The 144,179-nt window shown below is 34.4% G+C and overlaps 8 protein-coding genes across 20 annotated transcripts; 4 read left to right on the top strand and 4 right to left on the bottom strand.

Annotated features, from left to right (window-relative positions):
- Window positions 1-17,862: 17,862 nt before the first annotated feature.
- Window positions 17,863-18,738, bottom strand: LOC132276928 (uncharacterized). Its single transcript, XM_059778579.1, has 2 exons — window positions 18,342-18,738; window positions 17,863-18,220 (listed from the first exon to the last, which is right to left on the bottom strand). Exons 1-2 carry the CDS (start codon window positions 18,529-18,531, stop codon window positions 18,099-18,101), a joined length of 312 nt encoding a protein of 103 aa, XP_059634562.1. The 5' UTR covers window positions 18,532-18,738; the 3' UTR covers window positions 17,863-18,098.
- A 2,731-nt stretch (window positions 18,739-21,469) lies between these two features.
- Window positions 21,470-29,449, bottom strand: LOC132276926 (nucleotide-sugar uncharacterized transporter 1). Of its 3 annotated transcripts, XM_059778577.1 has the most exons (8): window positions 29,019-29,444; window positions 27,117-27,284; window positions 26,835-26,986; window positions 26,531-26,739; window positions 26,352-26,445; window positions 23,178-23,344; window positions 22,891-23,061; window positions 21,470-22,096 (listed from the first exon to the last, which is right to left on the bottom strand). In XM_059778577.1, the coding sequence occupies exons 3-8, from the start codon at window positions 26,844-26,846 to the stop codon at window positions 21,811-21,813; spliced, it is 939 nt and encodes a 312-aa protein (XP_059634560.1). In that variant the 5' UTR covers window positions 26,847-26,986; window positions 27,117-27,284; window positions 29,019-29,444; the 3' UTR covers window positions 21,470-21,810. The 3 variants fall into 3 exon arrangements, with proteins under 3 accessions (XP_059634560.1, XP_059634559.1, XP_059634561.1); XM_059778576.1 differs by lacking the exon at window positions 27,117-27,284 and having other exon boundaries at window positions 29,019-29,445; XM_059778578.1 differs by lacking the exons at window positions 21,470-22,096; window positions 27,117-27,284 and adding an exon at window positions 22,368-22,786 and having other exon boundaries at window positions 29,019-29,449.
- Window positions 29,450-48,541: 19,092 nt separating this feature from the next.
- On the top strand, window positions 48,542-59,072 carry LOC132276925 (light-mediated development protein DET1). Of its 5 annotated transcripts, none has more exons than XM_059778574.1 (11): window positions 48,542-48,967; window positions 52,680-53,107; window positions 53,226-53,454; window positions 53,911-54,048; window positions 54,286-54,354; window positions 54,521-54,577; window positions 56,281-56,361; window positions 56,457-56,621; window positions 56,822-56,917; window positions 58,355-58,454; window positions 58,716-59,072. In XM_059778574.1, the coding sequence occupies exons 1-11, from the start codon at window positions 48,896-48,898 to the stop codon at window positions 58,853-58,855; spliced, it is 1,575 nt and encodes a 524-aa protein (XP_059634557.1). In that variant the 5' UTR covers window positions 48,542-48,895; the 3' UTR covers window positions 58,856-59,072. The 5 variants fall into 5 exon arrangements, with proteins under 5 accessions (XP_059634557.1, XP_059634556.1, XP_059634558.1 ...); XM_059778573.1 differs by having other exon boundaries at window positions 53,875-54,048; XM_059778575.1 differs by lacking the exon at window positions 48,542-48,967 and adding an exon at window positions 51,210-51,339 and having other exon boundaries at window positions 53,875-54,048; window positions 58,666-58,803.
- Window positions 59,073-63,022: 3,950 nt separating this feature from the next.
- Window positions 63,023-76,765, top strand: LOC132276923 (sphingoid long-chain bases kinase 1). 3 transcript variants are annotated; one of them, XM_059778570.1, is made up of 10 exons: window positions 63,023-63,502; window positions 64,171-64,372; window positions 67,631-68,175; window positions 68,271-68,639; window positions 69,089-69,182; window positions 69,295-69,332; window positions 71,210-71,356; window positions 73,381-73,480; window positions 74,327-75,279; window positions 75,683-76,765. In XM_059778570.1, exons 3-10 carry the CDS (start codon window positions 67,756-67,758, stop codon window positions 75,830-75,832), a joined length of 2,271 nt encoding a protein of 756 aa, XP_059634553.1. In that variant the 5' UTR covers window positions 63,023-63,502; window positions 64,171-64,372; window positions 67,631-67,755; the 3' UTR covers window positions 75,833-76,765. The 3 variants fall into 3 exon arrangements, with proteins under 3 accessions (XP_059634553.1, XP_059634552.1, XP_059634551.1); XM_059778569.1 differs by having other exon boundaries at window positions 64,167-64,372; XM_059778568.1 differs by lacking the exon at window positions 64,171-64,372.
- A 1,178-nt stretch (window positions 76,766-77,943) lies between these two features.
- LOC132276922 (probable protein phosphatase 2C 44) lies at window positions 77,944-85,186 on the top strand. Its single transcript, XM_059778567.1, has 5 exons — window positions 77,944-78,261; window positions 78,476-78,727; window positions 82,396-82,672; window positions 82,883-83,037; window positions 84,630-85,186. Exons 1-5 carry the CDS (start codon window positions 78,211-78,213, stop codon window positions 84,765-84,767), a joined length of 873 nt encoding a protein of 290 aa, XP_059634550.1. The 5' UTR covers window positions 77,944-78,210; the 3' UTR covers window positions 84,768-85,186.
- Window positions 85,187-87,703: 2,517 nt separating this feature from the next.
- Window positions 87,704-92,631, top strand: LOC132276921 (protein REPRESSOR OF SILENCING 3). 2 transcript variants are annotated; one of them, XM_059778565.1, is made up of 4 exons: window positions 87,704-88,042; window positions 89,630-89,854; window positions 90,185-90,616; window positions 90,845-92,631. In XM_059778565.1, exons 1-4 carry the CDS (start codon window positions 87,809-87,811, stop codon window positions 92,189-92,191), a joined length of 2,238 nt encoding a protein of 745 aa, XP_059634548.1. In that variant the 5' UTR covers window positions 87,704-87,808; the 3' UTR covers window positions 92,192-92,631. The 2 variants fall into 2 exon arrangements, with proteins under 2 accessions (XP_059634548.1, XP_059634549.1); XM_059778566.1 differs by lacking the exon at window positions 87,704-88,042 and adding an exon at window positions 88,104-89,052.
- Window positions 92,632-101,699: 9,068 nt separating this feature from the next.
- Window positions 101,700-107,492, bottom strand: LOC132276919 (myb family transcription factor PHL6-like). 3 transcript variants are annotated; one of them, XM_059778560.1, is made up of 8 exons: window positions 106,812-107,492; window positions 104,203-105,712; window positions 103,826-104,042; window positions 103,646-103,722; window positions 103,515-103,554; window positions 102,783-102,933; window positions 102,630-102,702; window positions 101,700-102,477 (listed from the first exon to the last, which is right to left on the bottom strand). In XM_059778560.1, exons 2-8 carry the CDS (start codon window positions 105,676-105,678, stop codon window positions 102,286-102,288), a joined length of 2,226 nt encoding a protein of 741 aa, XP_059634543.1. In that variant the 5' UTR covers window positions 105,679-105,712; window positions 106,812-107,492; the 3' UTR covers window positions 101,700-102,285. The 3 variants fall into 3 exon arrangements, with proteins under 3 accessions (XP_059634543.1, XP_059634545.1, XP_059634544.1); XM_059778562.1 differs by having other exon boundaries at window positions 102,630-102,699; XM_059778561.1 differs by lacking the exon at window positions 106,812-107,492 and having other exon boundaries at window positions 104,203-106,736.
- Window positions 107,493-109,431: 1,939 nt separating this feature from the next.
- Window positions 109,432-133,196, bottom strand: LOC132276918 (uncharacterized). 2 transcript variants are annotated; one of them, XM_059778558.1, is made up of 25 exons: window positions 132,924-133,196; window positions 131,681-131,804; window positions 131,492-131,554; window positions 130,121-130,222; window positions 129,847-130,015; window positions 129,616-129,714; window positions 127,966-128,115; window positions 125,355-125,394; window positions 125,079-125,136; window positions 124,881-124,963; window positions 121,209-121,307; window positions 120,950-121,065; window positions 120,740-120,858; window positions 120,152-120,222; window positions 118,097-118,202; window positions 117,613-117,752; window positions 116,432-116,590; window positions 116,251-116,354; window positions 114,646-114,821; window positions 113,621-113,810; window positions 112,773-112,872; window positions 111,400-111,568; window positions 110,817-110,899; window positions 110,585-110,661; window positions 109,432-109,896 (listed from the first exon to the last, which is right to left on the bottom strand). In XM_059778558.1, the coding sequence occupies exons 1-25, from the start codon at window positions 132,978-132,980 to the stop codon at window positions 109,725-109,727; spliced, it is 2,826 nt and encodes a 941-aa protein (XP_059634541.1). In that variant the 5' UTR covers window positions 132,981-133,196; the 3' UTR covers window positions 109,432-109,724. The 2 variants fall into 2 exon arrangements, with proteins under 2 accessions (XP_059634541.1, XP_059634542.1); XM_059778559.1 differs by lacking the exon at window positions 132,924-133,196 and having other exon boundaries at window positions 131,496-131,554; window positions 131,681-131,699.
- Between the last annotated feature and the right edge of the window lie 10,983 nt (window positions 133,197-144,179).

The following is a 144,179-nucleotide window of genomic DNA, read 5'->3' as shown; positions in this document are numbered from 1 at the left end:
TGGTTTTATACATTATTGGATTTGGTATAAGTTTGGTCTAACTTATTAATTTTTTGTATAAGTTTTGAACTTATTGATCTTGGAAAGCTTGTAAGGACATATTTCACGTGATGGCTAGGGTTTGACACTAGTACGGAGACAAGAGTCTTCTAAGTCATAAGTGCGCACTAGGTAGTACCTTGTGGGTCGTAATTGTCCGGAATAACTTATGCATATGCGCACTAGGTAGTACCTTGTGGGTCGTAATTACGCGGAAACACTTGCTTGGTCTAGTGACCACATGTCCTAGTCTTCTACTTTGATTTCGTGTAATACCCCATATTTTATTAAAGAGTTTAGTTTATTTAAATTCATTTATGTGGGGATTTCTTTACTTATTATTGTGCATGCTACATTGTTATATTAAGTTCATTTAATGGTGCATGTAAATTAATTGTATATGTTAAAATAGTAAATTTATTCATTTAATTGTGCATGTATTATTATTAATAATTTTATTTGTTGATTATGTTTAATTAAGCAATATTAGTTAATTAAAGTATTATATTTATGTTATAAAGTATTATGATGATATAATGTATTCTTATGTAATAATAATAATAATTATTATAATAGTTTATTAATAATAATAATAATATAATAATATTAATTATAATAGTTTATTAATAATAATAATAGTAGTTATAATAATAATAATAGTATTAAATCAATGTAATGATGAAGAAATTAAATCTTAGGATATGATTTCATTCTCATAGTTGAACCTTAGGACATTTTGCTTGACTTGGCTTGCTTGCCTTAAAGCCATATAGGTGGGAATGTTGAAAGTTAATGTAAATTTAGATATTTGTATTTTATATATAATATAAGTTAGTATATATATATTAGTTAGCCAACTTACCCTTAAGGCAACTCATGTAAGTTAGGAAGCTTAAAATTTCAGAGAGCTATTTTATAAGAGTGAAAGGAAAAGAGAGAGGGAAAGAAGCTTGGACCGGTGTAGGAGAAATTTACCCGACTACGCGCAACCGGCGGATTTATTGTAAATCCAAAAAGGCAAGTTATTATCTACTTTTCCCCTTTGAATCCATAAATTATTCATTTAATTTATTTCGGTTTTTTAGAGACTAGAAACCATGCTAGGAATGTCAATAAATTAATTTTTTAGTTTATTAAAGTAATGCGATTTTAATTATTAAAGGGGCTAGATAATTATTTATTAGCCTATGTACTTAAAATATAGCTAAAAATAATTATATAAGGCTTTAGGGATTTTTCTAGAATTTTCTAGAATTTTCTGGGACTTTTCTGTAATTTCCGGCGACCTTCCGGCGAGTTTTCCGGTCGCCGGCAACGGGGGAGATGACCGGAGTGATCCGGTGTGATGCGGCGTACTGCAGGTTGGTGTGCGCATACATCCTGGCCCTTGGGAGTGTTAGATTGATCCGATGCATCGCGGTCCATGTTAGCGCGAAACACCCGGATCAATAACTGTTGGATTAGGTGTAAGATGATAGATGATCCGGTGTGGCGCGCATGTAGGAAAGCTGATGCAGCCAACCAACCGGAGGATGCCACGTCAGCAAGCAACCATCAACGCGCGCGTGGGAGCGCGTGCGCGCGCGTGGAACTCTCCAGACGCGTGTGGGAGCGCGTGCGCGCGCGTGGTTGATGCCAGACGCGCGTTGAGGCGTGTGGGAGAGTGGGAAAGGTTGGGCTGCGCGTGGGGAAGCTTAGGGCGGCACGTGGGGGCACTTGAGGGGCCCTGTCAGCGGCTGGAAATTACCAGAATACCCCTAGGGCCTGTTTTTTAAATTCCAGAACCTTAAACTTGGATTTTTAGGTACTTTGTTGGGATTTACGGGTTTAACGGGCCACGAAATTATTATTTTAATACCCAGTAATTATTCTTATGACCGATTAATCTTTTCTAAGCATTTATTGGCTCGTTTACAGTACGGATATTAATGTGATTTATTTAATGACATTGTTAAATATAAATAGTGTTATTATCTTATTAAATGGTATCAAACATTACTGTTAAATTAAATAATGCCATGGTTTAAATTATCCATGATATCTTATGGGATGTTTATACTGTTAAATGATATATAAACCATGATTATTATGCTGTGTGCATTTCAGGAAATAAATGGACTGTTTAATTATGTCACATTTATATTATATGGATGTGTTGCCATATAGAACCATGTGAGCTGGCTAATAAGTTTAGACTCATTTATACCTTATGCATTCGTTGCTATAGACAGATGTGTGGCTGTCAGGGTATGTGGTTTAATATTATTGGCATGTGTTGCCTAATTGACATGCTCAGTATGTTTAGTAATATTATTGGCATGTGTTGCCTAATTTATATGCTCAGTATATTCATCAGTACTTTGAGAGGTGTTATCACTGTGTAGTTCGTTATAGTCTGTGTTGTCAGTACCGTGCACCATGTATAATAGCTGATTTCCCGGGTAGGAAAAGGCGACACTTAACCACCTAATGTGAGTCTAAGTGATCACCGTCTATTCTGGTTGAGGTCATGTTATACATTGGATAGTTCCCTTAGGATGTATACAGATATAGTACTCGTCCGATTCATAATGATTAATTTATTTGATTCTCTGATTTGGGTCATAGTAGAGAAAACTTGCTCGTTGGGTTGACCCACCATTGTTGTTATTTCAGGATACGGTCAGTACCCGTTCCAAGGTTGAGGTTAGCAGTGTGGGACCACCATCCGAACTCATCTACTCTTACGATCCAGTTCAGGGTAGAAGTTTTACGTATTACTTCAGTTTCAGTTTTTATTTACTTTTGACGTTGAACTCTCAGGTTTATATTTAGGGATCCTTGACATAGGATTTCTAAGTTGTAATGGAGTACTGTATTTAAATAAAGGATGGATGGATATTGTATTATTTAGTGTTCCTTTCCTGTCTAAATTATTTTATTATCATCATTTTGTATTCCATGCTTGTATATTGCCAATTGTTTTTGATATCCCTCGTTTTTTCGTGTATAAGCCTGATCAACTTATGCGTGAAAAATGTGGGGGTGTCACATTTCGCATTTAATTTCAAGTTGTTAATCATGGATTACTTGTAGCTTAAGAATTGGAGCTTGCTTATGTATTTTGATCTCATTTAGTATACTTGAAACTGTATACTTGAACTTGTATCATTGTTGATGTATCTAAACCCTATCTAGTGTATTTATGCTTGTCTTGTGTGTCCGGATTTCATTTTAGTATACTAGTGCCATGTATACTTGTCTTGTGTGTACGTGTTTAGCTTAGTATACTTGTGTTTGTATACTTGATTTATAAGTACTCTATACATATATCTTATACTTGTGTATGTATGTTAGATATTGTTTATCCCGTTTAACATGATTTAGTATACTTGTGAGCATGTGTACTTGAATGTCGTGTATCATGTTTTAATACGGTTTAATGTACTTGAACATGTATGCTTGTATGCCGTAGTTCATTGTAATTGCATGAGTGACTAAGAATGATCTCAGAGTCTCACTTGACATAGACGTTAAATGGCATGAGCCTCGTTAACATGTTTCACCTTAACGTGATATAATTGTAAAATGTTAGGTCGATACATGTTAATTTCCTATGCGTAGCTTTATGTTACTCACCCACGTAGTGGGGACATTTTTCAGGTATGGGGACTTTGATTTGGGATGCATACTATGCCATAGAAGTTCCATAGACTTGGAATATCCTTCATAACATTCTTATGAAGATGTTAGCATGAAGTGCCCTTTAGTAGCTTTGTATGAAAAAACTTGTATTTTTGTTTTAAATATGTAATGTATACATAAGTACACTTTTTATAAGGTAATTGATGTGTATGACATAAGACCATGGGCCAAACATGTTTGTAATTGCACTTGTACTCACTTGGTACCATGTTTTGTATAAAAATGTATTTTTATCAACTTTGGAGGTCTAGCATGTCAAATTTTGTAAATGAGATGTAATGAGGCCATGGGCCATTGTAACATGTTTCAATGTATAATGTACACCTGCAAGCATGCTTGTATAGCTTAAAATCTTGTTTTTGGTCCACATTCATGTTGGGGTTTGAGGCTTGGGTGGAGCCTCAACAAATTTTGTTCATAACAGGACTTTCAGCAGCCCTTTGAGGAGTTTCGGTCGACCGAAACTCTATTTCGTTCGACCGATGGCTCAAGTCGGTCTACTGAACTAGCCTTGCCTCAAATTTTAGATTTCAGAAATGTTTCTATGAGTTTTGGTCGACCGAAACTCTATTTTGGTCGACCGAAATAGCCCACTTTCAGCTGCTTTGTTGATTTTGTTTGGTTGTTGCTCCTTAAAGCTTATACCAATTGATTTACTCCCACTTGACCTTGTTAATCTTGCTTAAGTCATTTAATGGCGTACATGGTCTAGTTTGAACTAGATCTTGCTCCTTTGGTTGTTATTGGTGCCATAGGGTACCAAGTGACCTTTTCATTCTATCTTTCGCTTTCAGTTATTCCTTTGGGTTCCATGACCTCATGGAAAGTCATCTTAGGGTCTTAGATGTGTGTTATGCCTCAAGAGACCATTGTCTTGTTCCTTTTGTTTCCGCATCTGGATCCATTATCGGGTCAACTTTCGGGTCATCACTGACGCACCAGGGTTGAAAAACCCGAGTCGTCACATATATATTGATATATATGTATATATATAATTTAAATAATCAAAGATTATTATGTATGGTATTATATATATTTATATATTATATAATATATGTGTATGTATATATATATCATTTAAGATGATTAATATTAATTATTCTTATTTGGTGTATCTGGATAGGTTGGTTATTAAAGTAATATTATACTTATGAAATACATGAAATATGTATGTGTGATTTAGTTCATCGCTAAGTTTAAAGTTGGTACATGGTTGAATTGTAGGCATGAATGAGTTGTCAAATGTTTAAATATATGGCATAAATACTTATATGAATAAAACACATACATAGGAAGAATGGATGAGTTGCTAATTAAAAGTATAAATAAATATACTTATGGAGGCATGGTTGAATTGCCAATGTATAAATAAATATACTGGTGCAGGCATAGTTGAATTGCCAATATATAAATAAATATACTTAAGCAGACATGGTTGAGTTGCCAATATATAAATAAATATATTTATAATGGCATAGTTGATTTGCCATAGCGTAATTAAATGGTTATGTGTTAGATGATTAAGATTTCATGTAGGGTTATTGTATGTATCAGTTGGATTAGGGTTAGATATTCTTATATTAGAATAATATTGTGTTTAAAGGTTAGTATATTATTATATATATATTAATAAAATAATATTGGTGGAGACATGAATTATTTGTCAAAACTTGGATTTTGAATATGTGATTTAAATAATTACAATTATTATTAGGGATTGAATTAAATATAATATTCCTTTAATTATATTTTATTGTTTAAATGATTAAATAACTGACTAGGATGGGTTTAAGGTTAAACGAGTTTTTTTTTAAAAAGAAAATGTGGATTGGTCTAGGAATGATTATTAATTTAATCATTGTTTAATAGTTTTAAATTTAATGAACCTATTAATGGATGTGATTAGTGTATTATATATAATTATTTACATATATGTATATCATTGTTTATTAAAGATAAAAACTTTTATAGGATTGGTTTTGGTGAGAGATGATTTGTTTATTGGTTTTTAGAGGCATGGTAGAGAGAGCTTGCTCGTAGGGTTTAACCCGCGATTTGTTTTTCAGGTTATTAGAAATTCCAAGTCTCAAGGTTGAAGATCTGCAGCTGGAGGGCTTATCCATTCTTTCTATTTTATTTCAAAGTACTTCAGTATGTATTGATGAATTTTTTTGGATAGTGGATTTTAGTTAAGGGGTTCTTTAGTTACGGGATTCCCGAGCTGTAACTATTAGAGAATTATTAATGAATTTATTATTTAATAGAATTTCCTTCAGCGAGTTATTTATTCTTTTTATTTTCTTTTTGTACTATGTGCTTGTTTGAAAAACTTTAATTGTTTTGATATCCCTTAATTTTGCGCGCGGATTTGATCAACCCGTGTTCCGTAATCAGAAGGTATCACAGTTGGTATCAGAGCACTCTAGATTCAAGTGTCCCTATGGTGTCTTTCGTTGTGTGACTTCTGCGTTGTATACTCTTTTACTTAGAGCTTAAGTTATGATTCATTGTATTCTATGTTCGGTCCGTTAATGTGTCCTAACGTTAAATCGTTTAGTCTTATCTAAAATGGTAAGCCACCGATTTGGAAGGTATTTGAGGAGGAAGGAGCATAGGCGTTAGAATTATATGCTAAATCAATACGTAGAGAGACAATATTTATTGTGAAAACTTATTGAATGACATAAACTACAAAGATCGATAGTTTACGTTCATATAGTAAACACATGTGCGGGATAGAGTAGATAACTGAATTGTGGGAAGTTATTACTTCTACACTCAGTATTATTCAGGGAGGATGAATGTAGTTGCAGAATGGGTTTTTAAGTTCTGTTTTGAGGATTAGGGTGTTCCAAGGTTGTTTAAATCAAATTAGGTGATTTAAATAGTTGAAATAGATTGGTTAAAATCTCAGAATGCATAATATACATTAATATGCTAAGGACTTGAATCATATGGAATTTTAAATAACTTACATGTTGTGAATGAATGATTTATTTGCTTAATATTATTCCAGCAATTTCAATGTATATTTATGTGATTTTAATCATGTATTGGCATATGATATAATCATGTATTTATCAGATTTTTATTATAATTACTTCTAGATTATTTGATGTATAATTATATATATTGCATGAAGTATTGGTTTTATGGATTTATGCACCATTAAAATAATATGGAGATATTTTAGAGACAGATTAACGGAATAGTTAAGTCCTACCTATTTATTTATGGATTGTATGGTTTAATGCACCGGTATGGGACGGTAGCATTCCAGGGACGGATTAACCAAATAAGTTAAGTCCTACCTATATATTTATAAGGGAACGGATTAACCATAGAGTTAAGTCCTACTTATTCGTGTCAGGTCAACAGAATAGTTGGATGGCATGCCATTGAAATAATATGGTTGGATAGTTTACTTTTATGTTTGGATATAATGGACTGTGTGTGTGTGTGTGTCTGTGTGTGTGCGCGCCACGATATGAGTTTGAGTCTCAGGATCAGTGGTTAAGATAGAGGCGTATATTGCCGATTGAGATGGGTAGCTGGATTTAAGGATGTGTGGGCCTTGGTAGAAGGAGGACTCGTGACCCCCTTTGTGTGCGTTTTGCATGAGATACCCACTATCCAGTTGAGACTGTCTTAGTACAGTGAGAGTCTCTTCTGTGTACTTATATTTATCAATTATATAATTATGAAATTAGCTAATTAGAGATAAACAAATAGTGAGTTATGTAGACTACAGGGAAAGGCGTATCAAAATATAGAATGTCAAGATGGAAACAGGAATGATAGTGGCAATTGCCATCATTACTTCCAAAGTATCTGGTATGTTCGTTATTAGATGTGATCAATAGAGATCATTAGTGTTGTGCAGTCACTTTCCATATTAAAGTGGCCGATGGGAGATATTTTTGCGAATAATATTGTGGGAATACCCATGTTGTAAGGGAAGTTTATTTCCATTGGGGACGTCACTAGTTAAATGACAAGGTAGTTTATTCGTTATAGCAAGTACATGCAGCAAAAAGGAGTCCTAGATAATATGGACAATTGGGTTTTTACTCAAATTGTATCCCATATGGGAAGTAATGTTGATTAGAAAGGAAAGAAGGTTATCACATCACTATGTAACGATTTATGTTTTATTTATTAAGCAATAGCCTATTGTTGGTAAGGATATAAATATGTATTTTGCACCATGTGTGTAAAGGAGTTTTTAGGTGTGTTATTGCAAGAAAATACAGTAACGGAGATAATTCCCAACGCATGTAAATTAGTGAGGTTAGGTTGCAAATAAATGCAACAAGTATGGATTAGCTTAACATCGTCTTAATAAATTACGAGATATGTCCGCTAATTATGAGTAGGTGTGGATGGGTTAATTCCACACAGATAAAGGAATAATGAAAATTTGGATTAAATAACCAGAGTTTCATGTCATGAATTCGTGAACTCCGAGGACGGAATTCCTTTTGTTAGGGGGAAGAATGTAATACCCCGATATTTTAAAGGATTTATTAATTGGGATTAATTACTTTTATTTTATTTTTAAATAATTTATTTAATTTAATTGAAATTAATTACTTTTATTTTATTTTTAATGATTTATTTTATTTAATCGAGTGCTTAGATTAATTATCTTATTTTAATTATATTATATTTTGTGATTATATTTGTTGAATTGTATATGATGATTGTTTGTGTGTGTGCTTAATTATCGATTTAATTGTTGGCATGTTGATTTTATTGGTTTGGTATGATTTAGTTATAAATTTTTGTTTGTTTATGTGTTTTATGTAATTAATTATTTTAATTTAAGTATTTATTTAATTATTTTATTTATTTAAATTAATTGGATTGGGCTTAAGGAAAGTTGGATCAAATGATATAGTCTTGGGCTTGAATGAAACCTTATTGAGTAAATTAATAAAGCCCATGGTTTTATGATTATTTAAATAATCATTTTTGTATAATTATAAATATATATTTAATTATATATAAATATAATTAATTAATAAGTATTATGGAACAATATATATATAGATATATATATATATATATTTATGGATATATATAGGTATATATGATTTAATTAATTATGTAATGTAATATGCGTAAATATATTATATATAATATGTGTATCTGGATATATATATTAGTTAATGATTATTAGTTTCATTTTATTTAGTAGTCATTATTGGAATAGGATTAGGTATTAATGTGTATAAATATACACTTAAGGTTTTATCATTAAAAATTTGTCACGTTAGAAAAATAAAAGAAGCAGAGAAAGAAGAAGAGAAGAGGATGCCGGATTTGAGGAAGTGGATGCCGGAATTGGAAGAAATAATCAAGGCTTAAAGTGTCGGTTTTGTTTTGAAACCTTTAGGCGAGTTCTTCTCTAACTTTCCTCTTAGAATTAATAAGGATTTCATCTTGAATATCAAAAGCTTTAGGTTAAATTTATTTGATTAAATCATATTTAGATTGAATTATTTAAAAGTATGAATTATTATATATTTTTAGTTTTGGATTATTAGATTTTAATTGTATATATAGATGTTGTATATATATTTTAAAATTAATTTATAGGTTGATCTATGACCTAAGAAGGTTAATTAGGGTTTCATGAATTTGTGCTATTTTTCTGGAATTTCTGGTATTTTTATATATTATTCTGAAATTTATTAGATTTATTTTTCCTTTATTATATATATATATATATATAACAAACGTAGTATATTGTTTACATATGTACACTGTGCATCGGCGCATGATTTAGGGGCTTCTGATTTAGTGTTATGTGGTATATCATAACTTGGTGTACCTGTGAATCAGAGCCATTACTTTGAAATTAATAAAGGATGGATTCAGTGCATTGCGACACATGGCAGTAAGATGCACATGCGGATCTGGCTATTGATGCGGCTAGATCTATGGCGGTTGATCAGGTGAGGTGGAGTGCACAGAATCTTAGTGCACAACAGATCTGGAACATTCTTAGTCCAGTCAACTTAGAAGTGATCTGGTACGGCGCGCACCATCAGAGTTGATGTATTAGTGAATGAGAATGCGCCACGTTTCGGAATCTTAGTCTTTAAATCCAGTGCGGTTGCGCTCATAATAGCGATTGAGCTCAACCTATTATTTTACCTGTTTTATTACTCAAAATTTAAACAGTCATAACTTAGTCATCTTAAATCCAAATTAGGTCATTCTTGAGCTCAAATTTAAAAAAATTTCATCCTTTTTCCAATGGTACCAATTTCATTATCAGATTCCTATCATAATAGGAGATATTTACGTTTTAGTGAGACGGTGTCGGAAAATTATTTACCGAGATGGAGTATTTATGAGAAACTTTTTCTGACGATATTTAGTAGAAGTTAAATTGCGTAAATATAATTAAATTAATATATTGTTATGGAAGAAAGTATATATATATATAATCAAAGATTATTATGGATGGTATTATATATATTTATATATTATATAATATATATGTATGTATATATATATCATTTAAGATGATTGATATTAATTATTCTTATTTGGTATATCTGAATAGGCTGGTTATTAAAGTAATGTTATGTTTATGAAATGCACGAAATATTTATGTGTGATTTAGTTCATCGTTAAGTTTAAAGTTAGTACATGTTTGAATTGTAGGCATGGATGAGTTATTAAAGGCTTAAATATATGGCCTAAATATTTGTATGAATAAAACATATACACAGAAAGTATGGATGAGTTGCTAATTAAAAATATAAATAAATATACTTTTGGAGGCATGGTTGAATTGCCAATGTATAAATAAATATACTAATAGAGGTATGGTTAAATTGACAATATATAAATAAATATAATTTTATGCTTTGAGTTTAGTTTGAATTTTTTTTTCTGTGATATTTAAAAATTGATTTGAAATTTATTTGAATATTTAAGTTTACTTTTTACTTGTTAATATATAAAGTCATTACTCTTTGGGTAATAAAACAAAAAAATAGGGAGTTTGCGAAAAGAAATAAAAAAGTAAATAAGGTAAGAAGAAATAGTTTACAGTGAAAATTAGATGTGGTATTATAAAATGAGAGAGGATGCATTAATGAGGTTAAGGATTTTTTTGTTATTTTGTTAAAAGAAAAAAAAAAATGAAGTGCATTGCTAAGAACAATCACTAAGGCTCTCATTTAACAGTCGCTCTTCCATATAGAATTTATAATTAATGCGTTTATTAATGGTATATTTCTTATATAAAACACTAAAAATACATATTTTTGACAAAATTGTCCTTTTAATCCCTGTCCTCGTGGCTATTTTTATTGGTCATCAAAGTTGTAATTAATGCATTCATTAATTACATATTTTCTATTTTTAATAAGATATTAAATTATTATTTTTAACACAAAACTATATACCGTACTCTTATTTATATTATAAATAAAATCAATATAAAGGAGGTTTTATTCATATGGTGTGTTTATATATAAGCTAACAATAGATTATTTTCTTTTAATTGTGTTTAACCATGACAGTTGAGAGATAAGATTTTTATTTAGTGCGAATTGTAAAAAAAAACCCCTCTGAGTTTTTTGCAAAAAATTCCTCTTATGAATTGTTTCAACAAGAAACCTCCCTCAACTATCATGAGGGATTATTTTAATTTCTGTCCGTTTAAAGGGTTATCATTTGGACAAAAATACTCCTTAAACATTACACTGTCCCGATCTCATCCTCAACGGTCCAAAGGATCCACGGTTGAAGCTCTGTTCTATGTCTTCTTCCTCCACTGCATCATTGATGCCGACGACGGCCACCAAAACCCAAACCTAAAATCTTAATTCAAAACCCAAAATCAATCAAGAGAGGTCGTCATCCTCCAATGATCAAAGCAACAGAGGTCGTCAGAATCAAAACCATAGCTGGACAACTCTCTTTGCAAACCCATTTTTATCTTCACCTATCATTTTTCCTTTTTCTTATTTTAAACAAAAACAATTCACAAAGGGAGTTTTTTTGCTAACAGGTGAAACTCGAAGGAATTTTTTTTTTACAATTCACCCTTTTATTTATTTATTGAGAGATAAGAATTGAGTCCTCTATGTAAGAGATAAAGGGTTAGAAGTGTAATTTTGTCAAAAATATATATATTTTTAGTGTTTCATGAAAATAGGGAACATACCTTTAATATATGTATTAATTACAATTTGTATGACCAATGGAGTTCGTATGTGCCTCCCAATACTTTATTCTATTTAATAAGTTATTTCTATAAATGTTACTCCGTATTTAAGTTTTTATTTTCAATTTCCTTTTCATAAGCCGTATCTCACGCCAGACAAGACCCCCCACCAAAAACAACAAATGTTATGTTAAAATATAGCAGAAATACAAAAATAACTTTACCAAGCCAACGGTGAACCTAGTCTTTTTTTTTCTTTTTTTTTTTGGTTGAATAACGTTGAACCTACTCTTTTTTTTTTTGGGCCAACGGTGAACCTACTCTTTTTTTTTTCTTTTTTTTTTTGGTTGAATAACGTTGAACCTACTTTTTTTTTTTTTTTTTTTTGGTAATAACGTTGAACGTACTTGTGAACACAAGATGCACAGGTTTAAATGCTTTACTTAACGACCAACCCAACTAGTTTGAACACTTCTTGCCTTTTCTTTTTTTCTTTTTGCAGCTTTTAGCTCAAAAGTCATAACTAACGCAACTCCGTTTGAACATTTTTTCTTTTTCTTTCTTTTTTACAACAAACTAGTTTTGAGTACTATAAAGATCATTTGGGTTTCGTTTATTTTCGCCTTTCATATGTTTTACTTCAATTTTCTCTTATTCTTGAAAAAGAAAATTATAAATATTTAATAGATATGACCTAATTTCCTCTTAGTTCAAATTAGGGATAAAATCATAAAACCATCGTATTGGTTTCAAATTTGTCATACAACCCTCTAAACTAATGAAAATATCATAGATGTTTAAAAAATCTATTATATCACCCCTCCCGGTTAGTTTTTCATCTAAAAGTAACTGACCGTATCACCTGATCGCAGCAGTTGCATCATTTTGCTGACCAAAATGACCTTATAATTCATAATTACAAAATTACCCTTCACACACTTTAAAATCAACAATTTCAGTTTAATAAAATATTAATATACTATCAATGGGTATTATTGTTATTTCACAACAACTTAACCGGTTCTATCACAAAAATAGAGTAACGTGATAGCTTTTATTAATTTTGAAGGTTATTTGATAATTGAGAAAGTTATATGACGAATATGGAAATAATAAGGGGATTTTATGATTTTATAGAAGAAAGTTTATGGAACATGGTAAATTAACTTGGACTAGCTCGATTTTTGGCGGAATTTAAAAAAATGTTTTTGCCTTCATTTACATTTACAAGGTTTCCCCCTTCCGTAATCTTGCAACTAAAATGGAGGATGGTATTTGTCATCCACTTAATTCTTTTTTAAGAAAAAAAGATTATTACCCATCAAAAACACAATTACCTCCACGAAACTTAGAAAAAAAAAAAAATTACAATTACATTTCATTTTTGAGTAGTAATTTTGTGATTTCAATTATTAAAAAAATTCAGTGGAGTATAATTATTATTTTTAAAAAAAAAAAAATAGGAAATAGTTTCTACAAAAGGATCAATATGCCACTGCCGGGTGGTGAAATACAAAATGTCCTGAGACCCGACACCACCGTCCTTGACCCAACAAAAAATTCCATACATGAACCAAATGGTGAGTTCCTCCACAGCTTTTATTATATATTCTTGTTTTGGCCAATATGGGTAAAATATAAACTAAAAGATTGATAAACCCCGCTTGATATAGCTTTAATGGAAAATATTTTATATCATATGAAATTACTTGAATTTCACCCATAATTCCATAGTAATAATCGTTTATGATCTTTTGTCCAATGTTTTAGGTACTAAAGTTGAGAAATAAAGACAGCCTTTCAATAAATAAAAAGTAAATAAATAACAGGAAGCATAAACCTATTTTTTGCAAGGACAAATTACGTCTAACAACCACATGGTTTATATATTGTGCAGTTAAATAAAAGTATGAAAAATATAACAATAAGGTCCAAATTGACTATTTGACTTTTGAACATGCAAGTTAATTTACATATATAACGCTAAGGCATTCAACCATTATTCAAAAGAAAAATTTGGAAGGAAGTTGATGAGGGTAACTTACTTGGTTACGTGGGCAGTACTTGCTAACTTAAACATGTTCTTTTTTAGCCTCACTAGTTTGTGTATGGGCAGTAAAACATGTGTATAAGTTATGTGGGCGTGTTTTGTAAACCAGTATGTATGGAACATGAAGATGCTTGTAGGTTACTTGAGAACTTATATGATGTAATATTTATGACTTATTGGTTTGTATATGTTGGTGAATTAGTAAGGATAATATAATATATTGTTCCACACTTTCAAAAAATACCACACTCCATGACCAATGTCCCTGTCAGTAGGATACACAAGCATATAACATGATCATAGCTGAAACACAAAAAATAAAGATGCTTCCAAAGACCATTGTCTTGGCTTATTCCTAACATGGCCTAAGTTGTGCAGTTACATGCAAAACATGGGTTAGTGTAAGACATTGGTTTGATAGACCATTGATGTTCCATGCAAAACTTAATTCAAATAGTGGAGGAAAAAATTTTGCATGCCTGGATGTAGAGATAAAGAGAAAGGGCACTTTTGTCTTTTTTGAAAGATATAATTTCAATTCAACTAATGGACAATTTGGTCTTCTCACAATATCAAGGTTATTTATGTCCAAAAGTATAATTACCCTACATTCAATTTGATGCATCACTCGAGTGAAACCACAAGGGTGGTTGATGAATACATCAGGCATACTTCTATTTAGGTGTACAAAATGAAAACCTTGTAGGTGTTAATTGTAATTTGCCCTTTTTGTAATCTTATCCTGGTCAAACATACCTAAAATAAAATAAATAAATAAATAAAATAAAATAAAAAATGTAGTTGAAGAAAGCAATTGCTGAACTAAAGCCTAAGATACTGGTATAGTAGTAAAATGGCAATTGCTGAAGAAAGTAAAACCTGAACCTCTTGAGAATATATAACTTCCAGCCTTAAGAACCCATGTAGTAATAATCTTTAACAGTGAAATTCTCTCTTCTTTCTTCCCCTCCATCTCATACTTCCTAAGAAGGTCTATGTGTCAGGAATGACCACCCAATCTATTCTGTGTCCAACATCAACTTGGTCAAATGATCTACAGACCCATGTGATAATTTTAAAATGATCACCAAATTGGTTTCACATGCCATCAACATCAGCAGAAACTTACCAAGGTTTGTACAAGATAATTGATAGCACAAGAACAGAACACACAACTCAAAAGATAATGCATGTGTTAGAGGGCATAAACTTCTGACGATATCAGAGCTATATAGTAGCAATTAGAAACAACAATCTATGAACCGAAAACATCCTTCAGCATAGTTAAAGACCTTATTACGATGAATAACAAATGACTGCATGATCCCTAAAAATCAATAAAAATGCTTTTTGAAACTAATTCAGTTACATAGAAAAAATACTACATTTTCACACCAATGTAGAACATGGAAGCTAACAGTGTAAACAATTCTAATAAATAATCAAAGATTGACCTAACTAAGGTAGATCAGGCCCCCCAAATGGGATTCTGTGTCTACAGCCTTACTGAGGTCTGCTCTAGGTCAGAAAAAGGTTTCAGGCAAATAATTGTGTATTCTCTTCCAATCTCACCTTGAGCTCCCACGCCCGTGCTCTAAAACACAGCCTAATGGAGTTAAAAATAAATAAATAAATATATATATATATATATATATTTAGGAACAAATGAATCAGGAAAAGCTTTAGGAACACAGCTTGGTAGGCTATGAGAGGTTTTGTGAAATCAGGGTAACAACTTTGGTGCATTGGATTCTTATTAGACATGATGTCCTACTTCTTTGATTGGTAACATGTGTAAAGGGCAGATCAAGCATTTTTGAGTCCAACACACCTCATTACAGCCTTGATATCTTTCTGATAATCTGAAAATTAGTCTACACACAATTAACCCTAATAAATAAATGGTGTTTTAGCAAGAGGCACAACAAACTCCTTAAAACAGGTAAGATTGCTGGTGTAGAGGCGATGTTTTGCAGTGGCAATCAGCAAGTATGCGGGGGAATTATTCAGTGTTATTTTGTGGCATTACTAATATGAAGCATGATATTCACTTCGTAACACTGTGTTGAGAATATTGTGTATTAGAATCATGTATTACACTCGTGTCTCAGAAAAGGGCTCCACATGCACCAATAATGATTAGCTCTGTTGGCATCAACAACAGGAAATGTTGGAAGTTTATCTGAAACAGGGTCCTATTGCAGTTGAGCTGTAATTGATTATCCAGCAGATCAGCAGATATGGTTGCATGCATCACTCAAGCATAAGTTCAAGGATGGCACGATAATGCACAATGGCCTTCAATGCTGGGTTGGACGATCATAACTCGATTTCTATACGCATGCCGGTTACCTAACAAGTATTCTTCTTGGTTAAATATCTCAGTGGAGCAATACCTGTAGGACTTGATCAACATGGGGCAATAACAATCAGCTCAAAGTCACCAGTATGCAATGCACGCACGATGCTTGATGTGCAAGACCAATCATCAAGCTGTGGTCATCAGATGATTTTTGCAGCATTTGAATGGCCTATCATGTGTGTCAAATTGTAGTCAGTAGGCCTTAGCTAGGTGAATGCACGGCTCGACAAAAAATGATTAACTACGGCACAATGCAAACAGCCTACAATCCCTCCTATGCGTTGCATGTAAATATTTGTGAACTTGCCTAGCATTTCTAAGGCTGCTAGGCTGCTTAAGGTACGATCATGAATTACAAGAATCACTTCCCACAAAAGGCACAAGTAAGTTGGGCAAATTTGTATAAAGCATATAAACCCTTAACCAAGCTTTTTCCTAGTAAACTTAGTCTATCACGTGTAGAGGATATCAAAACAAAATCAGGCTACTTCAGATTGGAATCATTGGATAGCTAACTAAACTATATGTTAGTTGCAATAGCATACATTCACTGTTGAAAAAAATGCACACACTCCAAAGGGGACTTGGCTGAGGACCTTGCAGTTACTTGAGAGCAGAGCAAATTTTGACTATTTAATATATGTATACACTTGTTCCCCTGATACACTTAAATACATTTAGTCTCATAATCAAGAAAAGTGCAATTCCCCCTGTTAGAAAATGTCACCAGCATCAATAAACCCCACAAAGGGCTTTGCAAATTCTCATAAGAATTTTCCTCCCTTTCAAAGCAAGATTGGAGCAATGTGAAAAAGACACAATACTCAAAAAGGATTTAAAAGATGATAAAGCGTTGGATAGATTTAATGGAGGAGGATTCACGTACGCAACAAAAATAGCTTTGATTTAATGTCTGTTGAATTGAGATGTTTTGACTAGATGTTTTCCTTCCCTTTATTATTTCTTAGATGTATTTTCGGTTATGTCAACTCACAAAGTCTAAAAGCAACTAATTCATATCGCAAGTTTGCTCTTCCCCAAGTTAGAAAGGCATTTTTCCTAGCTAATCCTTACCCATTAATCAAAAACTAGTCCTTGCATAGCTATACTATTAGCTTTTATACTACTTTGTTTCTCTTCATTTATTCTTTCAGCTATCCACTCTATAATCAAGTCATATCCAAAGGGTTTATAAACTCACTTCCAACCCATAACCATACTCTTATTTTCAAGCAATAAGCACCTAAACTAAAATGTGATCCCAGTCCACTATATTTGTTCTATATTAGTGTGATTTCCATGTTTCTATAGACAAAAAGGCATTTTGCAGAAAGCCTGTTTTTCAATAATAATCGTTCCAATTTGGGTGCAATTTCAAGTCTCCAACACCAAATAGATGTATTTTCTAACCTGTGATTCTCCACCCTTCAACCTTATACAAATCGATGTTACTGATTTCTGCACAATTTACCAAAGCTAGTGCACTGCAAACACAATTGATCTCAACTCCATCCAAATAAATGTGTATTTTCACAATTCGTCTAAGGTGTTCAAAGGAACAAAATTTTCACTATATGGCATCAAAAAACCGAAAAATCATCCCGTTTTCCTGAAAGTACAGCATCTATATAACATTATTATAAGAAACAACCACAAAAAAGAAAAAAGAAAAAAAGAAAAAAACAGATAAAAGAAGTAAGCAAAGAGATCTGTACAGGACACTTATGAGTTCATTCAAGTAGCTCAGAGCTGAAGCAGCAAATTAGTCCACTCTACACAGGCGGTATGTTGGAGAATGAGAAACCCTTGTAACCCTTGTAGGCGTAGTACGCAATCCGTGTATAATAGAAACCCGGTATGAACAAGATCCCTCCCAATATTGCGAAGAAAAGCCCTAAAAAATTCAACCAGATTTCAATTAGACAGTTTAGAAGTAACAATTACGATTGAGAGACATACATACATGTATACATAGAGAGAAGCATATATATATATGTGTGTGTGTGTGTGTGTACCGTGACTTCTGTCGCCGCCGACCCTGTTGTAGGCCATGAGGATGCCGAGTACGATGCCTAGGGTTCCGAATACGAGAAGAGCAACGGCGAGAGCGATCTCCTTAATGGGAGGGCGGTTCTGGACGGTGTAAGAGGTCTCCATCATGATGTCCTCGTCTGATATAGAGAAGGCGTGGTCTACGTACGCCATTGATGATTTTGTTGATCGAATAGAAGGTCACTGGATTGTCGCCTAAACCCTAGATCTGCTGGAAGATTTATAGAAAATGGCTTGAAATGCAAGTCTAAATCCAAGACTTTTCAGAGCAGACAGTAGAAGTAGTAGATGACACGGCAATCGAGGTATAAGAAAGAGAAGGCAATCTTGTTCTTCCTCTTGATTGTGCGTAATGCGCACCACCGTAATAATAAACAACAATTAATTAAGTCTGATATTAGTTAGGCCTATTGCATTAGATAACCGATTGCGTGGCAACAACGTTATACAAGTCAAATATGTTTATGTGAGAAGAGTATGGTATTTCGAGATAGTGGAGCCCGCTAGATCATGGATGGGTGGTAAATCCTACCACATAAGCAGTTTGACAGTTTGGTCTCGTGGCCAATATCAAATTTATCCCACCGTAAAAAAAATTAATTATTTTATAATACCATAAAATAAAATTATATGACGCAATTAAAGGTGATAGTTTAATTTAGTCCAATAAAATCAAGATAAATTGTTTTATTAATTTGTATAATATATTATAAATAAATTTTGATGCGAACTTTCTTAGAATAAATTATAATGACTTTTCCGAAGTTTGAATTAATTGTAATTAAATCTAGGATTTGTCATTTTATTGCATCGACACCTCAATGTCAAATTTAATTATGATTTTACATATATACCCTTACTATTGTATTACTATTTACTACTAAAAATGGGCAAAATATCTAAATAAAAAATGACCCTTTTGCCCACTAATATTTGCCCAAAAAAATATTTTACATTTTTTCTATTTTTACTGTTCATCTCCTTCTTTCCTCTCTCCGTCTCTGCAATTCTCACCAAAGAACGTACGTCAATGACGAGGACGAAAACCAACACGCCCAATTGCAATCTACAAGCGTCTCATCCACTTCTACAACAACGTGACCTAGTATATGGAATAGGCAGCGACCATCGATGTCCGACATTAGCGAAGGAAAAAGGCGACCCTTGACGCCGAAAAAATGAAGAAACCAGGTCATGGAAGCCCGGACACGACACGGATTTCCCTTAGATTGCCGACATTGCCGTCACCGACAATAACGTGACAGCTCTTGAGGAACGCTATCGGAGCTAACCGCCACATCGCCATCGCTGTCTACCTCAGCGACGAGAGTGCCTTCGCTGTCAAGTGGATAATACAGAACTACCTCTGTCCAAGGACGGTATGATCCTCCTCCGCCTCTACGGTGCCGACTGGGGAGCCATCAACCTCTCCGTCCAGCGCCGACCAACTACTACTCTTTCTTTCTGTAACCCAGTTAATCCTTGCTCATCTGTTTCCTTCTCTGATCCGACCCCAATTTGGTAAACCTTAAGTAAAAACTGTTGTGTAAACCTACAAATCCCATTCTTGCTAGCCGCTGCAGACGCACTCACTTCTCCGTTCAGAAATGTTAGCCGGAACATCTATTGTCATTTTCAACTACCCCATCTTCATGTATCTTCTCCAATCCGAAACGTAAAAGACCATCAAAGCCATAGAAAAATCCCCAAAAGCACAATTACATTAATATTGTCACTCATTTACTCATAAGGGGTATTTTAGGCTACTAATGCATGATTATTTTGTTATTTCATGACACTTTAAGGGTAATATAGTCTTTTAGACTTAACTGACGGATATTTTGATCACTTCAACCATTTTTCTGACCAAAAAAACACTGTCCTGCATGTCTTTGCAAAAAAAAGCAAACCTCACAGAATGCCAAATTTCAGATTTAGTTGTAATTAGTTCAAACTAAAAAAAAGCTAATGTAATTCCAAGCGATTGGATACTTTTTTTAATATTTGTAATTTGTATATTATTGTAACAAAAAAATTCATGACAACCAACTTTATGGTTGGCATTACCATTTTTTATTTTTTTATTTTTTTTATTATTATTTTTTTTTTATCAACAATAATAGTGTCAGCCTCACCCTAAAGGAGAATATATTCGATGTGACACAAAAATATATTTGTTGTGTCTAGTGCATGAGTAATCAGAGCCTTCTGTTAACTCTGTGTCCTGTCCGATACACCCGAATACCATCCCCACTGGACACATGCAATGCTCCAATGGAACAATTATCAAGAAAATATCTAAATTTTTAGTTCGATTCCAAGTCCACTTTAGCCATTTTTTGTCTGTGAGGGGTCGGATTTTGAATCAGGTCTTCTCGGGAGTCACGGACCATTCCCGCTCACTTGAAATCATTTATTACGCTTGTAAATTTGAAATTCTAGAACATAATTTGTATGTATTCAACCTTACTTGTGCATAGAAAATGATTCTTATACATTTAATTTTGTTGCATCGGGCGTGAGAATTCTATTTTTATTCTTCCATAGAGTCTCATTAATCATGTATGAAGTGTGATCAAGGACCAAATGGTAATTTAGAACCATTTCATTTGCTCCTTTCTCTAATTCAGCTGATTGGACATGTTCTGGAGATAAGTGCGGGCCCTTATTAATTAACCCAATAAGGCTTCTTTCAAGCCCAAGACCACATCCTTTGGTCCAATTTTTCTTAAACTCAAACCCAATCTGGCCCACCTGGAGTTGTATATGACTGAAAAGGAATAATCCCGTGACTTAAAATCTATTCTGCCGTTAAAAGCTCGAGCTTTAAGAAGTCGCGCTCTTCAAATTCTGAATTTCTAGTTCTTAGTTTTTCAAAATGGAAGAATAGTGGAGATGGAGGGTTATAAGTTATCACACGGGCACTGTTGTGAGATTTTGGAATCCACTCCATCAACTCTGGTACAAATTTTATTTTTTCAGAAAAGTGTAAAAAAAAAAAAAAAAAAACAAAAAGACATTTTTATTGTTTGTTCTACCTGTCCCGTATTAAAAAAGGGCACGAATGAATAAGAAATTGAGAAGCTTCACATCTCCTGAAAGTAGTTCACTTCAAAACCCAGTGTTATGATATATAGGCAGTGTACACTGGAATGTAGTCGAAGGAAATAACAAAGGAGTACTCCTGTATAACATGCATATACAAGCCTTTCACAACAAATTATACTACTCCAGAAACGGTGTAATCAGAACATTAACTGATGGTTACTGATCAGACTTACAGACATAGGTAGGAGGGGCCTACTCAACACAGAACTAAATTTTGTAAACAAAAAGAATAAATAAAATAAAAATAATTCCAAGGTTAGTAGAAGTTTCTCATCAGTCTCGTCGTGTATACCGGTTCTCTTCCCGCAGTTGAAGTGTATATAACTAGACATGTTCTTCACCACAATTCCCGTCTTGGCTGTCCCCATTTTCTTTGCTCAGCTTAGATTTCTGTAGAGAGAAAGAAGATTGTCTGGAAGATGTTTTATTTGATTGCTGCTGCGACGGAAGCAAGTTGAGGTAAGTGTAGAATGACATGCCAACAAGAGCTGTAATTGCTCCACAGATGCTAGTGCTGCCTGGATTGGAACCGAAGAGCAGAAATCCTCCAAGAAGAATGACGCAAGTTTTGAACTGGCCGAGAACAACATGGGTGATCGCAGAGGTTGCCCTGCGTGGAGAGACAGATAGAGAGAGAACGCCAATTGATGGCACATTAAACAATCTTCTAAATGTTATCTCTGAAACGTGTGCATGAAAGAAGTCGAATTCCCTCAATATTGGAACTCAATGACAAGTAAAATGGAGTCAAGTGAAACATTATTTTGACTTCTAAATCATTTACAAGGGGAGATATGAATAACAATTGAATCGCCTTAAATCAAATTAAAAACAAATTATTTAAATAGAATAATAACTTATTTTGAAACAAAAATCAAAAGTAAAGATGGATAATATGCATGATCCTTCAATTAAAAATCCACGAAAAAATGAAGAACAGTATGAGGAAAAACTCTCAAATTTGGCTTCACCAAACTATCAAAGTAGTATTGCTACCAAACCTTCGTAAAATTAACTAGACATTTCAAGAGCAGAACCAAATTAAGCTCATTTCAAGAGCATAACCCTTCAAAGATCAATTAGCCAGAATCAAATTGAATGACCAGCATCAAGCTAGAATGCGATGAACCAAGTTGGCTGATTCCTTTACACTGGGAAGTAAGTTAATATCTTGGACGATACCAAGTCAGCAAGCTCGTTCATCTAGTATGACATCCAGACAACTGTGCCACAACTATTTAACTAATGCCCTCCACCCGGCCCAGCAGACATCTTTAAAGTGACATTTAAGGAAAGTGACCTGAGTTTTTAAGGACAACATTCTAAAGTTCTGAAACATTGTACTTTCACAGGTCTTGAGATGAAAATTGAGATATGAATAAAAATTTAACGAGTGACACTTACCCAAGTGCTAGAGCACCTGACCACTGAAGCAAAAAGCCGAGGATAGCAGAAATGCCAATGATTGATGAATTATAGAAGCTCCAGTCAAAGGAGAGGACACCTGGAGGATCAAGTGACGGCATCAAAATAACCAGAAAGAACAAAGTAATCGGTGTGGTCTTCCACATTAACCTGCACATTAGTTATGTATCTTAGATAAAAAGATGCCGACATGAACTCCTATAGTAGTAATAAAAATCAAGAACAGTAAAACCCAGCAAGTGGTATTCTTTGAGCTAGTCACATACGCTAGGGCAGTCCAGTTCTCCTGCTGTTGAAGATTGGACCATAGTATCTTATTGACTGCACTGGGTATTATCCACGCCACTGCTATACAAGCACCAAAGAAGTGGAATTGCAGATCGGTTACGGAGGCAACGGCAACACCAATGGATACTACCGCTAGTGCAAGCACCTGAAATATATCTTATTAAGATGGGCAAGGAAAAAGGCAACAATTTATTATTGTTAGATAGCGTATGATGTTCTTAAAAATTGGGTTTACTTAATTATCATACATAAAGAATTTTCATAGTTGTTATAATGCCAGTATAAAAATACAGAATCAGGATATTCGTACTTCACCCACCAAAAAGTGGGAAATACAAAACATTTACACTCAAGATCTCAAGAAAGGCACTTGAATGATCAGTTGCATTGAACAAATAAACATGATAAAATATTATAATGATTATATGGTTTCCTAATCAGAGGAAGATTTTCATGAAAGGTGCCAGAACTACACAGCAAAAATATATTTATGCGGGAGCCATACCCATATTGTATATGAATTGGATGTATCATGTAGCAATCAAATACTCAGAGAGTTATATTTGATAATGCTTAAATATACATAATTGGAAGGGCAACAAAAAGGTATATCTTCAATCTATTCCAGTACTTGCATAGGTCAGACTGTTACTAGATAATGGCCTTTTTAAGGACTTCATGACATAAGCTACACTGAACTGGTGTAGTCGTACTATCATATTGTAGTAATTAGGAAAAAAAATTTGGAATTCTTTAAGGAAAACAAAACATAAAAGCATAACAAAATTTTCAAATAATTAAAATGTATCTGAGAGAGGAAGAAGATATAGTAAGGTAATTCCTATCAAATTTGGCCCCAAGCTCCAAAGTCCACGTCCATGTAACAGAACCCTCACTCTTCTAATACAATTTTCAATGTTTGCAAGTTCGTAACATAGAAGAAATAATAGATTCATGAAAATTTTATGTGTTCCTATACATGACAATAAAATTGTTTTTTTTGTTTTTCACATGAACATGGAAGATTTAATAGATTCATGAAAATTATATAATTTCAAATACCACGACAATTATTTTTTTTATTTTTTTATTTTTTTTTTTCACATATACAAATTCTTATGTAAGACAAACAATTATATTGAATTTTTTATGAATACATACAAGCATATTTATGAGTATGTACTGTTGTGTCCCCATATCAGTGCCATGAATTTAAAAAAAAAAAAGAAAAAGAAAAGAAAAATTATTACATAAGTGCTTCATAGTATCCCTGTTCAGTATTTGTCTCCATGCTTCAAAAACAAGGGATATGATTTCAAATTGTTAGTTTCCAACTTATCGTTCTTGGAGGTTAAAAACTTATGGTTGTTGGGAAAGACCTCCAAGTAGGACCCATCTATGCTAAAAGTAAGTAAAATGATGCAAAATAAGAACCAATGAAAAGAGACAAAATTAGAACTAAAAGACCTCCAATCTACAACAGGTACATTATCTACGTGTCCAGTAGTGATGCCTATATGCCCACGGCCTCATGCTTCAATTCTTAGGCTCATATTACCATGTGGCAACATGCAATCCTCCATATAAAAAAAAATATGGAAAATTATGTATTATAAGAACCACTGGAAAGAGAAAAATTACAATGAAATGGCATTTTCTGAAAGGTAAAAAAAAAAAAAAAAACAATTCCCAAATTCTCCTATATACAACACAGGTACATTTTCTATGAGTCCAATAGTGATGCTTAATTGCTTACGTGCCCATGCTTCAGTTCTTAGGCTCATGACCACGTGGCAACATGCAATCATCCATATCCATGTTTTATTGCCCATATAGGCCAGATGTCATATCACGCACATCAGATGCTCATGATTTTTAAAATTTAAACTAGAATACTCATTTCATAAGCTAAAGAATAAATCGTTGTATTCAGAAATGTTGAAAATGGTAGGGAAGCCGCCCATGTTAGTATTTTAAGTACCACTTATATGCTAACCTCATATGAACAGAGATATCCAGAAAGTAGAATCAACATAGATTCCTTCCTCCATTGTAATGAGATCATCAGTCTGAAGATTAATCCATGTAGCAAGTAGTAAAGTGCAATCTATTTATCAAGCACACCCCTTAAAAGGAGCTGTTCCATGACGGACTCCATGCCAAATGCAACAATCCCTCAACATGCCCGGAAATGTGTTGAAAACTTGACGCGCCCCAACTTTCAGAATTTTATAATAAACTTTGACATTGCAAACATGGCCGTCACTGATCAAGTACTTAGCAGATTTTTTATACATGAAAATCATATAGTTCTGAAGAAATTACATATATACAGGAGAATAGTATCGTGCATGTGACAACTATTTTTTATACATGAAACCCATATAGTTCTGAAGAAATTATATATATACAGATCAGTTAAATTTCATTTTCCTTATGATTCAAAAATATTACTTATTATGCAAATGGTAAAACAGAAGCATCCATAAATTAACCAAAACCAGAAATTGAATATATAGATTATACTCCATGCTACTTCATCTTTACTAGGACTGACAATGGATTTTTTTATAAAATACTTTTACATATAAAAAGTAATAATAGTAATAAGTTAACCAAAACTGTAGTTACTATAATGAAAATTATATTTATCTATTGTGCTTATCAAAATATCCATGATGTGGTGTTGTGTCTGACCCTAAGTCCATGCTGCATAGAGTGCAACATTTATGAGGGTATCGAGAAATCAACATTTATGCCCCTTGGTAATATACTACTGCTTTGAAGATGTAACAAGTCAAATGTGGAAATGTTCAGAATATGAGGGTATCGAGAAATCGGATAGCTTAGAAAACAGAGACAATCCTCATAAAGAACTTTGGCTACAAAGTCTGTTAAGTGTAACTCATTCAAGTCTACTCCATGTATGTTGCATATAAGATACATATTTCGGATGTATACTATGGATGGATTAAGTAGTCAATATGCTGAGTTTCAGCTTTGAATGAATAGTAGCAAGGAAGATTTATGAATGGATATTTATAAATCTAGTACTGTTGCCCAATAAATAAACATTAAAGAAGAATTCATGTGGGACAACCCCGCACTAGTTTTCATGCTTGATTTAAATATGTTATCTAAAGAGAAGTTACCTTCTGGAAAGAAACTTTTTTCCGAAAGAGAATAAATTCAGCTAAAACAATTGTCGGGGTCACAGCAATCTTAGCCATCTGATAAAATCCAACACTGAAAATATAGAGTTCAATTAAGACATCAAACAAGTCAAAATGAGGATATTTAAGCATAGTAATTGGGGATTGTCATGTCTCACCTATTATACTTCAAGCTAACATTAGCAAGGCCGGTTGAGAGAGACATAACTATACCAAGAGCCAATAACGAAGAATATTTGGTTGCCTTTGATGGAGGAGATGCAGGAAGGATATAAAGAGCTTTTAGAAGCCCCATTAACAACCAGCTACATAGATAATGAATAAAAGTGAGGCAAATTGGGTAATTGAATCCAACTTTGCCAAGCACCTGAATTGAAAAAATAAAAAATTAAAAGAAAAGATAATGTCTAGAAAGCTGTTAAATATGATGGATGAAATGGGAGGATATTTAATTTTACTAACCAATTTGTTCATCAAGATAATACTAACAGCGACCAAAAAATTGAATGTAAGAGCAGCAGTAGGCCCCCATAAGAGTTTCTGTTGACGCTTTGCACTTCCAAAGAACCGGAATTCGCTGAACAAAGATGCCCGCAGTTCCTCCAGTGCTTTTCCTAAATTGACAGATGAGACATAACCTCAATTCATAGATAAAGGCAAACCAATGTGAAGATCATCTTAATAAAAACACGATAGCTGAAAAGTTCATTCCAGCCAATTATAAACTAACTAAAATAGCCTTACATCAATCAAGACTCGGCTGGACATATCCCAGAAGAAAATCGGTATACTGAATTTGCTATGATTTCCATTTTTCTTTTCGCAAGTAAAATTGATACGAATGTATTGAATTTGAGAAGCAAATCGGGTTAAAGAGTATGATATATAACTCTACTCCCGAAAGCGTCAAGCCTGTGGTGTGTCATGAAATAAAATTATGATTAAGCATATACTATCAACTGCACAAAAAATCTAGAAAGACCTAAAAAATATTAAAGAGACTCGGAGAATTCAGTGCATTCAAGACATATACCACAAACAAAAGAAATGTGTTCAAACACCCTACTTAGTACTCATGAAGATAACTAAGGGCCCGTTTGGCAACCACAGTCGCTTTGTGTTTTTGCATTGACAAGAAACAGAAGCAATGTTTCTGCTTTAGAGTGTGTTCAACACTATTTCGAAGCTTATTTGGTAACGTAAATTTTTTACTAAGATTTTTAGAAACAAAAATATGAAAGCGTGTTTGGTAAAAAGTGTCGCTAAGTTTGAAATTTTGAATGGCTAGTTAAAACGTTTTTTCGATTTTCTCTTTTTTTTTTTTTTTTTTTTTTTTGAACAGTAGTGCAGGAGCAAACAAAAGCATCATTTTGATGCTTTCGATTTTGGCCTCAATTTTGGAAGCGCTTCAGTACTATTCAAATGACAGCAAACAATACCAAACATGCTTTGTGCTTTTGCTTCGCTACCGTACACTAGCAAAAGCAAAAGCATTAGCCAAACATACCCTAAGTTTTTAAAACCTGTATTTCAGCAACTAAACTAAAATACAAAGTTCATACTCATTCAAATGAAAAAGGTAACCAGGGAGCCAGGAATGTTTAATTGGGGAGCCCAAAAAAAAAAAAATTCAACCTATTTTTAATGTATACTTTTAAATTATGTATAATCCGAGAAGAAGAAATGGAAAGAATTACAATTATTTCTTTAATTTTCCTACTATAATCACAATTAATACCATAAATATATACAATTAATACAGATTTCAAAAAAAATTAGGGGGGGGCAGCTTTAATTTTCCTACTATAATCACAATTAATAACCTAAATTATGTATTATTAACATAGGGAAAAAATTTGGGCTCCCTCCGCCCCTGAAGGTAACCAGAATTATCCGGGAAGACCATGCTTGGTTGCTTTTTAAAACACGATTCTCAAGAACTCAGAAAGCTTAAAATTATTTTAAGAGAACTATAGAAGACGGTTGTCTGAAAACAACTGTTTTTCAACGGAATTTTTTCAAAAAACAGTTTTTGAATCCTGACAACCAAACAGTTTTTTGATTTTCAGTTCTCAAAAAATAGAAAACTAGCAGGCCAATTTCTTAAACGGACCAAAGCCTTCAAGCACAGTGGCTAATCACTTCAGAAAATGCAGTTTTTTTCTACATTCTACTATAATAGAAATACAACATTAATTGATAAATCATGTTTGTTACTATCATTTCTTCATCTAATTTTTTGTCTTCCCAAAGTAAATAATGGGCTACCACAACACATCTATAACTAGCCAAAAACACTTCACATAATTTCAAATAAAAGGTAAAAATAAGAAATTGAAATCCAAAATCAGACCAACAACCAGAGAACATTAAAGTCTTCTTCATAATTCACTTTCCATTGCTCAATCAGATCATTCAAATCTAACAAACCCTTGACTACCCCAATATACGAAGTGCAAGAAACAAGCAGACAAATAAATCCACCAACAAAAGGAAGACAACTTTTGCAACTTTCCACACAACTGCATTGTAAAAACGAGACTAATGTGGGAAAACCCACAAATCCTAACCCCAGAAAGTGAGAGAAAATATGGAGTTAAAAAAAAATTGGAAAAAAAGTAGAGAACATGTGAGTATTGAAAATACCTCTTTCACCAGCATCACTGTCCTTGCGCTTGAGAATTTTCCTGACGTCTTTTCTGGTCAAGAAATTGAACATTTTACTCCTCACAGCATTCCCCTTTCACTCCAAAACCCTAGAGAAAAAATTATAGCAATGGCTACACCTACGCGAGTCGAGTTCTGCACAAATCGGACTGAAGAGAGAGAGAGAGAGAGACAATAGACCAACCTCGAACCCAATTAGTAAAGGTGAGTTACGTGAGTAGGTTGGGGAGCATCGATTTAGAGAGAGAAAATGTAGAGAGAGAGAGCTTGTGAGAGAAGAACACGTGGAGCTGTGAGAGAGCGGTGATGGCGGAACATAGAAGTTTGTCGGCAGATTGAAGAAAAAGGAAACGTTAAAGGCGGAGTTATCCGAGGAATGCTAGTTGAAAGAGAAACTCTGCAAATCATATTTTAAGAAAAAGTTTACTTTAATTATGAAACCTAAAAATAATACTACTACTGTTTTATATTATTCATTTTCTAAAAATGATATTCATACTTGTATTATACTTTATTTTCATGTCATTTGAATCATTTAATAAGTGAAATAATAACATTGCCTTCTAAAAGGTGGATTATATAAATAATTTTTAAGAAAAATATTTGTGGAGTGTGTGAACACAGTTTTAAAAAATAATGTGAAGTGAAAATATTTTTATTTTGATGAAAAACAGTTGTATTGTAGGTGGATGAAAAGTATGCTGCAAATGTTATCATAAATAATTCAATTTAAATTATTTTTAATTAATATTACATAATTCTCTAATCTGAGTTTAAAATTTGAAATATTAGACGATTGCTTGGTTATAGTGCTATACAACTCATTAATTGAATCTTTTCTATTTATTTAAAAATTAAAAATAGTAACTTTTTAAGTACAAATTTGCCCTTTCAAATTTGGTCATTCTTCCATATGTATGTATATTTAACTTTTGCGATAAATTACCAGACGTGTATATAGATATATAAATATAAATTTCAGCCGTAAATACTTTCCTTTTCTTTTTCTTTTTTTTTTCTTCCCAGTGGATTCTTTCCTTTTTATTTTTTTAATCGTTTTTAATGATCGTTTATCTATATACGTGTGTGTGTGTATATCACCTGCTTTATGTATTCTGTAGTACGATCACATCACCAACATACCTCTCCCTTTTTTTTTTTTTTTTTTTTACAAAGCTATCACCATCTCCCTCTCACAAAATAACTATGAGTCAGTACAATTTTACTGCAAGTAAAACTGACGAAGAAAAGGCCATGAAAGATTTAAATATTGAAAGGGTAATTTTGTCTTTAAAAAATTATCATATTTAATGTCCAAATAAATGAGTCATGCTATTTAACCTACTATTTTATAGGGTCTGTGACTAAAAATATAGTGGATTAATTTTAAAATATAAGGTAATTAATCATTTAAAAAGTTACAATCTCTTTTTTAGAGTTATCTGAATATAATATCTTTGTTAAGATTAAAGTTTCAATCAACCTGTATATTAAATTATACATATGTTATATATATATATATCAAATTGTATATATGTTACTATATATATATATATATATATATATATAGTTAAGATTGCATATCTTATGTATAATTAGATTGTGTATCGTTATATGTAATAAATAAATAAAAAAATGTGTATTTGATCATGAATATTCATTTATTACTTTGATAGGTATTTATTTGTTCATTATTATAATGATTTATGCGCAGAAACAAAAATAAAGAGAGGAATTTAAATAAAATTACAAAGCATTGAAAAATTATAAAACATTACACTTTTTGTTCTAGATTTTGTACAAATCAAATTATTATATTTGAGTACCATGAAAATTATTGTGAAAATTAAATCGAGTATTAAAGTCGTCAATAATATAATTTTTTTACCAAGGAAAGATACAATTAATGAGTTTTTATGGTTGATTTTACAACCAATTAGAGTAGTGGTTTTGAATGGGCAGTCACTATAGTCACTGTACTTAACATTTATCTTATAAAAAATAATTATGTAAAAATCAATACCTTTCCATTTAAGTTTTCAAATATAATTTTTTTATAATTTATAATCAAATAAGTTTATATTTAGTAATTTAATTTATAAAAAATTGTTATTGCAAAACAGAACGAAGCAGGCTTTGTTTTTTCAACATAATTAATTATTCTTATCTTTGTTAAAATAATAGAGATGATTTGTCTGAAATTTGTTGTAGATCTGATGATGGGATTTCTTCCGATTCACGTGATAACGAATGGCAGTGAGATAAAATAGGGTATATATTCGATAAAACTTTTGTTGTTAAATGCAATATAACTGTGATTAGAGCTGAAAGAATTCTTATACGTTACTCTATTAGTGGGGTCCTTGTCTGAAACTATGCCTAGGGACCACCTTAGCCATTTGAAAATAAAAAAAGAGTAAAATAAACAATTTTAATTTTTTTGCTAAATGTGTGGACAAGTGTCTAGCAATTAACAAATGCATGGGACGTTCACATGAGGAAAAGTTAGACATGCCAAATAGAAACTAAGAAAGAAAAAAAAAAATTTGCCCATTTCCTTAATTTGTTTTTGTGAGTAAATAAAATGATTATGTATAATTATTTATGACCAGATAAAAAATATACCAACATGGAAAATTAGAATTATAAAATAAACAATGAATAGAAAAGAATTTTTAAATTGAGGATATAATTTAATTTTATGACAAATTACTTCCCGGCAAGTGTGAATACTCTAGTGGCATCTATCTCTTATAAACAACTTTTACCTAGAAGTTTAATCTATGGAGACGTATGGTAAATATGACATGGCAATCTGCATGTAAAAAATTTAAACTTCTTTACACAACGTGAGCTTTCTAAATTTCTCTATACAATGTGAACCATTCACAACAGTAATATATGATGATAGGGAAAAATAAACCTAAACTATTTTGACCTAACGATGGAGGCAACTAAGTGTTGACCAGATGCCAAATCTCTTCTACTTTCGAAAGATAATATTTCGTTATCAAGGATAACGATTTCCATTGGATAAATTCCATGGGATAATGACAAATCTTATCAATGATAAGATTTCCATGGGATAAGGATTATGATATTCCCTTATCAAGAATAAGGGAAGTAACGATAAATAGGAAGACGACTCGGGAATAAGGTACGACGAAAAAATTATTATTAAATCTCTGCCTTTTTTTTAGACTTCCGGTGACTAATTTGATCGTCAGAGAGCTCTTGGCGGGCACCACACCGGTGCTGTCAAGGTTCATCGATCTTCTTTTCTCTTCCTTGCAAAAAAACGGCGTCGTATCGGATCGCGTGAATTTCACCCTCAACAGTTGGTACCGTCTGTGGGAACAACGATTCCCTTGAATCAGTTAATTACTCAGTTGGGTATATACGTTTGCGGTCCGGTATGGTTACCGAAGGAATACTGTCGTAGGGATCTGGTCAAAGGGTAGAGTCGGGTGAAAACCTAGACGTCCCAAACGACCAGACACGGCTTGCAGCGTTGGAACTGCAGGTCTAAACTCTAAGTTAGGGTATGGACCAGTCGATCCAGTAAAATGCAACGCTCTTGCAATATCTTGTTCTACCGGTTCAATAAAACTTGCCACGACAAAATCTCTCAAATCCAAACGGAGGTAATGGGAATCTTAAAGAGCTTGATAATCATCCTCCCCAAAATGAGACCGAAGTGGAACAAACCAAGGTGGGAAACCGACATAAAGAGGTCGTTCACCCATCTCTCCCATGGAGTTTCCAACCTCATGAAGGCATAGCTTTCTGTCTTAAGGAAAAGACAAAGAAAGTTACCTATTTTGACCTGCAGATCGAGGATCTCAAGGGGAAGATGTAATGCAGGCTATGAAAGGGAAAGGTCCTGCCACCATAGATGACCTGGTACAAAGGACCAACTTGCCATTCAGCCTCGCCGTTATGAAATGTCCATTGCCTAGCAAGTTCAGGATGCCCTCGTTCGAAAGCTTCAATAGGACCAAAGATCCCCTCGATCACCTGGAAACCTTTCAAGCTCTTATGCATTTACACGTCATGCCAGATGCAATCATGTGCCGAGCTTTTCCCACTACATTTAAGGGATCGGCAATAGTTTGGTTCAACAAGCTAAAGCTAGGAACCATTAACACCTTCAAAAAACTGAGCAAGCAATTTGTGAGCCACTTCATTGCAGGTCAGAGGCATAGGAGGCCGGCCACCTACTTGCTTACCGTGAAGCAACAGAAGGGTGAGTCGATCCGGGAATATATCACCCGATTCAACATAGAGATATTGTAGGCAGAAGATGTGGGTGATAAGGTGGCTCTGACCGCTTTCATAGGAGGACTCCAAACCTCCAGATTCTTATTCGCCTTATCCAAAGAACCTCCCACCAGCATGGCAAAGTTGTTGATCAGAGCGCAAAAACACATGAACACTGAAGACGCCATGAATGCACGGAAGGGAAAGGAAGGAGATGACAAAAAGAGGTCAGCCCCTCTCACCAAGGATGAAAATGATACCAGTTATAAGAGATCATTCTTCCGCCAAAACGATAGGACATATAGTGAGGAGGACTCAGATAAGTATACCGACTAACAGTTGTCTTACAGTTGGAATTAACCTTATCAAGTCATTCAAAATAAAGACTGGGGGCATCTCAGTTCATCATTTCACATGTTGTTTCATTTTCTAATAAAGTCACCATCACCAGTGAGATAGACGACTCTCAATTTCTACACAATAAAATATTATGTTTTCATTTACCTACCTATGTGGTAATATCAAGCTCAAAATAATTTATTTATTTCCTTAAAGGGACCAAGGGCCAACAATACATTCTTCCCTTATTAAAGGGACAAGAAGCCGACTACTTCTTCTACATAGAAGGGTGAGATAATTAAAACTTCCTTCATTTACTAGAGAGACGAGACGACTACCTCCCGTATTATAAGGGATGATAATGAAGGTCCTGTATTAAAAGGATTCGGGCTAAATGAATCCCGTAATCAATATTCTCGTACTATAAAAGATAGTAAATGAGTGTCCTATGTTACAAGGACTCGGGCTAAATGAATCCCGTAATCCATATCCCCGTACTATAAGGGATAGTAAATGAGTGTCTTGTATTATAAGGATCCAGGCTGAGTGACTCCGTAATCAATATCCCCGTACTATAAGGGTCCTGTATTATAAAGACTCGGGCTGAATGATCTCCATAATCATTATCGAAAATAAAAATCCTTTACTATAAGGGGTAGTAAATAAAAATCCCTTACTAAAGGGACGAGCTGAATAAAACTCGTAAAATTTAATTCCCTTATTAAAGGAGTGGCGACCTGAGTGAATATCGTACAATTTATTCCCTTACCAAAGGGAAGATTACCCAAGGGTACCAAAAATAGTACCCAAGGGAAGAGTATCCAAGAATACTAAAAATAGTACCCAAGGGAAGAGTACTCAAGGATACTAAAAATAGTACTCAAGGGAAGATTACCCAAGGGTACTAAAATTAGTACCCAAGGGAAAACTACCCTAGGGAAGATTACTGAGATACTCCTCGGATCCGAGACACGGGTTGATCAGGCCCAGGCCCAAACCCGAGGAAATATCAAACAATTAATATTTAATGAACACATAATACAAATTTAAATACTAAATAAATAAAAATGGTGGAAACAAATTCTAATTGAAAATCCTCAAAACATAACTATTAAAATCCAAAACTCCAAAACTTCCAACAACTCGGGAATCCCTCAAATAGACCTCTAAAATAAAACCCAAACTAAAAAGAAAAATAATTGAAATCCAAATCCAAAGCTAAATAAGATAGTAGTCCTACATAGTCAGAGGAATGGAAGTCCGTATCTGCTCTGCACGACCAAGCTCTAACTCTGAAATTGCCGAGCACCTGAAAAATAAGAGAGTGGGTCAGGCCCACATGCAAGTTCTGATATACTACGATCCAAATAGGAATCCGATACGCAGATACATCCTAGATAGACTCAACAATATTTAGAGTAGTCCATATATGTATAAGTACACACTATAGGACGCTCACTAGTCCAATAAGTCTGTCTCAGCCTGAGTAGAGATAACATGCAAATCGCACATAATGTGGTCATGTGTACTTAGACCTACCAGGAAACAGCAACTACTGTCCAGCTATCCATCATAGGCGATATACGCACCCTAACCATGGTCCTGAGACTCAAGCTCACACCATAGTACCGTAACATATATATATAAAGTCCGTTCCAAATGTGTCATTTAAAATGTTTATTGACCTGATACCTAGTTATAAGTAGGACTTAACTTTTGTAGTTAATCCATCTTATGTCAATATAGGTAGGACTTAGTGTTTGAACTAATCCATCCCCAATATAGGTAGGTTTCAGTGTTTTGAACTGAGCCGTCACTATTATGCTACCGTCCGATACCGGTGCATAGACATCCATATAAGTAGGACTTAACCTTTTATAGTTAATCCAACTCATTCCAAAATAGGTAGGATTTAGTGTTTTACTAATACATCCCTAGTATGCCACCGTCTCATACCGGTGCATACAGTCCTCCAATTAACATAGTTGATACAAATAACATTAATTAAATTATCAACAATTCTCCGAAATATGCATCAGTATAGTTTAATATGTATACAATGTCATTAGTATTCACTACAGAACCTAAAAATCATGCTCCAATTATTTAAACTGCTAAAATAAATCATAGCGTTCCAATCCTCCACAACAGCCGATAAATCGATACAATTATACCAATTTAAGTATCAATTAAATCCAACCTAAGTATAACACTATAAAAATATATGATTATATATAATTAGAATATATAAAAAAAACCTTGCCAAGTTTCGGTAAATAAAACTAACAAGGCAGTGTGCAAGCTACCAGTTTTCTCTTAGGTTTTCCTTGCACTATTCTTCAATCCAATTATGATTTTATATTTTTCCATCACAATACCAATTTTATACAGTCCCATACATCACTTAAAACAATTTAAACAAAGTGCATACACTCAGTATAGCCCAAACAGCCCCTAAAAACCAATTCTGCAACGTATAAGAAGAGAGCAGGCTTTTTAAAAATTTAGAACCTGCTCAAAACCACTTAGAGCCTGCTCTAAATCACTTAAAGCCGGCTCCAACTCTTTGGGAGCCGGCTCTAAGGGTTCTGGCAGCCTGCTCTCCCTCCTTTAGCAACTGTTGTCCATTTTTCCTTTGTCCTCTTCGACTCCGGTGAGTTTCCAGCCCTCTGTACTGTATTCTAAATCTTATTCTAGGTTAAATCTTAGTCCTAAATAAATTTTTAGACCACTGATACCCAATTAAAACATGTATAGAACACAAGTTTTAAAGCAACGCTTTTAGAAATTTAGTTAGTAGTTTAAAGCAACTCAAAACAAATTTATTCCATGAATTCTAAATACTGTTTTTAAAAACCTATTCTAGGATTTAATCTTAGACCTAGATCAATTACCAAGCATCCATTTGCATTACTAACCTCCGTTAAACAAAACGTAAATGTGAACAACAATAGAAACCCACAACAGATTGTCACAGATTCATGCAAACCAGTTAATTCCACGAGATCAAATAAAATTCATATATGCATAAAAGACTTGTTATCATGCTTGTTTAAATCCGTTGTAGTCTTTATTTAATCCATAGAGTCTAACTAAGCATGCACAGAACACGAATTAACAGGAAAGAGAAGAACATAGACTTGCCTTTGAGTTTCAGTTTGAAACTCTAAACTGTCGTCTCTGAATTTTCCGACGAGATTCCCGACTATTGTTCCACCTTCGTTACCCTTGGTTTCACCCACGAACAACCTCTCCTTCCTCCTTCTTGGTCCAACCTTGGTCTAGGGCAAAAACCTAGCCCTCCTCTCTTTATCTTCCTCGGCTTCTCTCAATACCTCTCTGTATCTCTGTTCTACAGACTAACTCACATTTCGTTTTTAAACCCTAATCCATTGTGACATACATATTTATAGGCTTAGTGATTAAACCCTAATCCGTGTATAACTCGGCCCATAGAACAACCTAGGTTATATTCCAACGTCGGCTGAACTGAAAACCTAATATAACTCTATGTGCCACCTTACATACAGTCACGTTGAAAACCTAATTAACTGTAATTAAAACAATTCACTTTAAACAACTAAATTAAAACCATTAAATTTAAGTAAATTAAGTCAATAAAACAACTAGGGTAAACCAACTAAACAATTAAATTCAATTACAACAATTAAATCAATTAATTTAAAACACGTAACAAATCCATTAAATCAATTAAATTAAAATAAGTAATAAATCCATTAAATCAATTAAATCAAACCAAAGAAATAATCAATATAATTTAAATAATAAATTAAATACCAGGACTATCCTTTTGAAATTAGGGGTATTACAATTACTCAAGGGAAGAGTGCCCAAGAGAACATTACCCAAGGGAAAAGTACCCGAGAGTAGGAAAAAAAAATAGTACCCAAGAAAAGAGTACCCAAATATATTAAAAATAGTATCCAATGTAAGAGTATTCAAGGGTACTAAAAATAGTATCCAAGGGAAGAGTACCTAAGGATACTAAAAATAGTATCCAAGGGAAAATTACCCAAGGATACTAAAAATAGTACCCAAGGGAAGATTACCCGAGGGGAGATTACCCAAGGGAAGAGTGCTCAAGGGAACATTACCCAAAGTGCTCAAGGGAACATTACCCAAGGGAAAAGTACCCGAGGGTATGGAAAAATAAAATAAAAAATTACTGTTCATGTGAATAGTACCGCTGGAATAGTACCTGCGGTACTGTTCCTAGGGCAAGGGAAAAAAAAAAAAATAGTTATTGTTCATGTTCATGAACAGTACCCACGGCTATATTCCCAGGGCAAAAAAAATAAATAAATAAATAAATAAAAATGTAGTTACTGTTCATGTGAATAGTACCTGCGGGTACTGTTCCCAGGGCAAGAGGAAAAATAAATAAATAAATAAATAAATATATATATATAGTAGTTACTGTTTAATGAACAGTACCTGCAGGAACAGTGCCGGGGGTAAAAAAAAAAAATTATTACATTCCCAAAGCTAGACAAGCAAGTTTGGGAATGGGGGACAACTAATAGGGAAAAATAAACCTAACCTACCTTGGCCTAACGATAGAGGCAACTAAGTGTTGACCGATGCCAAATCTCTTCTACCTTTGAAAGACAATATTTCGTTATCAAGGATAACGATTTCCATTGAATAAATTCCATGGGATAATGACAAATCTTATCAAGGATAAGATTTCCATGGGATAAGGATTATGATATTCCCTTATCAAGAATAAGAGAAGTGACGATAAATAGGAAGACGACTCGGGAATAAGGTACGACGAAAAAACTATTATTAAATCCCTGCCTTCTTTTTAGACCTTCGGTGACTAACTTGATCATTAGAGAGCTCTTGACAGGCACCACACCGTTGTTGTCAAGGTTTATCGATCTTCTCTTCTCTTCTCTTTCTTGTAGGAAAACGGTGTCGTATCGGATCGCGTGAATTTCACTCTCAACATATGAATTTATCTAAACCTATATATATTTTTCAAGATTTATATAGTATTGTAGATATTATTACTTGGAGCATTCTAAAATCTTGTTCTAGAATATTCCCGAAAGCTAGATTGTATGGCTTTTGGCCTACATAAGAGAGTGGAGTTCATAATAGCAAATTCATGTGCTTAATATTGTATAGGGTTGCAGGTGAGCTTCAAAAATGCAAAATGCATGAGATGATGGAGGTAGAGAAAGAAATAAACTTGAATTCAACCGTGCAAGTTGCAAATGAGACCAAAAGGGTAATTATGGGGTTGGCTCGGCAAAAATATGGTAGCAGTATGGTGTTGGCTGAGGAACGATGAGGTAATTGAGTAGGTCAAAATCATTAATGGTATACTTCAGTTATTTTAAGTGGCATAAAACAGAAGCGAAAATGTAAAAAAGTTTAAATTTGAAAATTTGTTGAAAGCAGTGATTATCAAATACTATTTATTTATTTATTAATTAATTTTTAAAAATATAAGACTTTTTAAAAATAACTAATGAGATAATCTTTTATAACTTTTTTATTAATTAAATTTATGAAATAGTCATTACATATTTAATTGAGCTATATATATATATATCATAAAAAAAGAAATGTTAACCATTGTTGACGCAATTGCAGTTACCTACTCTTCTTCAGATTTTGCCCAACACGTACCATACGATATACACTTACTAGTTACTCAAAAAACTCACGAATTTTTAAATTAAATTTACGGACTTAATATATATATATATATATATATATATATATATATATATATATAAATAAATAAAATAGTCTCTAATGTTCAAATCTCACCAATAAGGACTTCTGACCTAAAAAAGTTACATGTGTGGATCATATAACAAAAAAGACTTTTTAATACCAACACTATTCATTTTGACTTCCCAAACTGCCCCTCATTCATTCATCCCTCATTTCTATATATGATACCCCAAATTTTTTATTTCTCTCTATAAATACTCCATTTTTGTTCTATATATAATTTCTGATTGTATATATATTTTTCTTTTAATGCTCTATCTCTCTCTAACAGCTCTCTCCCCACCTATATAAATTCTATTTCTTTAATAGTAATAATAATAAATAAATAAAATTTATTTTTCTTCAACACAATATCTCAGTAGCTCTCTCCATTACCATGTGTGAGATATTGTGTCATGTGTATATATACAATAATATATATATATATATATATATATTTTTATAGAAATAATAATATTTTCTAAAACATAAAAGTGATTTACATATTATGTTAGTAATTTATTTTCCCATATTCACGTTATCAAATAATTAAATATTAATTTATCAATATATATATATATATATATATATATATATATATATATATATATCCATAAGACGAATATATATACACCTAAATGTCACTACTTATATTTATTGTTTCCGTGTCTCATTTTATGTGCCACATGAGTTTCGGGGATTATTTTGAGCATTTCTTCGAGTTTAGGACTCTTAGAAATGTATTTTTGTCATTTTTAAGTTTTCGTGTCCGGGAGGTCCCGTGTGGAACCAAGCCCGGATTTCTATGCTTAGGAATTTTCCCGATCTTCATTTCCATTTATTATTGCATAGTAGCCTCTTTTAGTCCCCTCTTCGCAAAGTGGTCCCCACTATGTGCTACAAACCATCAGTAAGTTTCTCTCTCCCTCTCTCTCTCTTTAGTTCATCATTTTCTTTTTTCTTTTACATAGAACCCACTTCATAAAACCCAATATTTGACCTAGTGTTAGAAGGATTTGAGTCGCGCCATAGTTGAAGGAAGTATTTTACACATTAAGACCTTCATTTTGACACCAAATTTGGAAACATTTGGAGAATTACGAATTTGGGGAGAAAATTAAGGCTTGTTTGGCTTCCATTGAAAGTAGGGGTGTTTAACCCATCTTTCTTTGCCTTTTATTGAGTTTTATGATGTTAATTATATGATTTAAGCATGCTAAGTTGACTATGTATTGTTTTACATATCATGGATTAAGGTTCTTAGTTGACAATGGCATGTGTATGTGATGAAACTTGTATATCTTGGTGTTAAAATGTGTAAATTTCTCAAGCATGTACATATATGTGATTAAATGAATTTGAATATGTTTATTTGACTTATATGCATGTTTTGTGAGCTTGAAATGCCCTTGAAGAGTTAATCATGACTTTAATATAAAATAGTGAAATGATAATTACCATGCTAGATTATTATTTATCAAAAAAACAAAAAGACGATTACCATGCTAGATTGTTGTTGATAAAGTATCTTATGGAATAGTAAAATGAGATAACATGATTTACTTGATTTCATGACGAAGAATCTTGTTTAATGATCACATTGATACACTAGTTACATGCACGACATTGGCATGGTCATGGGGTTAAGTTGAGTTGGTTTATCAAGCGGAATGAATTTTTAAGAAGTTTGAAAAAAGATTTTTAGAAAAGAATTGGATATCGCGAGTTCGAGGCTAATTCAACTTAGAGGGAGCGTGTATCGGATTTGGACATGAAAAATTGAATTAACCAAATGGTCGTCGGATTTAAGACCAGGGATAGTTAATTAATCTCGCCTCGGTAAAGTTAATTAGCAGTTTTCGATGTGGGTTGTGTTAGTTTGGGATTGAAGTCGGGAGAGCATGGCATCTTCATAACATTCATTTAATACTTGTGCATATTCCAACTATGTAGAGAATGTTGTGATACCCCTCGGATCCGAGACACGGGTTGATCAGGCCCAGGCCCCAAACCCGAGGGAATATCTAACAATTAATATATTATAATGAATACAGAATACAAAATGAATTAAGAGTGAAATTAAAGCTGAAAGGAACTAAAAATAGAATCCGCAAGTATTATAATTATTAAAATCCATCAAACCCCAAACTCCAAAACTCCATCAATTTACAACTCGGGAATCCATCTTTAGTGGACTCCTATTAAACATCCAAACGGAAGATAAAACAACTATAATAAACATCCAGAAATAAAACTATAGAGAGAGCCCTACATCGTCGGAAGAGTGAATAGAGACCTCTGCTCAGCACGAACACGTCTAAGCCTGGAACTGTCGTGTACCTGAAAAATAGAAGTGGGTCAGGCCCACGCGCAAGTTCTATACTACTACAATCAAAATAGAGGCCCGATACGCATGTACATCCTAAACAATTCAGCAATAGCTAATAGTCCGTAAATATATGTATAGTCACACTAAAGGACTCTCACTGGACTACAGGCCGGTCTCAACCTGAATAGAGGTAACATGTTAAAACGCACACGAAGTGGGCATATGTACCTATACCTAAACAGGGTACACCTCTAACCATCGTATCCAGCTATGCATCCCAATGCATATACGCTTCCTAACCGTCGATCCTGAGACTCATGCTCATATCGAGGTACCATAGTAGTAATATATTTAAAATCCATTCAAAATCCATAGTAGTGCCGCTCAACTAGTTGTTGCCATGACACTACAAATCCATATGATTTAACTTTTAGTTAATCCATTCATTAATCCAGAATAGGTAGGTTTTGGTATTTTGAAACCAAACCGTCCTTAGTATACCATCGTCCCATACCGATGTATACTATCCAACCATCCAGCAGTTGATAATATCGGCAACTGAAGCGAATATCAACTAATTCCATACATCCAATGATTGATAACAACAGTAGTGATGTGAGCATCAATAAGTAGAGTAAACATAGTCAGTACATACTGTTACACAAAAACCGATATAATACTAAGTTTAAATATTAATAGTATTCCACATCCAGTAGTTGATATCACAAACATTTGGGGTAAATATCAACCAGGTCCATGCTCCAAAAATTGATACTAGCAGTACTAATGAAAGCATCAAAACAAAACTTTAGCATATACATAGGCATGCTTAATCTCTAATGTTTCACAGACTCAGTAGAATCCACATCCAGCAGTTGATATAACAAACATTTAATATAACCATCAACAAGTTCATTTCCTCCAACAGTTAATACTAGCAGTAATAGTGCAAGCGTCAAGATAGAATTACAGTATGTATATATACATGCTTAGTTTTGGTTGTTTCACAAAATCCAATTGATGCTAAATTTAAAACTTAGTTCAATGCATCCTACCCATATATAATTCAAATACAAGATCATGGTATATGGTGAAACATGTTTTGAAACCATTGTTCATCTCAGAAAAACTAATACAGAGAACTAACCACTGCAAGTCTATCAACCCAAACATAGTATAATTATTTGTTCAAGTTCTTTACTGTCCAAGCTATTCCAAGTGGACAGATTAATTGACACTCATTCTGGAACCTTAACCCAGACATGAGGCTCTTATAAACATTACATATTCAATTCTAACCTCATCTGAAAAGTTCCAGAATCATCCACTGCATGAAAAACCAACTAGAAACGAAGAAAAATTGAAAAACTGAGCAAGGAGACGTCTCCAAAAATTGGAGCCGCCTCCTTTAAACATTGGAGCCGGCTCCAGTTTCTTGGAGCCGCCTCCACACTAAGGGGAGCCGGCTCCCTCCAAAGGAGAGCCAGCTCCCTCCCTCTCTGCTTCGTCGTTCCCTCCTCCGATGGACTCTGCAGCCTCTACGCCTCACTGTTCTGACTTCCAAAACCTGTAACCTAACCCTAGTATGTTCCCAGTCCATGTTTAAGTCCTTATACCATTATTAATCATGAACTTAAATCAAGAATTATGCACACAACTATCAAGTTTTAACAGTTTAATAACCATGCAACACATATCAAACTTAAGCACGAACAGAGAAACGTTTTAAGATACAATTAATCCTGGAACAGTTTAGGAATGCAAAGAACACGAAGCCTACGGGAGAGAGTAAGGATAGAACTTGTCTTTTGAGATTTTTGTTAAAAATCTCTACGTTGTCTTCTACGATCTCCGGCGATTCCTACTACAACTTCCTCTGTTCTTCGTCTCTATTTCCACAGACGTGTTTTGGTTTTATTTTTTTTTAAACCCTAAACAGACTTATCTTATATATTTATAGGCAACCAAAACCCTAAGTCCAATTATATCCAAAGTCTGAAACGCGGCCCATAAACACAACCTAGTTTATAAACCCTGTCGGCTCATTAAATTAAACCTAAACAAAACTAAAACCCTAACCACACTTTTATACCTAGTCATTAATTAAAACATTTAATTACTAATTCAATTAAAGAAATAATAAAATTCCAAGTTAACGTAAAACAGAAAATAACACACAATTTACAGAAAATTAAAGCCAAATAAATAATTAAAACAATTAACTTAAATAATCACAATTATCACAATTAATGTAAATAATTCAAATAATTAATTAAACCAAAGAAAACAAATAAACCAACTAATTAATTCAAATAACACAAATAAGTCAGCAAGTCAAATAATTAAAAAGTCAATTAAAACACAATTCAAATAACACAAATAAGTCAAGCAAGTCAAATAATTAAAAAGTCAATTAAAACATAATTCAAAATAATTAATGAACAGAAAACAATTAAATAAAATACCGAGACTATCCTTTTGAAAATTAGGGGTATTACAAATGTCGTTTAGGGTAAAGTGTAAATTGTTATTACATCGTTAAGATTCCTAAAGTATAATCCCGAGCTCTATTTTTTTCCGCTCATTATTTGTTTGACTTAAGGGAGTCCAAAGTCGGCACTTTAGACATCTTCTATTGAGCCTTCGTGCTCCCTTCCTTCAATATTTTTCAGGTCATGACAAGGATGTAGTGGACGACACACCTCCACAAATGTAGGTGTAGGCAAAATACTCGTCTTTTGTAGTTTTTGTATCATTGCTTAGTTTATGACGACTATTTATTAAAGAGACTACTATTCGTTGAAACTACAGAAGGCATTGTATTCGTGGCCACAAAGGCCTTGACTATGTAACCGTATTCTTTTGGACGACCTTTATATATGTTTTGGAGTATGTAAATGATGATAATGATGTACATTAGTATATTGGCAATGATGGATGCATTCGAAATGATCTCATGTGGATCATTGCATTATGTTGTTAATTTATATGTATATTAATGCATGGTGATGTTTTAGCACATTATTTTCATGAGTTGGGACAGAAGTTGAATAGTCAAAATGACCAAATTATAGCCCGGGAATAGGAACCATTCAAAAAGGGGCAAAAATGGGGTCCAACCCTATTTGTTTTTTTTAAAAAATCAGTGAAGGATCGATCCCCCCCTCCAAAACATAACGGGGTTCTGCCATGGGGTGGGCGATTGATCCCCCATTTTCTATTTTGCAGAAATTGCTTCCGAACTTTGAATACCCATAATTTATTCGTTTTAAACCCAAATAAGGTCGTTCTTGAGTCAAACTCGCACATTTTTGAGTCATCTTTCTTATGGTGTAGGTCTCGTTCCATATGTTTTTTTACATGAAATGACCATTTTACTTTTATCAACCCCAGGGATTTAAAGTGAGCCCGTAGTTGAGGTTATCACTATTTCATGATTTGATTTGGTTAGAAACGATTGGTGTGCCATCATTATGACTCCTAGAACATGGAGAGGTACATAATGACCATTTTGCCCTTAGTGCCCTAGGCTCGGGTTGGGACCCAGTTAGCGATTCAGGTCACTTATTTGGGTGTTACAATATATATATATATATATATATATATATATATATATATATATATATATATTTATTAATTTTTTACATTATATTTCATTTGATTTTACTCTCTAATTTTTGTATAAGCCCTTTTAAGTAATTTCAACTTTTACCCATCTTTTATTATTTTTGTAAAGAGAATCTCGAGGGGCATTTTTCATATTTTTGCCTCTCTCACTTTATTTAATTAACAATAATCTTTTGTTTGCTCACTTTTCATACTACATGAGTGAGATTTGAACATAAGGGATATTATTTGTATACTTTTCAAACTACAAGTGAGTTTTTTGCACTTCATCCCAAAAAAATGAGTTTGCAAATTTGGGATGAATATGTTCCCAAATCGTTAATTCAAGTGTGGAACCAAACGAATTATGTGACATGTTACAAATTTTCAATTGAACAGTCAATAAATATATTGCGCTCAGTATCAATAATCAACACATATATCCACCTCAAAAGCTTAATGAGATGCATTATAATTTTGACTCAAATTTTATTTGATAAATTTCCAACCGTTTATAATATAGACAATTGCATAAACAAACACAAACTATTTTTTAATATCTATTCGGCGGTAAGAGAACCCACTTTAAATGAAATAATAAAAACATATTTTTGAAGGGAAAAAAAGGGGGAAATTGTAAGGGCAAATTTTTATTTATTTATTTTTTTTTTTTGTCATTAACAAAAAACTTACAAACACACCACTCTACACAAAAAATTATTATTGAGAGAATAATTAAGCATATAGGTTGTTCTAGATAGAATCAGACAGTCTCATCTGGTTATCTACCATGGTCTGAAATGAATGTCTAAATACTCTAAACATAAACTGGGTCGATCGATAGTGATTCGTATATTAAGATGACATCCTGTCACATTCACTCGAGGGAAACATTAAATATTCAACATGTGCTGTTTGAAAATTGAATATTGAATTAGATTCTCTCTATATTGATCAATGGGTGATTAAATAATGGCACATTTATTTTATTTTATATAGGTGTACCGTGTAGTTCTTTTAAGGTATCTTACTATCTTATAATTTATAACCAATTACAGGTGGTCTTTCTATTTTACTGCCACGAATAATTATGAGAAAAATGTATTGAGAGTGGCCTCCACTAAGTGAGGTGAGAGACTATTCTTATGCTTCGTTCAGTAGGAAGGAAAACAATTGGATGGAAGAGAGAGAAGAAGGGAAAGACGAGACATCACTATGGAAGAAATTATGAACTTCTCTCATTTTGTTCGGTTGGATAGAAGAAAAGAGAACTAGATGACAACCTATTTTGTTCGTTAGGAAAAGAGAGGAGAGAATTTCAAATTATTTTACCATTATACCCATCCCTATTTTTACTACTCATTTGACCCTTTATTATGTTATAAGTAAAATTAATTTTACTATAATTTGTTGTTAGAATCATATTTCATCATAAAAAAAATAATATAAAAAATAGGCCACTTGCGTTGAAAAAAAAAGAACATTCATCATAGAATGTCAATTATAAATTGTTAAGAAAAAGATAGATTGAACTGATTTTAATAATTCTATACTCTATTAAAATGATTCTTGTAAATTAGGAAGGGAGAAGAAATCCACAACAAAGGAAAAGGTTAAGATAATTCTATACTATATTTGCCTTCAAGTGTAGAAGAAATAGCTTGCTAGAGCTACAATTGTTTCAGCTGGAGCAGCAGTATTGGAAACGTCCTTAGGAATTAGGTCTTTGATTCATTCCTTGGCAGCCACTTTGGAGAGAGAATAATTTAATCAAAGACCTAATGCTCCAATTGAAACGTCCTTGGAATGCACTTTGATTCATTCAATGGAATCGTCCTTACAATAATTCCTTAGCAGCCACTTTGATTCATTCCTTGGAATTGTACTTACCGGAATGCTCTAATTGAAGTGATTGATTTAATCCTCTCCAACATATATATATATATATATATATATATATATATATATATCACATGAATTTGATCCGTTTATAAATACTGCCGATATTAATAAATTAATCATATTTATATGTGGATCTATGTATATGTATAGGGTGATAGTAAGCGAGAGTTTGTTACATGCGTGAGAGAGAGATCGGTTGAGAGAGTTATAATACTTTTTGATAGGGTTTTGCGTGAAATGTGGTTGCAGAGTTTATTAGTATTTGTGAATTCGATGAGACTATTTATTGACGCGATTCAATACAACAATTCAATGAATAATTTTTAAATAATTTCATAAAACGGACATTCAATAGGATAATTTAATACTTTATAAATGTATTTTATTTTAATTTTAAAAAATTAATGTCAAAAGAGATGGAAGTTAGAAAAAAAAAAAAAAAAAAAGAAAAAGAAAAAAGAGAGAGAAACAAATGACAAAAAGTATATAAAAAGTGATAGAAAAAAGGAGAAGAAAATGAAGGGCCCATTTGGTAACCAAAATTGCCATGTGCTTTTACTTTGACCCGAAACAGAAGCAATGATTATACTTTTAAAGTGTATTCAACACTGTTTAAAAGCTTATTTGGTAACGTAAATTTGTTACAAGATTTTTAGAAGCAAAAATATGAAAGCATGTTTGGTAAAAAAATGTTATAAGTTTGAAATTTTGAATAGTTAGTTAAAAATGTTATTTTAGAAAAAAAAAATTATTTTCTATTTTTAAACAGTGCTTCGCTACAGTGCAAAAACAAATAAAAGTATCATTTTGATGTTTCTAATTTTGGAAGAGTTTTGATATTATTCAAAAGTACAACAAATATTATCAAACATGCTTTGTACTTTTATTTGGTCACAATACACTGACAAAAACAAAAAACACAAATCAAAAATACTAACAGGCCCTAACTATTTTATTCTTTGTTAAAGGAAAACGCTCTAGCGTATGAAAAAATTAAAAAGTTATATTATAGCATTTGATAATATATAGTTGTCCTATTATATTAATATTTTATGTGACATCAAATTATTATTCGATTGAATTGATCATAATTTTTATTTAATTTATTTAATTAATAAATTATCAAATTTAAGTTGATGCTATTCTCAATCGAATTAAAATTTGGATCAAAATTCGTTGGGAGAGTGGCTTCACTGTGTTTATGGGTTTTAATAATTTTGTGTGTGTGGGAGTGTGTGCAAGTGTTATTTTACAATTTTATAGATAAAAAATGTCAAATAGTATTTATTTATGTACTAGTATTTACTTTTGCCTCTGCTCCATCCGGCCACATAAATCGAGTGACGGAGTGAGAACAGAGAGAAAGAGAGAGAATCGACAGGTCCACATAAAACGAGTGACGGAGGGAGAGCAGGGAGAGAAGTCGAAGTCTGAGAGCCTTCAGGTTGTATGTCACCGCTGTCAATCGCCGACCAATTCATCGTTTTTGCGCCGATATTTCGGTGAAATTTCTACAACCAGCGGTTTGTTGATCATCTGCATGCTTTTTCCCTCAGCGTTGTTTCTAATTCGAACTATATACAGTAGTAGAAAAGTGTGTTATATATCTTTATTCACATCACATGGTGGGTTTTTGGAGTAAGATCAATTGAGTTTGGAGCTAGCACTGATGTTTAGAAGCAACAATGTTACTGCCAGAATTTTCGAGCGCCAGATTTACACTCCTGCTCCGGGCACAAGTGTATGTTTCTTCTTCTGATTTGATTCCTTTATCTTTCTTGCTTTGCCCTTTTGTTCTGTGTTATATAGCAAAGATTGAATTAAAATCTCCTTTACCAATTTAACAGCTAATTTTTCTTTCATTGTTTGGTTGTGTTAGGATTTCACACAAGCAATTGGCAAATAGAACAGATAAAAGCACACATCCACGGCCCAAGAATGACTATCTTTACTTTAAATTTTTATTATACATTTTTTTTCTCTTCTCATAAACTCAACTCACATTTTCTCTCTCTACAATTAACTCTTTTTCCTCTCTAACTCCCTACCCAAACCCATCTATATCTTATTCTAAAACGGAAAAGGAAACTAATTTATGCAATTTTGAGCCACAAACCCATCAATCTCCACCTTTGACTGTATCTCTCCACCTTGAACCTAACATCTTCTTTCTTCTAGTCATTCTTCGCTGTTCCGCTACACTCCTCTGTTCCTAGCAAATTCCAAGTTCAAATAATTGAACCTAGAATCTACTTTCTAGTCACCAAATCGAACTCTTCTTGCTTATGGAATAAATGTTGGTGGTTTTGCAATTGCGAAGACTTCTTCCTTCTCTTGATCCTCCAATCTAGTAGATCTCGAAACAGGCTTCCATTATGTCTTTACAATTGCTCCACCTAGCATAGTATTTCCCAACAAAATATTCCCAAAAGCATGACACGTGGTCCCCTTCTAATCTTCATTAATCCATTCTTCACTTCACACCAACAACCCTTGGAATGCAATGCTCCCACAAAAATCACATTTCTTCTAACACTTGGTACATTCGTTACAGTTCTTACCAAACCATTCGTTGTCTTGATTTTGATTGATCCAATTCCCATAACATAAAAGAAGCATTATTCCCTATAATTACCTTACCACCTAGGGAGCAAACCACTTTTTATGAGGACACACTTGAAAGGAACAAGTAGAATTAAGTATCCACTCCTTAGCTTCTCCCTTAGTATCAATGATTGATAATACTTCATCATTATCACTCCATTCTTTTGTATTCTCTGACACAACTCTGACACAACAGCAGTAGCGGATGCACTCTCATTTCTTTCCGTTACTCTCATTTCTTTCCAGACAATACCACTAAATATGCCCTTTTCTTCCACACCTGTAGTAGCATTTTTTCTCTGACAATGGCACAAGATTTCTTGAAGCTCCAAATCTCTTCTTCTCTTGAGAAATAAGAGTTTGAGCCTGGGCATCACGGCTCTTTTCTTTATTCAACTTTTCATTAGAGAACAAAACACTCTTAACTTGTTCCACTGAGATGGTATCTCTCCCATAAAGCAAAGTATTGAATAAATGCTTATGGGTAAAGCGTACTGATGTTAGCAAAATAATTGCTTTATCCTTATCACTGACATCAACAATAGATAAATCACAAATAATTTTATTGAACTCACCAAGATGTTCTTGTAGGCTTACCCCTTCTTTTCTCCTAAAGGAATACAACTCTTGCTTCAAGACTAACTGGTTGGTGAGATTCTTTCCCATATACAAATTCTCCAACTTCTTCCACATGTCCGCTGCTGAATCTTCTTTTATCACATCATACACAATATCATCCGCCAACGTCAATCGAATTGCACTCATTGCTTTCGAGTTGATCTTCTCCCGATCTGCATCTTCCATCTTTTTACGGTTTCTTACCCAAAGCTTCTCCTAACCCTTGCTGAATCAGTAAATCTCATATCCGAACTTGCCAAAGGCTGAAATTCCTTCTTCCATCAAATTTCTGGACCACCTACTTTCCTTCTGTAATAGTTGTCATCCTGTCTTTGATACCACTTGTTAGGATTTCACACGCACAATTGGCAAATAGAACAAATAAAATCACACACACAAGCATTCGGCAAATTGCCTACATCCACGGGGGAAGAATGACTTTATTTACTTCAAATTTTTATTGCACACTTTTTCTCCTCACAAACTTAACTCACTTTTTCTCTCTTTAGAATTATATCTTTTTTCCTCTCCACCTCTCTACCCAAACCCATCTCTATTTATAGTCTTCAAAAAACCCAATTCCTTGTTGGACAAGAATTATACCACTTGCCTGCAAGGAGTTACCAAATCAATTTCACTCTAAAATAGAAACATAATGAGATACAATTTCTTTCACAAATTTCAGTCTTCCAAAATGGAAAAGGAAACTAATTTATGCAATTTTGAGCCACAAACCCAACAGGTAGAAGGGAAAATGGGTTGAAGGAAAGAGGGAGAATGGAAAGGGGAGAGATGAGTAAAGTTTCAGTTGTTTGGCAGGAAGGAAAGGAAGCATTTCCCATCAGGGTTTACTTGATAATCTATTGGCTACATTTCTTGGATAACAACTATGTGAGTAAGAGTGGGGTTTAGAAATAATATATCATCAAGTTTTTGTGTATCTTTGTAAAGAATGATTTGTTTCATATTTTCAGTTCAATGCCGTTCTAATATATTACATGTTGAAGAATATTATTTCCTTGTTCTTTTATTTTAGTTTTTTATTTATTCTCAAATATGGAGCGGGTTGGACAAAATGGAGGCAAACTAGTGGGATATTATGTGATAAAAGAATAACACATAGGCTAAAAGGAAAATTCTATAGAGTCTTAGGCCAACTATGTTGTATGGAGCATAATGTTGGGCCCTAAAAAGGAAACAATAACAATGCCTTCATGGAACGGAAATGAGAATGTTAAGATGGATGGGTGGAATGACTGGAAGAGATGGGATCACCAATGAAAGTGAGAGAAAGTTTTGGTTTAGCACACATTGGGGAGAAAATTAGAGAGTAGACTTTGTTGGTTTGGACACTAAAAGCAGAGACCTAGAGACGCACTTGTCAAAAGAGGAAGAATAGTTGTAATAGAAGGCAAGAGATAGAAAGGGCGGCCAAAAACAACGTGGGACGAGGTTATTAAAAATGACCTTAAAAAGTTAAATATAGTAGAAAATGGCATGTAATAGCAAAGATTGGAGAGAGAATTCTTGTGGCCGACCATATTCATATAGGATTAAGCAAGGATGATGATAATTATTCTTAAAATTATCTTGACGCACAGGAAGTGTGTTTCAAATAGCTTAAGAAATAGTTAATTTGGCATGCCAATATGTAAACTCCATTTGTATCTCAAAAATGTGTGCTATGCAGCGTCACCTCTTTCTTGATGTGTTGTTCCATATTGGTACTTAGGCAATACGGTAGTTGAATCCAGCATCTTTGACAACTCCATTTTAAATATATTCACAACCCAGGGTGGTTCTCAGTTATCAGATGTGTTTTATAGCGTTTAAGCTTCACCTTTAAGCCGGGGAAGGTGTTGAAAGCAGAATTTTCTTGTTCTTGCAGTCAACCTTTTGGAATCCAGGCATCTCTCTTTTTGCTTTCCTTGCTTCCTATTGTAGTTGATGATGCTAAGAAAACGTTCTAAGGCCTTGGAAATAATTTCATATTATTCGTGAAGTTATAGGCATTCCTTCTATGCTGGCCGCTGGTTTTATGCAATAATATATATTATTTCACAAACATAAAGTATCATTTCTCTACAAAATTCTGTTTTTATTTATGAATGGGAAGGAAGAAGTGAATGTGTATGGAATTAGTTTGGATGCTCTATCTCTCTAACTTGTGAATTATTTTGTGCCAGTCTGCTAGAAGTTCAAAGCTGATAACCATAATATGATGCTTGCAGATTCATTATGCAAGGCGGTTTTACGAGAATCTAGTCCCAAGTTGTACCATATACGATATTGAATGCCCCGACCACTCATTCCGTAAGTTCACTGATGATGGTCAGTACCTCATAAGTTTCAGCAGAAATCATCAAGAGCTCATTGTCTATAGGCCAACATGGCTGTCATTTTCATGCAAAGAAGAAGATTGTGATAGTCATGATCTTCCCTCCAAAGCCAATAGGTTTGAGAGCTTTTTCACCCAACTATACTGTGTACCACTAGCTTCAAGCAACGAGCTTATATGCAAAGACTTCTTCCTTTACATAGAGAGTAACCAATTTGGACTCTTTGCAACTTCAACTGCCCAAGTTCATGACGCGCCTGCTGTTGGAGGAGCTGTCCAAGGAGTCCCTTCAATTGAAAAGATAACTTTTCACCTTTTGAGGTTTGTACTTTTATTTTCTCTAACAAGTTTACAATTTTGTGAAAAAAAATTGAAAGATGACAATTTGAGATATTCCTCAAAGGTTCATTGTGGCCTGTATTCACTATGATTTTCTTAGATTGGAAGATGGAGCTATACTTGATGAGAGGGTTTTCCGCAATGATTATGTTAATCTCGCCCATAGCATGGGTGTTTTCTTGTATGATGATTTACTGGCTATAGTATCCCTTCGCTATCAAACAATACACATTCTTCAAATTAGGGACTCCGGGAACCTTGTTGATGTTCGAGCAGTTGGAGCATTTTGCCGTGAAGATGATGAGCTTTTTCTCAATTCCAATGGGCAGGCAAGTTGTTTTCAATTTTCAAGCTCCTGATGAGCATTTTACTGAAGGTTTACGGGCATTTTTCCTGATTAAACTTGCTATCAGATTTGAGACTTCACCTCGAATATAGAAAACTTAATGCCTTAAGGCAGAGTAGGACAGTTAAAATTGAAAACCCTATTGACTTAACATAAAATTTCACAATGCTTATCATTTAGGCGGCTTTTAGTTAATTATAACGATGGGCCCTTTTATCGTACAGAGAATCGGGTCCTTGTTGACAGGGGGTGTCATGTTTGTGAATGTGAAAAGGTGGCATAAACTTAGTGGCTTTCATTATTATGGCTAATTATATTTATCAATGCGGTTTTCCAAATAAAGAGTTCTTTCTCTTGTATCAAATGCATGTTCCTAGACTTACAATATAGCTATCGATTGCAGTGCACGGTAGAACCTAACAAAAGTAAGCTGCATCAGGTGCCCCTGAATCATATTGGAAATGGTCTGCAACATAGTGAATCTGTTCCAGACAATTATTTCCTCAGTGGTATTAAACAGCGCTTGCTTTCATTCATATTTCGTGGGATATGGAATGAAGAAACAGATCAAACCCTGGTTGGTCACGCAACTATTAAATTTATGATGCTTTCAATTAGAGTCTTAGAACTTTTTAATTCGTTAATCTATCTCATTTATATGGGGCATTTCATTTATAATGTAGTATATCATTTATGGTGTTTATTGTTGGGTTTCCCTAACATTTCTTGAATTTCCTTTCAGTTACCAAGTTACGTATCTGAATTAGTTCAAAAATATCCTTGGCTTAGTTGCTCTGTTTTCTTGTTCAATCAGAGAATCCAATGCCTGAAGAAGAAGTTCTATTTCCATTTTCAAGATTATGTTGATCTGATTATTTGGAAGGTATGGTTCTAATTTTGATTGTGCACATCTCTTCCGTCTTTATGCTCTTGAATGAAAATGTGAACACGACTTGCATATCTTGTTTTCTCCCTTTTTGTTTTTACCCCACAAATCTGTTTATCCTCTTCGAATAGGACATATAATAAATTGTCTGCATTTTGAGCAGGTACAATTCTTGGACCGGCATCATTTACTGATAAAGTTTGGCAGTGTCGATGGAGGGGTGAGGTTTCTTGTTCCTGCCTTTCTGTCTTATGCAATGCTTATTTTGTTCCATTTTGAAAGGGATTTAGTTGTTGGTCACTCCGGTAAGAAGAAACATTAAATATATATGGGGGCAGGCATCCATTGCCTTCATCCGTGGAAGAAGATAAAATACATATCAATATATAAATACCATAATACAGGCCTATGGGGTATGATCTTTTTATTGGATGTAACCGTTGAAGGATTTTAAATATTTAAGTTACCCTTTCTAACAGCTTAAGCTTTTAGAGTTGATGGTTGTTAACATGGTATTAGAGCCAAAGGTCTCGAGTTCAAGTCTCACCGTTACCCTAATAATTTTTTAAAAAAAATTGAAACACGTGTTGGACCAAAAAAGGCCACAAGTGAGGGGGCGTGTTAAAGGATTTTAAATATTTAAGTTACACCCTCTCTAATAGCTTAAGCTTTTGGATAGATGGTTGTTAACAGTGACTAATGAACATAAGTTGTTGTATGTAGTAGAAAATATCATGCCCTGTAGGCCTTTTCGCCATAGAAAACATAGAATAATATCAACACCAAATGGGCTTTTAGTTTACGATTTGACTATAGTTTTAAGTTTTCAGTGATTTATTTGTTTATGGTGGTCCACAGAAGGCTTTGTGAGTTCAATTGAGTATATGTGTATATCGATGTTTTATGTCATTCATTAGTCCCTGAACGTTTAATTTTACTATAATTTTTTGTCTTGCTCAATTTCTGCTTTGCTCCGTCGTCTGTCTGGTTCTTCATAATGTGCTTAAAACCAACCTTTTAAATGCATCCAATCTTTATTATAAGCACACGCGCGCGCAAAAGAATTATTAGCTGTGCAGTTCACTTACTCTAATGGCTACCTCATGATTGTAAGCTTAAATTGTCTAATATCAAAACTGCTTTAAATTTCTAATCGGTAATCAGAGGATGACTTTGATTGTTTATCATCTTGAAGACATAAAGTGTGTTATGACAAACGCAACGAACCCAAGATAAAACCAAGAATCACGACAGAAAAGTAAACGCACCAAACAAAGAACACAAAGATTTATACGTGGCTCAGCAACAGCCTACGTCCACAGTTGTGATCTGGCGAAAGTTTTCACTATGTGTAAAATCGGAGATTACAAGTTTCAGCTCTTCACTCTGTTTTTGTACGAATTTCAGTCTCTCTCTCTTACACCACTCCAAACCCTAAGCGCCCTTATATATTGGGCTACAAGAGACTAATTAGGGTCCACAACCCATGAGCAAAACACGGGTCAAATTTTTTTCAAAGTTCATCCAACAGGTCGTCGGATCAAAACTCGGCACCGAATTTGGCCCACCACATCACAAAGTGCATTTTGTGTGAACCATAGTTATTAGTGTCAGATAAATATTGGAAAAAAACTGTTATTTTCCATTGATGATCTTTAGAAGCCAAAGAAGAGGTTTAGATCAGCCACACCTGTCCTTGAAATTTTGGTGCTAATCAACCTGATCCCTGGTTGGTTTAGTAGATAATATTCATGGTGGTCAACGTTGGAGCTTTAAGGATCAGCTCCTGAATTAATGGTGTGTGAATTTAGTATGTGTTTGATTTCATACTAAATCTAATGGTCATCGACTTTTAAGTGAAGTAAGTTTTGTGCTCCTTATGAGAATTATTTGTATGGTGATTGAACATATTTGATGTCCTAGATAACACGAAGTGCTGATAACCATCCTGCATTCTTTGCTGTATACAACATGGAGACAACTGAAGTTATTGCATTTTATCAGGTATCTGTTTGTGCTCATATATTGGTTGTTTATGTTTTCTTCGAATTTAAGGCTTTACTCTAATATATACACGAGTTCTTCCTAATTTCCTGTAGAATTCGGCAGAGGAGCTCTATTTCTTGTTTGAGCAATTCAGTGACCACTTTCACGCAACATCAAAAAATTCAGTGTATATGAATTTCATATCGTCTCACTCAAATAACATTCATGCACTTGAGCAACTAAGGTGCAACAAAAATAAAGCCAGCAGCTTTTCACAGGTAACGTCTCTTAGTTGAACTTGTATGGTTGAAATTTTTGGATTCTTTTTTGGCACTGTCTTCGAAAAAATCTGTGCTTAGATGCGAAGAGACTTTGACAGAAAATAGTAACAGGGTTACATATTGCTTCCATGCTCATGCAATCGTTATGGCCTTATGCTGTGAAAATTACTGTAATGGGCTTTTTGGTTTATATGCAGTTTGTGAAGAAGATGCTGGCCTCTTTGCCTTTTAGTTGCCAGTCGCAGAGTCCTTCTCCTTATTTTGACCAATCTCTCTTTCGATTTGATGAAAAGGTTTGGTTTATAAATTCAATCTTTCTTTTACATGCTAATGTCACGTCATTATTTAAAATTTATTTTAGCACCTAATTCATTAATAATTTAAATTTATTTTATTTTTAGATTTAACTATGTGTCACTGTCAGCAAGACTGGTTTTTCCTCTTAATATGTAAAGGTTCATTGCCAAGTGCCGCTCCTGCCCACACTCGAAACTGAAGAGGGAGAGAATCTAGACATACCAAGCCTTTGATATTAATTTTACCAAGCATTTGACACTATTATTATTCATAAAATGCCTACTGTCAACTTGAACCCGCATTCTCATGCTTACTACGTCGAAGATTTGAATTAAATTACAATCCCCTTTAAAAGGTTATATCATTCTTGGAGTAATGGAATCCTAGTATGGTAACATACCACACTAGGGAATCAGGCAAGAAAAGGGATAAGATTACCATTCCAACCCTCCATTCTTGCCAACCAAGCAATCTTGAGGTATTTGATTTTTTTGGGGTTTAATGGTGACTCGACATTGCCCCTCTCTCTCTCTCTCTCTCATTTTCTCCTTGATGGTAATTCAATCTTATCCTTCCCATTTTGTATTGTTGTGGACAATTTTGCTGGCATGCTTTCAATTAATTCTCGCTTGATGCAGCAAATAATCTTGCTCAGAAGAGCAAGCACTTTCTATGGTATTAGCCATTGTACTGGCACTTTTATTTCCTTGACAATGGCTAAAGTTGATGCAATAATTGAAAATTCATTCAATTTTAAGTTATTTTTCTCAGGAGCGGCTTTATTTCCGTGACACTTCATTGTTTTGGCTGATTATTGGCTAGAGTTTATGCACAAGTTGGATCCTTTAAATCAGAAATTCGTTTACTCACATTGGATGCTCAAGTGTTTCTTTGCCTTTCTGTATCTTTTTATCTCTTCCCGTACTGCATGTACCATATGGTTCTTTTTTCTTCTTACAGAAAAGACCATTAGTTTGTTTCTTTACTCTTCATGGAGGGCTAATTTTATTGGATATATTAGTAATGTATATTGAAGAAACATTATCATAAATATCACATCGATGTCAAAAAATAACTACCGATCGAATCACCAGTGAAAAGTTTCTGTTTGTTATATGGAAGTGTAATGCTATTATTGCAATTATTCTTACTTGTGAATTCATTGTGGAACAATGTTTTATCATATTTTTCCTCATTCCAACTGCAAATGAATCTCATTTCCTTTATTGCATCCTTTGTATTTACTTCACTGTAATGATGAAATTCTTATATGGCTCTTCAAACATTATGTTTGGTTGATTTGCATTTTTCGAAGGTTGGTTTCTTAGAGCATCTCTCTCCCCCTTAAAGGTGCTAATGTGCAGTTCAGGGGGTTTCACTACTTTATGCTCATTATCTTTAGGTTTTTGACCTTCATAATTGATCTATTGCAGCTTATTTCTGCAACTGACCGACACAGACAGTCCACAGACCATCCCATCAAGTTCATTTTAAGAAGGAAACCGTATTCTCTCAAATTCAAGATTAAACCAGGTAAATAACTGTAAACCGCAGTCTTTAAACTGATACTAGAATACAATTAGGGTTTCTACATATTTCTAAGCTGTATATATACGAGCAAATTGTATGAGAGTAAAACTGAGACCTTACGGTCATCTTCTAGTATCATTGTTCATTTACATATTATTATCATGAGCTTCAGTTTGCCTGTAACGATTACACTCCAACCCCATTGCTTGCTCAGTTATATTTTGACCCGAGTGGATGATCATGGTTAGCTGGCTTTTGAATCAGGACCTGAAGCTGGTAGCATAGATGGTCGGACAAAGAAGATCTCTTCATTCCTGTTCCATCCAATTTTGCCCCTAGCTCTCTCTGTTCAGCAGACACTCTTTTTGCAGCCATCAGTTGTAAATATTCATTTCCGTGGATGATCACCTCATCTTCTTCTTCTTCTTCTCTTCTTTTAGGGTTGCATGTTTCCCATCTGTAACAGCCTCTAGTGAGATTGAAATTGAACACGAAAGTTGTATATTTATATTAAGAGTTTACAACATTAATACATTTATTTCTTGTACTCTATAAGCGTCTGTGTTTTTTTAATGTAGTATCTGACTTTGTTGATATGTAGTGATGATTATTTGTATTACCTATGAATTTTCCTGTTGGATAATCTTTTAAAGTTTCATATACTGCTGTTGGTTTAGTACTCTCTTTAATGCAACTTATGTCGCGTTATGTACCAACAACAAAAAAAAAATTAAAAAATTAAAAATCTGGTAAAAGGCCATTGCATCAATTGAGAAAATAAAACTAGGGTTTTAACTGTAGGTTCTTGGATATGAAATTTGTATATTGATCTCTTTACGGTTCAAAATCTGTGTCTCTTTCAACTTGATCCTTAATAATGTATTATAATTTATTGAATAATCATTGTAATTTTAAAAACTTTTCTTTTTCAATTTGAATGAATTTATTATATCTTAAAACAAGAAAAAAAAGGTTTGCGAATTATGTAATCATTAAAATTTATAAATTTACAAAAAATAGTTTCTTAGTGGGGTGATGGACCTCACTACATGCAGAGCCGAGAGCCGACTAGAGCCTTAGGTGAGTTTGGCGGCCAGTCAATAGGAAAATTCTATATTTTTTTACTTTATAAATTATAACATTCCTAAAAATTTTATTTTTTATTTTTATTAAATAGAAAGATTAATAGTGGGCCTACTTCTTCTTCTTTTTTTTTTCTTTCTTTTTTTTATTTTTTTTTTTATATATTTTATTTTATCACCTTTATTTGAGGGCCCCAATTTTTGTTTCTTTATATATTAAAACTTTTCTAAAATATTTATTTCCTTCTATTATTAGATCTTAACCAATAAAGAGATTTAATAGTGTCTAAAAGATTTACGTCCAGATTTTACATTCTCCTTTAAAATAAATAAATAAATAAATATATATATATATATATATTCCCATGATCATTGCAACCATATAAACATGATCATTACAACCATATAAATTTACGGTTGTAGTGAGAATTGGTGAAACATTCCATATTCTTCAAGACTCTTACTACATATTTTTTTTTATCTTCTCTTTTGTCTTTGTTTTTTTTTTTTAATTATTTTTTTTAATCTTGTTTCTCAAATATTTTCTCACTATTTCACTCCGTGAGAATGTTTTGAGCACACTTTATTCTATTGAATAATTTGTTGAAGCCTCGGACCAAATTTTTTGAAATCAAATTCTATTGTTTTATAACTTAAATTATTTTATAGTTTTACTAAATTTTGCTGTCATAAAATCATATATTTTGTTTGTGAGTTGTAATAATTTTTTTATATTGTTGAATATGTTTACTAAAAAGTATGAATCTGAATATGAAAAACATATAAAGAAGAGAAAATAGATAAATTAATTAAATCTAAAAATGAGCTATTGATAAATTTGTTACAACTAATAATCAAAGCACAAAAAAAAAAAAAAAAAAAAAAAAAAAAAAGAGTGAAAAATCAATTAATGAACAACCAAGATTTCTAGATGAATTAGAAGAGTAATTGTACACTACCGAAAGAAAAAGATATTGGTGACTATATGTGCGATAAGAAAAATATTTATGAACAACAATAAATAAATAAATAAATGAATGGGGAGAAGAAAGTGAAATAAAAAATTAGATTCTATTCCCAAAAATATCTATGACCTTGGACAATGAAAAAATATTAATCCAAAAATAAGAGATTTATTGGTAAAAATAGTCTAATTAAATTTAATGATTTAATAATCCTAAAGATAAAAACTCTTGGCATTTTTCAACTACATATTGTATTTGAAAATTAGATAAAAAAATGACTAGTGCATTCAAAAGATTTATAGTTTTTTGTTTTTGTCCCAAGTTATTTAGTTCAAAGTAATATTCAATTAGCTAACGATGAAACTATAGATTGAAAAAGTCTTACTGCTAAACTTAAAAATCATAAAACATTAACATTACAAACATAAAAGGCCACTTCATTTGTTTAGTCTGAAACCTCAAATTATATTGAACCGTCCTTAACTACATAATGTCATTATTAGGTCATGTGATATGATTCATCATTCCTCGTACATAAATTGAATTCGGCAATTATCGAATTCAGTCCCTAAATCACTATTCAAAATTACAAAGAGCAGGATTGGTTGGATCCCATAACTCATACGTGTTCGTCCAATCCCAACTCATAAAACTTATGTGGAAAAAAGCTCGAAAAGTAAGACTAATTATCTTATTGAAATTTGAATAAATTACACTTTTCTCCTATCTAATTAATGTTTATTGCACTTTTATCTACCGTGTTTTGGATAGTTGTAATTACTTCATTTACAGTTAATGTGTATAACAAGCCCATCCCTGTTGTCAGTTTTACTAACGGTCAAATATGGTCAATGTTATTGTGATAAGTTTTTTTTTTTTTCTTAACTTTATGTGACAAATATGCCTTTCAAATTATTGTAAAGACACTTTTGTTCAATGTTTATTGTGCAAAAAGACAATTATACTTTTAACTCATGACATTTTCGTCGATCTAATTTTATTTAATTAGGAGTACAATTGTCTTTTCACATATGAAAAGTATTAGACAAAAGTGTCTTTACAACGATTTTTAGAACAGATTTGTCATATGAAGTTAAAAAATTTGTTACATCAGTATTAATCATCTTTAATTATTAGTGAAATTGATGACAATAATCCATTTATTACATTCCCGTAATTAGAAAATAGGTAACTATAATTATCCAAAATCGGGAAGCAAGTTTAACAAACCCTAGTTTAAGTTATTCTTAAAAATAAGAAGTAAGAGCATAGGTGTTTTTTCAACATTATACCCCTTTTCACAATATTGTTCGAACGTTAATATTCATTTTCAACTTTGAGTAAAATTAAGGTATCAAGACCTACTGCATAGTCAGATTACTATCTGGTACTATCACCTACATTAATTGAGATGCTAACTTCTGTACTGATTGATTTGAAATTTGATGTAAATGTGATATGCATTTAACAACAGTATCAACCCCAACAACTATTGGAGAAATCGGACAGTTCTTTTGGTATAGGCAAAGTACTAAGGTTGATGGAATGCCAACTTGAAAACATTGATTAAAACCTATAAAAATTGATATTTGAGACAAGAAGTACGAGACTACCAAGTGTACGACATTAACATAAAAGTTAACTCACTTTTGTTCATCCTGAAGAGCATTCATTCACACTGTTTGATTTTTTTATTTTTCCAAAAGTTAAAATAAATACACACACAGTTATAGACAACGTGGCTCAAAACTCTCAACCTCTACTTGATGCTTCTCTAGGTATAAAAGAACAGAGGTGGAGACAAGATAGATAGATAGGAGGAAAGAAGAAACTTCCTGGTAGGATAAAGATGAAAACTATTTTTAAAATATTTTTCATCAAATCGAACAAAATAAAAAAAAATAAAATAATAACACTATCTCTTAGAGTTGTCTCATTCCTTTTCCTTTCCTTTTCATCTAATTTTTTCTTTCATCTCAAAGAGAGATTGGAGATCATATTAGAGGGACTAACCTTTTGAGTTTGTTTGTTTGCTTTTTCTATTTAACTAATAATACCTCAAGAAGAGAAAGACAAAAGTAATGATCATTGCAATATAAATACAAATATACTTGATTATTTCAATCTTTTAATCAACATCCATATAACACACATCACACGCACCTAAATATAATTAAATACACGTTTTTATATTTCCATTTTGAGGCTTTCTTAAAATAAAAAGGACATTCGTGTTTCCAATGGATAAACAAGAGGATAAGTATTAGAATATTTTTGTCATTTTTTATTTTAAAATACATTTAACCAAAGAGAGTGAATATCAACTTTCTTAAAAAAATCATGTTATAGTTCGCATATATATATATATAAAAAAGATTCGCATATATAAATATATTGCACCACTAGCCATGGATGCAGAATTTTTTTGGTTAGGTGAGTGCACTCATTTGATCATTTTTAGGTCAAATATTAGAAATACAAAAAAAAAAATAAAAAAAATAAAGGCTGTAGAATTCATTTTCTGGGCCATATGTACATACTTTTTATGGTACCTTTTTTTGGGTTTCTCTCAGAACACAATAGCAAGAGGAGAGAGAAAGCAAGGACGATATAGAAGATAGAGATAGATAGAGACTAGAGAGAGAGAGAGAGAGGAGAAGGTGCAGCGAGGTCTTCGGTTGCCGCTGAGGGTGAATCAAATCCACCGGCCAGATCCGAGAAATCGATCCGACGCCATCATCGGTCGTCGAAGACTACGTTTGCAATCAATCTTTCTGGTCAAATCCCATTTTTTCTTACATCAATCAACAAACCCTCGCACCGTCGCCGGTCCAAAATTGCCGTCGATTCATTCTTGGTTCGTCATTTGAGGCGCTGATTTTGCCCGATCCGATGCGAAAGGTTGCGGAGCATTTGTGAAATTTGCCTTGCACGCTTGGGGTCTTGCTGTTGAAGATCTGAGCTGCTACGATCTCTCCAATTTCGAGCTGGAAAAACCCATCAGGTCATTTTTCTTAATATGCACTTGTCAAATTTCCACATATATATATATATATATATATATATTATACAAATGTTACGGCTATTATAGAATTGGGTTTATTCCTATTGTGCACTCAATCCCACAATTTATTGTTATCACCCAAACGGAGATAAATTTCAAAGGTGTAGTACTTTTCTGATGGGCTCTATTTGTCAAATAAGAAATTACGAAGTAGGTGAATTATATTTTCAAGGACTTTGCATGATTTTTCGGTTTAAAGCAATCACATTTTATATCATTTATGCTTGAAGAACTGCACCTTCTATGCACCCAGATAACATGTTTTACATTGCCCATCTATGCATGAAAATCTCGCTGAACATTTTCTGTCATGATTATGAATTGATTCTCTTATTACTATAGCCCTCTTATGGTTTGAAGGAAATTATTTCAGTAGAACCCTAAGGTTACTGAATGATTCTAGAGTGTTTAGAGACCTTCAAGTGGACCTCATAAGTTTCTGTTATATGAAGTGGCATGCAACATTCCAATTAGCAAGCCAAATATGCCATATGTCAAATTCTGCCTTATATGAAACAGTTTAGATATTCAGCCGATGTAGAGAAGAAGGCAACAATGTTGAAAGAAGGCCTAACTAGGATTGATAAGATTAAATTTGGCTCAGGTAGATGCTGGAACCAAAAAAGACTAAATGGATTCAAGTTTGAATTGGTGAGAATTAAGCAGACAGATTCAGCAGTAATCAGCAATAATTAGGATCTCGCTCTAATTGCTGAGCAAGCCTCCATGGTTAAAGGAACGCCCACCAAAGTGATTGGAGAATGCGTGCAAGCTCCAAAGTCAACCATATGAATGACATGGGTTAGATTGGTGAGTAACATGTCTGAAAATGAAAGTTGATGCTATAGGCTTTGTGAATAAGCTTCATAAAAGTTGATTGCATGCTAATTTGATCTGTGCTCCACTAGCCCCTTAATTTTTTTTTGACATGGCATTCCTTTTCACAGTGTGGGACTTTGAATCCTTATATTTAGGATTTTCGGTTAGAACTTATTTCTTATTATTTCTGTTGGTTGGGATGAGCTAGATCAAACTATTGAGCTCAGTTTTAGGATTAGGTTGTGTGTAGCTTAACCTGAATCTTGTTGACTGGAGTGCCACGAAATGTAACAATTCTTTTACTTATAGGGTGTTGGGTTTTAGTAATGATTTGAACTAAGTTATTTATTTATTCAATATCGGGTTGGCTTGTGCTAAGAGAAATTTTTGTAAACAGAATAAGTTGGGAAAGTGGGTTCTGATTAATACTTGTGGCAGGGATTTCTTCATTTGGGTCAACTTGAGCAACCATTGCTAGGCTTAATCTGGCCCAATTTTAGGCCTAGTTATTTTCTTACACATCAACTTGACTTAAGAACAATTTTATATCTTTGTAGCCTCACCAGGACTACTGGGATTACACGAATGAAGACATCCAACAAACCAAAAATCCTCCCCCAGACAGTTTTATTTTATACTCGCATTATTTTTGTGAAGTAGGATGGTTGTAAAAACTATAGAAAATTTACTTGACAATCCTTAGTAGACTCTTATGAGGATAAAACTATGGAAGTGTGCTCAATAAGATCACAGAAAACTAAGAATCTCCTACCTTTTCAATAAAACATTAACCTTCTTGTTAGATTTTTTATATATGTATTTATTTTTGATAAATTGCAGCTTATGTACGCATGATGTGCACAAGGCAAAGATATGCAGCCCCTATAAGGAAACAAATGAATCCATAAGGGAAGGGATCATGCTCCTGTCACCCAACTATGAATAAAAACCACTTATAAAAAAAGAAAAACTACTAATAAGAACCAAAAAATAAGTCTTTAACTTATGAATTGGTTTTGTCCACTTTTTGGAATGGCCGTTACTTCCTCTCCCCTCAAATCACCAAATTGTGCACCACTGGACACATACAATGATTTATTTCTTCTTGTGTTAATGATTAATCCTCCTACATCCTCTCCATTTCGTTGTTCAAAATATCAGCCATTGTGGGACGACTTGGCTGAGTTGCAATGAACTCAGGCTGAGTTGATCGCGTTACAGCCCGATATATCGTTGTGAATGAAAATCACAAGGGACTTGGCTAGGACTTCACAGAGGGACTTGACCATGTTGGCACTATAACATCTCAGTGAGCTCTTTTTAAGTTCATAGACTCAATTTTGCCTAGGGCTGCAAACGAACCAAACCGAGCTTTAGACTGACCGGGCTTGTTTGTTTATAGCTCAGCTCGGGCTTGTGTCGAGCTCAAAAACTAAGCTCAGCTCATTTAAGAAAACAAATTGAACTCGTTCAAAATCGGTCTCACCAGTCTCGTTTAGTAAACCATTGAAAATTTTATTTTATACTTCCAATGATTAATAATTCCAATAAAAAATATAAACAAATATAAACGAGCCCTATAACGAGCCTACAATTCATGAACATATACAAACCCTACACGAGCCTATGTTCATGAACATAAACGAGCCTACACGAGCTCATATTCACGAGCCTACACAAGCTGAGCCCAACATTGTGCGGGATCGACTCGTTTACTAAACAAGCCTAGAAATCGAGATCGAGCTCGGCTCATTTGCTTAACAAACAACTCGGTTCATTGCACTCCTAATTCTGCCTAATTTTCTCATTCCCTCGTTCTCTAACTTCAATCTCTCACCTCTAAATTCATTATAAATCCTAAATGTGTGGATCGAACCTCTTAGGAAAATAAGATCTTGGGCTAAAACTTGGATCAAAGCACACCAAGCTTTCAACTAGTTGGTGAGATCTTATTTATTTATTTATTTTTGTTTTGTTTTTATTTTTTATTTTTTATTTATTTTTGAGTTAACATGTTATATGTCTTGTGTCATAAGTTTTCATTTATTAATAGTTGAAGTCTCTTCTGACTCATTAATTTAGTAAAAAGCATAGCTTACCAAGCCTTTAATATTTACAATGACTTAAATTTCATATACAGGCTATTAGTTGAATTACCCCAAAAAATTGTAGTGAATTCTTATTATTCTTATTAATTTTTTCCTTAAATTTGTTAGCATGACCTAGAACAAAGATTTCATATTTCAAAATTCATAGTAATCAAATGTTTTTTTTTTTTTTTTTTTTGGGTGGGTGGGTTGGTAGATTGACCCTTATTAATAGTAATCTCTCTAGCTTGCATACGTAGATCACGTCTCTGTTCACTATTCTAGCTTCAACGGAGCATAGATTTGAGAAGCTGCCAATGGACTTATTGAATTAAATATCGCTTGGTCAATTGGAAGGTGGCTTTCAATTTGCTTCCCTGTGAAAGAAGGGAGCTTAAGGATTTAGGAGTTGAGTCTGTTTTTTTTTTTTTTTTTTTTTTTGATAAGTCTAGTCTCTTTAATCAAGGCACTTTTGGAAAAAGGTTATGGAGTTATTGGTTGGGGAGGGAAAGTTTATGGGCAAGGTTAAAAGTTAAATTAAGGGTGTTTGGGGGTATAAATATCCCAATGGTATCCTAATCTCATGATGTGGGAATGTACAAGAACAATATGTTGTCGGTGATGTTCAACTAATTAGGTTTCAGGTTGGTGATTAAATTGTTGAGATTTCTCTTAGGAGCAATTTCCAAATCTTTTGATTTCCAAGTTATATAAAATTGAGCAATTTTTTCACACTTAACTTTAGTCTCCGGCACGTCACATTATGAGTGCGTACAAGTTCTATAATACTGGGGAAGGGTGCAGGCTATGATTCAAATGGCAATAATAATTTTCTTACAAACTTTATCAGTTTTGCTTAATCATAAGTGCATTTGGAGAAAGCCATAATTTGAAATTCAAATAATAAATGTCTCTGATAATTTCATTCCATATTTAATTTTTTTTTCTTTTTGTTCAACCATAATGAGGTTATTTATAAAGATTCTTATGCCAGTCATTTGATGTGCATTGTTGTACTAGGATTTTCTTCCCTACGGTCTTTTATTTGGTTAATGAGATCAATTTCCTGCACTATCTCTTTGCACGATGTGTATGATATTATTCCAAATCTTGTCTTATGGAATGTTTGTGAAATAACAGCAAAAAGAATTGTAATATGCAGGCTGATCTGTATGCGGGGTTCTGACGTGGATTTTGGTGGATCATCTACTCTTCAGCTCATGCAACACTTATACGGTGATCCATCCTTCTTGGTTTGTTGTTTCTATTTTCAGTTGTGAAACAGATATGCAGAAGAGTGCGAGTCTTTCCAAGAACACTTCTTTGAGACTGACGCCCCAGCAGTCTCTTCGCCGCTTGGGTTTGTGTTCTCAAATAGCAACTGGGCAGCACTCCTCCCCGATTGTCTTTCCAGAAAAACGTAGTAAAGTGAAGACTTTAAGGCGTGGAGACATCAATGTTACGATTGATGATCCCAAGAAAGCAAAGAGAGAGGAACATAGGATTGATATTGGAGATGAGCAGTCTGACTTGTTGGGATATGAAGTGGTTTCCGGAACGCTGGTATTGGATAAGAGAAAGACAAGTAAAAATACAGATGTACAAACTCCAGCAGAGATAACAAACCGGGATGCAGTTGATGCCAAACTTACAAGCAAGGCGTTGGTTTGGGGTTCTCATATGTTGTTTCTAGATGATGTGATTTCGGTAAGAATTTTCAGACAGGTTGTGCTTTTTGCCTGAATTGTGCCTCGTTTCAATTTTCAAATGGGGCTCAATATGCATTTCCTTGAATTTAACAGGTTTCGTACAATGATGGCCTCAGACACTTTACTGTGCATTCATACCCTGTGAAAAAGGGTTCGTGCGGCCTTTCTTGTTTTACGAAAACTGGGAGAACTCGGAAGGACTTCCGCTTCTTGGCTGCTAGCCCAGAAGCAGCAGTCCAATGGGTTAGTGGATTTGCAGATCAGCAATGTTTTGTGAATTGTTTGCCTCATCCTTTGCTTTCTTCAAAGAAGCAGGCTTCAGATTTTGTTGCTTCTGAGTTTCCTCCTGAATTACATATCAAATGTAAAAGTCCACCTAAGATGCTTGTGATTTTAAATCCGCGGTCCGGACGTGGTCGTTCAAGTAAAGTTTTCCATGGCATGGTGGAACCAATATTTAAGGTACGTAGAAATTTCTGTTTTGGTCTCAACATATATTTGAAAATGCTAGTACAGTGGGATACCCATTCTGGATCAAGCCATGAAAAAATGTTTGCATGTCTGGATGCTTATGCAAACATATTTATGCTGTAAAAATCCTTAATATACTTGAGAAATCTATCAGATATTTTATAAGTCATTGATCAGATAACAACCACCACCAACCTAATCAACCAAGCAAGACAAAAAAAAATTTTTTAGTTGATTCTCTTAGGTGATATTCTATGATATATTTGAGATAACTTGATCCTAAGTGCTCCCAGTAATGGTGTTTATACTTTCCTTTTTAATGCTTTTTTTGGTTTGGGTAGTTGGCTGAAATAACTGTATTCTAGAAACAACATAAGTATGTTTATAGTATTTTTCTTATTCATGTATGTAATTTATATTAGAGTTGCAAATTGTGACAGCTTGCAGGGTTTAAGATGGAGGTAGTCAAAACAACATCTGCTGGTCATGCTAAAAATCTTGCTTCGAGTCTCGACTTCAGCACATGCCCTGATGGTACTTTTGATTCTAAGGCCGCCTTATAATTTGTGTTTTATTTCATTCACTGCATTTTGACCATCTTTGATCATTTACCCTCTTATAATCTGTGGAATTATACTTGTTGCAGGAATTATATGTGTTGGAGGCGATGGAATTGTTAATGAGGTTAGTCATATCCCATTTCATGGGATATTCTTATTGGTCTACACACTACAAAATGAATTATTTTTCTTGTGCATATCTAATTATTATTGTTATTTTTTTCACTTGAAAGGGTTTTCAGTAATGTCAAGTTCTTAGAAGTTCCTGAATGAACCATATTAGGTATTACCTTGGATTATTTGAAAAAGGATATTAACTCATGTTTTTGTGGTTGATCAATACTTCTGTTCAGTATGATATGAATTTTTTTGATTGTTTATCTATATTAAAAAAGGCGAAAGATGATTTTTTGGAGAAAATTATGTTAAAATTAGTTTCTGCATGACAAAGTTAGGGTTTTGTTAGTTTTAATATATTATAAAATTGTAACTAATTATACAAGTGCTTTTGTGGTCTATCATTTCCCTAAAAATATCTTAGGTAGTGATCTCTAATGACTCATTTAAGTGGTTGCTTTTATTGGTATATTTGATATCAACTTGGTTTGGCCACCCACCCATGAAGTTTATATTGATCCCATTGATTTTCGCGATGGTCAATTTTTGGCGTTGAGAGGGGTAACCACTGTTGAATTGCCCCATAATATTTTCATAGGCAACTGAGTCCTTATATCGGGATGCTGTTGCAGCAGCCATGCCCATAATTTGCTTAAAGTGAGAACTGCATCTACCATATTTAACTTTGATAGTAAAATGTTAAATTTGGGTCATGGGCAACTCCAGAAAAGCCTAGCCAAGTTGATGGTTTATCTCCGTTATTTCACGATAAAAAGTTCTCTTGTTATGTTGTTGAATCAAGGGTTTAAGTTTCACAGTGAAAGTAGAGTTTTATTCATTTGGTCAGAAGTCTTTACAAATGAAGTGAGAAAACCTAACCCTATTAATTTACTTCAGGGAAGGGAGCTTTTTGTTGAACTAATAACCTTTATTTTACTTTTGCTTCATGTGTCATCACATTTTTACCCTTTTTTTCTTTTTTCTTTTTCAAGTGAGTTATTTAAATGCACCACTTAACTCACATGTGAAAATTAGATTGCTTTTCTCCACACCAGATCTGACTTCCTTTCTCCAAGTGACTTTACTAATCCCTCGTGCTGTTTTTGCATCATTCACCCTATTGGCATTACTTGGATTTGACTGAGTTTGAGTGTTATGGTGTTCTATATTATGGTTACCCAGATGATTTCCCCAATATAGATTCATACTAGCCGTTAGCTGTTCCAAGTATTAGTTGATTTATTAAATTCGAGAGTTTGTTGATGGATATTTTAGCTATAATATGATTAATATCTGTATCCCTTCAGAAGGATTTTTCCTTACAATATAATAATTTATTGTTCTTCTTGAAAGGAGTTTGACATCAATGCTTCAGTACTCACCCTATCTAATACTTGCTCCTTAATTTAGGTGGTGTATTTATTTTTATTTTATAGGAAATCGTCAATTTGGAAATCTTGCTGACATTTCTGAAAAACACATTTGCATGGCTTTCTGATTTAAAATTGCCATAGGCAAGCATAAGATTTCTTTATAAAACACACTACAGCCATCATTCAGCTCCATGGCTGGGTTTAAATTCTTAAGCTGTCACACAAATGGTTTTATTTTTCTGTATATTGCCTTTCTTTTTCGTTTGGTGATATTTACATGAATTACCTCTAGGGTGGGGCAGTCATGATAATTTTATGGTAGATTGTAAGTCGAAGTAAATTGTAGCATGTTCTATTGATAATTTGCTTCAGCTACCTGCTTGTTTGTGCTAGTATCACCACGTGATCTAATTATAACCTTTGCATTATTATTTTTAATTTTTCCTTTTCTTCTTTCATAAAAGTTAATTCTTTATTATCAGAAAGAGTTTCACGACTTTATATACCGCAGGTTTTGAATGGTCTACTTAGTAGAGACAATCAGAAAGAAGCAATCTCAATTCCAATTGGAATTATACCTGCTGGTTCGGATAATTCTTTGGTATGGACCGTTCTAGGAGTTAGAGATCCAGTTTCTGCTGCAATAGCCATAGTAAAGGTAACTTTAATTTGTTCACGTGTAATGGATCAAAGCTGGCTTTTTATGACACTAATTCTTGCGTTCAACTTTTACAACTAATGAACACATTTTGGATATCTGCCATTCTTTTCCTGATAGCCTGTTTTAGCTTTTCAAACAATCGTGACATTGCTTGGTGCAATGGTAAATTGTATTTTACTTTGCCACTTTATCATTTGTATTAATTAATCATTGAAGAGCTGGCTGTTAGTACTTAGTCCCATCACACACCAATCACTAATTGAATTCTGCAAAATGAATACTGTTGTGTTATTTTTTGCCTATTTCTAAATGCTTTGATTTAATTTTAACGAATATGTTTGAATACCTTGTTACCAAATTTATCCAAGCGCTCGACTTCATTTTGGCACCATTATTGTGCGAAGAGAACATTTTTTCTTGGGTTTTTATTATCAAATATCCATTATTCTTAAAAGCAAATGTACTACATAACTATATCTTTCAGTGAGCAATACCGGATCAGCCAAGTGCTTCTACTTCTATGATAGATATAGGTGGAAATAAATTAGTATTCATCTGAATTGTGTTTTGCACATCACAGATGATTTAATCTGTTTGGTAAGGGAGGTACCGTGCTTGTCAGAAGGGTTGCATGGAAAATCTGTGGAGGAGACTCCTATTTGGGTGCTCTAATTTTCTATTCTTAGTTCATTTTTGTTATGGGTTCATGGTCGGAATTGTAAATCTGTGGAGGCTCTTATGTTTTGTGGATAGTTTGAGGGTATAGTGGTTTTGCTTTTGTGCAGTTGTATTCGGGATCCTGTTCAGTGCCTTTCGATGAAAATTTTACTTATCAATTTTTTTTTTAAGAGAATGAAAGAATTGTTTTTGGACTACTGCAAAGAATTCTGTCCACCAACACTTGTCGTCTAGGCCAAAAGTGGACGATCCTGCCTTTTCAATTCTCAGTTATCCAAAACCCTATCAAACCTATCACAACCTTTCACTGAAGAGGAGAATGTTAACTTTTTAGGCATTTGCAATCTTGAAGAATTGAATACAGTTAACTAAAATGGAGACTACATCAATAGGGATTCTCCCAAAAACAATCTGAAAAGGTTCCCAAACTAAAAACTGAAAAAGAGAGAACCAAAACTATCTAACTTTGGTGCAATAACTGATATCCAACACCAAACCTTGGCAACAGATGCACATTGTGAATCTATGTCCACCACATGTTTCATAGCCACAGAGCAAATTTTTCTCAATTCTCCCCCCGAAAAGTACTCTCCACAAGGGAACCTTTCCCCACTTTAGGTAAACTCAAATTTCTTCCATCAACTCCTTATCAAAGTCGAAACTAAAGAAATGTCCCCATCTCGAATGAAAATTCAGCTTGTCTTTGTTTAGAGCCCAACACTCTTCCTCCGCTGACCTCCTCTTGGGGGAAGTAATAATCAATAGATGTAATGAGTGAACTGTTGCACATCTATGCATGAAGGGCCTGTTGTCGGCCCAAAGTTTCTTGCTGTCCAAAGAAAACAAAATTAATAATCCTTCTTCCACTACAAAACTCAAAAAGAAATTCTATCTGAATTAGGAATGTGAGACAAATATGTCATAAATTTTTGCATGAGGTGACTAGAACTCCTATGCAGACTGTCCACCAACCACTATTATTCTCTTTCCTCAGAGCCTGGGAAGGCTGTGTTAGTGATAGAGACACCAAACATAATAGTGACACAGTGCAAGAAAGATTACTGATGACTGTAAAAAATTTAAAACCAAAATGAACCTCCCTTATTCAGGGAAAAATAGAAAAAGAAACTCCCTTTGGGTGCTTATGATAATGTACGAGATTTAGTTTCATCAACATGTGAATTTAACGTTTTTCAGCCCTTATTCATACCAATTTGAAACATTATTTTCTTTTAAATAAAAAGAATTGTATTATTCTTTCTTTCTTTATGCTAATGCGAACGTGTATGTACTTCATGGCACGTTTTCTCTTTCTCATCCTTGTGTTTTTTTATTTGTTTCAGGGTGGCCTTACTGCTACAGATGTTTTTGCTGTTGAATGGATCCAAACTGGCATCATTCACTTCGGAATGACCGTCACATATTTTGGTTTTGTTAGTGATGGTAAATCATGAAGCTTTTTGATTGATCTTGTATATCTTTCTTTCATCTTGGTCAATTAGAGACTTTGTGATTTTGATAATGATGGATAAAAACATATCTTTATGTTATTATTTTTCCAATCATTTACTTTATATTTTTTCATTTTAAGTAAAACAAAGAGAGCATGGATCTTAAGCTTTGATGCTCATTGCTTGCACAGCTAGATATTGCATTTCCTTACAGACACATTCACTGCAAAAGCATTGCTAATGATTCCAAATTCCGTATATGCTCTACCTGACCATATTGACTCTAATTGTATCCTTTAGTAAATGAGGTCAATATTCAATTACCAACTATTGAACCATGGAAACCTTATCCTCTCCTTTTCCCCCTCCCCTCATTTATCCTCTTGCCCTTCTCTTCTACCAGATGAACCATAAATTGTCTCCTTCAGGTTTATGTGCTCTTGATGAGCTGCTTCCTTGTATGTTATATCTTGATTCCTGGACCACCCATGGTGATACCTTTTGCTGCTTGTTTGTTTATTTATCAACAATCACATCTTGATTATGCTTTTCTTTGGTCAGTAGAAGATTATAACCATTAGGCATTATCTTGACCACTTGTGCTTTTGACACTAAAACCACTTCATGGCATAATGTATGATGTATGCATTTAATTTGCATGTATTAGTTATTTGCTCCATTAGCCTGAAGTCTCGCTGTGACAGTGTGTGTCAGTTGGGATGACAATATTAATGCCAACCTAAAATAGTTTGACTACGCAGTGCAAGTTATGTGTGCGCGATATTATTAATTACGGGTGGAATGCTATTTATATGTATTTATTTCTAATTTGTTGCAGTTTTGGAACTTTCTGAGAAATATCAGAAGCGCTTTGGTCCTCTGCGTTATTTTGTTGCTGGTTTCCTCAAATTCTTATGCTTGCCTAAGTACAGTTTTGAAGTGGAATATCTTCCAGCATCAAAAGAAGCAACTGATCAAGAAAAAAAACTCTCAGCCGACAGGGAAATAGTTGACCTGTCAGACCTGTACACAGACATTATGAAGAGATCAACGACAGACGGCATGCCCAGAGCCTCTAGCCTATCAAGCATTGATTCAATTATGACCCCAAGTCGAATATCTGGAGGAGACTTGGATACAACCTGCAGTAGCACACATGCTAGCACTGAACCATCAGAATATGTGCGTGGCCTAGATCCAAAATCAAAACGCTTATCGTCTGGAAGGAGCAATGTGATGGCAGAACCAGAAGTTATTCATCCTCAGCAACCACTTTCAGCAACTCCTAACTGGCCAAGGACTAGGTCGAAATCTAGAACGGATAAAGGATGGACTGGATTGACAACCACAAATGACTCCACCAGATGTTCTTGGGGAAATACAACAACAAATGACAAAGAGGATATTTCGTCAACGATGTCAGATCCTGGTCCAATTTGGGATGCTGAACCGAAGTGGGACGTCGAGCCCCACTGGGATGTAGAAAATCCTATTGAATTGCCAGGGCCATCAGATGATGTTGAAGCTGGAGTGCGCAAGGAAGTTGTGCCTAGATTGAATGACAAATGGGTGGTTACAAAAGGTCATTTTCTTGGTGTCCTTGTGTGCAACCATTCGTGCAAGACTGTTCAAAGTTTGAGTTCCCAAGTGGTTGCTCCAAGAGCTGAGCCTGATGACAACACTTTGGATTTATTGTTGGTTCATGGAAGTGGGCGACTGAGGCTGTTGAGGTTTTTCTTGCTTCTGCAATTGGGTCGACACCTCTCACTGCCATATGTTGAATATGTCAAGGTATGACAGAGACACCTTTTCTTTTCCCCGTAGGCAATTTATCCTTGGGAGTTTTTGCACTTGTGTGAGATTTGAGGAAAATTACACATAATAATCTAAATACTGCACACGGAAGACATTGAATTTTTGTAGTCTGCAACTGCAGTACATGAAAAGGTTAACAACATAGCTGGCCAGTTTTTTTTTTTTTTTTGAAAGATTCCTACAAGCCAGTTTAGCAGACTACATCCAATAGTTTGAACGTCTTTGTCATATGGATTGCATTTGGTGTGGCTGTTTAATGTATTTGAATGAGATTTGTCATTGCATGTATTTTTATGCTTGCATAATTTATTGAGCAGTAGAATTATGAAATGCTGCTAGTGGTAGTAACAATGTAACCCACGAGTGTATTGTAATGCAGGTAAAATCGGTGAAGATTAAGCCTGAAAAGCAGACGGGCACGGGCTGTGGTATTGATGGGGAACTTTTCCCTGTCAATGGGCAAGTTATGTCTTCCATACTTCCCGAACAATGCAGGCTTATTGGTCGTCCTGCCAGTGGTACCAAATAATTTTCTGTGGCCCCTCTCTTTGATCTCTTCTTCAGGTTCCATGGATGCACCTTTGCTCGTATTTCAATTATACGTGGTAGTGGAGTATGTAGAGTATTCATATACCACATGAAAGAACTTCATTCCATTTTCTTTCAACCCTCCCCACCATTGCACCGTCTTGCATGTTTGAGGTCTCTGTAAATTTTGTCACCATTTTATTTCATTTATTTGGTTTCTTCCTCCCTTTTTTTTTTTTTAACCTTTTGGGTTTATTTCTTTTGTTATATCCTATTATGTACACTTCTCCATGTTTGCTGTTGTGTGCAAACTGTCATGTATTAAAATCTTGCTGTTATTTTTTCTCATTTTGAACTACACACACACACACACATATTCATTTATGTATGCATTTATGTAATTAAACAAGCGTAATAGGTGGAATTTATTTCCAAGAAAGCGAAGGAAATGGAGACAATAAGGACAGTGGTGTGCTTTGCAAGGATTATAGTAAGTACTCTGTAAAGCTGCATGATCTTCAGGGCTTCTGGAATTCCGTGGATGAACAAATTAATGATGCCATTCCATTATGTTCTTTCAGTGCGGTAACTGCATTCCGAAGACGGAAGCCGCAAAATTTAAAGTCCAGATGTGTAACAGCGGAGGAAAAAATATTGAGCAAAAGGTTACCATCTAGTGATGGCCGATTTGTGCAGCGTGTTAGAAGGGAATGCCGAGAAATAGACTGGTGGTTCAAATTTGAATCTGGGATATCCATGGTTACTCTTGCAGTTAGAACTTCTAGGTTTGCACCAAGTAATGGCTTCTAGAGGACATTGAACTGGAATGGTGCTTAGTTGATGGCTGTTGTATGTGTATGAAGTGGCTGTTTGTATATTTGGAATCCTCCATGGATGCTATTTTTTCATTTGAGAGCTTTTATTTTTGCTTCTAGTAATGAGAAATCAATTTGGAATGGTGCTAATTTGATTGTTATTTTAAGCAATGACCAGGATATATGGGTGTTCAAAATGGAAGAAAATTAATCCCCCACCATTGGCCAAATATAAATACAAAGCAATCACAAACCTCAACGTGAGTTAGGCACAAGCGTGGAATTTAATGACTTGGTGATTCTCAAGCAGTCCGTGATTTTAAGAGAGTTGTTAATTGGCTAGGGGCTTAGAGGAAATTGGTGAAATCATATATAGTTTAGGTTGTATTCATTCCACTATGTCATGGTCAAAGATATGGTCAATCCCAACCCGTTTGATATACTCTCATTTCATTTTCTTTGTTTCTTTTCGTTCTATTTTCTTTTCTACCAAAAGAAAGAAAAAGACTTTTTACCCCTTTCTTCTCCTCCTTCACTCATATTACTTTTTCTTCGAAACCGCATCTTCTGTTGCATACTTTTTGTTGCCCGCACGGGAGTATGACATGGGCGCAACAATCAACGTGTAACACCATTATCCTGAAGTTTGAAAAAATAGTATTGCAATTTAATATAGTATAATATAATATAATATAATATAGTAGTATACCAAATTAATGGTACAAAATCACAATTTAATGTGTTTCCAAAAGTACTGCAACACAAAAAACACAATAGATTATCCACATCCCTTTCTGCCAATATTTTTGTAAATTCATCAATTACTGTGGAAGAAGAGTGGCTCTCCATTCTTCGTGATGGAAGGAAATGGATAAAAAAAATGCAAAATCCTTCGGAAGGTTCAAGGAAAGAAGTAGATTGCATTTTTACCTAAAAAAAAAAGAAAAAAAGAAGTAGATTGCATTCAATTCAATGGAAATGTCAGGTTGGTGGTGGTACCCACACGGAAAGTGGACCATATATATATATATATATATATATACATATATATCATCTCACCTAGTGACACGTAATTTTCCATTATAAGTTTTCACTCTTTCAATCGAAGACTGCATTATTAAAATTTCTTCTTTGCCCTCAGAAAAGAAAATCCAATTCCGCGTTTCCACTATTATTGTACCCCCTTATTTATTAATTTTATTATTGTTGTTGTCACTGTCACATATACACGTAGTCACATATGATCAGATCGGATTATTATTATTATTATTGTCTTTCTAAAAAAAATCATATTATATAAAAATATTGTTTGGTGTTGAGAAGACAATTCCTCTTCAGACGGCCACAAAGTAAACGCCTTCTTCTTCCTCTTCTCATCAAACTTCACACTTCACGTTTCAGCTTTCATTCTGTTGACTGTCAAACTATATATAAAGAGAGAGTTTGTGTGTAGTCTATCTGCTTTCGTTGTGTTTTAATTGATCTCTGGAAAAAGACTTAGTTTCACTGATATAGCAATTGCCGTGCCGTCGATGCAAAGAAGGAAGACACCGCACTGACAAAGATGGATAAGAAGCGTTCAGGCGCATCTGGGGGTCTCCTCTACAAGATCAAGGTTGCTTTATTCTTCTTCTTCTTTCCATGTTCTTAATTCTCGATAAGCAATTCAATTTTGATTTACCAATTGCTTCTCTGAAAAATTGAAAACCAGTATATATATATATATATATATTCAAACAAGTTGGTTCAGAACTTATAGAAAGCAAATTTGATTTAGGGCTTTTACATCTTTGTAATTTCTTCATGTTTACTTGTTTACGTAACTTCAGAGAGCTGCTTGTCTTGATTCATCATCGTCAGACACTGGAAAAGGGCAAAGTAAGTCATCGAGCAATAAAGTGGCTCATGGATTCCATTTAGTGGAAGGGCAGTCTGGTCATGACATGGAGGACTACCATGTTGCTGAATACAGGAATCAGAAGGGGCATGTGCTTGGATTGTTTGCCATATTTGATGGTCATCTTGGTGATCGTGTCCCCAGTTATTTGAAAGATAATCTTTTCAACAATATACTTGAGGAGGTGTGTCTTCATAAATACAAACTCCATTTCCAATTTACTTTGTGTTTTTGTTAGTTTATTTACACCTCTATGTTGCTTAGTTTTCTCATCTTTTTCAAAGTTTGTCTGAATCTTTAGAGAAATGAGGACGATCAGAGTAGGTAGAATATCAATATACAACATGTAGTCACACGTCATCAATATGAATCCTGAAATCTTTTAATTGGGGAAGTCTGCAACAAAAAGCAAACAAGGTTGTGTCTCACTGCTTGGAGGTAAACATTTTTTTAAAACATGTAGGAACTTGAATCTAGATAACTATGTCAGGGATAGGAACTGCAGTACATCTGTAAAAAATTCTAGGTTTTTTGAATTAAAGCAAGTTGCGAAAAATGACGAAGATAGGGAAGACTACAAGATCTAACAGATCTCCCATTGATGTTTGGTAGTATACATATGGCAATGACATAGTTTGTTTGGTAGTATACATATGGCAATGGCATAGTTTGGTTAACTAGTTTTAACATGATTTTTAGGTCTTAGCAGATACTCTTAATGGAGGAAAATCATCTTATTACCAATTTATAACAACAGAGATGGTATTCAGAACTACACTAGCTAATATAGAATCAAGCTTGTTAGTTGTATGATTAAACATTAGGTGGGGCATTGAATTGATAAAAAAAGTTAACTATGAGAACTATTTTCTTAGGCAATTCATTGAGGCTATTTTTTTGTTCCTTTTGTGTGTGTGTCATTTACAAGACTGCAACTTGATATTTTTTTAGTTATGAACAAGTTGAAACAAAAATATTAAATGAAAAAATAATCCTGCAAGTTATTCCAAATGGCACATTGGTGCACTCTTAGCTAGAAAGAGAAGTAACATGTTTTTTGCTCTTTTTCCAAATATTTTTGTTTAGGACTTTTATCTATGAACAATCACACCTTAAATGACTTACAATTTAATTACGCTTTGGCAAATCAACAATGCCATTATAAATATATTTATTTATATATTGACAATTCAATCATGCCTCCTTTAAATATATTTATTTATACGTTGGCAATTCATTCATGCCTCCACAAGTATATTTATTTATACATTGGCAGTTCAATCATGCCTCCACAAGTATATTTATTTATACATTGGCAGTTCAACCATGCCTCCACAAGTATATATATATATATTTATACTTTTAAACTAGCAACTCATCCATGCTACTTATGTATGTATTTTATTCATATAAATACTTAGGTAATATATTTACGCCTTTGGCAACTCATCCATGCCTATAATTGAACCACGTACCAAACCTTAAAAGTTAATTTATCAACCAAACAATTCTTACATAGGCAAATTAACTTATCAACAAAACAACTTATACCTAGGCATTCCATGCATATCATATGCATATAATTAATTTAATAACCAACCTGTCCAGATATACCAAATAAGACTAATAATATTGATTTGTCAAATAATATGTATATATACACATATATTATTTAATATATATATGTATATAACACCTTCCTTAATAATCCTTGATTATTGAAAATCATATATACATATATATATCAATAAATACACACACACACACACACACACACACACCATCCATACAACTCATAAATTAATTAAACCAGATATACACATATATACCTCCTTCCATCACCAATATATTAATTTAATTATATTTATGCAAATTAAATGCTACTAAATATCGTCATAAATGGTTTCCCATAAATACTCCATCTCGGTTTAAATAATTTTCCGACACCGTCTTACTAAAACGTAAATATCTCCTAGTAGGATGAGAATCTAAGAATGAAATTGGTACCATTGGAAAGAGAAGGAAAAATTCGTAAATTTGAACTCAAGAATGACTCAATTTCGATTTAAGATAACTGAGTTATGATCGTTTAAATTTCGAGTAACAAAATAGGCAGAATAATAGGTTGAGCTCAATCGCTATTGTGAGCGCGACTGTACCAGATTAAAGACGACACGTGGCGCACTATGATTCACTGCTACATCAACTCTAATGGTGCGCGCCGCACCAGATTATTTCAAAATTGACTAGACCCAATATATGGTCCAGGTGCATGCTTGTACCAGATTAAATAGTGCTGCATTTCACTGGATTATCTGCCCTTCATCATCACAATTCAATGGCCATGATTTGCGTGCGCATGGTAGAGAAGTAAGCCGCGCCACACCGAATCAAAACCTCCTTTGATGTGCCGATCCACAGACACAGTGTATATATATATATATATATAAAGGCACATTGGTGCACTGTTAGCTAGAAAGAGAAGTAACATGTTTTTTGTTCTTTTTCCAAATATTTTTGTTTAGGACTTTTATCTATGAACAATCACACCTTAAATGACTTACAAATTCTATTGGTTTTTCTTCGAAAGTCATAAAAGATAACACTAACATTAATTTATTAGTTTTTTTTTTAGGCATCAAGTTCTTGGACCAAAATTACTTGATTATCAGCCTAGCTCTACAGCTACGGCTAGGTTGAGAGTTATCTAAGTTGCACATATTCACTTAGGGGATGTTTAGCTATGCAGGGCAATGGACACTACTAGGATCTGTGTGTATGAATTGTAGACATGAGGTGCACCATAGTTGTTAAGGCTCAAGGCACACTAAGGCGCCAAAGGCCTTCTAGAGCCAAAGTGCAAGGTGCAATATAAGGTGCAAGCCTGATTGAAGTAAGGCGCATGTGTAATAATAATGCATATTTGAACATATATTATTATTTATATTCAGAATCAAGCACTAACTGCAATTAATGTAAGTAGTAAACCATAAATTTATGAATTTTGTCAAATATTTCATAATGTTAAATAGGATGATATATGACATAGAACATTTTAATTTATTAGTCATTAAATAATAAAGAAATGGTACGAATAAGTGATTAAAAAAATAAAAGGCGTGTCTTTTTTAGCATGGAGCCTACTAAAAAGGCGAACTTGAGGGCTTTATGTGAGCCTGATTGAAGGGGCCTGACATGTACTAGGTTGAGGCGCTCTAGCTCATACTTGACGAGCCTAGTGCTTTTTCGGAGCCTAGGCATGTCTTTAACAACTATGAGATGCACTGAGGGTTTATAAAAAGTGCTATTGGTGGCGCTGGTCCTCCAATAGCGAGATTAAAAATCAATTAAAAATTTAAAGGTGTGATGGAAGGAAACCGGACTTTACATCAACTTTATGTTTGTTATGTATAGTGATATAGATATTTATTTATTGCCCTGTCTGCTCCTTGGAATTTTTGAGTCGTGTCATATATGAATATTGTGTTTGTGTTCATGTCATATTTGCAACCTACATTTAAGGATATATTAAAAGAGTTTCTATAAAATAGTAACACAAATTATCTAAATTCTACCACAAATTAACTATTTTATTTTCTTTAAAACTCTATTACATATAACCTGTATTTATCTATTTATTATGAGTTTTTATAATAAAATTAAATCTAATTAGACGAGGATAAAATCAGTTCTGGGAGGTGTTTGCCTTAGTGTCTTCAAGAACAACAAAATCAAGTACATTTACTTCTTTGTGTCTGTTCTCTCTCTCTCTCTTTATAACTTTTTTGTGTCAACCAAAATTGTTATGTTTGGTCAAACATATTCAATTTATGTCCTGTTGATTTGGTACAGTCAAATTTCTGGAAAGAGCCAGAGGCAGCAATAAAGAGTGCATACCGCTCTACTGATAAATTTATTCTGGAGAACGCAATGCAGTTAGGGCCTGGTGGCTCAACAGCTGTTACCGCAATTGTTATTGACGGCAAAGATCTATGGGTGGCCAATGTTGGTGATTCAAGAGCTGTTGTATGTGAGAGGGGGTCTGCCAATCAACTTACTGTGGACCATGAACCACACAGTGAAAGGAGGAGGATTGAAAAACAGGGTGGCTTTGTGACTTCACTTCCTGGTAAATATATTTCATCTTGCAATGAAACTTCACTTGGTAATATTCTTTGTGGAGATCTTATCTGACAATACCTATAAAAAGTAAAGTCACAAGTCAAATTCTAGAGATGGCAACGTAATCTTGAAACCACATTGGAGTGTGGCAAGATCATAAATTTAAAAAGTAGGTGCTCCGCTCTCCTTATAGTGAAAAATTGAACTCTTATTTCAGGAGATGTGCCGAGGGTTAATGGTCAACTTGCAGTAGCACGGGCTTTTGGAGATCAAAGCCTTAAAGCACATTTAAGTTCAGAGCCTGATGTACGACATGTACCTATTGACTCAAATATAGAGTTTGTTATATTGGCAAGTGATGGCTTATGGAAGGTCAGTTTTAAAACCATCTTATTAATAAGAACTCTTCTTCATTTTCTGTCATTTGATTTCTTTATATACTATATTTTATGTTTTCGTTCTTAAATTAATTGAAGATGTTTTATATGCATATATACGTACGTATGTATGCATAAGACATAAACACCTGTGCCTTGGCAGGAACTTGAACCTTTCAGCTCCTCTTTTTTGGAGTGGAAGGATAAAGTACAACTCAATCTAACAGCTCGTGGTGGTGTTCTGTATGCAATTATATATGGAATCATTGCTTTAGGTTTTTCTGAGCCAGGCCTAAAGTGAGTTTGTTGTTCTTATCTTTGAAATGATCACATCTGTTCCTGGCACACTGCAGCCATAGAAAGTGAAGATGTTATGGTTATACGTGGTTTTGTAATGGGATGACGACATTGCCGTATACTTTTGAAATGTACCTTTGGCAACGTATCTGGACAAATTTTTTTTTTTTTTTCCCCCGGTGGTATAAGATGGAATGAAGTTGAGATTATTTTACCACTACACCAAACCATGGTCCCTACTCTAGCAATATTATTTAATATAAGAAAAGAGTTACAATGATAAATTAATGATAAAGCTAAACTAAGTGAGCTGTCTTCCAGTTAAATTTTTATTTTTATACAAAAAATTAACTGCTAATTGTGCAAATATTTTAATTCCTGATATATTACTTACATAGTTGCATAAATTTTAATATCAACTGTGTGGATGTCTCTAAACCAGAATGAATAGCTTTCAAGAAAGTGGGTTAAATGTGCTGGGACAGGTTTAGTTGTGATGGACTGAACAGAAGAATTCATTGGGGATGTGTTGGGGGTAGTGTGAAGTTTGGCAGGTTAGAAAAGGAGACAATCCCTCAGTCGTCCCGTTACCAACACTAGGAAGAGCAGGAATGTGTGCATTCTTTTATTAAGATCATTCATATCAGAAAAATGGGATCTTGATGATAGTTAAGTTTCTCAAGGTTTGGAGTTTCAATTAAAGTTTATGTGCAGATGTGTGATGTGACAAGATATAGGGACCACTGCTTTGTGCAGTAGCAAAATGCTCAGGCTCTCAAGCGTGAAAACATGGGTTCAAATCCTAAGCGCAGTCACTTTATGCAAATGATGCTACATGATAGGTTTGTATTCAGTCTGCCCCTTCCGGCACCCTCGATTAATAAGGATAACACTGGGTAATGATCCTTTTACATGTGACCAAATATCAATTGTGGAAATTTGAAGAATCAACTATTGTATCTTGTCAAGTGACTTTCATAGTGTCATGCGAGGACAATTTAAATATAATATATATGTACAGGTGTATATACACACACATGTTTGGAATCCCAGTATATATTGCATAGTTTTTTATCTGCATATTTGTAAAATATCCCTTTTTTAAGGTCAATGATCATTTATTTTTCTGGTTTGAGTGTCATATCTAATTTTATGTTATGGCTGAAGGATAATGTATTGTGTTGAAGTCTTAGCAGCTTGGGCATGTTAGATGAGATGAAGATGCTGCTGTATCATCTCTTGTGTAGGTTGAGAAATATAGTGAAGTAATTGGTGTTCTCTGGTGGGCAGGTTATGAAAAACGAAGAGGCAGTTGATATGGTGAAATCCATTAAAGATCCTCAAGCGGCGGCCAAACGTTTGACAACGGAGGCATTGGCAAGAAAGAGTAAAGATGACATATCTTGCATTGTGATCCGTTTTGGATGATGCTTCAGCCTTCAGGATAAAACCGTGATCGCTCCCAACGACCATAGTCTCTGGTGTGGTTGGTTCCATTGGAAGGTTGATGATATAGGAACACAAAGTGATTGAAAGAGCTTTATGTGTGTGCTAGCATTTCTTTGTAGTAATAATCATACTGGAGCAAGTTGAGATAGGAGTGTAATTAATCTGTTTTAGCTGGTGAAGAGAATTTCCCATTAATGCATTTGGTACCCATTTGCAGTTGCATGCTCTTGCAAAGGTCTTTTTTGTGGGTGAGGTGCTATTAATGGGGTATTTCTTACTTCAACTGGACACAAAAAGGGGAGGGGGAAAAAAAGTAGTAGTAAATCTGCGGTGTGTAAATTGATGGATATAAATAAGAAAAAATAGAACATTCAGTTAAGTATTATATCTTTGAGTTACATTGTTGATGAGCAAACGCGTGCTCAAATGCAGATACACTTTGTATGATTTAGGTTAAACTATCACATTACTTTATTCCCCATTCAAGAAATTTGGACGTTGTGAAGGTTATAATAATCTCCTCCATGGTCACATAAACTTTCAATAATTTATTGGCATATAATTTTTTTGATTTTCTTGCTTGGAAAGACCAAAGGAAAATAAAATAAAATAAAATTACAGTTAGAAATTGCATTTGTACCAACCTTCTTCACAGGGGTGATGGTAAAGGATCAGGCTTTAAGTGTCCATACGATCTTAGGTTAATAACTCTCCAAAATAAAAAAAATATTTTATTAATAGAAAAGTTAACATTTCTCTGTACTCATCCCAAATTAAGCCTATTGGTTCTTTATATCTTGCCATTCTTTGGGTTGCATTTTTATTTTTGTTCCCTTTTGCCTATCAATGAATTTTTGTTTTTAAGTTTACTCCAATGTCTCAAAAATTCACTTAATACTATTTTACAAAATTTAAAAATACAATATACATGGAATGGTTCAATTAAGTTTATAATCAAATAGACATGCAAAACAACTCAATTTTATCACACAATTATATATATATATATATTATATTTGTGCTTGATTTACATGCAAAGATTTTACATATAATAGGTAGAAGATAACACATTAAATTTTGAACATCTGTTTACAAATAAATGTGCCAATGTAAAATTTTTAATCCACAACTCTTAACTCTTTCATCAACCCAAGCTAAACTCTTTCATCAACCCAAGCTACTCAATTCAATCCAACCCAAATACATTCAAAATTTAAAATTTAGCTCGAGTTAAAATAGTCAAGTAAAAATTGAATTGACATTTGATTCCATCGAGGTAACATAATTATTCCTAAACTAAAATTATTTCCTTCCTAGTACAAATGTTTTGTGTTTTGATTTTGAAATTTTTATGATCAATTTTGACATTACTATCCATTATTATTTGATATATTTCTTTTGTTGAAATTCATTATTTTATACATTGTCTTTTATAACTAGAAGATTCAGCTTTTGCATTTAACAATCATAATGAATTCGACGTTTAAAATTAAGACAATATCAAAATAAAGATGTCAATGGGGCGGGTTGGGGTGGGTTTCTCAGTCCCCGTCCCCCTCCCCCCCATAACCGATTATTTTTTTACCTCTAATCCCCATAACCGTTCCTGCCCCATCCATTGCCTACCCCCGTGCCCCCCCCTCCCAAAAAAAAATTTGAGTTTTTTCAGATTCTTATTGTTACAAAATCAAACTGTGAAAAAGAATCAAAGTAAAAACTAGATGATGAAATCAAACTGAGAAAACAAAACCCAACTGTGAAAAGGTAGAACTTATTACTTCAAAATTTATATATATGACTAGGGTTTTAGCATTGATCGCAGATCTGTGGCCGAAAAAGAAGAGAGAGAATATGTTGAAGGACTGAAGGAAGTCACATGATGGTGTTGATTTGCTTCATCGCTTGGCTAAGGTTGTGGAGATCTGTGGTCGGAGAAGGAGAGAGAGAAGATCTGAAGCCGTAGGACGTTCGCTTTGTCGCGTCACTCACAACTTTGTTCTCTGGCTCTCATCTCTTGGCTGCTGCTTTAGAAGATAGAAATGATTACAGTTTATTTAGAAGTTACGGTTTATTTAGAAGTGTGTATATAATATATATATATATATAATATATTAAATTGGTAAGTACAATAAAATGGCAAGGGCTAATCGGAGTAATTCCATATGTAATCGGAGCGGTTGCGGGGCGGGGCTACCCCTCCCCCGCCCCAAATTCAGCGAGTTTTTTTTTTCCCAACTCCCATCCCCACCTCATTTAAATAAACGATTCTCCAAACCTGCTTTAAAAGGGTTTGGAGGGGGGATTCCCCAACAAGTTGGAATAAAATTGCCATTCCTAGTATTAAACAAGGTTTCGAATTTTTAATTTTATCAAACAACACCTAATTCAAATGTAAACTCCTACAACTAGTTAGGGCTATACACAAATCTAATTGTTTGTGGACACTTTAATATTAATACTTTAAGATGATTTATTATAAGTAGACAAGTCAAAGCTAGTCTTTTGAATGTTATTAAGTTCCACTCAAGTTGTTATATATACTTATAAACATAAAAATATATTTATAAACAAAACGTGTGTATAAATTATTTAAGTTGTTGATGAGTTGTTTTACGTTTTTTTAGTTTTGTTAACGTTTTTTTTTTTTTTTTTTTTTTTTTCAACTTTGAAGATGTCTTTGTCTTTTTGCACATGTAAGACGGTCGAGGAGATATGTATTAAAAAGCAATTAAATTAATAGAAAGCAACCAAGTAGTACAAAGCGGGTCTGGCTTGAGCTCCATCTAGCCCAAATAAATTTGAGCCCGGTTCAGATTTCATTTAAGCCCACAAATAGTTGGACTGAATGCGAAGTATATGGGCCAAATTTTCAGGCCAGTGGGTACCCTAGACAGTAGAAATAACTACTAAGCATGACTCCAGGACCAGGAGGGTCGTGAATGTGAAAAGCCGAGCTTCGATTTGTATTGTGAAGAAGAAGAAGAAGATAGATATAGACAGAGAGGTGGGGTAGAGAGAGAATGGAAATGGAAGGAGATGACAGTAGGAAGAATGAAGGCGATTCGACGAGGACGAGAATATTCGTTGGAGGATTGGGAGGGAACGTGACGGCCGATGATCTGCGGAAGACATTCTCTTCTTCTTCCGTGGGTGCTGTGGACTCCGTCGATATCGTCCGCACCAAAGACCGAAGCTTTGCTTACCTCGATTTCATTCCTTTTTCCGATAAAGCTCTTTCCAAGATCTTCAGCACGGTCTGTCTGTCTGTCTGTCTGTCTCTCTCTCTCTCTCTCTCTATATATATATATATATATATATATATTTCTTTGGTTCGTTTTGCTTTATATACACACACACACATATGTATATGTATGTGTGCATAAATTAAGGGTTTTGCTTTTGTGTTTTGTTAGAATTAGGATGGATGATTTGAATCGATTAAGAAGGATAATTAATTACATGATTTCGATATTTGTCTTGTTACTATTAATTGTTGTGGTGATACTAAGAAAAGGCTTAGGAACCCTTGATTAGTAGATAAATGGGCTGTTTTGGGACTTTCCAATTTCTTTGAAATGGTTAAATTCTGCGTGACTTGATAGTTTCTGCTCAAATAGGGCATTATCTCTCATTACTTATTATATTTATATAATTATCATATTCCTGCATCATAAAATTACTCTAAGCCAAAGGAATACTAGCTTCTCAATCTGCCTTGCTGCTTATGCTGCGTGGTACTTTCTGGCCAGAGAAATTCAAGAATTTCAAGTTGGTTTCTTCAAGAATTTGGGTTACTTGCTTAATATGGTTATATCTAATCACATTAATTTTACATTCTCTTGGTGCTTTTTAGTGAGTACTAAGGTAAAAAGACAATAATAAAACCATACTATCAAGAAAGAAAGAAAAGAAAAAGGCAGCACGTCAGAATTCGAAACGGGGAATTTCAGTTCAATAAGACCGTTTTAGCAATGATCTCAGTGACCTTTATTGGGTTGAAATGTTGTGGAACGGGGCCATGTTGTCCCTGACGCTTGAATCTTGATATGGCTTCAGAATACATGGGAAAGTAGAGAGATATTAATTGACGGAATTAGGAACAACTGGAGGAGAAGACTGAATGTTATAGAACTGAAGGAGGAGAGAATTTTAATTTCTCATTTGGAAGGAGAAGGAAGCAGATAGGCAACAAAATTAGGACTTGAGTATTCTAAGGTTCCATCTTCCAGATTTCTGGAGAGCGTTGAAAATGGATTTGCTTGAGGTAATCAAGCTTAAATTTCTTGTTTGATATGTCTCCCTATGCTCATCATAGTTTTCAAAGTGTCATTTGTATTGCATATATATTTCTATATTTTCTATATTGTGTATGTTGCATAGCGCAAGACAAACTTTAAAAAATTGGATTGAATTGAATAATCATAAACGATGATATCTAGTAAATGAGAAATGCTATATACAAGAAGCAGTTATTTATTTGGATGACAAGTGTCAAATATTCATTTCTTAAACAAGAAAAAAATTCTGAAAAATGGTATTTGATTGCAAATTATTAATTAAGGGCAGAAAAAACTCAGTAACACAATAAAGGTAAGAATATTTTCCAACAGTTCACTTAAAAAGAAATAGTTGCAAAAGTTTAGCAAAGTCATCAATCATCATCTCTAATAACAATTCGGCATATCCTGTGGTAATGTTTCTCAAAATTGATATTGTATTAGTAGTTTGGAAACAGTAAAGATGGTTTAGTATCTGCGATATGCTTCTATTCACCCTTAAAAATGTGTCATATCAATGTACTGACTACTATGCTGTTCCTTCTCTAAATTGAAACTCTTCAGTATAACGGATGTTTGTGGAAGGGCGGGAGGCTGAGACTTGAGAAGGCTAAAGAACACTATCTTCTTCGCTTGAAAAAGGAGTGGGCAGAAGATGCTGAACTTCCAGAAAGTACGCCTAGTAATGGCGTTGATGCCGCTAAAAACATGGAGTCTCTTGAAAACCCTAAGAAAGTCCTGAAGTCGGAGAAGATGCCACTTCGCCTTTTCTTTCCCAAATTAAAAAAGGTGAAACCTTTGGCTCTCTCTCTCTCTCTGGGTCTCATGAACTTTTCTTGTGTGTCTGGTTTTCGTCCATTTATTTAGCCTGCCAATGTGTTCATGACAATTCTTTCTGTATTACTGTCAATTCTGATTTGCGTGCAAATTTCACGAAACTAATGGGCCCGTTCTGTAATGACCATTGCAGTAATTCTTTCTGTATTACTGTCAATTCTGATTTGCGTGCAAATTTCACAAAACTAATGGGCCCATTCTGTACTTGGGCAAATTATTACTAGATAATTGTCTGTTGTCTGTTCACACGCATTGTGATAACAACTGGGTTTGCTTTTGTAGATGAAATCATTGCCTTTCAGTGGAACAGGTAAGCATAAATATAGTTTCCAACGCATTGAAGTTCCTTCCCTCCCAATCCATTTTTGTGATTGTGAGGAGCATTCCGGTCATTCTTACACTACCAAAGTAGAACACTTTCATGATCCTGAAACACAAAGGGGTGGCATAAATGAGGAAGAGCTTAAAATAATGAAATCGGTGATGAGCAAGATCTTTGAGAGGGAAAATATTTCAGAGTCTACACGTCTTGAGGCTGGGTCAGCCAATCAAGAAAAGAATTCCACTGAATCAATTGATGATTTGATAATGAAAGAGAGTGAAGCAGATGATGAGGCTGATGAAGATAACCTTATAATGAACATGGTGGCCGGTGGGAACAACAGAGTCGCTTTCTTTGGGAGCCAGGGCAATGAGACAATCTCAGCAAATGAGGTATAATTTAAATGCTCAGTTGCTGTAATGCAGTTGTCTCTGGGATTTACTTGTGTTAACCTCCCCTTTGTGGAGGAGGTGTGTTGAATCCTGGTAGGGGGCAATATTGTGAGGGCGCGTGCATTTGCTTGAACTTTCAAATAAAAATAAATAAATTAAAAAAAAAAAAAACAGTCATCTTTACTAGAGAATGTGACGTACTTTCTTGTTTCCTTCTTGTGCACCCAGGAATCAGTACTGCAAACTTCTAAATACAGGCCACCTCAGAATATGCTCAAAAGTCAGAAAAGAAATATTTTAACTTCCAACAAGAAGAGATCAGCTCATGCAGAAGAGAGTGACAAAAGTGAATTCGTGTCTGCTACCCGTAAGAGAAAGTCAGAGATACTACTGGATTCTGAAATCGTGGAACCAGATCCACAGTCTGCTACCCCTGAGAGAAAGTCAGAGATACTCCTGGATTCTGAAATCGTGGAACCATATCCACGTACCAAGCGATCAAAAACCAATGTTTCATGGTCACAGAAGACTGCCTGGAGAAACCTGATTGGTGAGAGGGGCAACAGTCCATTCCTTGTCTCCCAGATCATGCAAACCACTGCTACAGACGAAGAGCAACCCAAATCTGATGGCTCAAGTGTGCCTGACCTTGCTGAAAGCAAAAGGCAGAACCTAGAAAAACATGGAAACATGGAGATGCAACAACTTGATGAAAGTCGGCCTGCTAAACCAAATGAGGTCGTAAATAAATCTTCCAAATCCAAATCTGATGGCTCAAGTGTGCCTGACCTTGCTGAAAGCAAAAACCAGAACCTAGAAAAACATGGAAACAGGGAGATGCAAAAACTTGACGAAAGTCTGTCTGCTAAACCAAATGAGATCTTTAATAAATCTTCCAAATCCAAATCTGATGGTTCAAGTGTGCCTGACCTTGCTGAAAGCAAAAACCAGAACCTAGAAAAACATGGAAACATGGGGATGCAAAAACTTGATGAAAGTTGGCCTGCTAAACCAAAGGAGGTTGTAAGTAAATCTTCCAGAGGTGCTTCTTGGCTACAAAAATCCTCATGGACACAACTGGTTGGTGAGACAAACAGAGGTTCATTCAGCATCTCACAGATTTTACCAGGTAGTTTTGAAAGACAAGAGATACTGGAACCCAATGGCATATATACTACAAATTCAAGTGATAGTAAACATAGCAATTTATTCAAGCCAACTGGAAGTGAATTTCCAGGAGATGGTCCTAGAATTTTGGGAATTACAAACGAGAATGTTCCTAATAGTTCCAATATGGTTGCTTTGGCTGAGAATCGGAATGATACTGATCTGAATGTTGAGCAGAGTACTCCAGAAAATAATGTCCAGACTGTCAAAGAGAACAACGAGGTTTCTGCTCCAACACTTGGGAAAGAACAACATTCGGCACGAAAGCAAACATCTGTCAAAGACTGGGAAATCGGTGAAACTTGCCCTTTCATGAAGAGTGATGCTTCCATGAGAGAGTGGGTGAAAACTAAAGTAGCTCTAAGTGCTTCGCTCCAGAAAAAAGGTAGTGAGAAGAAGGCAGCATAAGCACTTCCGAAGTATGTTTGAAATTACTGGAGAAGAAAGATTCATGTAGTTGGCTCCAATCAGTTTGAATTAAGATTTTGTTGAGTTGGGTTGTGTTTTAAGTAAATTTGAGTAAGATGAGCATGGTTAAAAATCGACCAACATCAAAGCCCACAGACAGTAATGTTTCACTGCATGCTGTGGCCATTTGAGCTGTGTAATTTGGGCGATCCTGTTAATGATTTCGTGGTGCCAACTCTTCAAATTGTAGTCATAATACTTTCAACAGAAGATAATTTTAAGTATCCAATGTTTTGATTGCAAAATTGTTTTCTAAACCTGTTGTGGTTATTTAACTGTACTTTGAGGTATTAATTACCAAATTGTTTAGTATCCTTTTGTGCTATATCCTTCTTAGGGTTGTGATTTCATATAAACTGGCAGTTAGCATTTTTTTCAAATTTTCTTGTGAAAATCTCGTGTACGGTTCTGTAATAGCGAAGGAAACAGTGATGTTATCACCGACTGATTATCTAACAGTTCAAGTACAGTTGATATAGTTGAAGCACGGTCAAAATATGGGTTTTGGGGATGGAATTTGTGAAGTCAACCTATAGGTTTATCATTTTTTTAATTTCTTTCCTAGCGGAGTGTGGAAGGTTACCTTTTGATTTACCAGAAGAGGAAGAGGAGTTAGTGGCAGGTTATCAAACCGTATACATCTCCGATAGATGCAGTGTGTAAAGCCCGAGCAAGCTATTGACCAAAGTTTTGTTTTGCATTAATATTCATCAAAGAGAACTTCAAATTGACCTGTATCTTCTTTATTTTAGCAAGAGAATACCCTTTTGCTCTAATGGAAAAGCTTGCGAATAATTAATGTAATAGAGAATTTCAGCTTGACCTGAATCTATTTGGTTATATAAAGACACTGCTCCTTGTGGTTTAATTAGTAAGTCTTTTCCAAAAACTTTTATGTAACAGAGAACATAGACAACGTGTAAATAAGAAGGCAATTGTTTGATCTTAAAGAAGAAAAGGTCCCATGAGAGGAGCTTGGGCTAGTACTGTAAATGAGAGGTTTCAATAATCTAGCCTACCTATTCAGATTGTAGGGCCTGTTTGGCATTCGTTATAGAAACAACGTTTTGTTTTTTTTTTTTTTTTTTTTTTTTTTTTTTTTTCAGTATACAGAAATAACGTTTTTGTTTGTGATAATTTAAAATTTGTTGCAAGATTTTTGGAAGCAAAAACAAGAAAATATATTTGGTAAAAAAGAGATGCATTTCTTAAAAAAGTGCGCTAGTTTGAAAAATAAAATTGCTAACTTAAAAAGGTCATTTAAGAGTTTTTCTTCTTAAGGTATTGTTCATTTCTATAGTGTTGTTGCTACAGTGTGGGTTTTGGCCATTTTTTAAAGAACACAAATGGTATTATTCAAATCACAAAAAACGTTACTAAACACGTTTTTGTATTTTGGTTCGCTAGTACACTGTAATGTTTCCGATTTTCACTATTTTTTTTTCCCAGAATTTTTGTCGTTGCAAGGGCATTTTTGTCTTTTACCGTTTTGCGTTCCGGACACTACGGAGTGCGCTGGTTATGTCCAAGAGATTGTTTGGGACATTTCAGGGAGTTCAGGACTCTTTGAAATACAAGAGTGACCATTTTTACATTTTTCAGTTTTTTGGGCCGGACGGTCCCGTGTGGGACCCGCTACCGGAACTGTTGCTCACGGTGTTTTTGTTTGGGTCCATTTGCATCATATCAATTTTATTAAATATATTTTACGTGGTTGCAAATTAATATGTAAATGTGTATATATGTTGTGTGTGGTGTAAAATAAAAACAAAAAGATAAAAGATAAAATATTTTGGTAGGACTCACACCTTTATCAAAAAGGAATCAAGAGGCCATTTTTGCCTCATTTTCTCTTCTCTCTATTCTCTCTCCCGCTGATATATCTCTCTCACTCTCTCATTTCTTTTTTCTTTTTCTTTTTACTTCAATCTTTAAACTTATATCTCTCTTTCAATACTTAGTATTTTTAAGTGTCGTTTGCGGCAAATTGAAGCCCACGACGAGATCTATAAGTTGATCGGAGCAATTTTGTTTCCAGTTGGTTCTTCTCCTTATGCGTAAGGAGCTCTTTTCATATCAAGTGAGATTGGGTGTCCATGGTTGGACAATTGATGAATAATGTGTGACAGGTTCTCAGGTGCACTCAAGTGTGAGTCGTTAGTCTCTTGTGAGAGTAGGGTTCGTTACCCTTTCCATTTGTTCTAGTCCTGGCAAGGAAGTCGTTTGTCATGAGTTTTGTTCTCCGTTTAGGAGTTGTGCGCGTCCGTGGGTGGACGGACTTGTGTGTGGGTTGTTATGCTGTTTGGGTTTATTGGCAAAGGTTTGGTTAAATGGGTCGACTCACTCCCACAGAGGGAGGTGTAGTCTTTGGGTTTTTGTAGTGCTTGTTTTGGGAATGGTCTTGATCGGTGTAATGTGAGGCACGAGTTGCCGTATAGGAATTGTGTTTCCGGTGTTTGGTACTATCAGTGATGGCTAGGAGATGTGTCATGAACGACAATTGAGGATGATTAGGTGATGTGATATGAGTCATGTGTTCGGATGTTTTTATTGATGTCTGAATTAAGCAGTATCTTGAGAACAAGTGTTCGTATCGTTTGAGTGTTAAGTAGCTAGAGAGACAGAATAAATGGTTTCACCGAGGAATAATAGGAGTGATTGACTTTAGTTTTGAGGTTTCAGGCATGAGACAGGTGTATTATGTGTTCTAAAAAGGTAAGAATTGAATCGAATAATATTGTGAAGTCGTTTATCTAGTGTGGGTGTTATGAGGAAATTATAGATCTTTTGTACGGGTTGATGATTGTGACGTTTGGTGTCGTGTTGCTTTTAACTTGTTATGATTGTGTGATTAAGGCATGGTTGGGATTCTGAGAATAAGTATATGACTGTATGGTTCTTAATGTTACGTAGAGGGATGGATTATTGGTGAGTGGATCTCATTGTTATTTTGCGGACTATGTGGGTTTATGTTTGAGATTTAAACCTGAGGACAGGAACGACGTCTGTGTTGAGATTGGAACGTTGATGAGAATAGCCTGGCTAACCATTTATCCTGAGTCAGTCCATCTTTAGCACAATGTCGAGTCAAAGGTCCATGATTGTTTTAGTTTATCAAAAATAATTAGAGCACGGAATTACGGATTGTGTCGGTGTGCTTGTGTGGATTCAGGTGGTTTGTCTCGGTGACAAGGTGTGTTAGGTGGGACCAAGTGTCCAATCCGTTTGATTACTAAGGATCTTGTTTCAAGGATTTATGTCTTGGGTACAGGATAGTGCGCTTTTGTGGCGACCTTGTGGGCGGGTGTGTGTGAGCGTGTGCAGGGGGCACCAGTAGGCTACCACACTGGGTGAGCTACAGGTGCACAATCCCACATCGTCTGGGTGTGGATGGGGCAAGTGCTATATGTAGATTCAACACCCTTCTATGACACAACGCGTTTTAAAGCCGTGATGGCCGTGAACCCATCAGAACTCTGTAGTTAAGCGTGCTTAACTTGGAGTAGTACCAGGATGGGTGACCCCCTGGGAAGTCTCTGGTCTGGGTGAGCCAAAAGCGGATAATATTGTGTCTGGCCAAGGTGAGGGTCGTTATAAATGGTATCAGAGCCTGACCCAGCCGGAAGTGTGGCCAACGAGGACGTTGGGCCCCAAAGGGGGGGGTGATTGTGGCGACCTTGTGGGCGGGTGTGTGTGAGCGTGTGCAGGGGGCACCAGTAGGCTACCACACTGGGTGAGCTACAGGTGCACAATCCCACATCGTCTGGGTGTGGATGGGGCAAGTGCTATATGTAGATTCAACACCCTTCTATGACACAACGCGTTTTAAAGCCGTGATGGCCGTGAACCCATCAGAACTCTGTAGTTAAGCGTGCTTAACTTGGAGTAGTACCAGGATGGGTGACCCCCTGGGAAGTCTCTGGTCTGGGTGAGCCAAAAGCGGACAATATTGTGTCTGGCTAGGGTGAGGGTCGTTACAGCTTTACTGATTGGGTGACAAATGTCTATGCAGTTGTTGGGTGAATTATTGTTTGGTCATCTTGAGGTCGATAAGTATAGTGATTGTCATATACTGCGATTAGTAGTTATTGGTACGGTTATGTGGTGGTGTAGCTACGTACTAGATAGCAAGTGTTTGGTCTGTCAGGGACGTGTAGATTAGAGTTGAGATGGATTGAGAGATGGACGGGATTTCTTGTTTGGGGTTTAGTGTGTCCCTTAGAGGATGAGTTGGGTTGGACGTTATTATGTCCGGTGGTCCGGCGACCATTCATTTCTTGAATTTTGGAACCTTTCGTGACTGTGTAGAATAAACTGATGTTCGTTTTAAGTCAGGCGTAGAGCCTAGTTGATCTTATGTCATAATGAGGTGAAAGATGGGTACCGCATTTGGTTTTAATGGCAGTGGTATGTGATTGCCTAGTGACGTCCGGTGTCAAAGGCAATAAAGTTGGTGAATTCATGGTCTTGGGTTTTGTGAGGTTTCTCGGGAAGGTGTGTGACTGTGAGCCTCCTTCTTTAAGGAGGGTAAATTTCCAGGACGAATTTTTTTTAAGGAGGGTAGATTGTAATGTTTTTTATTTTCACCATTTTCTTTTTTTTTTTGGAATTTTTGTCGTTGCAAGGGCATTTTTGTCTTTACCGTTTTGCGTTCCGGGCACTACGGAGTGCGCCAGTTGTGTCCGAGAGATTGTTTGGGACATTTCATAGAGTCCAGGACTCTTTGAAATGCAAGGGTGACCATTTTCACATTTTTCAGTTTTTCGTGTTGAACGGTCCTGTGTGGGACCCGCTACCGGAACTGTTGCTCACGGGGTTTTTGCTTGGGTCCATTTGCATCATATCAATTTTATTAAATATATTTTATGTGGTTGCAAATTAATATGTACATGTGTATATATGTTGTGTGTGGTGTAAAATAAAAACAAAAGGAAAAAGGAAAAAAGATAAAATATTTTGGTGGGACTCACACCTTTATCAAAAAGGAATCAAGATGCAATTTTTGCCTCATTTTCTCTTCTCTCTATTCTCTCTCCCGCTAGTATATCTCTCTCACTCTCTCACTTCTTTTTTCTTTTTCTTTTTACTTCAATCTTTAAACTTAGATCTCTCTTTCAATACTTAGTATTGTTAATTGCCGTTTGCGGCAAATTGAAGCCCACGACGAGATCTATAAGTTGATCGGAGCAATTTTGTGTTTGGTGCACTCTAGGAGGTTTGGAATCTAGGGCACAAATTGGGGCTTTTGGCTTACATTGAGGTAGAGGTCTCTAATACTCAAATTCTTATTCCTTTGTGAGTTTTTCTACTTTAATTGTTATCAAGTATGATTAAATTGAATTGATTGTTCCTTAGATGATTTAATTGAGTATATGAACCATGTAATTATGTGTATTTGCTGATTTACTTGGAAAGTATGCTTAATGTGTTAATTTTCTATGCCTATGATGCTTAATAATTTGTTAGAAATTTTATACGGAAGCATGTTAATTGTGTGGTAATAATTCTCTCAATTTCCATAATATTAAAAAGACATGCGATATGCATACAAGCATTGAGCTTGAAAGAAAAGGGAAAGTGTTTTGAAATGAAATTGAAAAGGGGGTTTTGGGGAGAAATTTGAGAAAATGGTTTTAAGAAAACCCGGTTGCCGCGGAGTCACCAAAAGGCATGTGTGTTAATATAGCCTAGAGAGAATTAGGGAGATCGTCCTAGCGTAGTTGAGCTATCTGGGCCTAAATGACGCTGCGGAGGTGCCAAAGGTCAAGAACAGCAGTCAATCATTTTCTCGTGTCGCTGCAGAGTCACCAAATGGCGGGTTATATTAACAGTTTGTGAAATGATGAAATTTTTTTGAAAAATTGTAATATCCCTAATTTTAAAAGGATAATCTCGGTATTTATTTATTTATTTTAATTGTATTTTTAATTATTTAATTGATTATTTGACTAATTACTTATGGGTTTAATTGAATTAAATGTTACTTGAGTATTTGATTATGTGTCTATGTGTTAATTGTTTAATTAGATTATGTGCTTAAATGGTGTTTTGTTTAATTGTAAATTAAATGTTTTCTTTTATTATATTATTTTCTTTTAGTTCTCTTTTATGGTTATGGTTAGTAATAATGGGTTAACCAATTGGGTCCCATGAATTACTTGGATAAGAGGTTGGATGGATACGGAATATTACCCATGGATAGTTATGTATATATATGTATATATATATATATATATATATATATATATATATATTATATACATATATAAAAGGGAAAGTAATTTATTAATTACTTTTATGATAACTTGGATAGTAATATTTAATCTGATGTATATGTTTTATATTTAAATAATAAAAATATACATAAATATACATAGATTTGATACGTGTTATGTTTTAAGTTACTTTATAATATTATATTAACTTAGGTATTATTGGATAATCCATTAATAAATAATGGGATGTGTATAATTTATTTATTTAATAAAGATATACATAAATTATATACGTAAAATATTTTACTTATCTTTTTAATATTTTAATACATGTATATTTTTTTAAGTTGACTTGGATTGGGAAAAGAGTTAGGGTTATTTTATTTAGTTTATAAATATATAGCTATAGGTTGTAAGGAGGTTAGAAATATTCACGTGATATTCTCGAGAGAGAGAGAGTTAGAGAAGGAAAGAAGAAAAGGAATGAAGGAGGAGAAAAACCCTGTAAAGAGAAGATCAAGGAAGACGAAGTTTAACTTTCAATCCGAAAGTTTAAGGCAAGTTCTTCTTTTATCTCTTTCCCTTTAATTCGTGTTTCTGTACATGCCTAGGAAATTCCAGGATTTATTAAACATATAAAATTAAATAATTATGCATGTTTAATTGGATTAGAACATAGGTTTTATGAATTTGGTTCATATCTGTTCTTGTGTTATGAATTGATAAATACATGATTTTGATTTGATTTCCAATGTGAATTTTACATGTTTAAATTATATATTTTTCATATCTGTGGAATGATGGAACGTAGAAACATGCCTAGGATTCCTGAACATTAAATAGGAACTAGGTTTGGGTTTAAATAAATTTAAATAAACTCAATCATAATGATGTTTGCTATTTGAATATTTTAAACAAACGAATGGATTTAATCTTTTAATATGTTTTAGCAATTGAGATTAAATGTGTAGGATGAATTAGATACGGAGAATGCTTATTCGACGGTATAATAAAATATCATCATATGTATAAGATTCAGTTTGTGTAGGACATATGATATAGGAAGTTTAAATAAATAATAAGTTATTCTTATTTTGTGATAACTTGATGTCATATTATCATAATTATTATTGTTTTATGTATTTCCTTAATCATTACATCAATTGTTGGATTGTGTGGTTTAATGCACCGGTATGGGACGGTGGCATTCTAGGGACGGATTAACTTATCAGTTAAGTTCTACCTATTTTATATAAGGGAATGGATTAACTAAAATGTTAAGTCCTACTTATATTCAATTCAAGTCAGGCCAGCTGAACAAGTTGAATGACTTATGGAGGATTAATTTATTATATAAGGGAATGGATTAACTAAAATGTTAAGTTCTACTTATATTCAAGTCAGATCAGCTGAACAAGTTGAATGACTTATGGAGGATTAATTTATACTAAATAGGATGGTTACTAGATTATATATATATAAGTATGGTGCCATGATATGAGCTTGAGTCTCAGGATCAGTGGTTAGGGTGCGTATATTATCAGGGATGTGTAGCTAGATACAGTGTAATTGTATATCCTGGTAGGTCTAGGTACTTATGTCCACTATATGTGCATTTTGTATGTTGCCTACTATTCAGATTAAGACAACCTTATAGTCTAGTGAGGTTCATTTAGTGTGTGTGTGTGTGTATATATATATATATATATATATATATATATATATATATACGGACTACTAGTTACTGTTGGATTGACTAGGATGTATACGTGTATCGGATCTCTGCTTGGACTGTAGTAGAGTAGAACTTGTTTGTGGACCTGACCTATCATTATTTTTCAGGTGTTTGTCAGGAGTAGAGGTTGTTCGTGCTGAGCGGAGATCAGTCTACTTCATTCTTCCGATGCTACATAGGAGTTTTTTTATGATTTAGTTTCCTGATTTAGACAGTTATTGCTGTCATTTGTTTAGTTTGGATTTTCTAAGGGTCCACACAGTATGGATTCCCGAGTTGTATTTTGGAGGATCAGTTGTATCAGAAAAGTTTATTAATTAATGGAAATATATTCTGAGGTTTATTATTAGATTATCATTTTAGTTTTTTGTCAGCATTTTATTTATTCTTCTTTATTCTTTTGTACTCTGTGTTCGTTTATTGCTGATTTTGTTTTTGATATCCTCGTGTATTCGGGCGTGGGCCTGGCCAACCCGCATTCGGGAATTCGAGGGTATCACAAAAATGGGGAGTGACATGCATGACATTGCATTCATGGCACGGCATTATTTTGTTTTTGACTTGAAAATGTATATTGTATTTTTTCCCGGCTTTGTATGACCCCGTTCCCTATTGTCTTATTCATTATTTGGATTCACGGGACTACAAGAAGTGGGTCTTAGGCACTACTTACTGAGCAATTTGCTCACCCCATTACATTTAACATTTTTCAGGACACGGATGGCAAGTGGCGGACGACGCTCCTCTACAGGGTTCGATGGGTTAATAGACCGTTTTGACATACTTTGTAGTTATAATCTTATTTTATTATTATTATTTATTTATTTATTATTACTTATTTTTTTATAAACCTGGAATGACACGTATAATATGTATTGACGAAGGAAAGAATGGTGTTGTCCCTAATTGACTTCGAGTTCGGTTAAAGACTCGGCTAACGGTTCGGACTTACGGGTTCGGGTCGTTACATACACCATATGAAAAAAATAAAATAAAATAAAATAAAATAAAAATAACCGAAGCAAAAGCGGTTACCAAACAAGGCCATAGCTTTCCCGAATCAATGGAGAAGTTAATCCAAATTCAAACCGTATTCTCTTTCTAATATATATTTTTTTTCCTACCGCTTGAATCCATGACCTCTCTTGGGGAAGTAAGAAGCTGATACTGTCAGGCCACTGGTCCGTATTCTCTTTCTAAATTGTTTCTGTAGGATCCACACAAGAACTCTATAATTAGAAATTCACCCACAGAAAAAATAAACAAGAAGAGAAAATTATAAAAAAAAATTTGAAGCATCAAACAAATTATTGGCGGGTGATGATGGATTGGGATATAAACTTCTGTTCTTCGGAAATCTAGAGCAAAGCACTCTCCCATGCTGCTCTATGAGATCCAACAACTCAAATCAGAATATCTATCAATTGTCTTTCAGAAAGAGCCTTTTGTACCTTTGCAAACCACACTAGATGTATGAAAAATAGAAAGAATTAGAATCTACTAAAATTAAGAACCACTGTCGAAAGTAACTTGAGAGTTTCAGACTGAAATTAAAAATAAATAAATAAAATAAAATAAATTATAATGAAAAATGTGATAGCACTATGTTAAGGATGGTTGATTCATTGGGATGGTTCATTATCACTATGTGCATGGGTTGGGTCAGAAATAAATTTAATGAAGAAAGATGATGGTGAGAGTTGGGATGGTTCATTCTAAAAGCTGTGTTTGGGGTTTCAGAAAAGTGGGAGGAAAGTTGCTAGTAGACTGGAACCTGATGGGGTTTATTTTGAGTCCATTTTGCTTCTAAATTATACTGGATATGCATGAAAAAATAAATTGACAAAATTGCACTGTACCCACGAAAGAATTTCTGAGTAAAGAAAAGAAAATAGAAGAACAGAAAACAATTGAAAGTTTTCAAGCATAATGAGTTCTGGTTTCTGGTATGGTTTTTAAACACTCAGATTCTAAGCTATGTCTGAGTGAAATTATTTTCTGGGCTGTCACAGCGAACTCGTTTGTGACATCTTGATCGCTCAGATTCAGCAATATTAGAAGCTTCCGAGCCATCTGTTTTAGGCTCAGCTTGTTCTGGTGTCTGGTGAGGCATCATTTGATACAGAGAGAGACTGCAGTTCAGATTCTGAATTGGTGTCTGTCAACAACGGTAGGCCATGGACGGGGAACAAGGTGCTGCCAGTTTTATGTTCTTCCAACATCTTTCTCAAGTATTCACCATTCTTCTCCATGCGTAACTGAATCTCCTTTTGCCCCTTTGGAAAACACAATAAATTTTATAATAAGATTAGGACTTTCTAAAATCAACAGTAAATAAATGAGACTGAAAACGAAAAAAAAAAAAAGAAGTAAAAGTCGATGTATTGTCCATTTAATTGCTATGACTTGAACTGATATAGAAACACACCTTCAGATGTTCATGTAGCTGTTTCTGAAGTGCAATTTGCAAACGCAGAGCCTCTGTGACTAGCATGCCACTGCTACAAGGAAGACCATTAACAGTCAATCCATGAATCAGTCAAGTATAACGAAGAAATGAAGGCCACCTACTAAAATTAACCTTTCCGGTTGTGCTGATGCAACACTGTTATTGCTGGTTGAAGCTGGCTTATCTTCCTCAGAGCTGCTTAACCTTCCCGGATGTGCCGGTGCACCACTGTTATTGCTCGTTGAAGCTGGCTTATCTTCCTTAGAGCTGCTGTCTGTCTTGTCTTAACCGCAAAATTAGAAGCAACGAAAGGGTAAATTGTAAGGATCAGAGGATTTGCAGTCCGAACCAATATGCACAACACAAAGAATATTGTGTTAATATTTCAATAAACCAACCACAAATGACATCCAAAAGGACCAAAACTTCCAAAATCTATACATACTGCTTGCTACTTATATCTATACTAGATAATGGTCTATAAAAAATGGTAAGAACATAGTATTTCTCGTGTTTATTTATTGGAGAAGGAACAAAGCAATTAAAACTGCACCTACGTAAAGAGCGAAAGAGAGAGCTGCAATGACTGAAAGCACCATTTAACTTAGATGAATGAATAGGAATCACATTAGTTCGAGGGCAATCACAAAAAGATGAAGAGCCAGGTTCAGTACTGAGAAAGAAGACGATAAAATTTGTTACCCTATTGTAATCTTAATCCTCCAAGCTGTGTCTCAAATTTTACTCTTAATAAATAAAATTAGTAAAATAATAAAATCAGGCTGCTGGAAAATAGTTTGGACAAAGATATTTCTTTTAGTAACGAGCAAAAGCATAAAACAATTTCAAAAGATAATATTATACCATGTTTTAGCTCTTCCAAGCTCTTGAGAAGTCGATATTTCTGCAAATCATAAACCCATCAAGCTCGGTTGAAAAGGAATAGATGTTTGTTAACCACTATGCCTAATCCAAAATGCGAATACTGATAATACCTGCAAATGACTCTTCACGTGGTCGATGGTCAAACCCTTAACATTCATAAGCATCCATATAGTCTTAGGAGTTGCCTCTACATTTCATAATGAAAAGAATGAGCCATTCAGATATAATATATATACACACACACAGTTGCGCGCACACAAAAATATTCATTATCAAAAAGCACTGCTCACTACTCTCAGGGCCATCCAGTTTTTCGACTGCATCTAAGAAAAGGTCATGAAGCTCGGTCGTCCACCTTAATCTTTGCTTATTTGTAGCTGCAACATCTGGAAGGCAGTCCGTTGGATTAATTCCATTACACGGCTGTGCAACTGAAGAACCATGATTCTCATTGCATTCAAATCCAACAGTGGGGTTTGATGCAACTTGTGGTGCTTTGTAAATCTCCTACATATTATGAACATTAAAAATATCGAGGAGCAATGCTGTTAACAGAAATACAAATATATAGAGGCATTTGTAAACAAATTAAAGCAAACATGTATATATACATGTACTATTCAGTACCTCATATTCAAGAAAATGTAAAAATATGTACGGTACTCACTTCAACACTGGGATTTTCCCCATTCTCGGATATGTCTATGTCGAGCACTTCAGACAAGTACTCTAAATCCAGTTCAGCTATCAATGTCAAGCTGTCCTCCTCATAACTCAACCCATCAAACCTACCAACAGAACTTTCTCGTGCTAAATCTAGGAACTTCTTCGTTGAGTCTTCTGAAATTTCTGTGTCGCAACTATCAATCACATCTCCACCCACAATTAATGGATTTTTTGAAGAATTAGCCACAGAAGTGGAATGGTCATATGCCGGGACATGTGAGAGGAAGTGTGGATTTCCAAGTTGCTGATTAGTCTCAGAGCTTGTTGAAGATGACACATGTAGATTGGTACCAAACGAAGAAGATCCATTAAATGGGCTCTGTTGATTCTGGTGGTGTAAACTGTCAGTCAAAAGCTTATTTGAGCCAAGGCTCGTGTTCGAATTCTGCAGTTGGAACAAGGATTCCTGGGGGAGTGAATGGAGTGATTGTGTTTGTCCACACTGGGGCAGATAGGAAGATGTAAATATTCCATTCCGTGATAATTGAGCTTTTGATCGAGGGGTCAATAAATTATGAATTTTCTTCGTTGAGTCTTCTGAAATTTCTCTGTCGCAACTATCAATCACATCTCCATCCACAATTAATGGATTTTTTGAAGAATTAGCCACAGAAGTGGACTGGTCATATGCCGGGACATGTGAGAGGAAGTGTTGATTTCCATGTTGCTGATTAGTCTCAGAGCTCGTTGAAGATGACATATGTAGATTGGTACCAAACGAAGATGATCCATTAAATGGGCTCTGTTGATTCTGGTGGTGTAAACTATCAGTCAAAAGCTTATTTGAGCCAAGGCTCGTGTTCAAATTCTGCAGTTGGAACAAGGATTCCTGGGGGAGTGAATGGAGTGATTGTGTTTGTCCACACTGGGGCAGATAGGAAGATGTAAATATTCCATTCCGTGATAATTGAGCTTTTGATTGAGGGGTCAATAAATTATGAAATTTCTTCGTCGAGTCTTTTGAAATTTCTGTGTCGCAACTATCAATCACATCTCCACCCACAATTAATGGATTTTTTGAAGAATTAGCCACAGAAGTGGACTGGTCATATGCCGGGACATGTGAGAGGAAGTGTTGATTTCCATGTTGCTGATTTGTCTCTGAGCTTGTTGAAGATGACACATGTAGATTGGTACCAAACGAAGATGGTTCATTAAATGGGCTCTGTTGATTCTGGTGGCGTAAACTATCAGTCAAAAGCTTATTTGAGCCAAGGCTCGTGTTCGAATTCTGCAGTTGGAACAAGGATTCCTGGGGCAGTGAATGGAGTGATTGTGTTTGTCCACACTCGGGCAGATAGGAAGATGTGAATATTCCATTCCGTGATAATTGAGCTTTTGATTGAGGGGTCAATAAATTATGAACCTGTTCGGGGCTGGTACACTGAGCTCGCGTCCTCTTCCTATTGTGATTCATGATCTTTAGTCGACACTTCCAATTTTCATCAACTCTACCAAAAATGTAATTAAAAAAAAAACATCATTTCGTTTATTTCAGAAATAAAATGGCAAAAAAAAAAAAAAAAGGCAAAACAGATGAGAATTAGTAGTATATATCTAGGTTTGAGTTTTTGTAAAACATAGCGCAATATATATTAGAAGACTAGCATTGCTTAAAGTATGCCTCTCTATGCTTCAGCATGGTTGGTGGTGTTTTCTGAAAACATAGGATTGCTTATATAGACTTACGAGGCTAAAAAGCTTAGGGTGTTAAAATTTTGAAACCTACTCTGAAATGAGCGAGTTTCGATCAATCCAACTCAGATTCGACGATCAATTGAACTCCCTGCACTTTGAACACTTGGGTCTGACAAATTTTTTGACTTCCTCGCATATATCTATTATCTTTTCAGACTTTTTTCCAATTATAGTTTGTAGCCAAATTTTATAATAACCCTTTCTTGTTTCCGCTATAATTTGGTCTTTGCTGAAGTAATATTAGTTAAAATTGTTAACACATATTCAAGCATAACAGGAATAAGTGAAAATGCAAATATGACAATAATAAGTAAAAAATAAAAAATGAAAAATTGAACAAATGCACATCCCTATTCCAACTCTGAACTTCTGAAAATAATTTCGAATGTACATATGTAAACAACACATAAGTGCTGCGTGTGTGTGTGTATATAAATGTATTATATCAATATATTTTCATATATAACTTAGACAGGGATGTGATGGTAAGGTAAATACATGATTTCACTTTGCTTTTATATCAGATTAATCTTTTATAGTGGCAACTTTTTTAAGTTGCGATTGCTTTGTATTGTCATAATTAATCTAGTGGCCACTGAGTTTATAAGAAATAAAGCAGAAAAAAATCCAAAGTTATAATACATAGAGAGAGAATGAAAATAAATATATAAAGTGAGGGAAAATCCAGAGAACTACATTTAAGTGCATGCATACATGAAAAGGCTAACGTCTAATCCGATAAACCTCTCAAAAATCATCCATAAATTTGACAGAATTTTAATCCTTGAAGAAGAAAGCAACGAGAATTTAAACCTTTCCCAAAAATTAAAGATAGAGAGAGAGAGAGGTGACCTTGAAGGCGAAGAGGCTTACGAGGAAGGCAGAGACTACTTCAGCTGATCTCTGAAAGAACCCAAAAGCCAAATATTATGTCTCTCTCTCTCTCTCTCTCTCTCTCTCTCTCTCTCTCTCTCTCGTAATCTTTCTCGTAATCGATGGTGTTGTATGCAAATAATGCATGTAATATATTTGTATATTTGTTTGGTTCTGTTTGTTGCGTGCGTGCTTGTGTTCTTCTCTGAACTTTCTGTTTCTTCTTCTGCATATTATTTAAAAGTATAATTATGGATTTATTTTGAAATTATGGATTTAGAATTTTATATAGAATTGGTCATGTAATGTAAACAAAGACGTGACGGAGATGCCAAAGCTAAGAGCCTAAGAACGACCAAACCAACACATTTCTCTCAACAAAAACATTTGTCAAACGTAAACTGCTGCAATTACGCAAAAGGCCCTTATCCTTAAAAACACATTTCGTAACTAGTTTTCAAACCAAGTCTTTTTTCTTTTCGTTTTTTTTTTTTTTGACGGACGGACCTATGACATTTGTAATAACACACCAAAGTTGAGGAAAACCGAAAACTCGGTGTTAGATTATGTCTGTGTAAATAGGGCAAGCTTTGTCTATTTAATCCTTTAATAAAGACAATGTATTTAATTTTGGAAAAATTATAGATAGAGTTAAGAGTCTTAAATAACAAAATAAGCTATTTTAAAAGTTTACTTTTCAATTTGATTGAATTAAACAAAATTATTACAAATAAATCAACATTTTTTGTTAAGGTCTAAAATGCCCACCAATCTCTCAGTCCAAAATACCAAAATATCCTTCTTAATATCACATATTGCAAAATACCAAAAAAAATCGGAAACTATCAAACCCTACTAAAGTCGGTGGTTCTCTGCTTGGTAAAAGTGTTGTGCATGAGAGAGAGAAAAAATTCATAAAAAAATCGAATCCATTGCAACAAAAGGAGCGATTATAGAGTCTCTTACAAACCTAAATTTATTTTACACATCTTCTCTATATTACTCTGTCTGTATGGGTACAACATATGATAGCCTCCTTATTTTTATAATCCACAATACCCTCTTCTGGTTGTTAGTACTTTCTTTATTCAATTCCTTACAGATCCACTCTCTCCCGCGTTGGATACACCCCCACAAGGTTTCAATAATTCGTTCTGGCCTCTTCTCTTTGATTTGAGTTTGAAAAAGCAATTGGGTCATTCATATACTTAGCAAGGGTATCTCTCTTATTTCCTAGTAGTTGGAATATTTTTCTCCAACACTCAGAGGAGCTGCAAAAGAATGATTTCATCATTACCTCCCTCCTGTGTTCTTATCAAAATAGTATAGGTTCTTTTGACAAGTTTATTTATTTATTTATTTTATAGTCTTGTGAATTTGGTCTTAGTATAGATCACACACACACGGGGTATATTTTGTTGATAATTAAACAATTCACACACACACATAATTAAACAATTTTATTGAAGAAGGAAATAACAACTAAAGAGGCATCCATTTTGAAATTATATTATCTTAAGGATATTTAGGTAATTTGAAATAAGAGTTTTAGGGTATTTTGGCCCTTAATAATAATTATTGATACATTTGTAATTATTTAATTTAATTCAATCAAATTGAAAAATGAACTTTTAAAATAGACTATTTTATTATTTGAAACTACTAACACTACTTATATGTAGTTTTCCCTTTAATTTTTCCTTTTTTTAATATATATATATTAACTTTTTGTTTCACAATAAGAGAGTGAATTTTAACCCAATCAATCCTAGATGCAACTTTAGTTTTGGCACTGTAGGCTGACCCTGCTGGAATAATAATTGCAAGTCCTGTGGATGTAGCTATTGATTAAGATAGTTGTAACAAGGGTCATTTGTTTCACATCGAATCTGGATAGAAAAATGATTGAGTATAAATAGGTGAGTATGTAACATTATTCAACAGTTTGAGCTTTTGAGTAAATAGACAAACGCCCACCCATCATAATTGGTATCAGAGCCAAACACACTCCTTGATCCGGTATCACGCCAAGCGCATGGCCTGAAACGCTTCTGGGTGAACACCCCGGAATAAACAAGGTGGCCTGAGCCGCAACGAGGGCATTGCGAGTTTGGGTGAGGAAGAATGTAACAAGGGTCATTTGTCACACATCAGATCCGGTTGAGAAAGTGATGGGGTATAAATGGATGACTATGCAACACTACCCAACAGTTTAAACTTTTAAATAAATGAACAAGAGACCACCCATCATGATAGTCTAGCACAAAATTTTTTTTTGAATAAATTTTTTAAAATATATATATATGCAAATGGCATGAAATTGCGATCAAACGCGATCCTGCAATACAACTACCACTCCCAGTATGGAATGGGATGAGGGGAAAACAAAAATAGACATGCCACGTTAAAATTAAGACAAACCGACTAAGCCTTTGGTGAGAGTAAATTGTTTTGCTTCAAGTGTGTGTGTGTGTTGGATTAAAAGATGTTAGCACTACTTTAAGTTAACAACCCCCAAGTCAATTCTTAATTTAAATCAGAACATAGGAGCAAAGCGTAACAATGTTTAACAAAAAGAAATCGGAACGGAGGACCCTGATGAATCTGCATGACAGTGCAAAATTTTCTATTTTACTATTGGCAAAAAGGTTGTGTACAATTCTAAAAGCCTATAACTGCACTTAAATCGTTTTTGCATGGGCATTGAACATTTCTCTCCCCTAATTTTCAATCAAACAACAGCAACAAGACAGGCTTTGCTTCCCCAAAATATAACAAGAAACCTATATTTTCATGGCTACCGCATAATGAGCGGGGCTTGGTTTGGGAATGTAAAACCCTACCAGTCTGCTCCGATACAACATAATCAGGTACCTTGCACTCATCAACACTTTAGTTGATCTTAGGCTTTGATCGTCTTGGTCTTAACACAATCCATAGAACAACGAGGACTACCAAGAAAGCAGGAATCGTGCTCATATCAAACTCAACTTGAACTTCCCTCTCCCTGGTGCAATGAATTGGATGGAGATGTGATATAGTTGAATTCACATAATCAACAAACCTGCAAGAGGAGTGAGTTTCAAAATGAGCTGATTTAAACAACATTTTGTTCACTCCAATGCCAAACTGTCCATGTAAGTGGTAAATCACAATGATAATTACACTTCTTTTCTCATGTTTTCTTTACATTAAATACTAGATACAAACCCTTTTATGTGCGTCCTTGAGAGATTCAACTCCCATAAGCACTTCAAGGCTTGGATGAAGCTTGTATTTCTAATTGAAAATATTTCTTGCCTGAAATTCTTGATGCTTATGTTTACAGTTCTCTCATAAAGAACTACTTTCTAATTTGCATCCAATGGAGAATAGACTGCAAATTTGGTTAGACTGCATCAAGGAGTAAGTGTAACTACAAAGAGTCTAATCTACCTACAAATAGGTTACAGGGAAAATGTGAATGCCAGACGTGCAGTGATCAAGATATATATTCACACACATATAAGTCTATGCATGTGCCTAACATACCAGATCATATGCCTGACAAGATCAGAAAAGAATCTACGATGATTATCTAGATTGATAAGTAATAGACGACGTACATATATATACAGTGTGTGTTTATATATGCAAATTGCTTAAACTGCAAATGAAGTTCAGAGTACACAATTATTTTAACACTGGAGATTTTCATAGATATTCATCAAAGACTGCTGAATTTAAAAGCAACAAATATTTTAATGGCTAACCCTTTGGATGCATCCTCCAAGGTATATAGCAGTCTCATAGCATCCACATAGCGCAGTTCTCCAGTAACGGTCGAAATCTGAAAAGACACCAAAAAATATGAAAGAACCCAAAATATATGTGAACCCTAAACTTTGAAAAAGGAAAAGAACCAGAAATAAGGACTCTAATAATTGAACAGTTCTTCACACACACGGACTTGTACAGGAAAATGGTGATGAACAGTGTACTCACCCTTCTCCACAGGCTGACAACGTAGTTATATTTGTTCACTAGCTCACGCTCCTGGGATTGGAAAAGCTTGAAAGTTTTTTCAGCTAGTTGTAGTTAAAGTCCATCTAAAGAACTTTATTTTACAGCAATGCTCCCAAAATCAACAATTGCAAAAATAAATAAGTAAGAATTCATGTTGCTAAATCAAGTGAAAATCAAATTGAACTGACATCTACTTCAGTTTATGAATCAAGTGAAGAATGACAATTTGGCAGGTCCTATTCCTTTTTCATCTTGCTAAAATAGCACAAGAACCAACCAAACTGCACAAAGATGGAACTTTATTTAAATCAAGTCTATTCTTGTGGTGGGTTTATAAAATCCTTGATTAAACAAGATAATGACATCAGAACATTTTGTTACCAAGTCTTTTGTTTTCTTAATGAATGTATAAGAAGAGCAGAACGATGTCCCCAGCTCTGTTTCTGCCATAACCAAAATTCTCTTTCACATCATTATGGTTGGAGGCTGCAATTTTTTAGGTTGAATTTGCCATTGAAATATTCATCTGCTACAAAGCCTATAATACCACAACAAAGGATACAAGTACGCTCCATAACTAGAAGATGAATGGCTGAATTGACAAGTTGTATCGACTCCTCAAGAGTTGTGAGAATATAACTCCGAGCAATTGTATCAGACTGAAACCGTGTGATATGCCATCCTTGAGAAGTGATGGACAAAGGGTTGCATCCTACCGACCATATCCAGTCCTATTACATTTCAGACATACAATTCAGAAACCAGCGAAGTTCTTTGATAATTGATAATTAGATGGAATTAAAACTAAAACCAAATAATTGATAATCAAATTGAAATATTCGCTGCACTGCATTGAAATCATTTCTACGTTTTCTTCAATATGGAAAACTACTGGTAGCTTAATATATCACTATTTTGAAACCAACTGCAAGAAAAATCTTTCAAACCAATAGTTTAGTGTTAAAGATGTTCTGGAAGAAAGTAAACACATACAAACATGCATGAAACTTCTAATATTTGGAGCCAACAAGATACGGGTACAAATACACCATATTGATAATACTATCAAGTTAAAAATGAAATGAGTTGCAAATATTTGGAAGGCAGTAAATACATTACAAGAGTTAGAGTGGCAAATTAATTGTTGTATTTCTAGAACTTTCAACATCTGATTCGCAAAATGGATTTGTGGCACTATATTTATTACATGAATGTAAGATCTTTTATAATAAATAAATAAAAAATCTAATTTTCACATTATGGGGCCAGAAACATTTGTGGTTGAAAACTTAGGGTCAAGTAAGATTCAGAGCACTGTAGTGTTACATGTTTACCAAAATCATACTCGACAAAATAAACCACTTTTTTTTCTTTTCTTTTTTCTTTTTAAAGTATATTAGAAAAGTGCTCAAACAGGGAATTCGCCCATGTACAACTTCAAGGAGCCAAAACAACCCTAAGCTCTCAAGCTATCCACAATATCCTGCATGGATTGACAATATTGCCTTTTAACCCAAAAAAATAAATAAATAAAGAAGTCAAAATAGAATATTTTAGCACCCAAAAAAAAAAAAAATTATCCTCAGACTTCCACTGTTAAATATATATATATTTTTTATTTGAACAGAAATTTCAAAAAGTGTTACTTAAAAATAAAAATAAAAAACTTAAAAAATGCAGTAAATAAAACAAAAACATACTGATCATCTGATCGTGTCAAAACGGGGGAGGGAGTAGAATCGAAACCATTTAGTAACGTTTAAAGACATGCAAAAATAATATGCATGTGCCTCTCACATGCAAAAAATGAAAATGTCATGCTTTATCAGATCGTGGCTTAAGAAAATGTCCATCCAGATTCTGCCACCACCACTTTCTTGAGCAGAACTAAAAAACTAAATAGAATACGGAGCTCCACCTCCACATATGGCGTACCTCGATTGCAGTTTCATGGGCGTGACTGTAAACAAGATGAAGAGGAAGCAAACCCGCTAGATGTTCAGAAACAGCAGCCAATGCAGCTTTTATGGGCCTCCTGAGATGGTTAATTGTTAATTGAAGAGGGAAAAAAAATATCAGTCCCATGATTCAAAATGCTTTATATATGCGGAGGAAAGAGTATTCCAGGTGATATTTTCAATAAGCAACCAATAAAATAAAATATAATTCAGGTCTTCTTTTTCTTTTCTTTTTTCATAAATAGACAGTTAGAAAAATAAAGGGGTCGTTGTACTACCTAACAGTTAGCATTCACAATGGGATACTAAATTCAATTTTCTCAAGATATTATCTGTCACGCACCAGCATGCAATAAAAAATTCCATGTTTCTTGTGCATAACAAGGAATTTATCATATACAATTTTGCAAGTTTCATCCTTGACTTTAAAAACAACAGTTTATCTAGGTCAGGCAGTCAAAGCCTCATATAGGATGAGTTGTTGGTTCAAATCTTTATAGAAATGTGCAAGGTCGTCCAACATGGCTGCCGTGCATTACTCTGCAAAACCAAGGCGTCCCATTCAAAATTTACATCATTTCATTGATCAATTAGATGCATGACAAAACTCCCATAATGACAAGACAATAAGAATACGCTCATCCTTACGTTTTGCCTTTATTTCCATGGATAAATGATATGTCACTTCTCATTAACTCAAATTCTATAAATCTGTGGAATTCTCTGAGAGTTTGGATTTAACATTAAACTACACTGACAGTATTAAAGGATAAAATGCTTAGACTTAATATAAAAAACTCATTATTCAATTCCTGAAATTTCAACCTCAAGTCCCACAAAAGCGACTGCCCATTGCACTGCAGATGGCTTTCCCAGGATGACTGCTCCGACTGGACCACGATAACCATATCAGAGAGTGCTTTTGCCTGATAATGCTTGTCAACTAATAATGGATCACTATGAATAAACCAAAAGATTGGGACTTCTAGCGTGGACCTGCTATTGGCATGGGTTCCTGCACAGGAGAAAAAAACATTGTAGTTCCAATCCTAGAACATATAAGCATCTATATACAACATGGGTCAATAGTTTATCAGGTCAAGTGAATAGTTTAAAGCAGATGTCTATAATCACTTCTACATGATATGATTCCTTAAACACAAGAATACAACTTATAAATAAATCAACCACTAGTTAAACCTCGATAGTAGGCAAGCTGTGGCCCTTACCACTAACTCAGTCTTGACCCAGAAACCACGCTTTACTTTATGAGTTCACTAATTAAGAAAAATATTTGGCAGTACAAATCAGTAGCTGATTCCACGTCTTTTATGTTATGTTTACAAAAGCAATTAGTAATTATTTACACTCTATGACATTTAACCATCCACAAAATAAAGCAGGGTCCACCGCCAAAATTAAAACACACCACATATTCCCAAAATGTAAGTATAATCTATGTAAAACCAGAGATTGGAAATGAACTAAGTAGTAAACATAATAAAATAATTTTTATTCAGATTGGTGCTATATATACAGTATACTAAAGAATAAAGTATATGAGGATGTATTATTGTGAATCAACATCACATATTCATTTTTAGATTTTTTGAGACTGTCAATAAGGCAGCTTTCAGCACCACTGTTGTGCATGAAATCTTGCCACTGAAGACTTGTATTCATATGCATGACACGAGCCAACCAGAGCCCAGAGTGTGAGAAAATATCTACAAATGTGAGAACCCCATCCTTCTCATAAAAGGACAACAAACCCCAAAAGAAATGGACTTTTCTTAGAATGATTTGGAGGACCGACAAAATAGCAAATTAAAAATTAAGCAGTAGAGAACCTTTAAGAGAACCATGATCATTCAACCTCTGCAACTGACGCTGGAGAATGGAAGAATCAAGAAAGGAACGCACAGTTTTCCTATATGTTCCATTAACAAGCAATAGTGGGACGGCTGCCGCTCTCCGCGCCACTGAAAATGCCATTGCTAAAGTAGGATCCTCTGAAAGTGGAAACCTACAAAAGTTGACAATATCAATTCAGGTATGAACCATTTAAGATTATAATGAAAACCACCCTTGCACCTGATCACTGAAAGAAACTAGAATGAACAGGCAAGTTTAGACACTGATATCTTGTTAAGATGGCAGCATTATAAAATATTGAAGAAATAGTTTAGGGGAACCACTTGCTGGAATATAAAATTTTCACAGTTTACCAAGTGGCTAGGGCAGCAAATAAGCTGAGTGAAGCTGAATATCTGAGTTTTTAGGCTCGCCTCAGCAGCCAAGTACCAAAGCACAAGATTGGCTCGTATAGAGCTCAACCTGGAGGGGTTATGGCTCCCCTAATTTTTTTAAAAAAAAAAAAACTTGTTTTGGGTCCTCTTAATAATGGCAAATTTGAAAAAAGAATTTACATGTCCTTCAAAATTTTGTTGAAAACCTTGTTTATTCGTCCCTCTTAATAATTAAAAAGGGTGGTTTGAAAAAGAACTTACACGTGGCCCCTCCAAAATTCATTGAACAACTTTTTGTTCTTTCTTTAAAGAATCTAAATCTAGTAAACAAAAGTAATTTCATTATTGTGGTAGCCCTTGCTACAACGTACATGTTCTATTCAAATATTTATATATATAATATCTATTATCTATATGAATTTGAAGACGAAAAAAAGAAGAAGAAGAAAAGGAAGAGATGCTAGGCACTTGAATGCATCATTTATTGGCTGACAACACGTTCTGCCTATTTTTTTTGGTCCTATTCGTATTAGTTTCCTTGTCTTAGTTATTTAAGTTATTTTTATCTCATTTTCTTTTAGGTCATATGTACCTGATTATTTAAAATGTATTAAGAATAGGAATAACCAGATAGGTTATGATGAAGGCACTCACACTAAGCTTGCGCACTAATAAGCGTTCGACTGCAGTCATCCAATAGAACCCCACTTGGTTATAAATGAATATAGGCCAACAATCAGATCTCAAAAGATCGCTAAAATATATTCAAATGTAATGTGAAATTTGGAGAAGTATACAAAAATATATATATATATATATATATCAGATCTCAAAAGATCGCGAAAATATATTCAAATGTCAACCAACCACGCTGCCCAAGGGAGATTCATTGAAGTAACAAGCATTGAACTAGAGCTGAAGCTCGGACTATTTACTTAATGAACTTGAAAGAGCTAATAAATTACCTGAGCCAAAGCAATTTTTGTGCAGCTTGGCTCCTTTTCAGTACTAGAAATGGCAAAAACTGTTGTTCAACAGTTAGTACCAGGATGAGCTCATAGCATCTACGAGGGAGGGAGTAGTTGAGAGATTTGATTCTTACCATTAATCGTATATATATATAAACAAAGTTTACTAAGTCACTGGAACTCCTTAGAACATTAGAAAATATAGTAAACTTGAAAGAGCAACGTGCAAAATACATACATGTGTTCACTGAACACGGGTGTCTGAGAAGGTAACACCAAAGAAGAAAGCCCATCCTTAAGAGCCTTCAGATCCACTGGCAATTGTTTAGTATGTTTTACTTTCTGCATAATTAAATTTAGAGTAAAGATAATTTCTCAATGAAATAGAAACTGCTTTGACCTCATCATAAACATCTTACCTCCTGTGTGATGAAGAACAACTGAAATGATATCTTCTCGTAATAATGAAATGCCCCATCAGCAATGGAAGGTGATATGATGTGTCTCATAGATCCCCACAAGGTTGCACCTAAATGTGCAAGGAAAGTATCACGTGCAACTGTGTAGTTTTGAAACTCCTGCACAAGAATATAATGTTATGTTGAAGATATGCATTTTTCTGACTAAATTTTCCTTTTTCTTTTTTGGGGAGTGGGAATTCTTGTCAGTAAGCGTGACACTGAAGAATTTGTTGTCAGTATGTGTACCACGGATTAATGGAATACATGACTAAATTAATAGTTTTCCAATGTGTCACGGGAACATAAATATATCAAATCTGTCACATGTAAAGGAAGTAGAGTGTCAATGTATTGGACTCTGACACAAACAAATCGAAACTTGATCCAATATTTTAGATATCGTAGATGATCTATTGTGTGATCAAAATCTAATAGATAACTTAATGGTTATAATACAATAAAATTTAAAACCATCTTTAATATCAACCATAAAAACTTTGCCCATGTATGCATCAGTTGTAAAAGCAAAAACCATTAGGATTTCTCCCTCCCTCTACCAATTGTAAATAATGATTGATCTGTGTGGCCTTGATCTTCATGTTCAACCTCCATCCTCTCAGTCACTTCCTTTAATTTCCTTCTATCCAACAATTTTTCACCTCTTTCTTTGTAAAAGATTGATTTTTTTTTTTTTTTTTGATCAATTTTTTAAGAGTAAAACCTGTTTTACAACAACAACAAATGAGATGATATGTTCAAAAATCCATTTGATTGTCATCTATGATACTTGTTGAAATAAAATACCATTTTGTTCCATTTTCCTCTTTCATTTTCATTTTTTTTTTTCTTTTTTTGCTATTTTTTTCCTTTATTAGGTTGTATATGTTGGTTGACTGTAGATTCAAAAGTGATATTGTAATCTAATATGCTTGATTTTCTCTGGGCAAATTTTCAAGATGTTTGCATTATTCTCAGTTTTAACAGGATTATCCGATCAAGAGCCAAATATAAACCAATTCAGTTTTGTATTTGAAGAGAAGTGAACCATTAAACTACCCTATCCACGTCGGATTAGGAGAATATCTGATCCACAGGCCCACGCAAAAGGATGGAACAAAATAAATGAGCAAACAGCATACCTCATAAGTATCACTGAACAAATTCCAACTCTCCATTCGTGTTAAAGCATCTACAGCCTTTTTCTTATGACTTTCATCGTATTCCTCGCCTTCAAAAGACTGGAGTTCATTTTTTAGATCTCGCATTCGCTCGTCAAGCTCTAAAAACATAAACCAAAATTTATCATAAAAAACATGAGCAAGTAAAGACTTCACATAATTAGACCTACATAATACGTAAACAACATAATTCCAGAATATTATAAAATATTTTAAACCATCGAAGATCTAGGCCCACAATATCTAAGGTTAGAGAAAAAAATTTTGTTAAAAAAAATGTAGATATAATTTCATCCATACAAAGCAACCTAGAAACCAAAAGCATGACAACAGGCATGAACTTTGCAATCAAAGAAAAGCTTCACATTATATGTGAACTAAATACACTAATAAAATGATTGTTCCTGGCAATGAAAGCTTGTGCAATCAGAGAACAGAAAATTACCTTCACAAAGAGCAAGCTTAACCTTCCGTCCCTTGCAATGTTTGAATGCGAAAAGCTCGTATATATCAATCTCTGCCAGAAGGATATCAATGGCCTGATGATCTTTCTGAAATATTTAAATGCATTATACATCAAAAAAGAGAATAGCAAAACCATTAATGTTCACCAAAAATCAATAACAGAAATACTATAAATTATCTCACAAGTCACAACCCTGAGCCTCTATACTGATCAAATTGGTGCGTATGTGTTCAACTTTCACCTGTACTTAGATCTATCAATTGATTCATAAAAAAGCAAAGTTCATTAAATAATGAAGCTCGAATTCTCATGATAAGAACAACGTTAGTTTGTGAACAACTCTTCCTCAATTGATCCAACCCTAAGTTCTAGAGGATCATCACCACACCACTGTCCATGATGGTTCATGAACAGTATCGATTAAGTTTGGCCTTCTCTTTTTCAATATGCAAAGAATATTTTTTACATCATTAGCTATAGATAAATATTTATTTTAAGGGGGGGAGGGGAAAAGCAAAAGCAAAGAAGAGGAGGCAATACTTTTACTGGCTAGGCATAAACAGCCCAACAGTCAAACTATAAAAATTGCCTATATCTCTTATAGCAGTATCCACAACTTAGACAAATGCCATTGATCTAATAATGTCATCATCGTGTTCCACGTCGAAATTCACGCACCTCTTCAAAAGTACAGAAGCCATTTTGCCCAAATATTCAGGGCAATAGGTTAACAAACCAGTATGCCAACACCCTAACAGACATATCACACAACCAGATAACACTGAAATGGACTACTCATTCAAGAATGGGTGACTAAGTGCTCAAGATGCTTATTGCAACTGCAAAATCCACTTACTATGCTCATATAAAACCACTCAACACTACTGGCGATTCACAATCTAGTACAGTCCTTGCGTGCATTACGAACTCAGAACCCAAAAGATAAAATGAGGCCGCAAGAAACTCCAGGATAGTGGGTTCATGAGAAAACTGGAATGTATGTTCAATAAGAAGGCAGTTGGCCACAATGTGTGAATAAGTTGTAGAAACCGGCCATATGTGCTCCAAAAACCAAAACCTCAGGTCCTCAAGCCATGAAACTTCCACCTCCTTGTGAATAAAGAACAAACGGACAAATTTTGCACCGTACCATGGAAGGATAGCTTCATGAATCTGTGTTACATAGAGAGTCAATTCAAACAAGAAGTAGGCAAGGGCTGCCAACGTAAACTCACTAATCGTGCGTGATTGCGTTCATTACTTGCACAAAGGAGAAATCACATTGTCCCATAAAACTGCAGAGTGTTGTTCTTGCACCCATAACAATTTTCCATAACCATTCATTCCACCACTCAAACCTGTCTTCAAACCATACCTCAAATGATACTACCAGGACAACTAAATATACCTCCAGTGTCCCAAGCTGTGGTCTTAAATGACTAGCAAACAACTCAAAGCAGAAAAAACTATACCAACAACATGGTGCTCAAACACTATGCCAACATACCAACCTAATAACAACAAAGCAACATAAATAATCAAGCACCTAATTAGAGTTTAGACAGATGACTGAGTTACTTGGTCTAGAGATACCCCTTCGCCTTCCGCACCCCCGACAAAAAAAAAGGGGAAAAGTAGCAGATTCTTCCTTTTGGCAATGATATTATTGTAAAGAGAATGAATAAAAAATATCATCTAGATCTCCCTCTTACATCTATACCATCCCCCATGATGTATTATGATAATTCCTTGTCAGAAGAAGTTCACAAAATCAAATGATCAGCTGCCAATTTTCAGATTGTACAGCAATTATTGCACTCATAATCTCGTCTTAACCTACCAAATATTTTTCCAATGGAAAAATCATCACTTAAAGGGTAGTTTGTCAATACCAATAAAACAAAATTAGGCAGTATATTTATTTCCAGATAAAACATTACTACTGATTACACCATGTGCAAATCCTTTGTGAACAAAACCTAAATGAAATAAAATCTACATTAAACAGTTCCTATTTTACTTTAAGGAACATACATCACCGAATACGGAAAACTTTTCCTGAATTGCTTCTTGCAAGCGATCCTCAGCTTCATCTTCCGAAAGTTCTGGATGCCACAAAGCAAGTACAAGTTAACAAAGGGCTCAAAGGACTATCCTTGAACAGAAAAATAAGCAATATCTATATAATAAGGCCAACATAGAACTTTCTAATCCTGATTGATTAAAGATGAGTATTTAATGCGCCCATGAGACAATCAGAAATTACAATAAACTAGTATATTGCTTTAATCATTAGAACAACAGCTGAAATGGAGAACATTAATTCCCAGAGTGAAAGAGTCATAAATTTTCTGCAGCAATTTTTCTTTTTTCAAAAAAAAAAAAAAGTCAATATATGTGACTGAAAAAAAAAACTGAAAATCTAAATAACATAATGATTATGCACTCGAGAGAATCAACAAATAGTATGACGTTTATGAACTCGGCAATTTTATTCTGAAATCTCTAAAATCGAATCTGTGCTTTTATCATAACTGGGTCGGCAACATCACCGATGACTGAAAAAATCATGCATTAATGTGCACTAAGAAGAAATAAACCATTGTCAGAACCATCTAGTACCTGCTACTGCACCAATTGTTTTGTTCACATTTGGCAAACTTAGTTCAGTGCGAACACCTTCTCCACCAACAGCAGGGCCCCACGAGAAAGGGCCTGCGCTTAAATCGATAAATGCCCACCTGATACAGATATTCTAAGATTAAACTTCATGTGCAAAAACGAGAGTGAGCGAACAAGAGATACAGAGAGAGAGAGAGAGAGAGACTGAACCTGCCCTTCCCAATCCATGTATCTGTGAGACATTCTGCATGTAGACCACTAAAGTCCCCAGATTTCAAATCCTTCTTAAAAAGAAGCTTCAAATCTTCATTCTTCCCATTCAACAACTTGGAAACAAAATAAATAAATGAACTTTTATTCCATTAAAAGTAATATATATATATATATATATATATATCAGAGAATGAGATTTTCAACATTTTTGTTTTGCTGCATCTATCCAAGACATATAATAAGGAAGGCTATATACCTGCATCACTTTGCTCTGGATGATATCAGCAGTATCTTTCCCTTGATATAGCCTTTCAACACTATTCAGTGCATCTAGGCAGCTATTGTACCACTCTATCTGGGAAAACAATTAAATGGAAAATAATGGTCTTGAAATTATATTGGCAAATAAAAACAACTAAAGCTACAATATTTGCCCTCCAAACTTTATTTTGGCCATCATGCAAATCCCATTAGTATGTTGTCTTCTAAAATGTAAACAACTACAATGAAAAATATAAGCAATATTAGATGAGAAAAATTGTCGGATTTGCAAATTCTCTTTTTACAGGAAACGTATTTTCCAATGTGGATGAAAGAAAAGCAAGGAATGAGAAGCAAGACACTACCTACATAAACTATATAAAAGTTCCATCAGAATGTGGTCCACACAATCAGATATACTTTGTACTCCTTAAGAGGGAGGCCACTGCAAAGGAATTAATAGCATCTACGACGCATTTCTATTGGGATGTACTCCTAAATAATTGCTAATGAGTGAATTCAATCCAATCAAATTGTCCAGTGTTGCCATGTCAATGGCGAATAAGGAATTAGTCCATCATCTGAGGGTCCTAAGTAGTAGGTTAGATATTAAAAGGTAAAAGGGTTGGATGAGTTATAAACATTTTCTTTACAGAACCTATTTAACATTATTACTATTGCCACAGAATTAATTCAAATGAGATGGCTGAGAATGATCAAATAATATAAACTTTTTTCCCATTATTTCACCTATTAATTGAACTTATCGGACGATTGACCCGATGCCTTAAACTCTGCCGAATATTGACCCATCATCAAGCAGAGCCTACTTTTCCGTTATGTCTAGCAGGCAAAATGTTAAATATAATGGACTGTGAAGCATGGGCATGGATATGAGATATAGACACAACACAGAGATGGGTCGATATGGACATGGCAATGTGACATTCTTAAAAACAGGATAATGATACAACAAGGATATGACAATATTTATGTGTGCGCGCGCGCGCATGCAAATATATAATATACATATGAAAAGTAAATAAATATGTATTTATGGCAACAACGACAACCACCAAGCCTTATTCCCAACTACTTGGGGTAGGCTACATAAATCCTATGTTTCCATTCCGCTCTATTAAGGTCATAGCCTGAATCAATCATACGATTATGTTCATATTGGTCATGACAAAGTTTTATGCCAGCTATCAAGTTACCAAACGGAACCCTCCTCCTTTATCCGACTAGGGACCAACCATAGTTGTTAAAGGCGCCTCTAGGCGCCATCTCAGCGCCTTTAGTGACTTAAGGCGCAGGGAGTAAAGAAGGCGTGCGCCTTTACCAAACAGGCACCAGGCTACAGGCGTCCCAAAGGCGCGCCTGCTTGCAAAATGCAATTTTTTTTATTGGTTTAGTTCTGTTTGTTTATTTTTTTTATGTATTGTTATATTATCATTATTTATATTATATTATTTTATTAGTTAATTGAATAGAAAACCTACAAGTTACATTGTTACAACATAAAAAACAAAAAAAGAAAAGAGAACAAAAAGCAAAGGAAAGAAGACAGACTCGACAGAGGCAGCGACGACTTGGACTCTCGGTCTCGGAAGTCAGATCTGCCGGATTTGTGTCGGATCTGCGTCTGCGACTCTGCCGGTAAGTTCTCTAACTTCTCCTTCTCTCTCTTCTTCTTCTCTTCTTCTTCTCTCCTTCTTCTCTCGTCCTCTTCTCAGATTTGCTTCTTCTCTTCTCTTCTGCGACTCTGCAGATATTTTATTTCTTCTTTTCTTCTTTTTCTTTTCTTCTTCTTCTTTTCTTCTCTCTCTCGGCCGAGTCGAGTTTGGCAGATTTTTTATTTTATTTTTATTCTTTTTATTTTTTTATTTATCTTTATTTTATTATTTTATTTTTTTTCTCGAGTCTGGACTCTGGACTGTCTACAGCTCTTCTTTTTATTTGAAAGAGTTTAGTTTGTTTGTAGAGTTGGAGTTGTTATTTAAGATGGTTGAATTTTTTTTTTTTCAGTTATCTGTGTTTGTTATGTACTATAACTATTGTTCTTCATTTCATACTACGTGGCAATAAAAAGATCGTTGTTTGCGTTTTGTATATACAATTTTGTGCATGTGGGTATCAGAAAGATGTTGGACTTTAAGGTGAAGACAAAATTTGATCTTTCTCCATCATACATAACCTTCTGCATGATTTTGGGCACAGTAAGATTAATGCAAGTAGACACTTTGAATTGGTAATAATGACAGCAAAATGCAGTAACATTATAATTGGACTTTACTTGGTTTTGGCATCTTTATAATTGGACTTTACTTGGTAATAATGACAGCAAAATGCAGTAACATTATGATTTTGGGCACAATAAGATTAATGCAAGTAGACACTTTGAATTGGACTTTACTTGGTTTTGGCATTTTATGTTGAATATTTAACTTAAGTAATTCATTTAGTTGACTTTTACATCTTTATATATACTATTGCATCTTTAATACTTTATTGGGTGGGTTTTGTTTTTTTTTTTTTCAACGTGCGCCTTGCTTCAGTCGGGCGCGCGCCTCGCTTCAGTCGGGCGCGCGCCTCGCCTTGCACCTTGCGCCTCAAGCTCCAGGAGGCATTTGCGCTTTTGTGCGCCTTGAGCCTTTAACAACTATGGGACCAACTGTGTAAAAAACACAGGCGAAGAAATATGTATCTATGAAAAAAAAACTAAAATAATAATTGTTTGTCGTTTTAAATAGAAATATTATTATTAACATTTTCTCATAAAAGAATATGACTAACAAGTATATGATATATTTTATATTTCTTACTTATTAGTTATAATATCAAAACAAACATTAAAAGCCGAGATTTATGTTGCATTAACATGGACTTTCTAACTTAAAATATTAGTATTCTGATTCTATCCTAATTCATCCAAATCCAAAAATTTGAACCCTTTAAGCTTTTTTAAAACAATCATACCATAAAGGTAAATTAGTAATACTACATTTTAGTTTCAAGATGTGTCAGACATGAAGAATATCTGAGCGGACAAATGTTCGATGTGAAATTTTTTTTTTTTTTCAAATTATTAATACATCAAGAAGTATATGTATTTACGAGTATCCAAACAGTATCGGTATCCGATACACATACAACATGGATACATCTTCCTTGTACAAGTTTTAGTGTTTCACAGGTAATCGAAATTTACAAAAAACTAGCAAATAGAGATGTACCCCATATCTATTACCTGCATCTACAAGATACATACATTGCATGAACAACATCTGCTACCTCTGATTTAATCAATTTAGTAAGCAAGTAATTATGCACTTTGTTAACAAAAAAGCTTTAGATGCATTGCCATTTATGATGCAAGAATAAGCCTCCATGTCTCTTTCCATATGGAGGCCCAAAAATTATACATATAAGTACATCCAAAGGAACAAATAATATCCTTTCTCCTTTACAGATGGCAAATTAAACAATTTAATGATATTAAAAGAAAATTTGCATAGTGAATCCAATAAAAAAACCTTAATATTATCAAGAACTGGTAAAAGATTTGGTCCAGGGCCACAGGCAAGTAAAATGGGTAAGAAAGATTCAGTATGCAAATTTCAGTAAGATTTACTATTTTCGGAAATTAAAGCAAAAAAGTACTAACCGTATCAGTTTCTTCAGTTATGGTCCAGGCAAACTTTTCCATTGGATGCTTTTCGTACAAAGGCCTCTTAATATTATCAAGAGCTGGCAAAATATTAGGTCTTTAGATAATTATAAATATGTAAATACTAATTAAGCAAACATTTCTACACTATTCAAAGAGGAACCAGAACACATTATAATATAAGTTCTTACGAACCAAAAACATTTTCTTGAACAGTTCCTGAATGAAGAATGCTTTCTTGCAAGGTCTTATTCTGTAAAATATAAAACTATTAGTGCCTATTCTCTAAATGCCATAAAGAGAAACATACTACAAAACAACAAACACCTTTATATATATAATCTGATAAATTCCTAAATATGCAAATATCAAATGGAATAGCCATATAATAAATACTCAAAGAACTGATGGTTAATGGGAAGCATCTAAATGAAAAGGGACATTTGAAGCATTAAAGAAACTGGAAAGTACCTCCTTAAGAAAGTCTATTTCAGTCTCAGATAAACCTCTCCTGCAAAACACAAATAAATGTGAATACAGAAGTATGAAAACCATACAATGTACCATATGCAAGTACAATGAAATTTGAATCCTTAGTGATTTGACAAATGAGGCCACAAAGAATCCTTTATCAAATTTAGCATCAAATGATAGGCTATGCAGTATAGACACTTCTAAGGAGCCGTGTTCTTGTCAGACGTGTTACAATGAGAATCCTTAGACATTCTCAGAAATGTGTCTGGCACATTTTGAATATGCCCATGACATGCATCTAAGAAGCATGGATAACGACATGGACATGGAAACGACACGGGAAAACGAATCTCAAAAAAGTAGGATGCGGGCACAGCATGGAAGCAGTAATAAAATATGACTTTTATATAAAAATATGATATACAAGAAATTGTAATTTATAAATCATATAATTATAGTCACCCATGTGACACAGAGAAAGACATAACAAGTACACATACAGAAATCATATGCATTTGTGCATGAAAGTAGACTCATTTCCTACTCCAATGCCCACTCCTTTTCAGTAAAACCTTCTTATATCTTTTGATCCATAAATATAGTCAAACTTATACAAATTCTACATGAATCTTTAATTTTGTCTCTCTTGCAACTATACTTGTTTTTGGTAAGTGAAATTATAATTTTCTTCCATGCTAAAAGGAAGTTTTAATCAACATATTTAAAGTTGATTGGTCACGTGTTAGATAAGGTCAAGAACTGCCAGAAATCTTTGCGAAATTAAGACTTTTAATTTCAAACTGTGGACATGTTCAAGATATGTCAAACATGTGTCCCGGAGTGACTGAGAAGTGTCGGAACCCCATGCGTGTCTAACACAGACGCGGCTCCTTATTAGAAGGTTTTGTGCTTCTTATACGTTTGACCGTACTTAAGATGCAAAAGATACAAGGAGGATTTATTACAAGAAAGTAGGAGATATATACATAAACAAACACATGCGTGTCAATATATGAAGTGTCCTTGTTATATCATTTTCTATGCAACATGGTTGATTATAATTTATAATTATATGGTTTATAAATTACAAGTTTGATACTAGTCATAGAATATTTATAAATCATATACAATAAAATCTTTATGTAAAAATATAATGACGTGTCCTACTTTTTTAAGATTTTCCATGTCAACATGCCGTGTCCGTGCCCCAAGTCAATATCTATGCTTCATAGAAGATAGTTAAATATAATTCAAAACCAAAACAATCAGGTCAGACAAAAAAATATGTATTATGCAAAGAGAGCTACAGCATTAATTGTACAAATGCAGTATGGGGCAAAACAGCGTTCAAAAGTGCTTAGTGGGAACATCAATAAATGTACATGTATATTTATACTTTATGGAATTTTCATGGTACCCAGCTCGTATAATGAGTAACAACACATAAAAGAGGGACCAACCTGCCGAACATTGATTACTAAGCCTCTTCGTTCCCTATAATTTTTTTCTTTTTAAAGTAAAATTCATTACTTAAATCATTTTAAGCATAAAACTTTAGCTTCTAGAAACTTCTTCCTACCACATGCGTTCTCTAATCCTTAGCTTCATCTAAAAGTCTGTAATTTCTAACGCTATAGAGAATTAAGACTACATGTATGATAGGAGTCGCATTGAATTTTATTTTAACCACTGCTATCAGTATAAACATCAATGGAGAATAACCATTTTACACAAATTAATGGTGACGGCTAGGTCTATTTTCAGCCCACCCCTTCTGTGGCCCAATGTTGGTGGGATAAATACAGGGTAATGGCCTTTTTAGCATGTTTGATAGGCCGACACATATCTGATATGGGTGTCACGATCAGACTGGTCAGACGGGGATTTGGCACCACAGCTGCCAAATGCAAAACTTGACATTACAGGAAAGAGGGCCAGCATTAAGCAAGTGCCTTCCACAAAAGGCGCAAAATAGAGCTGCGTGTCATGACCAGTTAAAAGACAGATGCCTCATGCCTTAGCCTGAGAATCCAAAAAATTATATACCACAATACTGAAGTATTGATCTTGCTTCGATATGACCTGCTGTGGTACCATACAGTGGCCACAATACTGAAGTATTGATCTCGCTTCGATATGACCTGATGCATAACTAGGCATAAACGACAGCTGAAGTACCAATAAGCAGCAAAATTGGTATCTGGAGGCATCAAATTCTATGGATGTCAAAAAACTTATTACAGAGAAATTGAGTGCAAAGAAAGGTGAGGCAGCCATCTGAAAAAGACAAGAAAACCAAGAACTGATACAAGACTACAACAAAGGAGAGAAAGCAAGTGGAACTAGAACAGCCCCTGAAACCACTCCATGCAGGTGGAACCGGATGGTGGAGGACAGACATCCTCTAATTTATAACAATCCATCCCCTCTCCTAGCAAGGGGATCAGCATCCTGAATATCCTATGAGTAAGAGGTTAGATACTAAATGTAACTTAGTTGGGGGTGGGAACTGGGTGTACTTCATAAAGTGTGTTCTGATGTTCTTACTAGCAAAGCATAGATAAATAAATAAATAATAGAAGTTCAAAACTTTGACCAAAATAAGCACCTGTATCCATATTTAGCTCGTTTCACATCACCCTTGGGATTCAGAACAAAAATGTTATATGCATTTTCGAGTTGCAAATATTCAACCAAACTGGAGAAGAGAACATCCATCATGTCCACATCTACTTGCCAAAGACCAGAATGGTCATCCCTACAAACACATAATGAACGAAGATTAATTAAAGCAGAAATACAGATAAAAGTTCTTGTTCTTAATAAAAACAACCGTCACTCATTTGAAGCAACACAAAAAATCATTTACAATAACGCAAACTCAATTTTCAATTACATCAATCATCTATTAAAAGGAAGATGTAACAGGATGAGCATACTTTTCATACTGCCAAATGTGAGATTGTTGATTACTCGATTAAAGTATGTGGACAGCTACTTTGTGCAAATATTGACAAAGCTCAGAATGTAAATATCTACCTCTCCCAACACTATTGATTAAGGGGACAACACTGGGTAATGGCTTTCTAGTGCGTATGGAAGTTGGAGAAGAGTCATGTACACAGGCACATACATCTACATAGATATACACAAACACAGAAGACATGTTGTGTCCTTATTATGTCTTTCTCTACGCAATGAGGCTGATTAGAATTGTTATAATTTGTAAGCTATAAATTTCTTGATACATCCAATGGGTAATGGCAATTCGTGAGCATGGAAGTAGTGGAGTCATACACAAACATAAATATACATCCACATACACATTCACAAACACAAACCCAAAAAAAACACGTGTTGTGTCCATGTTTTGTCATTTTTTTCTATGCAATAAGGATGATTAGGATCATCATGATTCATAAGCTACAAATTTTGTGATACATCCATAAAGTATTAGAATTACTTAACATAAAGTACTGTATGTCGTATAAAATAATAGTTGTTAATATAAATTTATTTTTTACTGCATAGTCTTTACCATGTCCATTCTTACTTATTATGATTTTCCAAGTAAGCATGTCCACATCATGTCATGTCGTGTCAAGTACTTGTAAATGTTCCATATCTGTATCCATATTTCCTTTTTTATAAGTATCTGTATCCATACTTCTTATAACAAAAATAAAAGTAAAATGGGGTAATCCCTTCCTCTTTCTTGTCACCCACCTAAGGGACGAAAGAATTTGATGGACCATGAAGGAAATGTGCCCCTCCTATCTTCCTCTCCCTTCCCCTTTCCTTCCTACTAAACTATAAATCTCTATTCACCCATCCACTTTTCCTTTCCCCTACTATTCCCTCCAAACAGACAGCCCATTAGTCTCACCAGTCTTCCAAATATTACTAGGGCCTCAAGTTTTCTTACTTCCCCCAACTTAAGTCCTCTTCTATACATGGTGACACATTGGCTTTACTTTAAAGCAGGAAGGGAAGAAATATCTTGAACAATTTATTTCTAATGTGAGTCATCTTCTTTTACATGTGAGCTCCTAAGAGCCTAGATGCGAATGCGGAGTGCCTAGCTTTTCTCTCGTTTAGTTTTTCAATGCTTCAATTTTTCAAAGTTTCCAAAAATTCATAAGCCATTTTTGTTCAGTTCTGGAAACAAAACATACAATAGCAAGAATTCTCAAGATTCTCTAATAACATGAAGAAAATTATCAAAATGTGCAAAACTTCAGCACAGGGCATATTTTACCTGGTATCAGACACATCATCTTTGCGGGCTAGGACATTAATGGCATGCTCAAAAATAGAAGTAACCTTTTCGCCCATCTGTATAGCATGTACAGAGAAGCTGCAAGAGTATTTCATAGCAACGTTTAACTCATACAAGAGAATATAATAAATTCGAGTACAGTAAAACAAAAAGAGTCTCCTGAAAAATAAAATAAATAAGTCAACGAAAAGGTAAACAGAAACATATTACTTGTAGTTTACATGACTGATCATAGGTAGATGATGACGTTGCTCCTTATCTATGCTAATCTTGTAAAATGGGGTGAGAACTTCGCCAATGCGAGGAACTCGCGTATGTTCAAAAATGTGGTCAATTTTTTTGAACCAGCGCTCAAGTTCTTCAGCATGTAGCTTAAATTCTGAAAATTAAAAAAATAAGTCTGGAATCCACTTAAGAAAAAAGCTGTTAAAATAAGAAATAATTTTTAAAAAAAAAAAAAAAAAGTGTATATATATATATATACCTTGGTTCCCCTTCCCTTCAAATCCAATAAAAATGAAATTCACAGGGACTGGAAGATACATAGAATCCACTTCCAGGAGCTTTAGATAATTTGCGATATTACCTGATATACAAATTAAATATAAAAAAAAACAAAACAAAAAAGAAATTTTTACTTCCTGATTTCAAATCAATGCTGCCTCCAACATAATTCAAAGTTCAGTAAGGAATTAAGAAACTATGAACAACAAAGAATTTATACAAAGTTATGCGATAAGGAAATAAAGAAACTGAGATTAAAATTAACAAGAAAGTTTCAAATTCATAAACTCCTGTTACCTTCCTACCATAAATCACAGCTATCCTTCATTTGAGTACAAAGAGAGGAAAGCAATCCAATTTCCATACCAACAATTATGCAATTTGCAGTTTATATAAATACTCAGTCAGGAATAGCTTGATTTGATTGAACAAGAGCATCAGTTCAACATTTACCAAATCGTTTTATCATGTCATGTTTCTATGACAAAAAGTGTCATAATCCCCTGAGATGTAAATTCATCCAATTTGGAAAGAAGATAAGTAATTAGATGATGAGCAAACCACTTAAAAGGTCATCAGGTGTCAAAGTTCTATATATACATTGAAAGCAGAATGATTAGTTTATTTCAATTTACTATTTTCTGACTGACAAGTGACATGAACATGGGTCTGTTTGAGGTTTTATTATATATACAATTAACTAGTATACTTAAATTCCCCCCCCCCCCCCCCCCCCCCCCCCCCCAAAAAAACGCCACGGGGGGAGTTTTATGTTAGTGATATTATTCATCACTCCTCAGTCCCCAATCAATTACTTTTTGACGTGGCATTAGAACAAAAGCATGTAAGGCGAAAAGGACTAAAGGAGCAAAACTTTTCTTGACAAAACTAACAGAAGTAGAAATCAATTTTTCAAACTTAATAAATAAATAAATAAAAGATACATAGAGATGGAGACATTAAGAGGAGTGTTAAAAGTTACAACAAATGCCGCCGATGGTAATCACCAATGGAGTCCATAACCCCCATTGAACTAACCGATAAATGTAATTAGATAATATGTTTCCACTTCAAAATCCACTACGTGCAGAAAAATTGATTATCCTTTATGACCCATGCATGCGTATCGGGCCAAAAATTGACATTAGAAACTGCACTATTTAAGCAGAGAAATGTCTAAAATCTAAATTAAGTCCACATGCAGAGTTTTGCTATGTAGTAATAGTAATTGTAAGTTTAAATGATTATTTAGGAAATCAGAAAGAAAAACACTATGCATGCACAGTATAAACAGGATAACAGAAGTACATTGAAAAACACAGTAAGACAATGGTGATATACATGCAAGTACCTGCCTTGGTGTAATTGAGAGCAGCCATTTTCCCAGGCCTGGAAGATTCCAAATCATCAAAATCTGTACACGTTAACAGAAATTGTCACAAAATATACTGAAATAAACCCATTTCTCAGGAAAAACCTATAAAGGGAACCACTGAAAAGTGAAAACATAATAATGGAGATAAACAAGATGTAGGCATACCACCACGTATAACAGCCTCACTCCAGAACCTACTCTTCTCTTTGAGGTTAAACAAGGAAAACACTGATGACATCCCACTTTTACCAGTTCGAACAGGAGATCCATGTGACCCAGCCACTAAGAACTGGTAAATCATTATTCAAACAATCAGTACAACATTATCTATTTACATAGCATAAACTAAACAAAAATAGACCCCACTACATGGAAATCAATAATCCTATCATAGGGCATAAACATGTTCCCGTGTACTGCAGTCGCCAACATAGATCTACGTATTGACCCAATAGATTGGACAACTTATTGCATACCGCGAAAATATGCTGTGTGTAAACTGATTTCTTTATAAAAGCGAAAACGAACTTTGTTTTGTAGAAAAATAAATGGAGGAGAAATACAAGCCAAGAAGAAACAGACAGAAGAGAAAACAAAAGAATAAAACATTCATGAATAACAGGTGGGGTTTGAAATAGTTCTTAAGCAGACAGTCTTGAAGAAACAGCTTCGTCGTTGCATATTAAAGTTCCTCTGTTTTTCAGTTGATGTTAGGAAGGCAATCGTATCATTGTATCATGTGATCACAACACAAAAGGGATTCTAAATGGCATGAAATGCAAAACGGGACGAAAAAAAGACCGAAAAACAACAGAAGAAACCATTCATGAATTACCAACTTTGTAGGACAATAATGGATAATTCATAATTTATGCCCAACGATCTCAACAAAAATTAAAGGCTGGGTTTGAAATAGTCCTTAAGCAGACAATGTTGAAGACCTAGTTTTGTCATCATATTCGTAAGTATATGATCTTTTTGTTACAAAACATTTCTAATTGATATATATAGACACATATATATAATGTGATCACGACATAAAAGGGATTGTAAATGGCATGACTATGCAAAACGAGATAAAAAAACTGAAAAGAAAACAACAGAAGAAACCATTCCTGAAACAGGTGGGGTTTAAAATAGTCTTTGAGCAAGCAGTATTGAAGGCTTGCCTTCGTCATTATATTTGAAAGTTCCTTTGATTTTTAGTCGATGTTAGGAAGGTAATCGTATCATCTTTTGGCTATATAACGTCTCTAATTGATATGTATACATAAATATCTTTATATATAATGTGATCGCAACACAAAAGAACAAAATAATTGATGCAAAACTAGAAAATGAATTTATTAAACAATCGAATCAAATAAAATAAAACAATTGTCAATACACAGAGAGAGAGATTGTTTACCAACAAGAAGGAGAAAAAGAAGAGAGGGAATAGACGATGATTGTGAGAATGGATCATTTTGGGGAGAGGATCTTTGTAATAACAGATCTTTTGGACAACTCCGTCGGGATCTGTGTGTGTCGATCGACGGCGGGCACTTCCAGTGGTGAGTACGAGTTGTGTACGGCGAGCGATTTTGACTACGCGACGACGGTGGTGGGTGAGTGTGATACAGAGACGAAGATCCACACCGTCTAGAGTACTAGGGTCTGAGGGTAAATGGGTAAGTCCACTTACTTTCTTGATTTTTTTCTTTGCATGAAAAAATGATGCATCTTATGAGCGTTTTCCTAAAAAAATATATATAAATAAATAAATTGATCATTCCATAATACTCAGTAAAATAATAAATACGAGTGGTAAATACTAATAGCAATTTTCTCTAACTTAGCGGGTTTTTGCCGCATCCCGTCCCTAATAGAGTGAATTTGGTAGTCTCTAAATAGATTTGGAGTGGATATGGTAAAATAATTAAAAAGTCGACATGGGTTTGGGACAAGAGCGAATTTCCTATCCAATCTCACACCGATTATACATGTATCTTTAAATTTTTTTATATATATTTAATATTTATAAGAATCTTGTTCTTTATTAAAAGTATTAGTAAATATATAAATATTTACTACTTAGTAATTTAAAAACTTGGCCACCTTATTTATCAGTCCAATTTAAACACATTAGGCTATCTTTCTTTTTTTAAATATAATAAGAGTGACATAACCTGCTCCATCCTGCAATTAAATGGAATACGCGAGGCGAAGTAGGTACTTTGTTTACCGAAGTAGGGGTGGGGATGGTATATCAATTACAAACACATCCTGGAGTTGGGGTGGAGTTGGTATGACTAATTTTCTAACGGGGCGGAATAGGGTTTAGCCAAACCCGCCCTGTTGCCATCCCTAATGGTAAATACTTCGTAAAGGGTTGAATGGGATGTGTCTACAAAAGTCGGTTCCGGGCGAGGCGCTTGGTGTGGCACCAGATTAAATATTGGGTCTGGCTCTAATATTAACGGTAACGGGTGGGCACTTACCCATTTGCCCAAAAACTTAAACTCTTTGATAGTGTTGCATACCCACCCATTCATACCCCTTTCACTTTCTATCCAGATCCGATGTGGGACAAATATCTTATAACACTAATGTATTTAGATAAAAATACATCATTAATTATAGGGTAAAATGCAACAAACCCCCCCTGATCTTTACTCTCTCTCCCAATAAACACCCTTTGAACTTTCATTTTTTCAATAAACCCTCTAAACTATTTTATTTTTTGTAAAAAACACACGATGTCACTGTTCATCACTATTCAAATTGATTTTTTTTCAGTGAAACATGCACTATAATTTTAAAAAGACAATATTACCCCTATTAAAATTTTAGAATTAAATCAATTAAACCCCCCAATTTGTTAACCATAACTCCCATTGGCTTTCATCTCGATCTACCAAATTGCATCTCTCTCTGATCTCATTATTTGCAACCCTATCAACAATCACAGACCTGACTTTTGCAAACCCAATATAAATCAAAGTCATACACAGAAAGCCATGTGTTACAAAACCACTTATGCGATTTGGTTGCTGGAACCCAATCTTCTCTCTCTTGCTCATGAAATCCAGCCATCGTTATCGTCTATTTCTCTCTCTTGCTCCAGTTAGCAATCCGGCAGGGTCATTATTGAAACCCATTATGAATTAGAACAAAGCTAAAAACAATCGAAGAGAAAAATCAGAAGTATCTCACCGTTCCTCTATGGTGAGAATGAGGAAGTAAGGACTAGAAAAATCAATTGGGTGTTTAAATTTTGATCTTGATGATGAATCGAAGCAATTTCAAATTGTATATAGGCTCGCGTGCGCTTTACACCCTTATGATATCGATATAGTGCGTATAACCCCCCATTGTTTGTTTATCTCCCTTATACTTTAAAAATGGTGTGAATAAGTACATTTTTGGCGTTGACCCCTATTGACCGGTACCGGAGCTACAAAAAGACTAAAATGGCCCTCTATCTATGATTTAAAAAAACTAATAATATAACATAAAATGTGAAAAGACTAAAATAGCCCTCTATCAATACTCCATCTTTATTCTCGTTCTTGACTATGATCTTGCCCCCTCTCTCTCTGCAATTGCAAACTACAAAACCATACAAGAATCAGAAGTTCAAAACCCGTATATCTATGATTTTGAAGCAATTCGGCTTCGAGTTCAGAGGGGACGCCAGGGAAGTCACTTGAATGCAAATATATACTCACAAGAGGAGGTTGATGGACTGGTTTTTGTTGTTGTATTGGTAACATACTCCAGGGTATGTGAATCATCCTCAAAGAAAAAAAAAAAAAAAAAAAAAAAAAAAAAAAAGAGAGAAAAAGAAAAAAGAAAAAAGAAATAGTCAAGATACGGTTTCTCACTCCTTTATCCATAGAATCGATAGAATTCTCCGATTCCCTCAGCAACATCGGAAAGGGTTTGCTTTTAGAAAGGTAGGGTTCGACACAAGAATCAAAAGTTCAAAACCAATTAAGAAAAAAAAAAGTTCAAAACCTATTACCTATCAAAACCCATATCGGCATATCAATTCAGATTGTTCAAAAAATTAAAACCTATATCTTTCAGTTTCCATTTCAAATTGTTCAAAAAATCAAAACCCATATCTTTCAGTTTCCATTTCAGATTGTTTAAAAAATTAAAACCCATATCTTTTAGTTTCCATCGCCCGTTGTTCTAGTTCAAGTTCGCCGTTCGCAAGCTTCAGCCGTTGTCTTACAACTCTCAAGCTTTCCCCCCCCCCTCTCTCTCGCTACAACTACTAACTTGTATGTATGGGTTTTTTTTTATTATTTTCTAAATCAACTAATCAAGGTCTATAATTCTTGTTTTGCAAACTAAATGCTATTTGGTGAAATTTTTTATGATCTTTTTTTTTATATAATTTGTTTTAGGGCAAATCATTTCAGCTTCCCCAATCGCCTCCATCTCTATTCTCATTCTCAACTTTGAATTCACTCTCTCTCTCTCTCTCTGTAAATGCAAACTACAAAATTTACAAGAATCAGAAGTTCAAAACCCATATATATAATATACAAATATATATATATTTATATGGTGAGGGGTAGTAAAGGAATATTAAAAGGGCAATTCCTGAATAAAGGGTTTAAAATGGTCATGTGCCATGCACATGACCAACTGGTGTCCAATTCTCACCGGAATAGTCACCGGAGGTGGCTTAATTGCACATTTTTATATCTAGTAGGGATTTATATAAATAAATCTAATCAAAGGGGTGTAAGTTGCACAAATTTAAAACCACAGGGGTGTTTTTCAGACTTTCCCCTTATATATATATACACATAAAGAAGATTTGGATCGGCTTTTGTGATACCCCTCGGATCCGAGACACGGGTTGATCAGGCCCAAGCCCAAACCCGAGAGAATATCAAACAATTAAAGTATTTTAAATTGAACACAGAATAGAAAAATAAAGAATTTAAATATAAAATCCTCCAATGATAAATAATAAATTAATCCTCCAAAAACCTTCAAGGTTACAATTTGGGAATCCAACTAGTGGACCCCTAAACCAAACTCCAACTGAAACTGAGTAACTGAAAGTAAAGATATTCCAAAACTAAATCATAAAGTGAAATCCTATATCATCGGTAGGATGAATGAGAGTCCCTGCTTAACACGATCAAGCTTGAGACTGGAACCGTCCGACACCTGAAAAGAATAATAAAGGAGTGAGTCAGACTCACGAGCAAATTCTAATCTAACTGCAATCCATACAATGACTCGATACGCAGATACACCGTAGACACCTCACAATATCTATCTAGTCCATACATATAAATATATCCATACTAAGGGACATTCACTGGTCTATAATAGGGGTCTTAACCTGAATAGAAGGTAACATGTGAAAACGCACCCAAAGGCAGGCACGAGTACCTAGACCTAACAGGGTACACCTCAACCTATTATAACCAGTTACGCATCCACTGCATATACGCACCCTAACCCACGAGTCTGAGACTCGAGCTCATCTTGTGGTACCATAAACATATATATAAAGTCCGTCCAAAACTAGGGTATGTAGTTCAATTATTTATCGAACTGACATACAATAACAAATTAGTTAGTCACTCAACTTATTCAGTTGATATGACTTAACCATCATCCATTAATCCAGGAAGCCACTCAACTTAGTTGCAGTTGATTTGACTTAAACGCAATTAGGATTCAATATTTATAAATTCATTCCTTTAATCCGTTAAGTTAGGTTTAGGCGTTTTGAGCTAAACCGTCCCTAATATGTCACCGTCCCATACCGGTGCATACAATCCTCCATATCCTTGTAAATTACATCATATATATAACAGTTTAGTAATTTACAATCCAAAACTAATATCCAAATAACTGCAGAAAGAAGATTAACAATCTAGCAATTAAAATCCAGTATTAATCCATGTAATTGCATCAAAGAATTTAATATTCTAACGATTAACATCCAAAACATGCATAGTTCAAATTTAATATAACAATGACCCTATCATGTATTTAAAATAAGTTCTATAATAATATTATAGTCCAATAAATCGCTAAATTAATTTAAGCAATTTAGTTCCTTCCATCCGGTAACAGCGTACTAAGTTGTATACTTGTCTTATGTTTTATCTTTTAGCACAGAGCCACGCATTATGTCACAAGTCCAATTTATTAATTAAAAGACTTCACCGTGCATTTAAAATAAATTTAGAATTATTTTATAGCACCCTAAACTGTCAGATTAAAACTAGTCAGTAAATCTTCTTCCAGCCGTTAACCGCACGCAAAGTTGTCAAACAGCTGTTAATTCTATTAAAACTAAGGGGTAAATTTATGCAATTCAAGACCTTAGTTACATGTTAAACTAATTATTTAAAAACCTATTAAAGTTCTAAAACTGTTCAAGAACCCCAAGTGCCCAAACAGTAATTGAAAAGTCACTGTACGCACAAAATAATGAAAGAGCCTGCTCTAGAAAAATTGAACAGGCTCAATGCAGCACAGAGCCGGCTCTAAACCACCTTGGAGCCGGCTCTAAACAGGTGGGAGTCGGCTCTTGACATTCCAGAGCCGACTCTCTCCCCCCCTGTGAGCTATCTCTCTGTTCCAGCTACGTTTTGCTCCGTTTCTGACCTCTGCTTCAACTCCGGCCAGTTGTAACCTTTCTATTTGGTTTCTAAAACTAATCTTAGGTGTCATATTAATACCCAGTAGCATCCCAATGGCTTGATAACAACAATTAAAATCAATTACAAAGATTAAATTTGCTACCGAACTATCACGCGTTAGGAACAAAACTGAAACTATAGTTCTATTCCAACCCCTCTGTTCCTCTTCACAAACTGATCTTAGGAGTCTTATAACATCCCATTAACATCCCCATGGTTCGTCTACAGAAGATAGAAGCAAGAATAGTAACTAAAGTCACAACAGATTTTAGCATGCTTTAACGAACAGAACTGGGAGCAACCATACACAAACTGTAAACAGATTTGAATTTAAGGCAAACAGATCATCAACAAAGCATATATTAAACATGTAAGTTTCAATTACTAATTAGTTAAACCCTAGAGACTATCTAAGTGCACAGAACACAGGCCAACGGGAGAGAGGAAGAAGAGAACTTGCCTGTGATTTCAGTTATGAAATCCCGGCGTCGTGTCCACTGTTCCGGCAACACCGAACTACTGTCAAGCCTCCTAGTACTCCGAGATAATTCACCACAATCCTTCCTTGGTCCTTTCTGATTTCCTCCTTGCCAATCCTTACAATACTTTGTTCCTCTACCCTCTGTTTTTACAGAACAACTCTACGTGTATGTGTTATGTGATATAACGTAAACCCTAGGCTTAAAGCATAATGGTGTATTTATAGGCTTAATACTAAAACCCTAATCCTTGTCATAAAAGAGATAGAGCCCTAAACTTAATCCTAGTCGGCCCATAACAAAACCTACGATTAAATTCTATGTCGGCTACACCAGACGACGTCCTTAAGTTAATAACCTAATATTATCATTACCAGAAATATATTACAAGAAATAAATAAAACAGTGAATGAACCAAAAATATAATATCATTAACAATTTAATTCAAATACCATTTAATAACCGAACTGACGATGTTAAAGCTGTTCCTACACGCCAAATTGATGTAGTGAATATGCGGTTCAAGAAAAGTCTTTTGGGTCAAGTTTAAATTTATAAAAACCACTACCAACACTACTACTAAAGTAGCAAGAGTGAGTAGGGATCGTTCCAAGGGATTGGAGTCGTACTTGAATGTGGAATTGCAACTAGGGTTAGTAGGTCGAGTGATCAAACAAATGGTTGGTTGGTTAATTAAACTAGAGAGCAACTAAATTAAACTAAGTAATTGAGTATAACAAAGAGTAAGCAAGAGAGAGAGAAATCTTGGGGTTTAGAGGTCACCACCAAGTAATACTTTTCTACACTTCTAACTAGTGACTAATGAGAGTAAAGTATGTTGCAATATTGGCGTGTGTGTGTGTTTGGTTGATTTAATTAGCAAGGGTGACCAATTAAGCATACATTGTCTAATCAACATGTAAAAAGGACAACATATCTAGCAATTAAGAATATATTGTCTAAATAGCATGGGAAAAACACAACATATCTAGCAAGTCAAATACATGCTACATGCTACTAGCCAAATACACCACAAGGTTAGAGACATATGCTACTTGCATCCAAAAGTATGGAACATCAAACAACTAGCATGGATTGTTCTCTCATCTAACAATTATGCTATCACTACACTACAATTAAACTAATGACATGAAATTAAACTAACTAAGCTAAGGGAGAGGCATAATCCATCAAGAAATGAGTATGGACCATCTAGAAAATCACAAGAGCATTCTTTTAAGCACAATGTTTTGACAATCTCTAAATCTATAACATTAATACACATAGACATGCATCAATTACACAAGAAATAGAGGCAAACACATGAACATCTATTATAGCATACATAGACATATGGATAGAATGAAATGATTGATTGGAAGCATCAAACCTTATAAATCATTGAATAAACAAGATCTATATGTATAAAAGTGTTAAAACATTAATTACAACACTAATCCCTCAATAATACACAAGATTAAGATATATAAATCATGTTTGGGGCTAACTCTAGCCCCAAGAGGATGTCTAGCCACTCATGGTGATGATGCTCCAACCCTCAAGGGCTAATTCCATGGTTGAAATCTGCTCCTTGTTGATGAAGAGTCTCCAATGGTGTCTCTAGCCCCTTCCTCTATGCTTGCTCTCCAAGAGATGATATGAAAATTAATGTTGGCTCCCCCTCTCTAAAAAGCAATCTTTATCCTTATAGAGGTAGGTCAAAATGACACCCAAAATGAGCTGGGGTCATGCATACAATATTCCCTAATGATTGGATAAAGGACAACTTTCAATGAGATGGAATTTTAACTTTTTCGCACTGGAGGAAGTTCGATAGATCGAACCTTCGACTTGGATCGATCGAACTAGCTGAGATCTATCGAACTTAGGCTGGATCGATCCAACTGGTTGAGCTTTTTGGGAAAAGACAAATCCGAGATATTTTGGAGAGATATTTATGGGAAAAGGATAAAAGTGGTTAGTGGGTGGTACAGCTGTGGATAGGATCAATCATTTGAATAAGGACAAAAGTGTTCGATCAATCGAAGGGTGGTGTTGGATCGATCGAACTTTTGAACTTTATGCTTTTGGGTCTAGGCTTGGATCTATCTTGAAGTGCTGAGATCGATCATTGTTCGATCGATCGAACCTTGAACTTGGATCGATTGAACTTTGCTGCTTCCCACTTTTGGCTTCATTTGCTTTCTTCTTTCTCCACTTTGCTCTTTTCTTTATTTAATCCCATAATTGCTTCAATTAAGCTCTTATTTAGTTGAGTTAGCTTATTTTCGGGATAAGTGCCTGAAAATGGAAATAATATGAAATCAATGTAAAACAGTAAAGTAAGATAGATAAAGATACTAAAATGCCTAAGAGTAAGGGGTTTAAATACGCACTTTTCAGCGCTCATCACACCCCCAAACTTAAATATTGCTAGTCCCTAGCAATGAATTAGAAAGTAAAGGAATGAAATAAACAACTATACAAGTATGAATCTAGAAAACAATAAATGGATAACGCCACTTTCGTAGGGAACATGATTGCACTTAGCACATGCAACAAGCTTTTTAAACCCCTAGGTTACCCCTAGTGGACGAGTGAAGTCTCGTGAGGGTTTCCAGAAATGGTACCCACAAACATTAAGCTTATTCTTTCAAAAGAGGCACCAATATTGCAAACTAGCATTGGGAGAAAACTACCCCAAGTATGCAATTTTTCAACCATTTCCAAGCAATTTCCCAAAATTTCAACATCAAGCGAGCAAGTATGGTCCTCCACACATCAAGAAAATGATCATGCAAATCAAAACAATTCTAAAATCCTTTTGAGTGGACCGGCATCAAATATGTTGTTATCTAAGCCAACTAAAGAATTAATCACATCCTTACCCTCAAACTAGCACACAAATCTAGTACCGATCATCAAGACAAAAAGTGGACCTTTTATTAAAACTTCATTGTTCTAAATGCGCTTATTCTTTTCACTCGATTTTTTTTTTTTTTTTATAGGATCAAAGATGGAAGTATAGTGCAATGTGTTGATCTATTAAGCTTTCTAGCGATTCATGAGGTCGAGCGTTAAGTCAATGACTCCCAAACCAGATGGCTTTAGGGCATTAGGCATTCAAATACCCCTACGGACTTACAAACTCAAATCAACTAGGCTACAAATCAAGACAATAACCATCTAATCATTTCCCACTTCTCACCTTTTGGGAGAAGTCCTCACTTTTTATTACTTTTGTTTTTGCTCTTTTTTCTTTTTTTTTTATCAATTATTAACCTAGAGTTTGGGCCCTCCACCTTTCGGCTCGAGAAGTTCAGTGCTTGATGAGGCTAGAATCCGGGCTACTTAGTGAAAAGGGGTTGTTATCCACCTTTATCAATAATGAAAGCTTTTAATGCATTACAAACTCAATAGGGATATAACCAATTCAATACTCAACAAAGCATGTACCCCACAAATGAATGCTAGTGTGCGCCTATGCTAGTGTAGAATCCTAGAGTGAATCTCAAAATAATCACAAAATCAAGATGATGTGGACCACAAGTACAAGCAAGATATCAATTTTTTGAAAAATTTACTCCTAAATGGCATTCATAAAGCATACAAGGAGTATTGGACTATCAAGTCATACAATTTTTAAATTTTAAGCAATATAATCCTCAAAAGATCAAAATCATAGCTAGATATGGACCAATCATAGAAATATCCCTCAAATACACAAGTCATGCTCAAAATTTGAATTTAAAACTAACACTGTAAAGCACCATTCCCCCCAAACTTAAATGGCACAATGTCCTCAATGTGCAAAGAGAACAAAGGAAAGAGTATACCAGTGCAACTAAGCAATAATGATCGGGACTGAAGCATCCGAAGTGGGTGGCATGGCCCCCCCAAACTTGGGATGAACTGTGGTCCTGAAAATTAGCACTTAGGTAAACTGATCAGATAACAAAATGGGATAATCAGTGCACAGTGGACATGCAAGTGTAAATGGGATAAACAGATAAAGAAATGAGAGAGGTGTAAGGGTGGTCCTGAAAATTGGGTAGCACTATCTCACTGAAGTCACTGAGATGCACCTGATGGAATTAAAAGGACAAATGTATCAATAAAAACATACAACATCCATCATAGATAAAAACAACAATAAAGTGTAATACATCTAGTGTCAAAGCCGACAGATCCAGCTGCAATAATAATATCACAAGTGTAACAGACACATAACATAGATAGAGAGTATAAAAAGATAAAGAGATTGGGAGTCTCAGGCAGAGGGAGCTCCGCGGATCTCCCTGGCTAAGTCATCAATGGCAGTCAAGATCTCCGTGCAGAGGCGAGAAATGTCGGCTCTAATGACAGCCATCATATTCAGACGAAGGGTACTAATGTCAGCTCTAAGGGCAACCAGCATATCCTCCAAGCTCTGAAGGTGCTCCTCTAAGCGACATATCTGATCATGAGCCTCAGGTGTGGCCTGAGTGGAAGAACTGTCATTCTTAGTCATTGTCTGCAAAAAGGAAATCTTGTAATGGGATTAAGTGGTAGAATAATGAATTGAAGGCACAATAGAAACATGTTTGTCAAATAGGATAGACAAAACATATATGACATGAATCTATGCAAGTGACAGGATGTGAAGTATGCTAAGCAATATAAGTATGAGATGCATCCAATGTGGAATATCATATGCATTGGGCAAAGATATGATAGCATGAAGTGAATACAAGATGAATGAAGTATATGTATGAGATCTGTGAAAGTCAATCGATCAGAAAAAAGAAGTGAGATCGATCACAAAAGTTGGATCGATCAAAGATTAGTGAGATCGATCTCACAACTTCGATCGATCTGAGACGCAAGTTCGATCGATCGAACTGTGTTCTGTGAAAAACGAAAAGTCACAGATCTGTGACTGTGGGAGCACGGGACCCACACAAACATGTTCGTGGGCCCGTCAACATAACAAATACCAGTCCCAATCACCTAGAATCGCTCACACTCCCAAAAGCAAAGTAACTCATTATAATGGATATGGCAAAAAAAAAGAGAGAATATGGACATATAGACATGAAAAGCTTAAAACTTCATCCATGGCCAACAATCATCATGAATATGGGAATGGATCAAACACTTAAAGCATACTGTTAACAATCGAGGTGTGAAATCAATAATGGGGTCTCGGATCTTACCTTGAAACAAAAAGAGGAGAGATGGAGAGATGAAATGTGAAGAGGAAGAAAATCCGAGAAGAGGGAGAGATCGACACTTGGTTCACTATAGAGATCTCGCCGGAGGTAGAAGAGATGGACGAGATTACGGCGGCATAGGAACTAGGGTTTGGAAATGGGGGAGAATGAGATCTTATCCTCTATTTAAAAACTGTCTCTCATAAGTTCGATCGATCGAACTAGAATCTCAGATTGATAGAACTTTTGATGATCTCTTCACAAAGTATTTTTTTTTTTTTAAATTAAGAAAATAAAATAAAATAAAAATGAAAATATTTTTGGA

The sequence above is a fragment of the Cornus florida genome, unplaced genomic scaffold (genome assembly GCF_030987335.1).
Source record: "Cornus florida cultivar Cherokee Brave unplaced genomic scaffold, ASM3098733v1 CherokeeBrave_3.0.0_Hap2_Chr10, whole genome shotgun sequence".
In the NCBI taxonomy this organism is placed as follows: Eukaryota; Viridiplantae; Streptophyta; class Magnoliopsida; order Cornales; family Cornaceae; genus Cornus; species Cornus florida.
Note: the sequence above shows the minus strand (reverse complement) of the source record. Positions and strands in the feature narration are given on the sequence as shown.

Excerpts from the sequence above, each read along its gene's own strand:
- LOC132276928 (XM_059778579.1), bottom strand. The coding sequence starts at position 18,531 with ATGGCGTACGTAGACCACGCCTTCTCTATATCAGACGAGGACATCATG. Across the intron at positions 18,221-18,341 it reads CGGCGGCGACAGAAGTCACG|GGCTTTTCTTCGCAATATTG; the intron begins GTACACACACAC and ends TGAATTTTTTAG.
- LOC132276926 (XM_059778576.1), bottom strand. The coding sequence starts at position 29,091 with ATGTTCAATTTCTTGACCAGAAAAGACGTCAGGAAAATTCTCAAGCGC. Across the intron at positions 26,446-26,530 it reads GTTAGCTTGAAGTATAATAG|TGTTGGATTTTATCAGATGG; the intron begins GTGAGACATGAC and ends CTATATTTTCAG. Across the intron at positions 23,345-26,351 it reads AAAAAGTTTCTTTCCAGAAG|GTGCTTGCACTAGCGGTAGT; the intron begins GTAACTTCTCTT and ends GATATATTTCAG.
- LOC132276925 (XM_059778571.1), top strand. The coding sequence starts at position 51,226 with ATGGAAAGGGGAGAGATGAGTAAAGTTTCAGTTGTTTGGCAGGAAGGA. Across the intron at positions 51,340-52,679 it reads ATTTCTTGGATAACAACTAT|ATTCATTATGCAAGGCGGTT; the intron begins GTGAGTAAGAGT and ends TGATGCTTGCAG. Across the intron at positions 56,918-58,354 it reads TCTTTCGATTTGATGAAAAG|CTTATTTCTGCAACTGACCG; the intron begins GTTTGGTTTATA and ends GATCTATTGCAG.
- LOC132276923 (XM_059778568.1), top strand. The coding sequence starts at position 67,756 with ATGCAGAAGAGTGCGAGTCTTTCCAAGAACACTTCTTTGAGACTGACG. Across the intron at positions 68,176-68,270 it reads TTCTAGATGATGTGATTTCG|GTTTCGTACAATGATGGCCT; the intron begins GTAAGAATTTTC and ends TGAATTTAACAG. Across the intron at positions 69,333-71,209 it reads GCGATGGAATTGTTAATGAG|GTTTTGAATGGTCTACTTAG; the intron begins GTTAGTCATATC and ends TATATACCGCAG.
- LOC132276922 (XM_059778567.1), top strand. The coding sequence starts at position 78,211 with ATGGATAAGAAGCGTTCAGGCGCATCTGGGGGTCTCCTCTACAAGATC. Across the intron at positions 78,728-82,395 it reads TCAACAATATACTTGAGGAG|TCAAATTTCTGGAAAGAGCC; the intron begins GTGTGTCTTCAT and ends GATTTGGTACAG. Across the intron at positions 83,038-84,629 it reads CAAGTGATGGCTTATGGAAG|GTTATGAAAAACGAAGAGGC; the intron begins GTCAGTTTTAAA and ends TCTGGTGGGCAG.
- LOC132276921 (XM_059778565.1), top strand. The coding sequence starts at position 87,809 with ATGGAAATGGAAGGAGATGACAGTAGGAAGAATGAAGGCGATTCGACG. Across the intron at positions 88,043-89,629 it reads TTTCCAAGATCTTCAGCACG|TATAACGGATGTTTGTGGAA; the intron begins GTCTGTCTGTCT and ends GAAACTCTTCAG. Across the intron at positions 89,855-90,184 it reads TCTTTCCCAAATTAAAAAAG|ATGAAATCATTGCCTTTCAG; the intron begins GTGAAACCTTTG and ends TTGCTTTTGTAG.
- LOC132276919 (XM_059778560.1), bottom strand. The coding sequence starts at position 105,678 with ATGAATCACAATAGGAAGAGGACGCGAGCTCAGTGTACCAGCCCCGAA. Across the intron at positions 103,555-103,645 it reads ACGTGAAGAGTCATTTGCAG|AAATATCGACTTCTCAAGAG; the intron begins GTATTATCAGTA and ends TATGATTTGCAG. Across the intron at positions 102,934-103,514 it reads CTTGGAAGAGCTAAAACATG|ACAAGACAGACAGCAGCTCT; the intron begins GTATAATATTAT and ends TTTGCGGTTAAG.
- LOC132276918 (XM_059778558.1), bottom strand. The coding sequence starts at position 132,980 with ATGATCCATTCTCACAATCATCGTCTATTCCCTCTCTTCTTTTTCTCC. Across the intron at positions 128,116-129,615 it reads GATGATGTGTCTGATACCAG|GGATGACCATTCTGGTCTTT; the intron begins GTAAAATATGCC and ends ATGTGTTTGTAG. Across the intron at positions 116,355-116,431 it reads TGTTCTTCATCACACAGGAG|AAAGTAAAACATACTAAACA; the intron begins GTAAGATGTTTA and ends TTAATTATGCAG.